Genomic DNA, 123,379 nt, shown 5'->3' with positions numbered 1-123,379 from the left:
ATTTCCCTTATTCGTAACGTTTGTTGCAAACTCGTAATTGTCATGGGAAAGAATAGAAAGATAGACCTGCTAGGGTTTATCTGCTTAAAGGGACACTCCAGCGATCAGTTCCATTTGAACGCATATGATAGCTGAGTGGTACCTTTAAATTTTTTAGGTGTCCCCCTTGCAAATGCATGAGGGCATTCTGCAAAATCCATAATTTCCAGCCACTGGCCACACATGGCGGCACCAGATCTGCAGTTGGAACATCAGATCAGTTCAGTGTGTGGTACTGCCGGCGTGCCAGATGGTTGTACTTGGTGATGTTTGTGGAATGTGCTGTTTGCTGGTCATGTTACCAGATGAAGGAATGTCCCTGTGGTTGAACAGGCAAAAGAACACAGAAAAATGGCATGGGCAAGATTAAAAGGCAAGCCAGGTTCAAACACCAGATATGATGATCAGTTTGAAGTCACAGACAAGCCAGGTTTGAATAACAGATATGATAGGTTAGGAGGTCAGTTCAGTGAGAATTGCACATAGAGAATAGCAAGCTGACTTGTTGAACAAGTTGCTAACAATGGGATTTACCTAGTAACATCACTGATTTTGTATAGGAACATACTTATACACCATCAACTCTGAGCAGGGGCGTACCTAGAGTATTTGGCACCCGGGACGGATCCTGTATGTGGCACCCCCCCACACACACACTTTAAAACTTGCATAGCTTCTACCATTATATACCGGCGCAGGCACTGAAGGTGGTACAGAATTACTGTTATCATTATATACTGAGGCAGACGTTGACGGTGGTACAGCATAACACCTACCACTATATACTGAGGCAGACAATGACGGTGGTACAGCATAACACCTATCACTATATACTGAGGCACACATTGACGGTGGTACAGCGTAATCCCTATCACTATACATTGAGCTCGACATTGACAATAGTGCAGCATAACCCCAATCACTATATACTAAGCCAAACATTGATGTGGTGTAGTCCTACCACTTCATTAGTAGTAGGGATGCATCAAAACGAATTCTGGACTGAAACCAAAAATGCAGCATTTACCTGGCCGAAACTGAATATGACCCCCCCACACACCATAAAAAAAATCTAACACTTTTATTTAAAGTAACACACCAAAAAAGGACAAAACATTTAAATAACAATATTAATATATATATATATATAATTGTTAACAGCAATCACATTCCTATCATGCCCAGGCATACCCAGATTCCAGGAGGCACTCGCAGACTTGGCATGATAGGAGTATGATTGCCCTATCTACCCCTTCTCACTCCCTTCTCCCTATCTACCCCCTATCCCCCGTCTCACTCCCTTCTCCCTATCTACCCCCTCCTAACTATCTACCCTCTCCCTCTTTGAAGTTCACTTACCTTTCAGGAGTCCTGCGGTGGGGGTGCAAGGCCTCTGTCTCCCAGCTCTGTCACTGTATGGAACAGTATAGAGTGATGGGAGTTATGATGTACTTTAGAGCATAATTATATAATGAAAAATACATTGGAAATGGTACAGCATAACACCCATCACTCTCACACACGTACCAATCCACACACATACCAATCCACACACATACCAATCCACACATACCAATCCACTCTCACTGTCACTCTCACTGAATGCTTTCCTACCTTTCCTCTTTTCTCCTTACAGCTCCTTTTCCTGCTCTTCGCTCTTCTTCTTCCGGTTCAGAGGGCACGGACAGCGGTGGGCGCGGCTTCAGTGTTGTGCGCCGGGATCTTACAACAAACCCCGGCGCACAGCAGCTGTTGCCGCGCGGATCGCAAGGGAGCGGTATCGGAGGTCTTTAACAGACCTCCGGCTCCCTTGAGTGATTTTAAGCCGAGTTCAAGGGAGATCCTTGAACCGGCTTAAAATCACTCAAGGGAGCCGGAGGTCTGTTAAAGACCTCCGATACCGCTCCCTTGCGAGCCTGCTCCTCCAGGTTTTAGATTAACTCACCAACGACGGACAGCCGCTTAATAGTCTGTTCTACGGTGGATCCCTGCTCTGGAGCATCTAAAATAATTGTTCCCTTATTACATTACATTTATTTATATAGCACCAGCAGATTCCGTATCACTTTGCAATCAGTTGGTAGGATAAATTTAAAATTACAAACAATAACAAACTGGTACAAAAGGGGAAGGTGGCCCTGCTATTGCAAGCATGCAATCTACAGGTTATTACATAGCCTGTAGCTCCCTGCTGCTCCATACTCACACAGCTCTGCTCATTTCACATCAATCATCTAATGTGCCATTGCCAATGATGGATACCCCAAGGGTCAATCATGAGCTCTAACAGAAGGAAGCATTGTAAGTGTGCAAACGTGTGTCCCCTTAAGGGACTGTTAGGGCACACTGTGGTGCCTTCATGAAAGGAAATAGTAGAGGATTCTAAGTGCAACCTATAATTTTGGTGAATGAAAGGCATCAGCTAAGCAAGCACGTGCCTCAGTGATGCCTGAAGAAATCAATATGGACACTAATGCTTTATAGCCATGTATTGAAATATTATTTTCACAAAACATAAAATGCTTCCCCCATAGTCATATATTAATAAATAAATGATGTGTGATATAAATATCTAAATTTAAAACGTGATATACAAAGGATATAGGAACTGAAATGGAAATATGAGGGGTAGAGGCTTGAGCTACCTGTTTTAACATTGCTTTGACATTAGGAAAATAACTCCTGAAGGGTGTATGTATAGGTATTATCACAATGTAAGGTTGCTTGTGGGGATGAAAGTGATAGAGACAAAGTAGACTAGGGTGCCAGAGATCTTGTGGGATGCCCTAATATATTGGAGTTATGGTGGTTCATCAATTTATACTGTTCTTTTTTTTCAAATAACATTTTGTTGTGTGCTTACTTTTGGATGGCAAACAGATGGAATCAGTTTCACAAGCTGCACACAATATCTTACTACGATGTATGTAAATTGGCAGAGATCAGGACCACGGACAGTCTTAATCACGTCCTTCTATATAAAAAAATAAATAATTCAGGACCAGTTTTATTTGTCTATCAACATCTTTATCATGTATTGTGTGTTTATGTGAATTGCCAGGGCAAAGACCTGCATTAATGAGCTTATCGAACAGCCAACCTTCCCAAGCATGTAAAGCTTTGATTACGGTAAGCTATTGTTTGCTTAGACTAAGTTCAATTTAGTATAATTAATAGTAGAGTGCATGCATTATCATGTAGCTTTTATGAATTGAAATGATGAAGGGAGCTCATAATAAATATGTAACTAGATACACAGATGGTATATATATACTATATTGTGCAGGTCAGAATGCTTTAAAAAAAATACATATTAATAGTTTATTTCTATCATTCAAAATGCAAAGTTAGCGAGCAGAAGGAAAATGTAAATCAAATCAATATTTGGTGTGATCAACTTTTTCCTTTAGAACAGTATCAATTCTTCTGGGTACACATGCACCCAGGAACTTGGCAGGTAGGATGTTCCAAACATCTTGGAGAACCACAGTTGTTCTGTGGATTTAGGCAGCCTTAGTTGCTTCTCTCACTTCATGTAATCCCAGACAGACTTGATGATGTTAAGATCAGGGCTCTATGGTGGTCATACCATCATTTCCAGAACTCATTGTTCTTTTTCACACTGATACTTCTTAATGACTTTGGTCGTTGTCAAGTTACATAAAAAATGGGGCCTCCCTTGTGTTATTGCATGATAGATAAGTATCTTCCTGTACTTCTCAGCATTAAGGAAACCATTAATATATCAGAAATACAGCCTCAAACTTGCAAGGAACCTCCACAATGATTCACTGTTGCCTGCAAACACTTATTCTTGTGCTGCTCTTCACCCCTTTGGCGAACAAACTGCCTTCTGCTATTTTTTTGCACCCTAATTCCTATGTTTTCATGAATAGTTAAGTTGCTTGACGTTAGAGTTATGGCTTTTTGGCCAGAGAGTAGATGGGCGTACCAGGGTCCCAGTGTTTTCTGCCAACGCTGAGCTGGTGGCACTGCTGGACTTCTGCCGATTGCACAGGAAAATAAGCATGATGTGTCTTTCATCTGCTGCACAAAGTTTCCTTGGCCGACCATTCCGTCTGTGGTCCTTTTCTTTGTGCTTCTTCAAAACAGCTTGGACATCACAACTGGAAAACTCTGTCTTCCTTAAAATGAATGCCCTGGAGAGACCTGGCTGATGCAGTATAACTACCTTGTGTCTTGTTGCTATGCTTAGTCTTACCATGTCCTATGACTTTTGACTTTAAACGTCAACAATCTCAACTTCTTAGTGCGTTTAGCTGTTCCTCACCAAGTTATATTCCTCCCTACACATCTGTTAATGATTATGTTTCAATCTACATATTAAATTGATGCGTATTAGTACCAGTTTGGTATAATTGTTTAATCATACACCTAACTATATTCCTACAAAATCTCTGACTTTGTGCAAGTGTACCTACAAGAACTGAGGCTGTTTTAAAGGCAAAGGGTGGCCACACCAAATATTGATTTGATTTAGATTTTTTTCCCTCCATTTTGTTTAATGATAAAAATTAAACTATTAACAAGTCCATTTTTGAAAGCATCCTTCCTTTACAGCATTTTTTCACACTTGTCTAAAACTTTAGCACAGTACTGTATTATGAGGTGCCGTTAGGGACATTATTTCAGTTTTTTATCTCACATATATCATATAGTGAAACGCATATATCATATAGTGAAACGCATATATCATATAGTGAAACGCATATATCATATACTGAAACGCATATATCATATACTGAAATGCATATATCATATACTGAAACGTATATATCATATAGTGAAACACATATATCATATAGTGAAACGCATGTATCATATACTGAAACGCATATATCATATACTGAAACGTATATATCATATAGTGAAACGTATATATCATATACTGAAATTTTTCATATATTATATAGTGAAACGCATATATCATATACTGAAACGTATATATATCATATAGTGAAACGCATATATCATATACTGAAATTTTTCATATATCATATAGTGAAACAGATGGAGTGAAATTTGTATATATATAGACTGAAAAAACGCTTATATCATATAGTGAAACAGATGGAGTGAAATTTGTATATATCATATAGTGAAACAGATGGAGTGAAATTTGTATATATCATATAGTGAAACAGATGGAGTGAAATTTGTATATATCATATAGTGAAACAGATGGAGTGAAATTTGTATATATATATACTGAAACTGGTCATCAGTCACATGATCATGACCCTGCCAGGTTGACTCCGCCTCCTAGAGCTCATTCTGCACTTGCTGGTAAGCAGTGTAGGCCTCTGCATTGAACTGGGTAAGTTTTTCTTCCCATTGTTTTTGTACATTTGAGCCCCTTTGCTTAATTTGTGATCATTTTCCTCATTTTGAATTGTGTATTATATACATTTATGTTAGTATCTGTGAAATGGTTTTACTGTGGTTCAATTAGTTTCATTGCTAATGCTTGTTCAAGATGGCATGATGCTATCATGTGAGTTTTTGGATGGGGGTTCTGGGGTGAGATGGGGACTTACTTGTTTTGATCTTTTTTGGGCATGTGAATTAATGATGATTTTTGGGGTTCGTGGGGTTACACGTGGATGTGCTGCCTTGAGATGGTCTGTTGTGGGATTAGTGGTTTTGGGAGGTGGAGGAGGTGTTTGTTTTTATTACTTCAGGTTTTTTTTTTATAAATTTTGCCATTTCATTATGTTTATCTTTTCATTAAAAAGACAGTGTAATGTGGGTTTGATTTTTTTATTTTAAACTGATTGGATTGGTTGGCGAATTTGTTATTGACGTCATTGTTGGAAATTTGCTGTTATTGAGGCCTTCTTGTTGTGTTGGGTTTTTAAATTTTTCTTTTCCTTTTCAGGCTCTGTGTAGGACTTGTTTTTCCAGACACATTGAAAATTATTTCTAAAAGGTATGTGATGCATTAACCATTCCTTAAATGTACATAACACAAAACATAGTGACATATAGGGGCACAGTGAAATACAGTGGTACACTATAAATATAGGGACACACAGGGTGGTACATAGACAAAAATAAGGACATCAAGTATAGAGACACAGGAGGACACAATATAAATATAAAAACACATGGGGGCACAGAAACATAGGGGCCCACAGACAAACAAAATAAAAACATAGGTACACAGAGTCACACATATATACAGGGAGACACACAAAGACACTCATAGGGACACATAGAGACCAATACGCACAGGAACACACAGGGTTACATAGAGGGGTACGCTTGAAAAGTAGTTCATTTGCATATCAAAATACAGGTAATGTCATAGACATGAGGAAACCTTTTCCTAATTCATGCATTTGCTTACATTTCTGTTGATACAATGTATAGATTATTCTTTATCATTATTTACACATTTAATATGGCTACATCACATAGAGAGTGTCCTTACTTTGTGAATTACATTCATCCCATTTGTAAAAGGTAGAAAATACCTACAAATTGTTGCGTCTCCCATTCCAAGTGTCACTTCTTGCTTGAGCTCAGTATACTTTTGATGCTCAATTTCTGATTGATTTATCTTTATTTTTTCGTTGTTTTTGAAGAAGATTTTACAGTTTGGTCACCCTCCATGTCCTTGTTCCTGGAGCTCAGTTTACCCCCACATCTTACAGTGTATTAAAGATATTAATATTGTAATTAATGACTTTTTTTTTAATACATTTTTTAAAGCTATTTTAAAGACGACCATCAATAACCTTTGGACACCGCATTTGATGTTGTAATACTTTATTTTTTTAATTTGATTTTAAAAAAGTGTTTTTGTTCATTTATATTTCATTTATATTCCATTTTATTACATTTGTAAATACAACAGATGATACTTTGGAATTCTTATTAGAGTTAAAGCAATGCTTGTCTGCAGTACAAATACATGCTTTCTCAAATGATTGCAACATTATTGAAAATCTAAATAGGAAATTAGACGATTACTTAAGAATTTTAAGTGCATAATTGTTTGTTTGCACTCTGTGATAATTCTTTTTTTTATTTTTTACAGGCTCAAACCCCATTGGAGGACGCCTATTGGAGACCAACATTTCTTAGCTCCTCGCTTGGTAGTGACTGGCAGGCGGGGACGTCCAAGATATGATATAAACATGGAACATATTTCTGCTTTGTCAACTCTTGGTTTTCGTTGGCAAACAATTTCTAAATGTTTTGGTATTAGCCGTTGGACTTTCTATTATCATAGCCAAAGAACTGGATTTTGAAGACCCCGTGATCAAATATTTCTGATTCTGAACTTCAAAATCTTATATGTGAAATTCTCATCACTACTCCAAAATGCAGGAGAAGTCTATCTAATTGGTAGCTTAAATGCAAGACAAACTCGAGTTCAGCAGTGTTTAATGTTTATTGACCCGGTTGGAAGAACAATCAGAAGAAGATCAGCTATCCAGAGAAGAGTTTCTAATGTATTATGCTCTAATCAATTATGGTAAATTTTAATTTAAGAATTTTATATTTTGTAATAAAAAATATAATATTGTATAATTCCCTTAAAAATTGTAAATATATGATATATAAATTATATAATTATACCATGCTTACGGTCTATCCATTGTATCAATTATTATCTTTGTTAACATGTTTTTCTTTCTTAATATGGTGACAGCACATGAAGAGAGTCCTTACATTTGTGAATTAAATTCATCACACTCAGAGAGGAAGTACACAACCACAAGCTTTCAGCTCCTCTCCTTCCAACTGCCGCTTCCTCACGGAGCTTAGTTTTGTATTCTACCTCCTCACAGAGAGGATGTTCGCTGTTGAAGCTATTTATTTATATGAAATAAAAAATATATTTTTATTTCATTTATTCTTTTTTTCCCAGAAGATTTACAGTTTTTTTTATTCACTTTCATGGCATATACCTGAATAGAGTGTACCTAAAATAACCTATGTGGTTTATGAGGTGAGGAAGCTTTGGTCAAAGCATCTCCTGTACAATTACATGGATGCGCAAGCAGCAGGATCATGTGGCAAATATCCTGTTGAGTAAAGTATTGGCGAGGAATCCATAACCACTACTGTGATAGTACCTTTAAAATGTCTAAATATACCGTATTGGCTCAATTATAGGCGGCACCATTAACGTTTGGTGCTATTTTAAAGAAAAAAATGTTTTTAGAGAACAAATACATGTGAAATTTTTCGTTGTTTTTGAAGAAGATTTTTTGGAATACATGCATTTTTATTTTGGTATACATTATGCAGTTAGTCAGCATAGGTCATATACAAACAAAAATTTGGAAACCCAATATCCATTTTAAGGTCCACCCCCTTAATTCATAATGCACCTTACTCATAGATACACCACTCTCCCACCCAGATATGCTTTATAACCCCAGATATGCCATCTGATATGCTTTATGCCACCCTGATATGCCGCTCTGCCCCCGTCCCCCAGACTTACCACTGCATCCCCAGACTCCATGGTGTCTAGCGGGGGCAGCCACTGGACGTGCTCAGTTATACTGGTGCTTCCTGTATCTCATGAGCCCCTCCGTTTTTCAAGTTATTTTTCTCCTGTGTATCCTGGTATCTGACCCTGGTCTGCTTAACGGTTCTCATGTATTTCTGGCTATCCCAACGACTCTGAGTACCTCTGGCTTCCTGACCCCGGCTTTCTCAACGGCTCCTGTGTACCCCTGGCGTCCCGACCCTGGTCTACTAAACGGCTCCGCCCTGGCCACCCGTGCTTACAGCTTACGCCCTGTTACCCTCACCAGGCCCCTTGTGCGCGTTCTGTACTGAGCAAGTGTGTTCCATTCCTGCATTCCGGATTCCTCCTGGTAAGACGAACGGTACAGTCAGAAGTGATTGAGGCACCTCCATTTTTCATTCATCAGTAACAGAAGCTTTTATCAATTTTCTTATTCATTAAACACACCGGAGGCAGTGGCAAGGGACAATGGGCACTTCGGCAGGAGGGGCGGCGCTTCTACAAGTTGTTCCAGCGCCGCCTTCTCCTACATACTGTGTGCTCGAAGGGAAGGAGGGCGGGACAGCCCTGGGTTCAGTTGAAGGGGCGACGCTTACAGCGCCTTCTCCTTCAACAGAGAGTAGTAAGGAAGGCGCGGGAGGTGGATTTTCAGGCATGACGTCATCCCTATAAAACCTCTGAGCACCCTTATGCTGCCTGTACGCTGATCCCGGATTGTTCTTTGACCCTGCCTATTGATTGCTGCCTGGACCTGACAACGGATTGTTCTTTGACCCTGCCTATTGATTGTTGCCTGGACCTGACCACGGATTGTTCTCTGACCTTGCTTTGGATTGCTGCCTGCCTAGACTTTTGGTTTGCCTATTGACTTCCTCTCAGTTTCTTGGGAATCTCTCTAGACGCCCCTGCATATTGGACTCCTCCCTCGCCCGCACCCCAGGTACCTCATGGTACCTTACAACAGGAGATGCGTTGACTACAGCTTCCTCACCTCATAAACCACATAGGTAATTTAGGTACACTCTATTCAGGTATACGTCATGAAAGTGAATAAAAAAACCTGTAAATATTCTGGGGAAAAAAAGAATAAATGAAATAAAAATTATTTTTTTTTAAATGCATAACACGGAGCTTCAACAGCGAACATCCTCTCTGTGAGGAGGTAGAATACAACACTAAGCTCCGTGAGGAAGCGGCAGTTGGAAGGAGAGGAGCTGAAAGCTTGTGGTTGTGTACTTCCTCTCTGAGTGTGATGAATTTAATTCACAAATGTAAGGACTCTCTTCATGTGCTGTTACCATTTTAAGAAAGAAAAACATGTTAACAAAGATAATAATTGAGACAATGGATAGATCGTAAGCATGGTATAATTATATAATTTATATATCATATATTTACAATTTTTAAGGGAATTATACAATATTATATATTTTTTTTTATTACAAAATATAAAATTCTTAAATTAAAATTTACCATAATTGATTAGAGCATAATACATTAGAAACTCTTCTCTGGATAGCTGATCTTCTTCTGATTGTTCTTCCAACCGGGTCAATAAACATTAAACACTGCTGAACTCGAGTTTGTCTTGCATTTAAGCTACCAATTAGATAGACTTCTCCTGCATTTTGGAGTAGTGATGAGAATTTCACATATAAGATTTTGAAGTTCAGAATCAGAAATATTTGATAACCGGGGTCTTCAAAATCCAGTTCTTTGGCTATGATAATAGAAAGTCCAACGGCTAATACCAAAACATTTAGAAATTATTTGCCAACCAAAACCAAGAGTTGACAAAGCAGAAATATGTTCCATGTTTATATCATATCTTGGACGTCCCCGCCTGCCAGTCACTACCAAGCGAGGAGCTAAGAAATGTTGGTCTCCAATAGGCGTCCTCCAATGGGATTTGAGCCTGTAAAAATTAAAAAAAGAATTATCACAGAGTGCAAACAAACAATTATGCACTTAAAATTCTTAAGTAATCGTCTAATTTCCTATTTAGATTTTCAATAATGTTGCAATCATTTGAGAAAGCATGTATTCGTACTGCAGACAAGCATTGCTTTAACTCTAATAAGAATTCCAAAGTATCATCTGTTGTATTTACAAATGTAATAAAATGGAATATAAATGAAATATAAATGAACAAAAACACTTTTTTAAAATCAAATTAAAAAAATAAAGTATTATAACATCAAATGCGGTGTCCAAAGGTTATTGATGGTCGTCTTTAAAATAGCTTTAAAAAATGTATTAAAAAAAAAGTCATTAATTACAATATTAATATCTTTAATACACTGTAAGATGTGGGGGTAAACTGAGCTCCAGGAACAAGGACATGGAGGGTGACCAAACTGTAAAATCTTCTTCAAAAACAACGAAAAAATAAAGATAAATCAATCAGAAATTGAGCATCAAAAGTATACTGAGCTCAAGCAAGAAGTGACACTTGGAATGGGAGACGCAACAATTTGTAGGTATTTTCTACCTTTTACAAATGGGATGAATGTAATTCACAAAGTAAGGCCACTCTCTATGTGATGTAGCCATATTAAATGTGTAAATAATGATAAAGAATAATCTATACATTGTATCAACAGATATGTAAGCAAATGCATGAATTAGGAAAAGGTTTCCTCATGTATGACATTACCTGTATTTTGATATGCAAATGAACTACTTTTCAAGCGTACCCCTCTATGTAACCCTGTGTGTTCCTGTGCGTATTGGTCTCTATGTGTCCCTATGAGTGTCTTTGTGTGTCTCCCTGTATATATGTGTGACGCTGTGTACCTATGTTTTTATTTTGTTTGTCTGTGGGCCCCTATGTTCCTGTGCCCCCATGTGTTTTTATATTTATATTGTGTCCTCCTGTGTCTCTATACTTGATGTCCTTATTTTTGTCTATGTACCACCCTGTGTGTCCCTATATTTATAGTGTACCACTGTATTTCACTATGTGCCCCCTATATGTCACTATGTTTTGTGTTATGTACATTTAAGGAATGGTTAATGCATCACATACCTTTTAGAAATAATCTTCAATGTGTCTGGAAAAACAAGTCCTACACAGAGCCTGAAAAGGAAAAGAAAAATTTAAAAACACAACACAACAAGAAGGCCTCAATAACAGCAAATTTCCAACAATGACATCAATAACAAATTCACCAACCAATCCAATCAGTTTAAAATCAAAAAATCAAACCCACATTACACTGTCTTTTTAATGAAAAGATAAACATAATGAAATGGCAAAATTTATAAAAAAAAAACCTGAAGTAATAAAAAAACACCTCCTCCACCTCCCAAAACCACTAATCCCACAACAGACCATCTCAAGGCAGCACATCCACGTGTAACCCCACGAACCCCAAAAATCATCATTAATTCACATGCCCAAAAAAGATCAAAACAAGCAAGTCCCCATCTCACCCCAGAACCCCCATCCAAAAACTCACATGATAGCATCATGCCATCTTGAACAAGCATTAGCAATGAAACTAATTGAACCACAGTAAAACCATTTCACAGATACTAACATAAATGTATATAATACACAATTCAAAATGAGGAAAATGATCACAAATTAAGCAAAGGGGCTCAAATGTACAAAAACAATGGGAAGAAAAACTTACCCAGTTCAATGCAGAGGCCTACACTGCTTACCAGCAAGTGCAGAATGAGCTCTAGGAGGCGGAGTCAACCTGACAGGGTCATGATCATGTGACTGATGACCAGTTTCAGTATATATATATATACAAATTTCACTCCATCTGTTTCACTATATGATATATACAAATTTCACTCCATCTGTTTCACTATATGATATATTCAAATTTCACTCCATCTGTTTCACTATATGATATATACAAATTTCATTCCATCTGTTTCACTATATGATATATACAAATTTCACTCCATCTGTTTCACTATATGATATATGAAAAATTTCAGTATATGATATATGCGTTTTACTATATGATATATGAAAAATTTCAGTATATGATATATGCGTTTCACTATATGATATATACGTTTCAGTATATGATATATGCGTTTCACTATATGATATATGAAAAATTTCAGTATATGATATATACGTTTCAGTATATGATATATGCGTTTCAGTATATGATATATGCGTTTCAGTATATGATATATGTGTTTCACTATATGATATATACGTTTCAGTATATGATATATGCATTTCAGTATATGATATATGCGTTTCAGTATATGATATATGCGTTTCACTATATGATATATGTGAGATAAAAAACTGAAATAATGTCCCTAACGGCACCTCATACTGTATGTATATATATATATAACTTTAACACAGTACTGTATATATATATATATATATATATGTACAGGGCCGGCCGAAGACTTAACGCCGCCTGGGGCGAAGTTTAAAACGCCGCCCCCCCCCCCCCCGCCGACGCCGGGGGGGGGGGGGGGGGGGCGGCATTTTAAACTTCGCCGACGGCATAATCTACGACCCCCCCCCGGTACTTACCTTTAAACAGTCCTGCGGCGAGTCTCCCTGCTCTGCCACGGTGCCGGCTTGTAATGCTGAGCGCCGGAAATTGACGTCACTTCCGGCGCTCTGCATTACAAGCCGGCACCGGGACCGAACAGGGAGACTCGCCGCAGAGGAGAGAGAGAGAGGGGCGCCGAGCGGGTAAGCTAAAACCACTCGGTGCCCCTCTCTCTCTCCTCCGCTTCAAAAAAAAAAAAGCGCTTGGGGCGGCAAAGTGCCGCCCCTTCTAAAGTGCCGCCTGGGGCAATTGCCCCAGTCTGCCCCATTATAGGGCCGCCCCTGTATATGTATATATATATATGTAATACACATACAAACCAACAGCATATCTGCCCAAACAGAGATCCCCAGAGCCCAGCTGTAAACTACCAATGAGAGGGACCCTGAGTTTGACCAATAGGCAAGAAGCTTGCCACCCACCTATCATGGGGAGCGTTACATTCTCCTATGCCAGCAGACTTACTGCTCTTTTCAGTAGAGCAGCTCAGAGCTGAAGTGATTCTATCTCTCGCTGGCTTTCGGGATGCAGCCACAGCGCTCAGTGACTCAGGGGGCTCTGCACACCGTTTGATGCATATTTTCCCGGGATATTATAAATGGCACAAATATATTTTTTGTATTGGAAAAAAAAAATCCAGGAGTGGAGGATTTCCCTTAGTTAGTAGTCCCTCTGCTGGTGCTGCTGCTGTGTACGTGCACATCGTACGTTGGGTATGTACAGTAAATAAGCTTGCCTTGCTCTGCATGTGATAATATCAAAGAATATTCGGTCTCACATGTATCATTACACCATGCATCCCTTCATAAGAGAGACATGAAGACGTTCAGAGCCTTAGCCTTTAACCCTGTCAGTGCCAAAGAAGATGCTTCATGTCCCAGGCATCCAAATGATGAAATGCTATATATATGCAAATCTGAGAATGTTTTGATGTTTTTTGTTTTTTTTTTACATCTTTCCGGGTGGGCTGTTTATTAACCCTGCAAGTGCTAGAGCAGTGTTCTCGAAAAGGGTGAAGCGATCATAGCTTGCATGATTAGATGAATCTAATGAACAAAAATAAATGAAAGCTCCTAAGCTTTTACAATATGCGACAATGAGTGTCCCCCATCTGTTCCTTTCGATCACTGTGCATGTCATTCCGCTATATACAATATTAAAAGAATCGCAGATTATGACCTTTTGGTGAAAACAAGATTATAATCTGTTATTTATCTATTTAATGTCATTGACTGTGTTCCAAGAGGTTGCTTTTGAATTTATTCAGTTTGAATTAGCTGTTTACGATCTTTCTGTGTTTTTTGGGTATAATTTAGCCATGCACTTTGTGATCACGCCGCTATAGTAAATGTCACGTCACCCATAAGATGATGGCATATATCTCAACTTCTAAACACATTCAGTCAAGTTGTTTTAAGTTAGCCTAAATATAATGGAAATAATATATTTTAGCACCGATTATGGAATCTGCACCACCCTCAATCTTCAGTTTGGAATTTTAAACATTTTGAAATAATAAAACACAAATATGTAGTACACCTACTTTTACGTTTTATTCAGAAGCAAAGGTATACAAAATATTTTATAGTATGTATGGTATTTTTCCATGGTAAATCATTCACATGGTACACAGAAGAACGTCATAAAATGAGAACTGCAAATGGTTAAGTCTACTAAGATCTCTTCTCCAGATGCGTTATATCATAGTTGTTGACATGCTATAGGTGGTGACAGTGTTGCTCGGAAACATAATGTTGGTGTCACCCTTTCACTGGTCTCTGCGATACTTAGGATCGTTTCCACACGTTCTCGTAACATGGCATGAGATGCTCTGGTAGCCCATGTGGCCTTATGATTTGTGTATCATTGCGTGTAGTTTATTCTGGCATGTTTTCGAATACACGCTTGGCCTACATAAACATAGTTCCCAGAAACCTGATCCCTGTAATCTCAGTTGTTCTCCATACATTTTTCTAAAACCTCACCTACCTTAATATTATTTATTCTGTCTTAACTCCTGGCCGTTCCTGATTATTCTGTTGGATCTTAATCTTCCCAGTGGGCACATAAAGTCTCAGTGGCCAAACAAAGAGAGGCGTAACCTTTAAGAGCCTGTGGATGATATAGGACCTATAGGTGAAGGTGTCCACTGCAGTGTCTGTGTATCGCCTTTGAATTGTGGGTCCTACATTGAACCAATGGAATAAGTATGCTGGTGCTCAGTGTACTGCAGCAGTTGTCTTATTTCAGGTTGAAAACATTATTTGGTTCCTTCTTTGAAAAATTTTCTGTACTCTACCCCTCTTACATGCAATGGAAGTCAGCAGGTAGCACCTGGGCACAGCTGCAAACTCTGCATGTCCAGATAATTCTTCCTGATTCTGCTCAATGCACATGCCTCCCAAATCTTTTCATTTCCCTTGACATGACCAAGTTAACCCTTTACTCACGTACATCACACTGTATATGTATTTTAAACTGCTCTGTGCGCTGAATTGTTGTATGCATAAAGATATCTGTATTCTTTTGATGTATCTGTTATTTGACAAATCTCCTAGATGTGTTTTCTGCTGTTGACATAGTTGATCCTTAACTTGTCTTTGTCAAACACTTCACTACGTGACATTGCTGTCTCATGGTTCTCGGTCTACCCCACCTATTCCTTTTCAGATCAAGTCATGTGGAGCCAAGCTGGCACTCAGTATTCGATGGCTCATTTAGTGGGCTGGTTTAGGATAGAATTGGCCAAGAAAGCTTTGTTTAGAGCGAACTGGAGGCTTAACAGCGTCATTTGGTAGAATTTGCAGAAGTTCGGTCAATAGTAAATTGGCTTAGCACTTTACTTAGAACACTTATGAGTTTAAAAGTGTTTACTCATAGCGTTGTGCTTATTTTGCCCGTCATCACATTCTTCCATTCCTACCTACAATACTTTAACTCTAATATGCACATCCTATAGAATGTAATACATATTTTATCTCACTCTCTTGGCTACTGAATACTCAAGCATTCTAAGAAAAACCATTGTTAGTCCTTAGCTAAAGAAACCACTTGTATATCAGAATCCCACTTTCTCTACCTTTCATCAAAAACTATACATTTGTTCAACCATAGTTCCCACATTTGGGTTAGCGGACAGCATTTTTTTATTTCAAATTTGTTTGGAGGCATCCTTACATTTTTTTAAATGTACCATATTTAGTTATGAACATTTTTGCACTGCTCTCATGATAGAGAATCCCTTAGGGGCTATGGAGATATCACTACTCAAAGGTGCTTCTATGTCAGTTGCTGTTAGTTATACTCTGCATCAGGTCATAAGGTAAAAAAGAAACACATACACCTTACCGTATTTGCTAGATTATAAAACGACCCTGATTATAAGACAACCCCCAAAATTTGAATATTAATTTAGAAAAAAAATAAAAAGTCTGAATATAAGACTACCCTATAGGAAAAAAGTTTTCCTAGTAAATATTAATTCAAATGTAAACGGGGGGATCTTGGTCTTATAGTCAGACCTCTATTTGAGGTCCGATTATAAGACGATGGGTATTTTTCAAAGCATTTACTCTGAAAAAAACCTTATATACGGTATTAATCAAAACAAATATTTTATTATTATATTTACATTTTTATTACATAACTGTCTCATCTGATCGCATTAATTAGTGACATTTTAAGTCAATGATTATTGATCGGATTTACCAATTGATGTTAGTGACCTAAACCTTTCACTTACAAGTAATCTGATGTGCCAAAAACCATATATTGACAGCAAAGAACGTCATGAACAAAGTCGCGTTGTACATACCTGTATTCATGACTAGGACTCTTCCCTAGTGCAGGGCCAAAAGACTTTATCACGTGAGGCTTCCTATGATGAACGCAATGCTCTATTCAGAGGGAGGGAGTGCTGCTGATCGGTCAGAGACTGATCAGCAGCCTCAGAAAAGTTTTTTTTTTTTTAAATATCGCTGCCTGCTACCATGGCATAAAAAGTAAAAAAAAATGAAATAAATTTAAAAAGTGTGCCAACAGTTTGCCAACTGATCTATAGTTAGATCAGCTAGGAGCACACTGGAAAAACTGCTGGATCATACTTAATGTTGGACTATACATCTAAAATGGTTTAAAAGAATGTTCTATCTGGCCTTGAAAAAAACAATATAAAAAGGAAAATCATGGTTAAAGAGACCTAATGTAAAAATGCCCTAGGTTTTTGAATACAAAATACCCTCAGTAAAGAAAGGTTTTATTGCCCCATCCCATAATAATCTCTGCCAACATTTTATGAGCGACTGCATGCAGGATTGTTAAATAATAAATTATCCTTTCAAAGCCCACTTGATATGACAGACCAAACACAATTTCAATAAAATAAATCTAATAAAAATTCTAACATAAAAGGTTACAATATGCTTATTGTATTGAATATTTCTGAAGCCTGGTTAGGGCATGGGCCGCCTGGTACTAAGACTGGCCCTCGTGGCTCCTGGGAGCAGTGCACCCCTTGCACCCACCTTAGCGTGCCCCTGATGTGATCAGTGATTAATGACTCTTCAGGTCACTGATAATTGATTAATCTGTATACACAGATACTTTATTTGTTTTTTCCTACAAAATTGAGTTTGCTTGTTATACACAGGTGGATATTATATATCTGAAAATTTATATTCTGTATCATTTATATCGGACCACTTGCTAGATTTCTTTCCACTTGATAATGGTGTTCCTCTTCTTAATGAAAAGTCAAGTGTGAGGGAGTTAAAACCCAAATTCTAGCTAAACCAACTTGGATACATAATTTTGGTAGACATTAACTATACTCATTTTGTTTATGTAAAGTGAAAAGATCTAAAGCAAATCTTTGGTGTGACCATCCTTTGCCTTCAAAACAGCAGAAATTCTTCTAGGTACACTTGCACAAAGTCAAGATATTTTGTAGGAATATAGTCAGGTGTATGATTACACGAAGGGGATATATGTGTGTTTTAGGGCTGAAACAACTAATCGATAAAATCGATAATGAAAATCGTTGTCAACGATTTTCATTATCGATTAATCGAATCGATTTTTATCGATTATAAAAAGAGGTTTTTTTCAGAGCAAATGCTCTGAAAAACTCCTCTCTTTATATAATCTGACCTCAAACAGAGATCGGATTAGAACACTAGAATCCAGATCCCCCGCAACGCTGCAGGGGACCTGGATTCCCCTCACTGTCGGCCGGTCTCTCACTTCCGTCTCTCTCCCCCCTCCCATACACCCCTCTGACTCCTCCCCCCTCCCATACATCATTCTGCCTCTCTCCCGACTCCGTTACTGACAGGCACTTTCACTGCAGCTTCATAGAAGACTCAGCGTAAGTGAAGTGCAGTAACGGAGGCTGTCTGTGCGATGCAGACCCCCACCGGCTGACAGAGAGGATGTCAGCCGGTGGGGATCTGCATCGCACAGACAGCCTCCGTTACTGCACTTCACTTACGCTGAGGCTTCTATGAAGCTGCAGTGAAAGTGCCTGTCAGTAACAGAGTCGGGAGAGAGGCAGAGTGATGTATGGGAGGGGGGAGGAGGCAGAGGGGTGTATGGGAGCCACCCTCCCATACGCCACTCTGGCTCCTCCCCCTCCCATACGCCACTCTGCCTCTCTACCCGGCTCCCTGGTGTCTTGTGAACCTCCGTTGCTGACAGGAGGCAGAGTGGAGTATGGGAGGGGGAGGAGGCAGAGTGGTATATGGGAGGGGGAGGAGCCAAAGTGATGTATGGGAGGGGAGGAGGCAGAGTGGTGTATGGGAGGGGGAGGAGCCAGAGTGGTGTATGGGAGGGGGAGGAGGCAGAGTGGAGTATGGGAGGGGGAGGAGCCAGAGTGGTGTATGGGTGAGTTATAGTGGTGTATGGGGGGATATTATGAATTTCAGGGCATATAGGGGGGTATAAGGCATATCGATATTAGGCATATCAGGGGGGCATAATATCCGGGGGTAAAAGGTATATCAGGGGGCTCAGTTGCATATCACTGGTATATAAGGAGTATAAGGCATATCAGGGGCACAGTGGCATATCAGGGGGCACAGTGGAATCTGGCATATAAGAGGTATAAGGCATATATGGGGGCAGAGTGGCATGCTGGGGGTCAGATGTGCATAACCGGGGGCAGTTTGGTAAATAAAAAAAATGTAAACAAGCCTTTTTTCTCATAGTTTTTATTAAATATGAAAAATATGAATTAATATTTACTAATAACTTTGTATTAAAACCTAGTTTGAGAAACACTGTGTTTGGGTTCTTGTAGCTTTTATTATTATGTCAGTAAAATAAGAAGGTGAATAGAGAGAGGCCATTGCAATAAAGAGATGAAAGTGTAAATTGTAGGTTTTTTATTACATTATTTTAAATTGAATTTTTTTTATTTTTTTTTATCCGATTAATCGAAAAATAATCGAAAAAATAATCGGCCAACTAATCAGTGTGTTTATGTGTATATATACAGTATTTGTGTATATGTATGTATGTATATATATATATATATATATATATATATATATTTGCTGAAAGCTTCTGTGACTTTGGTATCCAAATTGCTGTTCAGTGCAGATTTGGCATTTCACAAGGTGACCCTTATTCCTTTCTGTTGGCTAGATCAGAAAACATTTTGTTTTTTTTATATAGACTGTTTCTGCTGAGTATTCCAGATGTCTACCAGTATGAAACTTGTATTATATTTTATGTTTAATCCCTTTTTACTGTGGGTGTTTTGTGCCCAAAAATCTGGAACATCCTCGTAGCCTTTTCCAAACTTGAAATTTTAAAATGTTGTTATTGAAGCCTATGTGTCATTTGGGACTGTTTGACAGCCCACCAGCTCAAAACACCCCGACAAAAGTATATATTTCTAGAGAGAAGACAACCCAGGGTATTTCACTAGGAGCATTTGGACATGCAACCAGTTGGTCACCAATCCCTGGCAAAGGGAGCCGTAACATTAATTTGTGTTGTTTTTTTTCACCAAATATTCCATGTTTTTTAGGATTGTTTACATAGATTACATGCAACTGCAGAGAAAAATGTATTCACTTGCATCTCCAGATTACAGAAATATCCCGCATGCGTAGGTTTCTGTATATTTTTCTAAATATAGAGGTTACGTGACATGATCATTTCATTGTGCAGCAGCACACAGAATAGGGCAAGAAATGCACACTGAAAATGAAGGGTTAAAAGATACATTTTAACAAGCATGCCAGCCTTTGGCTTCTCTTGTGCACTGGCTTTTGTGGCCTCAACTCCCATAGGATCGTGCACCGGTGCAGGGAATTCTCTCTGACAGCCGGGGAAGGTGCGCGATAGATGCAGACAACCCCCGCTGCTAACCGCAACTCCTCCCGGCTGCAGCGGAAGTTGGGGGGGGCATAACACAGGAGGATCCAGGTCCCCTGCATCGCTGCGGGGGATCTGAATCTTAGTCTCATAGTCAGACCTATTTGAAGTCTGAGTATAAGACGACCCCGATTATAAGACGAGGGGTATTTTTCTGGAAAAAAGCAAGTATTATAATCGAACAAATACGTTAGTAGCTCCATGGTACCTTTACGTTTTTATGGAATTCCTTTTACAAATGGGTTCTGCAGATTCCCCGCACCTGCATGCCCCCCCCTTATTGCCCCAGCTTTTTTTTATATGCAAGATATGTGTTTGACAAAAAAACATCTTATCATTTGATTGAAAACAAAAAATGGTGCAGAATAAAATAAAACCATTTTTTAAGTAAATACTGACCTACATTACTGTATAAAGCATTGGTTTTTTATCATGAGACTTCCCCTTTAATGTTATGCTATTGCATTCATTTTACAAACATTCAATCATCTTACTGATTTCATTGACAACCAATAATTCTATTCTTCTATTTTTCTATAAAAGCTGTAAAAATGTCCTTTTATGTTTCTATTTTTGACAGCTTGTGCACTACATAGGGTGACTTGCATGGAGTTGATAAAATATGGATTCATGCAGCAGCTCTGCTAATTAGTTTTTAGCAATTGAAACCCTTCTGTTCATGTTAATGTGTTCCATGTTTAGATTGGAATTTAAATTGGTGGGTGGGCGAATTTCTGAGAGTGATGTCTTTCAAACGTCTACGTACTGCTCATAAGGAAAGTTCTATGTTCTATGGTAACATGAACCATGTTATCAGGGTACCAAGAGCAATATTAAAAGTAAACAATGGTTAAGAGATATATAATATGTACCTGTCAAGTTTCTTGCTTCCTATGTTTTTGGTGTACAACATTTATCGGATACATATATTATTAATATGGATCCAATCATAGCTGATATTTCCAGTTCCAAGCTCGCTTAAGAGGAAGCTGTGACAAACATTCTTTTCTTTGGAAAACCAAACTGTTTCCTCCCTGGAGACTAAAATGACTGTTTTTGCTTGGAAATAAAGTAGAAGATTTCAAATAATGTATCTACTGTAATGTGTAATCATACCTGGGAACTCTCTTGGTCTGACCCAGTATCAACTGATTGTCGGGCCTCTGCAGCTGCTGTTTATTCTACTGGCGAGAAGAGTGGAGTTTGGTCTTATCAACTTCCTGCTCTGTTAAAAGAAGATTTTCCAGGAAAACTTTAATTTCAACTCTGTTACCTCTATTCACTAAGAAGTTGGGTTAAGGGTAAATGTGAACGACCAGACTTGACTTCAGTTGCATGCCCTTGCATACTAACACCCCCCAAACAACTCACAGATTCACTAAGCTGTTTGCAAAGGCATGAGACTACCAGCTTTCTCAGAGGTCTCCAGCATTGTGTACTTACCCAGGTCTGGCCGGCTGTGCAATCCCAGTCATCCGCGCGTCCCTACCTGCAGGATAATACTGTAGATGTGCAGGTGGGGCAAGCTGGGCGCTGAATTTAAAAATCAGGAACTGCTCAGCAAATATACCCAGTTGTGGTCCTTCTATTGCATATTGCAATGCTGTATTGGAGATCTTGTTTTGCTGTTATTGACCCTTGGCTTGCCTGACAACGCCTATGTTGTTCTGCCTGTATAACATATCTGTCTTGTCTGACTACCTGCTCTGTGAACCTACCTCTGGTTTGAATGACTACCCATTTAGTGTACCTAACCTGGCTGTGTCTGACCATTCATTCTGCATTATCTACTGGCATATTGTGTCATCCATCTATGGCTCCAGTGGCGTTCGTGCTTTGCGTATTAAACTTAGTACCGAACTTTACCTGCCTACACCTGAGCCATATCGCTGTTGTATTCGGCTATGTCCCTGTCCTCTTAGCTTGGGATGTAGGGCTGAAGAACTTCTGTGACAAGTGCTCATTCGGTGAAATAACATGTGATGTTACAACAGGCAAGTTTGGCAAGTCTCTGTCTGCTCAATGCCAGATGCTGGGATCCTACAAGGCACGGTTACACCATATGGAAGACAAGCAGGACCAACATGCTCATGCTATACAGGTTTTGGTTTCTAAATCTGATCCTAGTACCAATGTCTCGCAAGGTGCCTCTACTTCAATGTTTAAAGAACCTATGCAGCTGGGGCTACCAAGCTGTCATTTGGTGAAAAGGTCCGCAGAAGATCGGAGGATCTTTGCCTCTACAGTGATCAGAAGGGTCTTTATGACAGGCTTTGACCTAAAGCTGAAAACTACTGAATACACTGCAAGTAAGGAAGCCTTGTCTGAGTGAATCTATTGCTGCTCACCCTACTTGTAGAGATTATTTCCTAGTTCCTGTCTCCATAAAATGAAACCATATCACAGTCTCTACGTTCGCCATGCTTGACCCTAGCTTCATTAACTTGTCTCTAGGCATCAATTAAGAGCTGCAACTAATGATTATTTTCCTAATCGATTAGTTGGCCGATTATTTTTTCGATTAATCGGATAAAAAAAATGAATGTACATTTTTCATTTATTTAAAATAATTTAATAAACAAATGATGTTAAATACAAACAGCAGAATAAAAAAAACTTTGATAAAATGCATTTCTTGTCTTTATTTCCCAACCAGCCCCCCCAATTTATGCACATTTGAGCCCAGGCTTGCCACGCTGCCTCCCACATATTCCACTCCACGCTGCCTCTCACATATTCCACTCCACGCTGCCTCCCGCATATTCCACTCCACGCTGCCTCCCACATATTCCACTCCACGCTGCCTCTCACATATTCCACTCCACGCTGCCTCCCACATATTCCACTCCACGCTGCCTCCCACATATACCACTCCACGCTGACTCCCACATATACCACTCCATGCTGCCTCCCACATATACCACTCCACTCTACCCCCACATATGCCACTGTGCCTGATATACCTTATACCCCCTGATACACCGCTCCATCCTCCCCAGACATGCCACGCTGCCCTCCCCACATATGCCTTATATACCGTATATGCCTTATACCCCCAGATATGTCACTCCATCCTCCCCAGATATGCCTTATACCCCCCAGATATCTCATAGTCCCCTCATAGAGTCACAGACCTGTTCACAACACACTGACACCATACGTTTATAAATAAATACTGGGTTAATCTTCACTGCCCCCAGGATTTAGATTCCCTTTATTCTGTCCCCCTTTACCTCTAACTGCACCTTAAGTTAACTTTATTAAATTAATTAAATTAACCCTCAGTCCTCATCATTAAATTAACCCTAAACACCCCATTAACCATAACTACCCCTAAATTAACTCTAAATACCCCATCAAACACAACTATCCTAAATTAACCCTAAACACACCATTAACCACAGAATCCCCTAAATTAACCCTAAAGACCCCCATCAACCACAACAGCCCCTAAATTAACCCTAAACACCCCACTAACCACAACTGCCTCAAATTAACCCCAAACACCCCATTAACCACAGCTGCTCCTATATTAACCTTAAACACCCCAATAACCATAACTGCCCCTAAATTAACCCTCAACACCCCATTAACCATAACTGCCCCTAAATTAACCCCCACCTCCCCTAACTTTCAGCAGCCCAAATATTAATTTTATACTTACAGTTAGATGAGTGTCACAGCCATGTGGTTCTGGCCTTCTGGGAGAAGGAAGGGGCGGGGCCAGTTGTCACAGTGATTACAGGGAGGGACTGGTAAGTAGGAGCTGCTGCTGTGAGTCAGACTAAACGGATTATATAATGAGGGGTATTTTCAGAACGTTTGCTCTGAAAAAACCCTCATTTTATAATCGATTAAAAATCGATTCAACTAATCGATAATGAAATTCGTTGGCAACGATTTTCATTATCGATTAGTTCTTGCAGCCCTACATCAATTACATCTCTACAGGATATTTTCACCTATAACTGTCTCCGCCACTGATGGACACCCCTTGCATACATCTACCGTTACCCAGCAAACATCTCATCTACTCGTCTCATACCAGAGCTGTTCAACCACCTTCTTGATTCCACCATTTTCACTTAGCTGAAACTTGGGGGCAGGGTATAACCTGATTTGTATTAGGAGAGGCGACCAGACACTGTTGGTGGCTCTACTTCATAGCAACATGTATTCCCTGTTCTACCAGTAAAACTTCCCATTCCCAATTGGCTGGACTACTTTAACCACTCCCTGTTTCTGGTCTTCCTTGAATCCACTTGGCCATGGACTTTATTATGTCTCAATTCATAAGAGGATCATGCTATTACCGCATACCAGAGTCGCGTGAACGCCATTATCGCCGGAAAAGGCATAATGGAAAGTCCGGAGAATACAATGTAGCGACATATAGCATTACAGTGTATGAAACGAGAACCAAGTAACAACAACAAAAAAGGAAAACGTGTATCTCACTGCACAATAAAGCCATCGAAAAGTTGTACACTGCAGCAGATCTAAAGGTAGGAGGTCAGTCACACAGTATAATTAGTGGTCAATACTAGAGGCGGGTGTAGCCGCCGGGGTATCCCTGCCCGTTAGCGCTTGGGGAGACAGCCCGTGACCGACGTCTAATAGACGGGTCGAGGTCATGAAAGTCCAAGGGATCCATTTGAGTCCATTCTTATATTCATGCCCTAGAGACGCAGCCACCAGATCCTCCATTTGGTAAATAAAATTCACCCTGGAGATCCAGGCGGCAATTGGCGGAGGTCCCGGTCTTTTCCAAAACCGTGGGATAATCGACTTGGCTGCCTGAATCAAGTGGATAGTTAAGGACCTCTTGTAGGTTCCAAAAGAAACATGTGTATGGAGAAGTAACATAGACTCTGGTGAAGCAACAATCCACAATTACCCTGGTCACAGCCTCCCAGAATGGGCAAATATCTTTACGGCCATGGACTTCATTATTGACCTTCACCCATTAGAGGGAAATTGTCATTGTTATAGTGGATCACTTTTCTAAAATGGCTCATTTTCTTCCCCTAACTAAGCTGAAATGAGTACCTTTTTTGTCAGATTATTATGCATTTCCATGGCCTTCCAGTGCAAATTGTATTTCTGTTCAGCTATGGGAATCATGTTGGCATTCTTATCTGTCTACCATCCTCAAATTTATGGGATTACAGAACCAACCATTTGTTGGAACAGTTTCTCTGGTTGTTCTTGGGAGATCACCAGGCAGATTGGATATGGGCATGGCCACAGTTAGCTATGAATAACGTTCCTCATAAAGTGTAAGGCACCTACCTTGAACTAATCCCGGACGTCCTCTTCTTCCTCCCGGCAGAAGCGCCGGCACCGATTACTGGCACATGAAGCAGCCGCTCTCGCGCGCGGCCGCTTCATGAATATTTATGAGGCTGACCTCATGGCACTTACCCATCATTTGCTACACACCAACAATTCTGTCCTGAACTCATGGGCCGATTTCAGTCATGCCATGGACACCCTGTTTGACGACCCTCTTCGCGCCACCTCTGCACAAGCTGCCATACGTGCTTTACGTCAGGGGAAAAGACCGGTGGAAGAATATGTGACTGAGTTTCGAAGCCTGGCTTTTGAAAGCAAGTGGAACGAACCAGCACTTCTGGATCAATTTCGTCTGGGTCTGTCCGAGGGATTGAAAGATGAATTGGCCCGCGTGGGCATCCCTGACTCGTTGGAAGACCTTATATATCTGGTCATACAGTCAGACCGCAGACTTCGGGAAAGACGCCTGGAACGGCCTTCCCTACCCCGAGACACCACTTCCTTCCCGCTGCTCCAACGATCCAACCTCCTGTTACCGTACCCACGGAAGAACCAATGCAGATCGGGTTGGCATGTGGTCTATTGTCGGAGACCGAGAAAGCCCGTCGCAGGAAGAACAATTTGTGCCTATACTGTGGTCAACCTGGGCATCTGATCTACTCCTGCCCATGATGCCCTCCTAGGGGTAAGCCCACACACGATAAAGTTTGCCTAAGTTCTTTTCCTAAAGGCGGTTCTCCTCACCTATACATCTCCTTGTTTTTACAGCGGACCAATAACTCTACTCCCGTTTCCGCCATCATCGACTCTGGAGCCAGCAGTTGCTTCATGGATCAGGACTTCGCCAATTAACTGCACATACCAACTTTGATCAAGTCGGCTCCAATACATGTTCAAGTGGTAGACGGGTCTCCTCTATCTACCGGACCCGTTACACAAGAAACATCATCACTTCATGCACTTTTGGGGAATAATCATACGGAATATCTGAACTTTGACCTGATCCCATCACCCATGTTTCCGATTATTCTCGGCCTACCCTGGCTATGACTCCACAATCCTAGAATAGACTGGTCCAAGGGCACCCTCTCCTTCCAATCTCTGTTTTGTCGCAATCGCTGTCTGTCTGATCACTCATCACTCCTGCTGCTTCCTGATTGTTCGTCCTCTCCTCCTGATCCACGTCTCCCTAAACAATATGCAGGATTCAGCGATGTGTTCGACAAGAAGGGAGCTGACACACTTCCTCCTCAAAGGACTTATGATTGTCCCATCGATCTCCTCCCAGGGACTCCCATTCCTTTTGGCAGAATATTTCCACTATCTGAACCAGAATTGCATCACCTCAAGGACTATATGCAAGAAAATATAGCAAAAGGTTTCATCTGGCCATCCACTTCTCCAGCAGGTGCAGGAATCTTTTTTGTGGAAAAGAAAGATGGAAGTCTACGCCCCTGCATAGACTATCGAGAAATAAATAATATAACCATTAAAACCAGATATCCATTGCCTCTTATTCCTGAACTCTTGTATTGACTCAAAAGCGCTCGTATTTTCACCAAGATTGCTCTCCGGGGGGCCTACAATCTAGTTCGCATACGCAAAGGAGAAGAGTGGAAGACCCCCGGACATTTTGAGTACCTCGTAATGCCCTTCGGGCTATGCAATGCCCCTGCTACGTTCCAACATTTTTTAAATTATGTCTTTCGGGACTATCTCGATATCTTCCTGGTAGTCTAGCTGGATGATATCCTCATATTTTCATCAACCCTATCTGACCATCGTGACCAGGTTAAATTGGTCCTAGAACGCCTACGTACACACCACCTCTACGCTAAACTGGAGAAATGCCAATTTGAATCCTCTTGGGTGGAGTTCCTGGGGTTCATCATCACGTCTGGAAACTTACAAATGGACCCCGAAGAAGGTGTCAGCAATACTGGAGTGGCCGGTGCCCTCTGATAAGAAAGGGGTCCAACGCTTTATCGGCTTTGCAAACTACTATCGCAAATTTATTTGGAATTTCTCTCATATTATTGCACCCATCACCAGACTGACTCGTCAATTCTCTCGCTTTGCATTGACACCTGAAGCCCAGAATGCTTTTGACACTCTGAAACAGCATTTTATTACTGCTCCTATCCTCATTCAACCCAATGTGGCCGAACCTTTTCACGTGGAGGTAGACGCTTCGGATCTAGCTGTAGGAGCAGTCCTGTCCCAAAGACACGGGGGGAAAAACAAAGATTACACCCTGTGGCCTACTACTCTCGTAAACTCACCCCTTCGGAGATGAACTATAGTGTGGGGGATAGAGAATTACTGGCCATAAAACAGGTACTGGACGCCTGGCGTCACCTTCTGGAAGGTACTAAACACCCGGTGACAGTATATACTGACCACCGGAACCTTGAGTATCTTCATTCCACACGTCGATTATGCCCTAGGCAAGCGAGGTGGGCTCTATTCTTCACGCGATTCAATCTACACATCACGTACCGTCCTGGATCCCGTAATACCAAAGCGGAAGCCTTGTCTCGGTTACCACCCGTGTTGAGTCGCCTGGAAACCCAGCCGGATACTACTCTTCAATCCAGCCTGTTTCTCACTCACCAGCCATCTCTCATGGACTACATCCGCTCTTTATCCCGTAGAGCTTCAGTCCCGAGAACAAATCCTCCCATCCGTCGTACCCGAAACTTGTTGTACTATCGTAATAGGCTCGTTTAAAGGTATTACAAGCTTGCCATGAATCCCTCCTTTCCGGTCATGGAAGTGTTATGAAAACCACAGACCTCGTCCGACGCCAGTTCTGGTGGCCTTTGTTGGATCAAGATGTGACTGCATTCGTCCGCTCATGTATCACCTGTGCTCGTACCAAAACCCTACGCAGGAAACCGGTGGGTCTCCTCCGCCCGTTACCTACTCCTTCAGTTCCCTGGTCTAAAATCTCTATGGACTTTATTGTGGATCTACCACCCTCAGAAAGATATGACACAATTATGGTGGTGATAGACAGGTTCACTAAAATGGCATACTTTATTCCCACCATTGGCATCCCCTCCGCATCAACCACGGCCTCCTTGCTCCTGAATACGGTGTTTCGGCTTCATGGATTATCGCAGACCATCACCTCGGACCGTGGAGTACAATTCACATCACGCTTCTGGAAGGTTTTCTGTCTCAATCTGCATATTCGTCCCACGCTGTCCACAGCTTTTCATCCGCGAACCAACGGTCAGATGGAACGTCTAAATCAAATATTAGAACGTTATTTAAGATGTTGCTCCACGCACCTTCAGAACGATTGGCTTCAGTTCCTCCCTTCTGCGGAATTTACCTACAACAATCAAAAACAACGTTCTATAAAAATGTCACCATTCTTTGCAAACTATGGTTACCACCCTACCATGATTCCCGGTCTACCCACGGTCCCCGGAATTACAGACCGAGTCACCGCACTAACAAGACAATTTCGAGTCCAGAAACAAAATCTGATCAAGGCTCGTAAGGCCTACAAGCTATATGCGGATCGCCATTGTTCCAGTCCACCTACTTACCGCTGCAGGTGCCATTGAAGAAACTGGGACCTAAGTTAATTGGCCCCTACAGCATCACCAAGGTCATCAATCCAGTGACAGTACAGTTGAAACTACCCTCTACCTGTCGGATTCATCCCGTATTCCATGTGTCGCTGGTCAAACCATGGGTGGCCAACCCTTTTCCTGATCGGGTACCTCCTCCGCCGACTCCAGTTGTCATCGACGGAGTTGAAGAGTACGTGATACAAAAGATCGTAGATTCTAGGATACCTAATACAATGGAAGGGGTATAGCCCGGAAGAAAGAACCTGGGAACCTGCAAATCAAGTCCACGCTCCTATATGTGTTCACAAGTTTCACAGGCTGCATCCTCTCAAGCCGGATCATCCACGCCCCCGGAGGTCGCATCTTGTGGGGGGATCCTGTAAGGCACCTACCTTGAACGAGTCCCGGACGTCCTCTTCTTCCTCCCGGCACAAACGCCAGCACCGATCACTGGCACATGAAGCAGCCGCTTCATGAATATTTATGAGGCTGACTGCTGACTGGACGCGATCACATCCCGGATGTCGGGGAACGCCCCCCCCGGGCTATTTAAACCTCGTTCTCCTTTCCTTCAGTGCTCAGTTATACTGGTGCTTCCTGTATCTCGTGAGCCCCTCCGTGTTTCTAGCTCTGTATCCTGTTTATCCGGTATCCGACCCTGGTCTGCTTAACGGTTCTCATGTACTTCTGGCATCCTGACTCTGGCTATCCTAACGACTCTGTGTATCTCTGGCATCCTGACCCCGGCTATCCCAACGACTCCGCTTACCTCTGGCATCCTGACCCCGGCTATCCTAAACGACTCTGTGTTCCTCTGGCTTCCTGACCCCGGCTATCTCAACGGCTCCTACGTATCTCCGGCATCTCGACCCTGGTCTGCTAAACGGCTACGTCCTGACCACCCGTGCTTACAGCTACACTGCCAAGCGCCCTGTTACCCTCACCAGGCCCCTTGTGCGTGTTCTGTACTGAGCAAGTGTGTTCTGTACTGAGCAAGTGTGTTCCATTCCTGCATTCCGGATTCCTCCTGGTAAGACGAACCCCACATAAAGCTTCCAAAGACTTTGCAATTTCGGTTACCAACTCTCTTCTTCTGCTGTATTTGTTTAAGGAAATGCTAGTCCCTGCGGTAGACCATTATGTGACTCAGTTGACAACTCTATAAGATAAGATTCCACGTGCTTTATCTAAAGTCTCTGTAGTAGGGCTGAAACAACGAATCGATAAAATCGATAATAATCGATAACGGAAATCGTTGTCGACGATTTCCGTTATCGATTAATCGAGTGATCGATTCGTTGTTGGAGCACTCGGCTCCTTTTACTTACCTCCGCGAGCGTTCCCCGCTTCTGCTACATGCTCTGCAGTCTCCGCCTTCTTTTAGTTGCGTGACGGATGTGACGCGTTCCGGAGGTAAGTATTCTTCATGTCTGTGCGAATCGCTCTGTGCGAGTGACTCCATTCGCACAGAGCGGTTCGCTCTGTGCGGTTCGCTCTGTGCGAGTGGCTCCATTCGCACAGAGCGGTTCGCTCTGTGCGAGTGGCTCCATTCGCACAGAGCGGGTCGCTCTGTGCGGTTCGCTCTGTGTGAGTGGCTCCATTCGCACAGAGCGGTTCGCTCTGTGCGAGTGGCTCCATTCGCACAGAGCGGTTCGCAGGGCAGAGTGGGGGTGGGGGGGCAGGCCAGGGTAGGAGACTGAGTGCAGGGCAGAGTGGGGGTGGGGATGCAGGGTGTGAGTGTGGGTGCAGGGCAGAGTGGGAGACTGGGTGCAGGGCAGAGTGGGGGTGGGGATGCAGGGCAGAGTGGGGGTGGGGATGCAGGGCAGGGTGTGAGTGTGGGTGCAGGGCAGAGTGGGTGCAGGGTGTGAGTGTGGGGGCAGGGCTGGGTGCAGGGCAGAGTTGGAGACTGGGTGCAGGGGTACAGTGCAAAGTGCTGGGTGCAAAGTGTCAGGGCTGGGTGCAAAGTGCTGGGTGCAAAGTGCCAGGGCTGGGGCAAAGTGCCGGGTGCAAAGGGCTGGGTGCAAAGTGCCAGGGCTGGGTGCAAAGTGCTGGGTGCAAAGTGCCAGGGCTGGGGCAAAGTGCTGGGTGCAAAGTGCCAGGGCTGGGGCAAAGTGCTGGGTGCAAAGTGCCAGGGCTGGGTGCAAAGTGCCAGGGCTGGGGCAAAGTGCCAGGGCTGGGGCAAAGTGCTGGGTGCAAAGTGCCAGGGCTGGGTGCAAAGTGCTGGGTGCAATGTGCCAGGGCTGGGTGCAAAGTGCTGGGTGCAATGTGCCAGGGCTGGGTGCAAAGTGCTGGGTGCAAAGTGCCAGGGCTGGGTGCAATGTGCCAGGGCTGGGTGCAAAGTGCTGGGTGCAGGGTGCAGGGTGCAAAATGCTGGGTGCAAAGTGCCAGGGCTGGGGCAAAGTTTCTTGAACAGTAATAGTCCACCTCTTTTCAGAATGTTTGGGGTTATTTTGTTTCATAAATATTGTGTTTGGGTTCTTGTACTTTGAAAATATGGTTTTTTATTACATCATAACAAAATAAGAATGTTAATGTAAATTTTAAGTTGTTTTTTAACATCCAGTTCATTAAATTATTTTAAATTATCGAAAAATTTGCATATTGTTTTTTTTATCCGATTAATCGATTAATCGAAAAAATAATCGGCCAACTAATCGATTATTAAAATAATCGTTAGTTGCAGCCCTACTCTGTAGACTAGTGTCCATACATCATAGGTGACAGGGTATGGTTGTCAACTAAGAACATCACGCTCAAGGTTACTTCTATGAATCTTCCTCCATGTTATATTGCTCTCTTTTGTGCTCTTCATCGGAATAATCCTGTAGTTTATGAACTGCTTTTTCCGTCCTCCTTCCTGATACCTCGGGTGTTACATGTTTCTTTCCTTAAACTCCTCAACTGTGTTCACAAAAAGAACTCCCCAGCCTAAACCTGTCAAAATAGACTCTCATTTGGAATGTATTCTAAAAGTCAGTAAAGCCATCCACTAATACACTGGTACACTGAAAGGGATGTGGTCCAGAAGAAAGGTCATGGGTTCCTTCCAGTTCTCTACCTTTCACCGGGTCTGTTGAAGAAATTCCATTCAACTCAACTGGACAAGCTAGGGGTTATGTAACTTTGCCGGCACCCTCTGTACTTAGCCCAGGTCCATCCACTACCTGGTGGATGGTGTGATCGCTCCTGAGAGCCTCCTTATAAGACACCCTCCTGAGATCTCCGACCTCCCGTTGCAGGTTGACTACAGGTATTGCAGCCAACCATCTAGGAAAATGGAGCCCAGCTTACTAATGTGATCAATAAAAATAAAAGCAATACAATTTTAAAATAAAGAGACCCTAGTGATGTCCCCATGACCCCATAAGAAGAACCATCCATCTCCAAAAAATGTAAAAAAATTAGATGTTTATTTTAATAAGCAAGGGCTAAAATTGGTGTTGTATCTTTCTACAAACCTTAGCATGAAAGTTAAGAAACCTCTATTTCAAATACTCTGGAGTGTCTAGTGTGGGGGGGGTAAAATTAAATTGGTCTGTTTTAAAGTTGTCCCGAATAGGTCATGGGCGCATGATTAAAAAAAATATATCAATATGCTGGGATGATTCCAACAGTGAGGAGGCCTGATGCAGGTGGATAAATTAAGGGCCGAGTTGGTGTGCAAGCAGCAGCTCTGGATACTCAGACCACAACAGGGTACAGAATGAAGCAGTTCCTGGGTTTTTAAACTTGGCGCCCTTACAAGCTCCGCCCCCTGGACCGCGTCATCACAGTTCTGGGCAATCTCCCAGAACTCCGCCTCCGGACCCGTCCAGCCGTCAATACAGACGGGAGGAACGCCACAGGACCGGGAGCGGTAAGTACCGTATACTGGGGACCAGTGCTCCGTCGGGCATCATGATGCCGGACGGCAGCACTGTCCCCAGATCCCACCTTCAAACCTCGATGCCGACGATCGGAAACCCGATCGTCAGCATCGTGGGAGACAACAGTAACCCCCGGAGCCGGGGGAGAGACCAAGACTCCTCGACGCCGGCGATCGAGGACTCGACCGACCGCGTCGAGAGGGATACCCGTCACCCCCGGTAGTGGCTGCTCGCGAGCGGTCCTACGTACGCGAGCACCCGACACCGAGGGAGAGATCGTGACAGTACCCCCCTCTCGAGGGCCGGCCGTAGGCCGACAATTCCCGGATTTATGAGGAAATTTCTTATAAAAACGTTTGAGCAACGTGGGAGCATGAAGATCTTTATGAGAGATCCATGATCTCTCCTTAGGACCAAAACCTTTCCAATGAACTAGGAAACGTAATGAATTACGAATTCTTTTAGCGTCAATAATGGCTTGGATCTCATATTCTTCCTGCGAATCTACAACGACGGACTGAGGACTAGGAGTATATTTAGAGACTCTATTACATACCAGAGGTTTGAGTAAAGAAACGTGAAAAGAACGAGGAATCCGAAGAGAAGGGGGAAGACGTAACTATATTAATCTTACGGTCAATACGGAACGGACCAATGTACCTGGGGGCTAGCTTCATGGAGGGGACCTTAAGTTTAATGTTTCTAGTGGATAGCCATACTCTATCACCAATAGCATAAGAAGGTGCCAACCGACGATGCCGATTAGCTTGGCGCCTATACATCTGAGCTGCCTTTGACAGAGCTAAACGTACAGAATTCCACACAACTTAGAAACATAATAATCAACTGCAGGGACAGAGGACGATTTAAAAGAGCCGGGTAACACCGTAGGGTGAAAACCATAATTACAGAAAAACGGCGAAACGCGGGAGGCTTCATGCATCGAATTATTCTTGGCAAAGTCAGCCCAGGGTAGTAACTGAGACCAATCATCTTGATGATCCCCCACAAATAATCTTAGGAATTGTTCTAAGGATTGGTTGACCCTCTCCGTAATGCCAACAGTCTGAGGATGGTACGCTGAAGAAAATGCTAGGGATATACCTAAGGTGTTACAAAAGGTCCTCCAAAATAAAGCAGTAAATTGGACTCTCCTATCCGATACAATTTGCTGAGGAATGCCATGAAGACGAATAATCTCCCGAACAAAAACTGGCACAAGTTCTGGAGTGGAAGGTAACTTTTTAAGAGGAACAAAATGACACATTTTAGAAAATCGATCTACGACAACCAAAATAACAGTGTAACCCTGAGATGGTGGTAGCTCCACAATAAAATCCATAGCCAGGTGTGTCCATGGGCATGAAGGGATTGGCAAAGGATGAAGTAACCCCATAGGTTTTGAATGGGTACTTTTAGCAGTAGTGCAAGAAATACAGGCAGCTACAAATTCCTTACAGTCTTTATTCATGGTAGGCCACCAAAACTGACGTTCAATAATTTCTTTAGTACATCGTGCACAAGGGTGTCCAGAAGGCAAGGACGAGTGGGCCCAAAGCAACACCTCCTCTCTATCAGCAATAGGAACAAATAAGGTATTCACTGGCCATCTACTGTGAACTGGAGCTTTGGACTGCTGCAGAAGAATCCGAGAAACTAATGACGATGTCACCCGAGTAGTGATGGAAGCAACGATCTGTGAAGGAGGAAGGATGGGTTCCGGAGTAGGTTTGGTATTAGAAACAACGTCAAATTGCCTAGAAAGAGCATCCGCTTTAATGTTCTTAGAACCTGGGCGAAAATAAATTATAAATTGGAATCTGGAGAGAAAAAGCGACCATCTAGCTTGCCGAGGGTTGAGCCGTCTAGCTCTACTCAATCCGTAAATTCCTTCCTTTGAGATAATACTGCCCCGACCCCCACTTCAGAAGCATCAACTTCAATCACGAATGGTTTAGTAACATCAGGATGTCTAAAAACTGGCGCAGAAGCAAATGCTTATTTCAAAAAAGAGAATGCTTGGATCTCCTCTTCGGACCAAATACGACAGTCGGCCCCTTTCTTAGTCATAGACGTGAGTGGCGCGACAATCTTAGAGAAATTATGAAAACTTCCTGTAGTAATTGGCAAATCCTAGAAATCTTTGAAGAGGTTTCAAGGCCTGCGGCTGAGGCCACTCAGAAATGGCCGAGAGTTTTAGTGGGTCCATTTCAAAACCAGAGTTCGAAATAATGTAGCCCAAAAATGACACCTTTAGCGTACAAATGATTTTGACGTAACCGCTGGAGCACAATGCGAACATGATTGCGATGGGAGGGCAAATCAGGAGAGTGAATCAGTATATCATCCAAATAAACAATTACGAATTGTAACGAAATGTCTCTGAAAATGTCATTAATAAATTCTTGAAACACCGCCGGAACATTGCAGAGCCCAAAGGGCATCACAGTGTATTCGTAGTGTCCCATGCGTGTGTTAAAAGCGGTCTTCCACTCATGCTCTTCCTGTATACGAATCAAATTATAAGCCCCTCTGAGATCGAGTTTCGTGAAAACAACGGAGCCCCTGAGTCTATCGAATAGTTCTGGAATGAGAGGCAAGGGATATTTATTCTTAATCGTAATTAGATTCAATCCGCGATAGTCTATACAAGATCTCAACCCCCCGTCTTTTTTGGATATGAAAAAAAATCCGGCCCCCGCAGGGGAAGTAGATTTCCTAATAAAACCTTTCTCCAAGTTCTCTTTAATATAATCTTCCAAGGCACGAGATTCTGGCAACGACAATGGGTATGTACGTCCTCTCGGGGGAATAGTGCCCGGAAGAAGATCTATAGGACAGTCATATGGACGGTGTGGAGGTAGAACCTCCGCTTGTTTTTTATCAAAAACATCCATATATGCATGGTAAATCCAAGGCACAGAGGAGGGAGAAATAAAGGAAACGGTGGTATTCTTGATTGTTACAGAGGAGAGGCAGGAATGAGCACAGTTAGGTCTCCAAGCTAGAATATCTCCCGACTGCCAGCCGATAGAAGGATCATGAATACGAAGCCACGGGAGACCCAGCACGACCGGACATCTAGGAGAGGAGATAAAATGAAGCCGAATAGATTCTTGATGCAACAATCCAACTGAAAGCAGAAGTGGAGAAGTTTGCAGCGTAATACAGGAGGGATGCAGAGGCCTGCCATCAATAAACGTAATAGCAATAGGAGGAGTCACTTGGAGGAGCGGAATCTTGTGAAGACGGGCAAACGCTTGGTCAATAAAGGATCCAGCGGCCCCAGAGTCAATCATGGCCAGCGTGGAAATCTTTATATTATTCCATTCTAAAGATACCGGGATAAGTAAACAGTCTTTAGAAGGAGCAGGAGACGCTTCACCCAGACAATGCTCCTTCACTTGAACTGGGTGCGGTAGTTTTCCGGCCTCTTTTTACATGAACGAACGAAGTGGCCCCTCAGTCCACAGTATAAACAGAGCCCCTCATTTCTACGCCGGGTCTTTTCTTCCGGAGTAAGTTTGGCAGCCCCTAGTTGCATAGGTTCTTCCACAGAAGTATTAGGAGTAGTATTTGCAGAAGGAGGAACATGTGAAGGAGAACGGTAGAACACTTGTTCAAAATTTCTGGCCTTTTGGGATCATCTTTCTCTGATCCTATTATCTAAACGTAGGGCCAAAGCTATAAAGTCCTCCAAATCATTAGGTTGATCTCTAGTAGAAAGTTCATCTTTTAATCTCTCCGAAAGACCGTCATAAGAGCTTCGTTAGTCCAATTAACTTCAGCTGCTATAGTCTTGAATTCAATGGCAAACTCTGCTACCGAACGAGATCCTTGAAAAACATGAAGCAGAGAAAGCGAGGCAGTAGCAGCTTTGCCGGGAACGTCAAAGGTCTTGCGGAAGGCGGACATGAAGGAACTACAATTATAAATCAAAGGCCTTCCCGGTCAGTAGAGATATCACATAGCCCACTTTAGCCTTTTCAGACGAAAACATATGAGGAGAAAGTTCAAACTGGATGAGACATTGGTTCAAAAACCCCCGACAGGAATCTGGATCTCCGTTGTATCTGTTAGGAGCAGGTAATTTAACAGGAACAGCAGATGACCCGAAGGCGGCAGCCGATGCCGAAGATTCAGCCATAGCGGAGGCGGGCGTGGGAACTGGTCCTCCAGTACCTGGATCAGAGCGAAGAACTAGGACCTGCATAGCCCGGGCCATTTGATCAAGGGTGTCTTGCATATCCTTGAATCTTGATTCATGGGACTCCCAACCGTTGACTTTGCGCAGATAACACCTTGCCCAACTCAGTGGGATCCATGACCCTGTTGTTATGTCATGACCACGAACACCAAGGCACTCACCGCAGAAGTTCTTCTGCTCCGACACCCTTCACCAAGGGAGACCCTTAGAGACAGGGAGTGGAGGCTGGGATGATTCCAACAGTGAGGAGGCCTGATGCAGGTGGATAAATTAAGGGTCGAGTTGGTGTGCAAGGTGCAGAAGCCCCGACAGCCGGAGCCGGTAAGCAATAGGAGCTGAGCCGGGGTTAATTCCGGTAACGTGCACAGGATGGCCGGGTCGGTAACAGAGCAGGTAATCAGACGAGCCAGGTCAGTAACAGAGCGGATAATCAGAGGAGCCAGGTCGGTAACAAAGCGGGTAATCAGGCGAGCCAGGTCGGTAACAAAGTGGGTAATCAGACGAGCCAAAAAACTGGTAACCAGGATAAGCAGGATAAGGTAGAGAATCGTCAGGCAAAAGAATCGTCAGGCAGGCAAGGGTCAAAAACTAAAGCAATAATAACAGCAGCAGCAGCTCTGGATACTCAGACCACAACAGGGTACAGAATGAAGCAGTTCCTGGGTTTTTAAACTTGGGGCCCTTACAAGCTCCGCCCCCTGGACCGCGTCATCCGCCTCCGGGCCCGTCCTGCCGCGCCCCCATCAATACAGACAGGAGGAACGCCACAGGACCGGGAGTGGGTAAGTACCGTATACTGGGGATCAGTGCTCCGTCGGGCATCATGATGCCGGACGGCAGCACTGTCCCCAGATCCCACCTTCAAACCTCGATGCCGACGATCGGAAACCCGATCTCGCCACCGGGGGAGAGACCAAGACTCCGCGTCGAGAGGGATACCCGTCACCCCCGGTAGTGGCTGCTCGCGAGCGGTCCTACGTACGCGAGCACCCGACACCGAGGGAGAGATCGTGACACTAATATCTTGAAAATGGGAACCCAGAGCAGATTGTGTCACACGTCACACAGTGTGCAATGTAATTAAGTAAACAAATATCGTGTCTCACAACAGCTCAGGCTCTTACCACCCCTTAGCTTCCGAAGTCCGCACAGTAAAGGTGACATACCACTGCATAACACTGGAACTAATGATACAAACCAAGAGCTAAACATAGAGTTAAATAGTTTTTTGACATTTACAGATACCCGAGAGCCCTGCCCTTCGTAGGAAGCTGTTTTAATTGTTTTAAATTATTTCATTTACCAGTTCCTAAATGTAGCCCTTCATAAGTAAGCTTTGTCATTGGAATTAAATGCTTAGTAAAATAAAAAAAGGCATCTGCATCTGTTCGCTTTTGAAATACCCCCCTTTGCTTCAAATAACTCATCTTTTTATGTGTTGACTTATAAATGATTTAGCCTGCACAGCAGGAACGCATACATGATTCAGGAGGTAAAAAGGGTTTGAGTCTTTAATGCACTGCTAGATAGGAGCCATTCCTCCATTTGGGAAATTAATGTCTCATCAAAGCATAGAGGGGTTTGGCAGTAACTACTGAGGTTGCAGTTAGTGGGAATTATTTGAAAAAGTGTCATGGCTTTAAAATTAAATTACTCTTGGATCACAACAGATGTAATTGTAGATGAAAAGATGTTACAAATGATTTCAGATGACCTATTTCATGGAAAATTATTTTCAGGTATTCCTCTTCCCTTACATATTATTAAAGAAGATTAACTAAAGAATATTACATTTTTCTAACATCATTTGGACGGTTGACATTTGTGTGCCATTGTACTATATGTATACTTCTGTTTTTTTATGTTGCGTAAATACCAGCTAAACACGTTGATGTGCTAAACTGTGAGTAGGTGGCCTGCAAAATTTATAAGAGGAATGGAACATTAAAAAGAAAAAAAAAGAATCTTGGGGGGGGGTAATATTATTATACCAGAGCTGGCCCATACCCAGGCGCCACTTTGACTTTTACCATGTTGCCACCCCAAGACACTTTATATCTAGATAGATTAGCGAAGAAAGCACCTCTCCTTATCTCTAAATCTCTCTGGCCTCATGTGCACTACCGCAAAAAAGGAAACATTGATGTATATGTGTTTTTGTGTGAGCATGGATTTGCATATGTTTGTGTGTGAGCTTGGATGTGTGTGTAAGTGAGTATGAGCATGTATGTGTTGGTGTGTGAGCATGGATGTGTATGGATAAATGTGTCACCATTGATATCTGTGTGTATGAGCATGTATGTGAGCATGGATGCATGTATGTATGTGTCTGAGCATGGATGCGTGTATGTGTGTGTCTGAGCTTGGATCGGTATGTATATGGGAGCTTGGATGTGTATATGTAAGTGTGTGGGAGAGGGAGTATAAGTTACCATGAATGTGTAGGGTATAATAGTGTGTAGGTGTGTGCATGTGCATATGTGTTGGCGTGAGTGTGTACGTCTGTACAAATGTGAAATTGTATGTAAAAATGTGTGTCAGTGTGTATGTGAGTTACTACAGCGGCAAATGGGGTGCCAAAATTTAGGATCTGGGAGGCCAGGTTGACGAAGAAGACAACGGAAGAATCAGACACAGAAGAACAAGAGATAAACTGGAGACAGAGCCACAGAAGCTGACACAAGAGAAGATAGAAAAACATTGAGATCATGAAAGAGTGTGAGTGTGAGAAAGCATGAGAGCGTGAGTTTATTAATCATGATATAACATAATGGATGCTGGCCTGGTTTTAGTGTATCTTTGTATCCATTGTATCTTTGGAGCGTGGCAGCACAATGTCTTGGGCCAGCCCTGCATTATACATATACCGTATTTGCTTGATTATAAGACGACCCCCCAAATCTGAATATTAATTTAGGAAAAAAAAGAAAAAGCCTGAATATAAGACGACCCTATAGGAAAAAAGTTTTACCAGTAAATGTTAATTCATCTAAACTATTTTTTTTTAATAAAAGCTATGATTGAGAAAAATATTTTGGTTTTATTTCCTTCTATTTTCCAACCTGCCCCCAGTTATGCAAATCTGCCCCAGAAATGCCTTATACCCCCTATATGCCACTGTGCCCCATGATATGCCTTTTAACCCTCTAAATGCCACTGTGCCCTATGATATGCCTTTTAACCCTATATGCCACTGTGCCCCATGATATGCCTTTTGACCCCCTATGTGCCACTCTGCCTCCGGAAATGCCTTATACCCCTATATGCCACTCTGGCATTTAGACGGTTAAAAGGCATATTATGGGGAAGAGTGGCATATAGGGAGGTTTAAGGCATTCAGGAGGCAGAGTGGCGTATAGAGAGTTAAAAAGGCATTTCACAGAGCACTCTGCCTCCAGAAATGCCTTATGCCCCCCATTTAACACTCCTCCGCCCCCCCTCCAAACTCACCGGTGCTTCTGACTCCCCTGTCATGTAGCCGGGGCAGCATGTAGATCCCACGCACTTACACTGCAGCCGGAAGGGGGCGTGGCTAGCAGCGGGGGTTGTCTGCGTCCATCGCGCAGACCTTCCCCGACTGCGGGACCGGTGCGGGGAACTCTGATCTCTGACAGTCGGGGAAGGTCTGCACAATGGACGCAGACAACCCCCGCTGCTAGCCACGCCCCCTTCCGGCTGCAGCGTAAGTGCGTGGGATCTACACGCTGCCCCGGCTACATGACAGGGGAGTCAGAAGCACCGGTAAGTTTGGAGGGGGGGGGGAGGAGTGTTAAATGGGGGGCAGACAACCCCCGCTGCTAGCCACGCCTCCTTCCTGCTGCAGCGGAAGTTGTCTACGCGAATCGCGTAGACATCTACACGCTGCCCCAGCTACACACCGGGGACTCAGAAGTGGGGGGGGGGACAGGAGGATCCAGGATCCATGCTTCCCTACCACTTTCACATTCATGCTATCACACACATTCATTAATTTACTCATTCACAAACATTAATTCCCTTATTCCTATACAAATTCACAGATACTCATTAATTCCCTTAATCATGCATACTCATACAACCTCCCCCACCCCTTTACCCGAACTGCAGATTTCCCAGTGCCGCTCGCAGACTTCCCCAGGGGGCGCTGCTTCCCTCTGCGTTGCTTGCACTCTGTTCGAACAACTTCTGTTGTCCCACCCAGGGGAAGCAGGAACGCAGCAGAGTCATGTGGCGTGGCGTAAATTCACGTGACTCAGCTGGATTCCTGCTTTCCCTGGGCGGAACAAGAGACGTTGTGAGCAACGCAGAGGTAAGCAGCAGCAATTGCTCCTCGGCCCAGCCCGCCACGGGATGGAGGTAGATTATTTTCAGCCGTTTTTTTTTATTATTTAGGCATTTTGCCGATAATGCCATTTATGTTTCAGCCACCGATTAAAGACATATATACAAGGATAAAATGGGTGGCAAGGACATGATTAGTCATAGTTTGTTGGAGTCAAGACAGAATTATCTCCGTTTGGTGGCAGAATTTTAATTTGCTTTATTATGTTTTTTTGGCTTCTTCTGAATCAACAGCAGAGTTGAGCTTGACAGATTTGTGTCTGTAATAGTGATACACTAAAGTTAGAGTAAAGATACACTGTTGCACCATTGTAGAGACATAGATATATACATTTCTTCATTGAAAATACACAAACAGCTAAAAGTGTTAAATACTTGTAAATATCCTCCAAAATGGCTGTTACAGGCATCCTATAACTAAATATGTATTCACATCGGCCTGACTCAGGGCCGCAAATCAGAGACATCCATTGTAATTGACCTTTTGTGTGGTGGCAGAAAGACTGCTGTCCGCTACAGGAACTGCAGTGCTAGTCGACATCGGCCAGAATATGCCACTGTGTATAACACTGCATTGTTATCTTAAACGTATTCTTACCAGTAGTCTCTGGGATCAGAAGACTTGTAATCGCTGTCACAGTCCTAAAGCATATTATTGAATCAAGATTGAGTTACATTTACCATCTTTAGCCACTTTATACATTATTGTATACAGTAGTCCTGTTTATTGAAAGCTTGTGTAACATGAAAATATCTAGGCAAAGCAGCCTATTAATACCTTGGAGGGCTCTGCTTTCTAGAGGGTAGAGGTGGCTATGGTGTGAGATGAGCCAGACCTTGTCCTAGCGGGCTGATCCTGTGTACAAACCAAACTGGATTTACTTTTTTTAAATACACAGGTCATCGCAAGCACATTTCTGTATGTGGCATTCAACCCAAACATGACAGTAGAACATAATTTTACCTACGTTTGCTCCATTTTGTGTTCTTGCCCAAGCCTAGTTTTGGAGTTGGTCCCGCCCTGCCTCAACCTGTAAGTAAGTTCTGAAAGCTTATATGACTTTGTATTTCATTCTTGAATATTTTGACAATGAATTAGTATTAACTCTGAGGCCAAGGCAGCATTTTCATGTAGAAAAGAAAAGTTTGCCAGTTTTTTTATAGCTATCTCCAGTTTCAGTATCACCTTTTTGATTATGCTTTTTCTATATGCCCTTTTATTTTGTTTAAAGTGTTACTTTGTGTACTTAAGCTCACAGGTGGAATTTAAAAGCCTGTTCCCAGCAGGAGGCCCCCTGCTGTTAAAGTGAATTAGATGTCACAAGGAATTTTAAATAAACTTCAAGCAAACAGTTCTTTTCATCATCTTCACCTTTTCCAGTACCCTATTTTTTGGCTCTGTGATGTTTCCATGTCTCTGGAATGTGGTCAGTCTGCTCTTTCCTGTTCATTATAATGCACCCTATTCTTTATGCTTATTTTATAATTTTATTTAATTAATTGATTTTTTGGCAGATAAGAATACAATAAATATTTTGTCTGGTTAATGTCTAATTAAGTAATATTTCCTGTTTTTGTTTTAAAGAGATATGCTAGGCCAGTAAAATACTTGTAGCCTTATTTTGATAAAAAAGAAACATTTAGAATAGCGAGAATTTGACAAGCCAACTAGTGGTAAGGAGTCAAGCCAGATCAAGGACCTAGGATTGTTGAGCCCTGCTAAGAATAAAAAGTGTTGTCTTTAACAAAAAAAGTTTGCATGGACACTTGTTGAGCTGAGATGTCAGGAGCCAAAGGTTTGGATGGTACCTGGCACAAGCTAATGCCCCAACTATACTCCAATGTTTGTTTAAATACAAAGTTCATGACTTTCAGAGGGCCTTTTATGTGATGAGAATTGTGGGGATTGTAGTTAGCATACGGAAAAGTATCCTAACTATCCCCTGTGGGATCCTAATTTGCCTTCCTGCATACTGTTGGTTGGGTGTGTCCATCCCAAGATGCTTTGTGTCTATTGAGAACGGGATCTACACTTTTTTTTCCTATTTATTTCACTGTATCTCCTTTTTAACCTACACACTTTCAGTTTATTCGCCAATTTTTGTACTGTGGTTTTATTGTTTCCCCTCCTGTGGGATTGTTTGGTTTTACCTCCTGTAAGTTTCTTCTATCTTGTGGTTTCTTACTTGTTTCCCATGATTGTGCCTTGCTGTTACAGTAACTATGATGTGACGGATTTGCCATGCTCGGGAATGGTGATTACAGAATTCATTTTAGATTTATCTTACATTTATTCTCTAACATTCTCAAGCTTAAAATGGACCAGTCAATCAAAAATTTTAGCTTTGCTTTAAAGAATAGAGAGTAACTAGTAATAGAGAGCTGACTTTGTTTTAAAGATAATTAATTATAGATACATTATGAACTTGTGACAAAACCATTGTTAGTGTTTCCATGTGTGCTTCAGCTCATTTCACTTTCTTTCTCCCATTCTTCAAAGTCACATAAGATGTCATCCAGTCAAATGGTATAGGTAGATGGCAGCAGCCACAGGGAGTGTGGTGTAGTTTCGTGCTGTTTTTTTTAAATATTAGAAACAATTAAACATAAACACGATCGTCATCTTTTATGTAACACCAACAAATCTCTATGAGATGACCAAAAACATTGAGGGTTATGTTAAAAACCAATTATGGTGCAAATCTTTAAAATCGATCAACATTGCCACAAATGGAGTACTTCTGCTGACAAATCGATTGGTTGCTTTGTAGCAATGTTTTAAGTTGGTCATAGCAACAGATTGCTCTTTATACAAAGCTCCATTGTGAGTGATCTAGAACTATTTTTATGGTAAATAGTAAGCTTTTTTTTTAATTAATATCATATTGTTAAAAAGGCTGTGCTGATTAACATGAAGTTTACTTTACATTACAGGCCACTTTAATGTTGAACTTGGCAAGGTCTGTTGCAGCAAAAGTCTGCCAAGTTCCACTTATATTTAGGTGGGCTTTCTGGAGCACATTACTGAATACCTGAGTTGTTAATTGTAGCATTTTCAGCCTACAGTTATATAAAGGGTATTTATTGAAATGACTTATCAGTAATGCATAAAAACATCCTAAAAATCTAACATGGTTTTATAGTAGGACATGTTTGCATGAGTCTGTTTTGATTTTTGATTCTGTATAAGTGTGGTATATTTATTTAAATCCTTATTTATTTGTAAGGATACAACTTAGGTTACATACAGAGACAACACCAGACACTCTCTGATGGCCTGTCCGTTAGTAGGACCGTAGCAAAGAATAAGAGGCCGTCCATTTAGATTTAAAGAAGTACATTTTCACCTAAAGCTGTAAACCCGGTATAAAGATGTGGAATTTACTACCTACAGTGACAGTGCTATCAAATTCAACTGATGCACCCTGCACCCTGAACTGTTGTATATCCCAGTCTCATATTTAGCATTGTGAAAGATAAGTAACATATAAAAGATGCCCTGCAAACTTTGTGTGAGACATTGACATGGACATTTCTGGGTAATATGCAGAACCTGGGTAATTCAACTGATGCCTTTAATGAAAATGCATCTTATTCAAGCCTGGTAGTATATTGTATGTCCTGACTGAGGACAAATATTAGGACAATTTAACTTCTCTAGTTCTTGTCCTACCACATAGAACCCAAGTGAGCATTTTAAACGGATTCCAGGGTCATCTCATTTGGAAAGCTGTAAGCAAGATTTTCTGTGTTAGGCAGTCAGCTTAACATTTTTTTTCTACAGATAAAATAATCTAATTCAATAGAAAAATAGTATTGAATATGTTATACTGCACGATACACGCAGGATTTCAAAACACATGGATAAATCACTCTTGTTTATTTTATTTGTTTCCTTTAACAACAAAAAACAGAGGGTTCAATGTATTTGGCAAAGTTTAATGAAGCCAAAGACTGGAATGTGCAGTTTCAAATATTACAGTTTAAGGAACATACATGTTATAATAGGACTCTATTCATATTAAAAACATGCCCGATTACACTAAGCTTCTTATATAGAATTTATGCTTTACAACCATGGCTTTCATACAGATTTTATCATCTAGAGAAAAGGAAACCTTCATAGAGGTCCACAGCATGCAGTAAATCAAATAGTTGTGGTAACATTGGTATAAAGCAGAACAACTCTTTGGTTTATGTGTTTCAGAAACATGAATGGTCTCTTTAAACCATGCCAGGCTTGCGTATTTGTTTAAAATAAACCTTTGCTAAATAATTCAATTGCAATGGGAACCTAATGGAGACACAGTTGCGGCTCATTTAGTGAGATTGTTGGAATTAAGTATGCCTTTTCTTTATTAAATTAAAAGAATACGTAACAGTCTGTTCATTTACCATCTACCTTTTTAAAATGCATTTAATATATTACATTAATAGAGCACCAACAGATTCTGTAGCACTATTACAATACTGGGGAAACACAAAATTAACAAATATATTAAAACTGACAATATACAAACAATTATATCAATATACAAACTAACATGAATGCAAATTAAAGGGACACTTCAGCCATCCTATGCACTTTAATGGGGGAATCACCCTGAAGGCATTGTGTCTTCCCACTGATTTCTGTGGAAGTACTTTCCTGCCACTGATTGATGGCTTCTAGCAGCCAGTCAGTGGCAAGTAATGTCAGACCACGGAAGAAAAAAAATCTGTGTACGGTATTCTTTTTTGAATAATGCAGTTTAAGATACGTACAGAGTCCTTTAATATGCATTCTTTTATAGCAGAGGTGTCAGGGACTGTCCCTTTAAGACGTACAGGTACAGAGGAAAAAGATGGCCCTGCTCTTTCACCCTTTTGAATTCACTTTTTTCTGATGACTGAGCTAGTGCACTCTCAGCAGATTGAGGGCCTTTAGTTCATTGGATAGTTATGACAGTGATATGGACTTGGTCTTATCAACCTGGTTTCAAGACCATCTTAATTCCTTGTCAAGCACAGTGGTGGTTAATGTGTTTACATTATAGTTCCAGACATTTTATTTATTTATTTAGACATTTTTCTTATTAGTCATCAGAATCTAGTGGTTGTAGGTTTTATGGATCTCTTGTGTAGAGTTAGGTGTCTTTTTCAACCTGTTAAAACATTTTTCACATGTAGAAATAGCTAAGACGTGGATTTATTCACCAGTGTGTAACTTCTAAATGCCCTGTGTAGTATCGCATTGTTTCAGATTATCTGCTGTGGATTCAGCTTCGTTTTGAGTGCAGTCCTTCCCTTGGAGCTGTGTTATCAATAAAGTGTTAATGGCCTGTGCACTTCTCAGACAGTGTTACGTAACGCAAGATAAAAACACCCCAAAATAATAGTTAAGTGCAACTTTATCTTGTCTGCAATGTTTCGCTTTGGCTCCATTCTGTCAAGTGTCCTTGGAAATATTGGAATGGACATGTATTTGAGGATCTATGGAAACTCGCTCTGTTTTGGATCAGGACTGAACCAGTATCATGGTGCATTATTCTGAAGGTCAGAGGCAGGCTAGTAAATTTAAGCCCAAACGTACAGCCCAGATATATATATGAATAAAAACACATGCTTTGCACAGTAACCTTACTACAAATTCAGTGTGTTCTGGCCAGTTCTGTTCAACAGCCTGGCTGTGCATGACCTGCACCTTGAACTGTTGTATATCCCAGTCTCATATTTAGCATTGTGAAAGGTAAGTAACTGCAAACCTTGTGTGAGACATTAACATGGACGTTTCTGGGTAATGTGCAGAACCTGTTCACGCAAGGACTGTTGGTAATCCTATTTAGCAGCCAAGAAATCTTAATGCATAAAATGAACCTAAAGGGACTTTAATGCATATGAGGTCCCTTTAAATTGGTGATGTCTCCCTTGCAAATATTTCAGGGAATTCTGCAGAACCCCCCCCCCCCATATCCATTTGCCTCATTCCCTACCTCATGGCTACTTGTCTTGGAGATGTGTTGGGCCGAACACATCTCTTGACACGTATTTACTTACCACCGAGGGGCTAGTATAATGAGCAGTGAGTGTGCTAAGTAATTTCAGTGGCTGTATCAAAAGTGGCCAGTGAATATAAAGTATATAAAAGTAAATGAAGTGAATAAAGACCCCATGTACAAGCTAGGGGAATATATTTTATGTTAAAAAATAAAGCTGGATAACGATGTATAATTGCGTAAAGGCTCGCCTAATAGTGTAATAAACAGGAATAATGATTCATTTAAATAAAAATAATATATAACAAATAAAATTGTATCAATACAAAAATATTCCAAAAATACAAGATAAGAATTTTTTTTATTTAAATATAACATTCAAACATATAAATACAATTCATGGATCCCTCGCTACCAATATCCATAAATGTGGATCTGTCTTATTGGTTAAATAGAATAGTCCTCAGCAGGGCCGGCCCGACAATGGAGCCGAGAGGGGCAAGTGCTCCAGGCGGCACTTTGCCGCCCCAAGCCCTTTTTTATTTTTTTAAGCAAAAGAGAGAGAAAGGGGCGCCGAGTGGTTTTCGCTTACCAAGCTGTCAGTACCCGCTCGGCGCCCCTCTCTCTCTCCTCTGCGGCGAGTCTTCCTGTTCGGTCTCGGTGCCGGCTTGTAATGCTGAGTGCCGGAAGATTTCCGGCGCTCAGCATTACAAGCCGGCACCGAGACCGAACAGGGAGACTCGCCGCAGGACTGCTGAAAGGTAAGTACAAGGGGGGGCGGCGGGGACGGAGGAAGGGTAGATAAGGGGGGGGGCGGCAGGGACGGAGGGAGAGGAAGGGTAGATAAGGGGGGGCGGCATTTTAAAATTCGCCCCAGGCGGCATTTTGCCTTGGGCCGGCCCTGGTCCTCAGTGATAATTAATTGCACAAATTCATATTAAAATGTATTTACGTGATATTTTAATAAAAATATCAAAATAAAATTATATTATGACACTTCATGATAAAAAAAACCCAAAACAATGTATATATTATCACTAACATAATTATCAAATCATCACAAGTAATTAATTGGGGGGGGGAAAGGGAACTTCAAATTGTAAATTCATGCCATCTGGTTGTTGTGTTTGTGTGGGAGTGGGAAGTGGGCAATACCATACCCAAGTAGCGATGGCATCTAAATTGTTTACAACATTAAATGAAAAAATATGGGATTGTATGGTGCATTGGTGGTTGAATGCAAAACCAAACAAACATTTAAATGTGAATGTGTCACTTTTTATGGGAGTGTACATCTTTTTATTCCAAGATCTTGTTTTTGGTGTGACCAGAACTTTTTTATTATTTTATATGTTGTCGCCATCACACCATATTTGTTGCACTGTTTTCAACACCATCATAAATCACCCCCTTTGTGTTACTTTTCGACTCCTATAAAATCAAGGTGGCTGGTGCATTATACATGTGTATGGTCCTGGTTTTAATCCTGGTCCATGTTCTGGAATAGGTGGATTGTATGTCCATTTGGGGTATTTAATAAATAACGCCGAAGCCTGTTCTCCATTTTTTTTCTCACGTTCTATTTCACAAACGCTTTAGAGTGGCTGATAATTAAGTCAGAATTACAATTGTTTGAAACAGTATCAATTTAATTCATCTTGTGTCTAGAATTTTATGTTAAGTAGTATTTTAAATGCAAAACTAAAAGTTACCCTTTAATATTTACTTATTCCTTTTCATATATTTTATAGTGCTGGGAAGATTAGGCTGTTATTTGCTACAGTGTGTGCATAGGCGCGTTATATATTTCACTTAAGCCCCATTTTATTTCCCCCATGGCTTTAAATTTGTCAAATTGCACATGTATAATATGTGACTGCCTTTAGATTTTATGGAATCTTGCATCTTCATGCTAACAGGCTGGGCTTATTTCTATAAATAACTGCAGAAAAATGTGGGTCATGTTGGTATTCCAAGTATTTATAGCAGTTTAAGTGAAGCTATATTAGTATGTGCATATTTTTGGATTTAATACAAATACGTTTGTATTTTTGGGGATGGAGTGGGGATTTAGGCATGCGCCCTATACTGTTATACATGTTTGGTTTTTGGCTGTATTTGTTTGCAGATACCAACTAACATGTTGCATGTATACCTAGTATGTAGTAAAATGTTTTACATTTGGTGCTGAATTCATATTTGTAGTACTAAGTTCAGTTTCTGTTATGCTAAATCGGATAAATCCAGACAACGCGAGAGAGTGAAGGGAGGCTGTGGTCAGAAAATTCACTTCCGATTGAATTGAACTAGACTTGGATTAAGGTAATGGATCTCTTTAGGGGCAAACTTAAGTGAAAGTTATTGTGCTTGAATTAGGTTATTCAAGGACAGGACATACATATTATACAGGGTAGAATGCAGAAGCGGCACATAATAAATACGTCGGCAGCTTTACCAAGTATATACAGGCATATATTTGTGTACAGTATTTAATAGAAATACCACCGGTAAGGAAAACCATGTTCACTGGAGCTGGCTGTAAATCAGGAAATGCCTACTGTCTACAATATTACATCAGTTAGTAGCGATACTATGAAATACAATACTATAAAATATCTGTGGAAATAAGGTTATCTGTTATATTAAGGATTTGTTTATGCTTTGATGGAATGCAAGTTATGAAGCAAAAAGAAAAACATATAATGAACCTAAATGTAGGTTCAAATCCGGGGTTAATAAATGAGTACCATTCATTGGGTAATAATAATGACTATTATTCTGCTGCCCAATCAGTTAATTCCGAGAGTGCACTAAAAAGCACTTTGAGTCCCACTGGGAGAAAGGCACTATATAAATACTAGGTGTTATGTTATGTGTTTAACCACGCAGAATTTGTTAACAGTGCACACTAGGTGGGGCTCATGAGCAGTCACGAAACGCTTGATATTAACCCCTTTACGACAATTGACGTGCCAGACACGCCACGAAAAAACATCCAGTTGGCGACAACTGACACGCCTGCCACATCATGACTTTAAACTCTACAATCACTTTCTTCACCCAAACAGTGTTGATGTAATGCCTCGATGTTGAGGCATTCAATAACACTGAGATCGGCAGAAGGGGCCCTGTGTTGCCCCTCCCCTATATTGTATGGCGACAGAGGCATGATTTAAAAGCGCTTAGGAGGCGATCAACGATTGCCTCCTGAACTTAAACGGTGTAGCTGAAATGTCTCGATAGCAAGAAAACTCACCCCAGGAGGTACTGTGAGTGCTCTGGAGAGCGGTCATAAGCACCACTGCGAAATATTTTGCCTCAAAAATTTTAAGTTTCCAAGAGGACCTCTCCAGAACCTCCTGGGAATTCTGGGCTTCTCCTGCAGATTGAATACAGGTACTGTATCTTATCACAATATAATTACTAAAATAAATGAAAAAATAAGAACAGATGTCCAAATTCCAAAGAAATGCACACCTCGCAAAGGTGGCCTTTTACCTCTCACATAACTTGATAGACCCAAATAGGATATACCACAAAATAACCATATTTGGAAAGTTTGACAAAGGCTCGTGGCAAAATTAGTGCATGGAAAGAGTTAAAATATCAGCATTTGAAATAGCCTGGGGTGTCTAGTTTTCAAATATATATGGTTTAATGGGGATACATTGAAATGACCGGCTTCAAAGATGTCCCAAATAGGATATGTGGCGAAATGACCATAATTGAAAAAAAAAGAGTTTTGAAACCATTGGATATTATTTAGCATAATTTTTCACTAGCTTTTGTAGATGAGTAAAAAGTAATTTTTTCTCAATTTCCCCAATATAATTGTACTTTTTTTTTCATAGTAAATTATAAGATACAATCAACATAATGACATCCAAAGAAAGCACAGCAGAAACGATAAAACAGCCATTTTCACGAAGGGTACAAACATCAGCCATTGTCTGACATATATTGACATATAGAAAAACACTACAATACCAAAATGGCTTTGGTTAATGTACAGTACACTGGAGTCATTAAAGATGCCACTGCAGGCCATTAAGGAGATCCAGATTAACCAGAAATTAGTTTTATGCTCCATAATACAAGTCTGTATTCTTGTTAGCTTGTAAGGGGTCCATGATAAACAATTAGGCAGTTTATAGGAATCTGTTTTTATGAAGCATGCGTTGTATAAATAGTAAGGGGGCTTGCTAATATATTTTTCAGATGGGATCTGTTTATCAGATTATGCATACTGCAATGTAATTCTTCCGAAGTGGTTTCCTGTAATATATCCAGTTTACCTTCAGTGATCTGGCATCTTTTCAGCGCTAAAGAAACAGAAGGTAAACAAAGCTGCCACTGCTTCAGACATAAACAGTTTAATTTCCTATAACCAATTTATTTGATCTTCATGTGTTTTAGACAACGTGTATTTCCAGTTCTGGGAATCAAAATTGATCACAATGAAGTGTAAGAGAAAACCGGGTTTGTTCTTTTAATGAGCAGATCAGTTTCTTAAATGAATGGCCATCTAGTTTAGTTCTAAAAGCTGTTTTGCTTGCTTGATATCCAAATGAATTGATGTAGCAATGTACTGTAACAGTGTTGATGTGGATGATCCTTAATGAGTCTTACCTTTAGAAGCTTCACCTGTACCTCCATGCTTCAAGTCAGATTCTAATGCTCAGCCGCTGGCTTCTCCCATTCTGTTGGGCTCCTATAGTGATTTAAGTAGGCAGTCCACTAACATTTTGACTGTGCTTCATATGGGGCCAAATGTTCACGGAAATCTGGGTTAAAGCCACGTAGAAATATGGGTTTAAATACAGTGGGGAGATTGTAAGCACTAAGAATGGATCAGATATGTTTTTTTGGCTGGTATAAGAACACAATTTTAAAAAGGAATAGTGATTGATCTGGGATTAATTTGAGAGACATTGGTTTAAACCATATGCATACGTATAACTCTGTAGTCTGTACCATTGAACAAAGTGTTAGAATTGGACACTACTACCCAAGGCAGTTTTATGTCTACTGTATATATGGTTATTGAACAGCGGCCTTACCAGAAACCCAATAAAATGTAGCAGTGCTTAAATTATATCTGAGGCATTTTTAACTAAAATCATCTTTAAGTCATAAAGACCAACATTAAAAATGATCTCTTATGTCTTTTCAGGCCTCTGAACTGTAATTCTATAGTATGGCTGGATCTGCCAGGGATCATAATGTTCCTGTACGAAGACAAAACCATCAACTTCGTCACACGTTAAGTCCAGAGAATCTTCAGAGCTTGGCTTCCCAGAACACAATGGCAGAGAATTTACATTTTCAGAGAGCTAACAGCGATACTGACTTGGTGACCTCTGATAGCCGTTCCAGTCTGACTGCAAGCATGTATGAATACATATTGGGCCATTCCCAGGAACTTATCATTTTTTGGGATATAAAGGAAGAAGTGGACCCAACTGATTGGATTGGACTTTATCACATAGGTAAGCACTTCAAAACACAGACAACTTCAGGATCTTTAAAACAGAAGGGTAAATGTACATAATCAATGTACATCACATTAATCCCTAAATCAGTCTGTTTTAAAACAATGTGAAGCTGTTAAGCATTACCGTGGATGCATTTAGGGCTTTCAGAAACATCTGTTACTCGCGCAGTGTAACAGGAGGGGTCTTAAATGCAGAGGTAGGATGAGCATTTCTTCAGAATTATTTGAGTTGCTAGGAATACAGAAATTCAATATACAAGGTTGCCCTGCCAGTAAAGGCAGTATTCAGGGCATTGAGCGGTAGGGGTTAGCACTTTATCCAGTGCATGAAATTTTTTGTAACTGGGTTAGGACAGCAGGATATACCAGTAATTTTCTTCCTTTCTTTTTGATCTATCCATAGCCATGTACAGAAACATTTCTGATGGAGTTAAAAGTATCCCTATTCCTGTGTCATAAATAGATTCATTTATATAGATGCATGAATATCTTGTCTCGTGATTATCTTATTTATAATATTTACATCAATTTGGGATTTGTCCAGTGAACCTGCAAGTCTGTGAAAAATTGCGAAAGCAGTGGGAAATTTGGTGCTATGAATTAAAAGAAGATTGAAAAATGGTAACATTAAATAAAGGAATAAGGGATGGAGAGATTACTTTGAAGACTATGCTTATCTTGGAAATGTTTCTGCAAATGCCCATTGGTTCAAGTAAATGTTAGAACACAGACCAATTTTCCTAGATGTTCTTAAACTTGCAGTATATGTTCTAGTAACTATTAAACCCATCAGAGGCTGTTCCTTTAAACCTATTCCATAATGTTCTCTGCTGTAAATCCTCAAGCACAGAGCAAAGTTCCCACAGGCAGGGTTTCCTTCATACACCCTGGGAAATGACCCGTCCCCACACTCTTTCCTGTGATATTCTTTCCAACTAAGCTTTTATAGGTCTGTAGAGGAAAAATTATTTGATTAAAGGAAATCCAACATATAAAACAAAGTCTAGCGGATATAGTCTGCTCAAATTGCAAGAAAGAGAAAAGTTTCATTTTACAGTCATGTGAAAAAGAGAGTGCACCCTCTTTGAATTCTATGGTTTTACATATCAGGACAAAATAACAATCATCTGTTCCTTAGCGCTCTAAAAATTAGGTAAATACAACCTCAGATGAGTAACACATGACATATTACACTGTGTCATGAGCCATATTTTATCTGGTTATTATAATGCTTATTAGCAAACTTTGCAAGTACTTTTGAATGTACTATTCAACTAGTTAAAAAAACATTACCATAAGGAGAAGCTGCAGCTCCAGAGCTGCAGTGCAGAAAAGTTCTCCCATAGAAATTAATGGGAAGGCTTTACACATACACAGGGGTCTAAACAAACCCCTGCAAGCAGCATTCAGCAGAGCCAGCGCTGGATCTGACTTGAGGTGACTACATCATGTGCAGCGGGATGCATTTGGCTAGGGATGGAAAAAGGGGCAAATGTATTTGGGGGAGATTTCATCTTTTATTACATGCTCTGTTCCATATCCAAATCAGGATATCAATCTTCTTCAACCACACCCATGTAGTTTATGCCATAAACAGGACCATATTTTATATACACATTGCTCAGTAGCAACCAAATGTTCGGTAAGTCATGAGTCACCATGTCTTACGTGCATTTGTTGAAGAAACATGACGTGCCCTTTCTCATTGGATCTGTCACTTAAAAAGATTTTAGAATCATTCAAGGGGGACACTCCAGTTAACACTCCTGTAACACTCCAGATCCCTTATACCTGTATACATCATGCCAATCTTGTTATTAAAATGTCCTCTGTTACTTTTTGTGACGGCCCGGGGTTAATAAGTGCCGTCTATAACAGCTATTATGACCATCTGGGGTTAAATAATGCCGTGTCTGATCAAGTACCGTTTAATAATCAGGGGTTGTGATCAATGTTCCCTCTAATTTTTCTCTTGTCCAAAATTTTTTCCAGAGCCAAAATTTTGTGCGCATAATATGCTTCTGCAAATGTTACATTTAAATTGTTAGTCTATGTATTTGGTACAGCTCGCTCATGCACTACATTATAGTGTGATAATATAGTATTGGTTACACAACAGTATTAATGTCCACTTTGCTTTGTCACACAGTCCATATAAAGCGAAGTTGGTAGAACTGAAAAAATTCACATTGTAAGGGGGTGGAGCTATATATTTCCACCCTTTTTGACTCCACTTACATGGTCTATTTTAAAGGTGAAATTCTCGCTGCATAAGTAAATTATGAGCAAATCACGAGCGGAGGATCAAAAAAAAAACTGTTGTTAAAACTGCTTCTATCGTTGATAGGGGTACAGCATAACTGTTATCATTATATACTAAGGCAGACATTGACGGTGGTACAGAATAACACCTATCACTATATACTGAGGCACACATTGACTGGGGTACAGCATAACACCTATCACTATATACTGAGGCAAACGTTGACCGTGGTGCAGCATAACTGTTATCATTATATACTGAGGCAAACATTGATGGTGGTACAGCATAACACCTATTACTATATATTGAGACACGCACTGACAGTGGTAGAGCATAACACCTATCACTATATACTGAGGCACACATTGATGGTGGTATAGGATTACTGTTATTATTATATACTGAGGCAAACATTGATGGTGGTACAGCATAACACCTATCACTATATATTGAGACACGCACTGACAGTGGTAGAGCATAACACCTATCACTATATACTGAGGCACACATTGACAGTGGTACAGCATAACACCTATCACTATACATTGAGCCAGGCATTGACAATAATGCAGCATAACCCCTATCACTATATACTAAGCCAAACATTGATGTGGTATAGGCCTATAGTATATAGTAGGGATGCACTGAAAATTCAGCATTCACTTGACCAAAACCGAAAATGACCCCCCCACACCTTTAAAAACAAAAAAAAGTAACACACCAAAATTAGACACAAAAAATCATTAACAATATTAATATATATATATATATATATATTATTTTTTTTAACAGCAAACAATATAATAGCAAACATATATATATAACAGTAATCACACTGCTATCATGCCCAGGCAGCTAGTACATGCTGGAACCTGGGCATGATAGGAATCTGATTACAGCCTCCCTATGCCATGCTGTTCCTCCCCACTTACACATCCATGCTATCACACATACACACTCATTCACAAACATCCAGTTTAAACTACAGCATAACACCCATCACTCTCACACATTTACTAATCCACTCTCACTGAATGTTTTCCTACCTTTTCTCTGTCACTGTCACTTTTCCTCTTCCTCTTCGTTCTTCCTCCTCTTCTTCTTCTGTGTCCTGTCCCGGTGCAGTGTGTAAGGTGGTGGGCGTGGCTTCAGTGTTGTGCGCCGAGATATGACATCAAATCCCGACGCACAGCATCAGTTGCCGCGCGCATAGCAAGGGAGCAGGATCGGAGGACCTCCCGCTCCCATGATTGTCTTTAAGCCGGTTAGAGGGAGATCCTTGATCTCCCCAACCGAGCCTGCTCCTCTAGCGGCGGACATTACTGTCCGTCTCTGGAGGGATGCCGTGCGGACTGCCCCGCCCCCTGCAAGGTATGCTACTGGTTGTGCGCGCAATTTTTGGATATGTGCGCTTTCTCTAAAAGCTATGTGCGCGCACACAAGCGCACAGCTTAGAGGGAACAATGGTTGTGATTGTTATATGTGTGTGATTGTTTTATGTGCCTTTGTTCTCCCTTGTGTGCCGCCCCTGTCCATGCTCCACATGTCCTGCCCACAGACTTTAACCCCTCGTATCCTGGATGCCATCAGCCCGATTCGGGGAAGAAGCCTTCCATGGATGCCTGGTCGCCGGGACTTCTGGAGGAGCGGAAAATGACCAGCGCGGCTGCCGAACGTGCCACCGCTATCTCGCGTTAAGTCCAGGGGAAACTTTTAACTGTTGTCGCTCTGGGCCCCTTCGACCGATCACATCGCTTTTGGGACCAGATGTTCCTGGACCCCGAGCGCCCCCTCTGCACCCCGAGATCGCCGCCGCTCCTTCGGGATCAAGGAACATCCCGAGAACGACGACCAAAGTATACTGGCATTGCGTGGCTCGGTGGCCTAAGCGTGGCTCCGGACTGTCTGGGCAGGGCGGGAAGATTTGTCCTGATTTATGACCTTTTTATCACCTAACCTGTATATAAGCCTGTGTGTTTCCCAATAAAGTGTGTTATTTCCCTTTAAAATTAGTTTTGTCTAATGCTTCAGGGGCCCACTGGATCACTAGTTGTGAGGACAACTACGGCACTGTACTCAGCTACGCCTCGGCGGGCTGCGGTGCCGTGGCTCTAGAGTCATCCCTGTTCCACTAGTATCGGCTAGCGTTACAAGAGGTTAACCCTTTAGATCCCGGCAGGAAGCATCGCAGGATCAACGGGCATACCCAGCCGGGGTACAAGGTGTGCCCATGACATTTTTTTATTTATTTTTGTTGCCTTATTTGCCCTGGGCAAACTCATAAATGAAATGTCCAACAGTGCTCCTTATCTCATGTGCTGTGGTATGGAAGGGACTAAAGTACAGAAATAACTGGAGGCATTTGAGGAGGCATGGGCGAACAAATTGCTTAACATATGCGAACCTCAGTACAATGTTCTGTAAATGTAACCAAAACAACCCTCCCAGTGACCTGAGATATAGAGGTAAAAGCCGCTTCCCAGCAGCCCAAGTGGTTACTGATATATTAAACATTTAAGACAAGCTAGCATTATGGTGCTACTGAATAATGCACAGGATCACAAGCTGAATCAGTACAAAGCTACAAGAGATGTAAATCACCACACCTGATTTTATGAGGAATATAACATACTCTTTTGCATGCAAATATACAGATAATTAAAAAGATGACCAAATTAATTACCAGTTATATACAGTGAATAAAAATGAGGCTTTCCCACTGTATTTTAACCAAAGCATGGAAGTTTGCCTGCTATGCCAAGGCATCCCAATTGGGAAGGACACCTAACTTAAATACAGCGTTAGTTAATATAGAATGACTGGGCTTCAAAACCACCTAAATATTGGTGATAACAAAGCTGTTAGGCTTTGTATGCTTCACCCAAAAAAAAACCCTAATATGGAGCGCAAACCAAAAAGAAGGGACATACGAGAATGGTAAAGGATTTGTTATACTAACTATTCTGTATGATAATTGAGAAAGGGTGATTGTGTCACGTAAAAGATTTAACATTTTTTAAATAGAGCAGAATTCCAAGCTAATGTAGTATATAGCTCAAGGGGGTGTAATTAAACTATTTTTAACTTTCATTGTTATTTGACAATGAGGAACAGATAACAGGCTGAGATGCTGGACTCCAGGATGGAAGATGAGAAACCCAGGCATAGAGAGTGTAGAACAAGTATCTAGTTTGAAGGTAGAGGGAATGTCTGAGACTGACTCAATTCTTCGTTTATTGACAATACAGCAAAAGGTTACATCCAAGTACAGCATATTCATGTGCAATGGTCATACAGCTGTAGTCAATATACAGGTATAGTCTAACAAGTGTATATAACACATGGAACCGAGGTTACATACAAGAAGTATGAGTAAACAGTACATAGGTATACATGTCACACAATATAGTAACACAGTATAGTACAGTAACTGCATAGTTTACATTGTATAGTGTAAGCAAAGAGACATCGGCATACAGAGTAACCATAGACATTATTGCCTAACCAACGAAGATAGTCAGGGTGGGGACGTCTGGAGAAGACACAAGCTCCTTCGGGAACATCTGAGACTGGACCCTGTGGATTAATCAAAATCACTGCGGTCAGTTAAAGCTCATGGAACTTTTTTCTTGCCTTTTTGCTAAAAAGTTGAGAAGCAACAGCTTAATGACTTGCTTTGTCAGTGTCAGCTTTGTTAGTGGTCCTCCTAGCTAGTAGATTGTGTGCTGGTAGAACATTAGCCAAATTTACCAAAAAGAAATACTTAGCCAACTTTGGAGGATACCTCATTGGAACACTTTGGGCTTAGTCCAGGGTATGAAGTAATCCATTACTCCTAAACCACGAAGCCGATAGGATGACCAAATGTAGATCTGCCTTAAATCTTAATAAATCCTAATGAGTACAGTGACAAATTTGTTTTTGTCTGAATGTATGTGTTAGAGATACACCAATACTCCAATCCCACTGCAAGCACCTGACAATTCTCTTTAGGTGCTGATGTGCTGAAAGAGCTATCAGTTACTATTAAAATGCAAATGAGGCTGGGGAAAAAACTTTGGGCTGGATGACTATAACTAAATAGTATGTACAAATTGTGAAGCATGATGAGTGGCTGATCATATAGGTGTATGCAGATTTTCAATATTATTAAGATATATATTGTTTCAATTTGGGAGCCTGCACAGCAAAGGTCAGCTTTGTAATGTGTATGAGTCACTTCCTAGTTTCTTAAGTGATATATTATCAGCTGTAAGAAGCAGACCCTTCAGGAAATGAACTAAAATATCCTGGAATTCCATAGATTACGTCTTCGTTTGCACTTAAATCAGCAGACTGAAAGCAGGAAAGAATCATGGATCATCTTGGAAAATGTGGTCTTTCTCATGGTAGGGTATTGGAGTATGGCAGTTGCAAACCTGGTAAACTTCACATAAAACCATTTTGCCAGTAGATGCCGTATGAAGAACGTGTTTACAACCCCTGTACATATGCAGAAAAGTGTTATCCATTTGGGAACTTGGTTCAAAGCACCAGAAACACATATGTGGTGCTCATACGATTGGCTGTGCCTGTGTCACCGGCCTTGGTGGTGGAAAGTGGTGGAAGACAGTACCGCCAGCCATAGAAATGTGTTCTGTTACGTTTTAGAACTGTTATCAAGGGTGAGTAACCATCCCCACATGTGTATGAACGAAAATGTATTAATGATATAATGTCAGACCATTGTATATAACTGTGAATGGCCTTCGGAATGATGCAATACATCAAAACATACATGCCTGTTCTTTATGTTTTAGAGCTGCGTGAAATTTAAAAACTAGCTAAACATTATGGCGAAAAATATGCCTCGCTACCTCCTGTTTTCTAAAATTTCAGGTTTGCAGTAGGTATTTTAAAATCGGAGTAAGGTGTACGCATCACTTTGTAGGAAAGCTTGGATTATTAGAAATTGATTCAATTGATGATCAAAGCAATTTATGGTAACAGTAAATGTTTTGAAGTATTTTTTAAACGTTTAATTCTTACACTATATTGATTTCTATATCAGGTTTTTTGTTGGCAGGAGTGCAGTGGTCCTGTTGCTGCTGACTACAACACCCATAATGCTCATTGAGCTTGGAGTGTTGGAGTCTGGGGCATATGAGTTGACATAATTCCCTTGCAGTCATGACAACACAAAGGAAGGAAGCAGAGAGGATGGGCTATTACATCCTAGATCTTCCTGAATTTAGGGTTAACTCTACAATTTTGTCCACATGTGTTTCAGCTAAGGATGTTAAGCATAGATAAAGTGTTGATGAAAGGCTGACCTTCTTCAGAACTGCACACAGTTGGTAGATTTATTTTACAGCGCATGAGAAACATTCCTTTTTGATCACTTCCTCCTGTACTGACAAGAGGAAGGAGCAGGAAGACTCAGCTTTGATGTGGTAGAGCTACTGTTTTTGCAGTTATTTTCCCAAAACTACACTGGAATTTGTTACGGAACTAGCGTTGACTCATCCTCTACCATGTGTGGCTTACTCGGATGAGCTTCACTGTCATCTTTAAGAATGACGCACCAAATAAAGTCTGTGAGAAGTAACAAGTAGGCAAACGAAAGGCAATTAGCTAGCTCAAGACTCGGCAAATAAGATGGTCCCGACACTTCGGAGGTGTTTTTATTTTATGGCGCATAAAGCAAGAATTGTGAGTACTGCTTGGAATACAAACCTTATTTAGAAATGAGCTTCTGAAGGATGGGAACAAAGTGAAACCAAGACTCTGATCAGGAGATATATGGTAAGTAGGTAGAAACTCTGATCACAAAAACAATTTTGGTATAGAACTGTATTAAACATATGTAATTTTCTAAATAATTATTTAAGAATTCCGGAGATTTAGTAAAGAAAGCTAATAACCTACACTACATGTTTGACTTTGGGTTTGGAAAAGGTCTGCTAGCAGCTATTGGTTATCTTCAGATGTTGAGAAAATTTAATTTTATTTCAAATTGATTTCAAGCTAGATTATGTCTTATAGCACTAATTCACATTAACATTTGTGTTAGAAATATTGTTTGTGTTTGTGTGAGTCAAGAGAATTGAATTAGATATGTACAATATTAAAGCTTGCATCTAAATGTATTAAACTGCAAAAGGTTAACCATTAGTTTTTCATGATACACCTTATAATTATACACCCCTTTCACAATGAATTTAAATGTGTCAAATTATATATACACATGTACACACACGTACACATATATTTGCATGCATATGGAAAATACAGTAGTACTAAGGCAGTCAACTTTCTCAGTTTACAATAATGAAATATTTGTGCATGTCCATGAATATCAACATCGAAGGTTTAGAGGCATCCAATTATGAACATTTCTTTGCTAAGGAGAGGTAGTAATGCATATACATATATGGTGATGTCACTAACAAAGGAGATATAAGGCCAAACAGTCTCCATTTTGGAAGCCATTAGCCCAGACCTCTGATGAAGCTCTGAGGAGCGAAATATGTCAGGGGGGCTACTTGTCTGAGTTCTTAATTAGCCTCTGTCACTGGTCATAATTGAATTATTTCTGTTGTTAGGACTGCAGCCATCAACAGTATGTACGACCTAATATTAGTGTTACACAGCTTATGTTACTGTGACGTATACCTTTTATAGTAGGACTGGTGACACTGGTGTTTTTAAAAATCTTTTTTTTTTTGGTTATACCTTTTAATAAACATATTAATAAAAGTCATGTTTTAGGGTGGGGTTATAATAAGGGTATTTTTTGATCCCGGGAACGGGATTGGTTTATTTGTAGTTGTAACTTACCCTTGTCCCCGCTGGGGCATTATTTTGGAATTATATATACGGTATATACCCACAGAAAGTATGGACAATAATATAAATAATAGTGCTATTTGTAGATAATAATCACTTGTATGTTGTCTGTACAGATGTTTGAATTAATTTTATGTGATTGTGACCTTTCATTTTTTTTAATTTTTTTTTTCCACACATCACAATATTTTGTACACAGTAGAGAATGGGATCACAGGGAAGTAATTCAATAATTTCAGCTTTATGCTTTGTCATAGCACACCTTTTTGTGTTGTTTTGTACTCATGTGTAGAGGAAGTTTGGTGTTGGAAATGAAATACTTTTGTCACAACAACATTTACAAATTTAACATCTCTAAGAAGAGTCTCAAAAAAGATAAGACGGGGTACAGTATACATGACAAAGTTACAATAACCATTTCTGTGTTGTATAAGGGAAGGAAAATGGGTAAAAGAGTTTGACATAGGTACAGGAAGGAAGTATATTTTAGTGCGTCATGCACAGATTGTGGTTAATGAGGAACTTCTTTAATGGGGGCATTTCTGTGATTCCATGATATAACTTTACTGGAGATGGTCAGTGTTAAATATAACTGTTAGCTGTAGACATGTGTTTCCTGGCTATACAGTGATACTAGCGATCCAGTTCTCATACTTGGGATAGGGACCTTTGTGAGGAATAGCCAAGCTAAAATCATTATTTCCATTTTCATATAATATTTTAGGGCTTATAGAAAAAAAATGATTACTCTTTGTCATCCAATGAGTATTTGTCAGACACTGAACAGTACTGCTTGATGTTACATTTGAATCTCTGCCTTATGCGAACAATGAGGTAAAAGGAATAAGGGTAAGAGGGACTGAACGTGGGAGAGAAATTTCTTATGAGACTTTCACAACTCTCTGACCATTATTGGAGGATAGTCATCAATTATGTTGAGATGCACAACTCCAATACTGAAGGGCTGCGACCAGGCCACAGTTTTGGATACCCCATCTTGAACTTGGGAATTTTGATTTGACTCTTTGTTTTCAGGCAACGATGCATGTGATTTCAGGCTTGCTTGCAGCCCTCAACGACTGGAGTTGTGCACCCTTGGATTGAGCTTTATGTTCTGTGTCCAAGTACCAGGTCCGCAAAGATTGATGGGTGTTAGGTATGCAAGTGCATCTACTGGTCAGTAGAGAACAGGATGCTTAATTTACGTTACCTAAATTTTTAAACTTGGAGGACTTTTTTTTTATTCAAATGGGATAATCAAATTTTTTAAAAATCCAGCAGCAAAAGAAAATACAATTTACGTGGAGCTGTTGCCTTGAAACAGGCAGGCTACCGGTGCAGATGTTAACGTTGTGTTTGTGGGATCCACAGAGTATGTAGATAATTGCTTTTCATCCACAAAATTATTTGTTTGATACTTCTTTGCCGTTACATAATTAATATGTTAATTTTTATTATACCTGATAATTCTCAAGGTCTTTACCCATTTATCTGTGTATCTGGGTGAGGGAACTATTTCTCTAGGTAACACTGTCTGGTGGTGACTTTTTCATATTTTGTTCTGATTGTTGATGAGGCTTTTGTTACTGTATACCACAGTTCAAATTCCTTCTTAGGTAAATCACTGTTTATTGATTTTTCAACAGAGCAAGGGTAAAAGGAAATCTGGGAAAGGGGAGGGGAAGATAGCCAAAAAGGGTAAAAGGTGAGGGACATGTAATAACACAAAATTGAACCATGGCGGTCTAACATATGCACGATAATTGCGAGTGCACCACAAACCTTGGCTACTGCGAATGAGTCCAATAGCTGGAAATCTAATCCCAGCAACGGAGAAGATGAGAAAAAAAAAAAGGGGGAAGGGGGGGTAGGAGGAAGAAAAGATGGAGAGAAGAGCATGAAGGGGTGGGGAAGAAAAGAGGGGAAAGAGAGAGCTAGTGTTGAGGAAGCAACGAAGAACGTGTAGGAAGGGGACACACACAAGATGAAGGAAAGGGAAGGAACAGTGGTGGGTGGAGGGAGAGCCAGTCAACTCCTCCACTCAACGGAGTTGTTCAAGGGAACGCGAGAAGATCCCGTAGAGTGGTGGACGAGAGGAAGGAAAGCCAACATGCCCAGGTGCCTGTGTATTTCTCCATCCTGTCAGAGGAGACATGCATCACGCATATCTCCTCCACCCTAGTTACCCATAAGCGCAAAGTGGGGACTTCTGTACGCTTCCAAAACAATGGAATCAGGCATCGTGCTGCGTTAAGAAGATGTCGCAAAACCGTACGCTTCACCGAGACCCGGGAGGACCCACTATGAAGGAGAAGGCCAAGACCCGGGGACGGAGATATCGTTTGACCCACCACCTGTTACGTTTGCAAAGGTGTGGAAACCAGGATGCAGGAATCAAATGGACCAGTCTCTTATTGGTCAGATAGTCCAGGTCAGGAGCGGAGAAGTTAACGAGGTCAGGAATCAAGCCGAGGTCGGTACCAGGTATCAGGCAGAGAATGGTCAAAACAAGCCGGGTCAGGAGACGAGAGGTTAACGTGGTCAGAAATCAAGCCAAGGTCGGTAACAGGCAGCAGGCAGAGAATAGTCAAACAATCCGGGTCAGGAGCTGAGAGGTTAACGTGGTCAGGAATCAAGCCAAGGTCGGTAACAGGCAGCAGGCAGAGAATGGTCAAACAATCCGGGTCAGGAGCTGAGAGGTTAACGTGGTCAGGAATCAAGCCAAGGTCGGTAACAGGAATCAACATAAACAGGTAAGCACCAGGTAGGTACAGCAGCTAGTTGTAAAAACAACTGAGCACTGAACTGGCATCAGTGCTCTGCTTTTAAACCTGCCACCCTTCCAGATCCCGCCCCCAACTATGATGACGTCCAATGGACGTGTTTCTCCTCCATAGGGGTAAGAGATCGGCAGGGGGGCGTGTCCTGTGACACCGTGGGTGTCCATCACTATGCGGCGGTTCATTCTTGTGAACCGCCGCGGAAGAGGACCCTGTGTGGATGGATTGTCCCAGGAGGGGTAAGTACCGAGTACCCGCCACTCGGGGGTACTCGGGAGATGCACTCCGCACGGAGCGCGACGCCACGAGCACCCGGGCGACGCGTCCCGGATGGGGCTGTGACTCCGCACTCCGCACGGGAGTGCAACGCGGTGAGTCCCCCCGGACCGTACTCCGGCCGGGATCGTGACAGGCTCCCTCAAGGGTCCAGGGCGACTGGGATGACCAGAGTGAAATGCCTTTATCAGGTCTTCAGCGTGTAGTCCACGGGCGTCTTCCCATGAATTGTGACTGACATCATATCCCTTCCACTGGATGAGGTATTGAAGGCGTCCTCGATATCGCCTGGAATCCAAGATGCTGGCTATCTCATATTCCTCCATATCGTCTATGGTAACCGGAGCTGGAGGATCGGGACTGCGTCCCGGGAAAGGATTAGCGTGATAAGGCTTCAGCAAAGATACGTGAAAGACGGGATGGATCCTCATCGTCGGGGGTAATTGTAGTTCGACGGTTACTGATGAGGGTGTGTTTAACACGACATACGGTACTACGTATCTAGGTCCTAATTTTTTAGTGGGACAGCACAGTTTGAGATGGACGGTTGATAACCATACCTTGTCTCCTGGTTTGTAGACTGGGGCAGCGGAACGCCGTCTGTCTGCTTGTGCCTTATATCGCTCTTGTGCTCTATGGAGGGTGTTGCGTAACATCTTGTGTGTCTCGAGTATGTTCTTTACACGTTCCGTCACAGAAGGGACCACACTACGGATCGGAGAACCAGGAAGCATGGACGGATGTAGTCCGTACATCGAAAAGAAGGGAGACAAACGTGTGGAGGAGTGGATATGATTGTTGTACGCAAATTCGGCGATGGGGAGCATCTCATACCAGTCATCTTGGAGATGAGTGGTAGAGGTATTGCTCTAGCGTTTGAATAGTCCGCTCCGTTTGGCCGTTGCTTTGTGGATGGAATGATGTAGACATGGAGCGGTGGATGTGGAGTGTGTCACAGAAGGCCTTCCACACTTTTGACGTAAATTGAGTTCCCCTATCTGACACGATAGTCACTGGTAATCCATGTAACCGAAATATGTTGCGTATAAAAAGAGAGGCTGTTTCAGCAGCTGAGGGTAAGCGTTTGGCTGGTATGAAGTGGCCCATTTTCGTGAACCTGTCAACTACCACCATGAGGGTGGTGTGATGATGCGATACTGGTAGGTCTGTGATGAAGTCAATTGACAGGTCTGTCCAGGGTGTCGCGGGGACCGGGAGTGGGCACAGAAGACCAGCCGGCTTGTACAGGATCGAACGAATCGAAGGACGTCGTTGCGTAGTGTGGGCCACCAAAACGATCTGTTAATCAGGTCCATGGTCTGGGTCATACCACCATGTCCTGCTGCTGGTGTGTCATGGCAGTATTGTAGAACCTGGAGACGTGCGGCAGGAGGTACATAAAGCAAGTCTCCACGGTAGTAGTACCCGTTCTTCTTGAATAATTGGAGGTTCTCTGGAGGGACGGTGTCAGATGCTTGGAAGTGGAACAAGTCCCAGAAAGAGTGGGTACCAGCCAAAAAATGTCCGGGCCTTAACACGGTCTCCTCGTCTTGTTGACGAGACGAGGTTACGTCACACATGCGGGACAGTGAGTCCGCCTTAGTGTTCTTCGAGCCTGGTCTATAGGTTATATGAAGTTAAATTACCGGTGAATACGGTAATGGGGTGTTGCGTCCCCTCCAACAGATGTCTCCACTCTTCTAGTGCTAATTTCATGGCTAACATTTCTTTTTCTCCGACCCTGTAATTCCGTTCTGCAGGAGTCATAGTACGCGAGAAGAAGGCCACCGGGTGGAGTTGGTTGTCGACATCGGCCCTTTGCGAGAGAACAGCACCAACCGCTATGTCAGAGGCATCAACCTCCAACGTATATGGCTTTTGGTGCATCGGATGGATCAATATGGGGGCTGACGTGAATCGTTCCTTCAGAAAAAGAAAGGCTCTCTGTGCGTCTTCAGACCAGTGGAATTTTCGTTTGACGGACGTGAGAGCGGTGATGGGCTGTATGACTTTAGAGAAGTTGCGGATAAACTTCCGATAAAAGTTCGCAAAGCCGACAAACCTTTGAACACTCTTTCGGTCCCTCGGGGCAGGCCACTGTAGGATGGCCTGTACCTTCTTTGGGTCCATCTCCACTCGTGTAGGTGTCAATATGAAGCCCAAGAATTCCACGGTCTGTGTTTCAAACACGCACTTCTCGGGTTTTGCGTATAGTTCATTTTCTCGGAGACGTTCCAGTACCCTGGAAACATGTTCTCTGTGTTCAACCAGCGATGGTGAGTAGATCAGTATATCATCGAGATAGACCACAACAAAACGATCTAACATGTCTCTGAACACGTCGTTCATGAAATGCTGGAACGTGGCTGGGGCGTTGCATAGCCCGTAAGGCATTACTGGGTACTCGAAATGTCCATACCGGGATCTGAATGCTGTCTTCCACTCATGCTCCTCTTTTATCCTCACCAGATTGTATGCGCCTCTCAGGTCAATCTTGGTGAAGTAGGAGGCAGTGCCAACTCGTTCCATAAGTTCTGGGATCAACGGCAGAGGATATCGATTCATTACTGTCACTTTGTTCAGTTCCCGATAGTCGACACAAGGACGTAATCCCCCGTCCTTCTTGGGAACGAAGAAAATCCCTGCTCCAGCAGGGGAGGTGGATGGTCGGATAAAGCCTTTGGCTAGATTGTCGTCGATGTAGGCCTTGAGGGTGACGAGTTCAGGGTCGGACATAGGATACAAACAGCCGAACGGAATAGGGGCTCCTGGGAACAAGTCGATCGGACAATCGTACTCCCTGTGGGGTGGCAACCTGTTGGCTGCTTTTTTCTCGAACACATCAGCAAATCGGCTGTAATGACTTGGAATCGTGGGTATCGGAAGGGAGCTGTAGTCGTGTGCTACATTGATGGACGGAGGCGGTTTGTGTGAAGAAGGGTCTTTATTGATACGAAACGACACGGAGTTGAATGTCCAGTCAATGTGAGGGTTTTGAGTCCGTAACCAGGGGAGTCCCAAGATGACCGGAAACACAGGAGAGGGTATAACATCGAACGATATGTACTCCGTGTGATCAGGATCGACGTGCATGTGCAAGGGTGATGTCTCTGTGGTGATGGGACCGGACTGTAGAGGACGTCCGTCCACTAACTGGAGCAGTAGAGGTGTTGTCTTCTTCTGGACAGGTATGCCGTGTTGACGGATCACGTCTGTGTCGAGTATGTTACTGCTGGCACCCGAGTCAATCATAGCTGCGAGAGCGACGGTATTCCCCTTCCACTGTAATGTAATGGAGAGGAACAAATGATGTGGTAAATGTGGAGAAACACCATGGGTGGCCGGAATAGATAATGAGGGTAGCTTACCCCGGGATGGTCGTCTCTTATTTTGGCACTCGTTGGCGTAGTGGCCTTGGGTACCACAATATAGACAGAGATCAAGAGACTGACGTCGGTCCTTCTCGGCACCCGACAATGGACCTCGGATGAGTCCCAACTGCATAGGTTCCTCTGGGGTCTCTTTGGGTGTGGTTTTCGGTGGTGGTCTGGCGGTGGACCAGGTGTGAGAAGGAGAGGCTAAGCGTTCGGCCTTTCTTTCCCTTAACCTCCGGTCGATTTGTATACACAATGTGGCAAAGTCTTCCAAAGAGGACGGGATAGCGGAGCGAGCAAGTTCATCTCGTATCGGATCCGACAGGCCCAGCCGGAACTGGTCATGTAAAGCCGACTCATTCCATGTTGTCTCGAGGGAGACACGTCGGAATTCGGCTATGTAGTTCTCTACTGGACGTTTCCCTTGACGAAGGGCTCTTAAGGCACTGGTGGCGGACGTGGTCTGGAACGGATCGGCGTATGGTGCATCCATGGCCTGCCGGAAGGTGTTCCATGTGCCCAGCACCGGACTATTGTTACGGATCAGATGATGGGCCCAGAGCTGGGGTTCTTCAGACAGGAGGGCTATGACCGTGTGAATCTTGATGTAGTCATTAGCATAAGTTCTAGGTTTGAGACCGAACAATATTTGGCATGAGGTTATAAAGGTCTGGTATTTTGTACGGTCTCGGGTGTACTTGTCTGGCAAGGGCACTTGTGGTTCCAGCGCTGTTGCTCCTTGCAGTACTGGTGGTTCAGGCACCTCGACTGGTGCTGGAGGCGGGTTGCCGGGTACCTGGAGAGCACCTTGAATTTGTACAATCTGTTGTTGCTGTTGATTTTGTCCACTTTGGATCTCATGAAGGGATTGTGTAATTGTCGCCATCTGTTGGGCGAGAGCAGCGACAGCATCGGCTAATCCTGCGGTTTCCATGTAGGCTCAGTTGTTATGTTACGTTTGCAAAGGTGTGGAAACCAGGATGCAGGAAACAAATGGACCAGTCTCTTATTGGTCAGATAGTCCAGGTCAGGAGCGGAGAAGTTAACGAGGTCAGGAATCAAGCCGAGGTCGGTACCAGGTATCAGGCAGAGAATGGTCAAAACAAGCCGGGTCAGGAGACGAGAGGTTAACGTGGTCAGAAATCAAGCCAAGGTCGGTAACAGGCAGCAGGCAGAGAATGGTCAAACAATCCGGGTCAGGAGCTGAGAGGTTATCGTGGTCAGGAATCAAGCCAAGGTCGGTAACAGGAATCAACATAATCAGGTAAGCACCAGGTAGGTACGGCAGCTAGTTGTAATAACAACTGAGCACTGGCATCAGTGCTCTGCTTTTGAACCTGCCGCCCTTCCAGATCCCGCCCCCAACTATGATGACGTCCAATGGACGTGTTTCTCCTCCATAGGGGTAAGAGATCGGCAGGGGGGCGTGTCCTGTGACACCGTGGGTGTCCATCACTGTGCGGCGGTTCATTCTTGTGAACCGCCGCGGAAGAGGACCCTGTGTGGCTGGATTGTCCCGGGAGGGGTAAGTACAGAGTACCCGCCACTCGGGGGTACTTGGGAGATGCACTCCGCACCGGAGCGCGACGCCACGAGCTCCCGGGCGACGTGTCCCGGACGGGGCTGTGACGCCGCGGGTACTCGGGCGACGCACTCCGCACGGGAGCGCGACGCGGTGAGTCCCCCCGGACCGTACTCCGGCCGGGATCGTGACACCACCTCACCCATGCAGCGGAACACCCCGAGCCAGAATGGTTGAAGTTGAGCACAACCCCACCATATATGCAAGTATGTACCGGGTTCTATACCGCATCTCCAACAGGTGGTATCAACGCCTGGAAAAAGCCGTCCGAGTGACACCGGTGTCCTGTACCATAATGTCAACAGCTTATATGCTGTTTCTTGTACCTTGGAGGGCACCGAACATTTATGCGCCAACTCACACACCTTGTCCCATTGTTGGTCAGTCAGAGGCTCGCCTAGGACCTCCTCCCAGTAACCCTGAAACATCGGCAGCGACGTGAGATCGGCAGCGAGCAACAGGCGCTAGAGGATAGATATTCCCCCCCTGGGTAGCGTTTGGCATCTGGTCAGAGCCTTAAAGGAGCGTCAAGTCTCTAGAAAGGTGGTGTTTTCCCGGAAGGGAAAGCCCATAACGAGTAACCTGACCATTTCGGAAGCGTCGCAGTGAGCAGTGAGCTCAACGTCGGGGAGTGCGCGTTCGATCGGCAGCGGCGGAGTACGATCCCATAACGCCGACAAAGGTAAGTTCGGGGGCCTCCCAAGTGACGCCAGGAATCCCCGCTCTTGTCCCGGAACAAAGTCCGGGTTGTCTGCTATAGGAGTTAGTGGGGAAGGATAAGTGGTTAGAGACCCGCTCACACACCTCTGCCTCCAGACCATCACAGTAGCTCGGACAAAAGGATTCTCGGTCCTCGACACTCGAAGAGCCCCAGGGCGAAGACCCAGACTAGAAGACAGAGGGATCGACGCGGTGGCCTGTTCTAACGCTATCCATAATTTGGCGGGTGGATTAAATCGTCATTCCACCATCCGTAACAGGTGAGTCGCGCAATAGTAACCGCGGAAGTCAGGCAGAGCTAACCCGCCCTTCTCTTTGGGCCTGATAAGAACAGAGTGGCGAATCCTCGGACGTTTCCCCAGCCAGACATAGTTGGCAACCAACGATCGAAGTTCAGAGAAGAACTCCTTAGGAATGGTGACAGGAAGTGTCTGAAAGAGATAAAGAAGCCGAGGGAGCACATTTATCTTCACCACGCTAACCCTTCCGTGCCAGGTGATATGGGGAAAGGACCATCGACGCAGATCACAACGAATCCAATCCAAGAGTCTAGGGAAGTTCTCGCGAAAAACAGTGCGCAGATCGGAGGGAATCCAGGTCCCCAAGTACCAAATGCTGTTACGACACCACCTGTAGTTAAAGGACCCCTTGACTGTGCCTGCCTCATCCGGAGTCAAGGAGACATCCAGGATTTCGGACTTGTCTGTATTTATTTTAACCCCTTGGCTGCTAAGCCATTTCCCACCCATGCACATAGATAGGCAAACGGGCATAGATATATGGGTACCCAGTGTATGAGTGTGTGCGTGTGTCTAGCAGTAAGGACCCGACTCCCGGGATCCTCAGAACAGGCATGAGCACATCCCCAGTACTAGCGTATGTAAATATATTATACATGGAGGAGAAAAAAAAGAAAAAGAAAAAAAAAGGGGGATCCACAATCAACACATGCGCGTGAGACTCGATTGGATATATATAGAAAGAAATGATTGCACAAAGTAAATAAATAAGGAAAGATAAGGAAACAAGACAAAATACCACTCCCAGCCAAATGAGTGAGCCGAACAAAAGGCAGGGTCACGTGGAGCCGGCGAGGAATGATGCTCCTGGTGCGGAGAGTCCCAGTGTCACTGAATTTCCCTCGTGGTCCCGGAGTGAAGGTGATAGGTGGACTGTCCGGTGCGCCCATCTCAAGTGGCACGGTCGAAGTGAGGAGTAACAGTTCTTGTGAGAGCTGTGTAACGTAGCGCCAGGAGGGAGTCCATAGGTAGACGGACCCGCTTGTCTGAACCAAGATGCCGTCAGCGGGCGAGCGAGCGGGCAGGCGGAAAAAAAATAAAAAAATATTGTGCAGAAGTCGTGGCGTGCGTAAGTCAACCGTAGAATGTGGTCACTGCCCGTGTCGCCTGCATTAGCTATGCGCGGTAGCCATGGGAGTCCGAGCTGAAAAGCCAGGTGACCCTACTCCTCCCGAGTGGATGCGGTATAGCGGCCCTCAACCACCTCACCCATATGTCTAGGTCTCGGGTGGCGGGGTGCCGGAGGCACACGGGGATTCAGTGCGGTGGCCTGCAACCAGTTTTTCACGTGTGGAATCGGGAGACCCAGTGATCTAGCCACTAAGGCCACGTCTTCAGGTTGCCTCACAATATACGTTGCACCCTCATAGGGAACAACCAGTTTAAATGGGAACCCCCACCTGTAGCGAATGCCCCGTTCACGAAGTAGGGATGTTAGTGGTTTCAACGCCCTTCTGTTGCGCAAAGTCATGGCGGAGAGATCTTGGAAGAGCGTAAGCACTTGGCCTTCAAACTCAAATGACCGGGAATTTCGCGCCTTCGCCATAATCTCCTCTTTTAACTGAAAGTCCTGTAAGCAACATATGACATCGCGTGGGGGGTCCGAGGGTCCGCCCCGTGGTCGCAGGGCCCGGTGTGCTCTGTCTAACCGGATGGGGGTGTCATGAGCCCGGCCCAAAAAAAAATTGAAGAAGCGGCCCAGGAAGGCCCGAAGATCATCAGGGCCGTCTGGTTCCCTTAAGCGTCTAACACGCACATTGTAACGCCTACCTCGGTTTTCCAGATCCTCCACCGAGCGGAGTAAGTCCGTTGTCACAGAGGTTAGGCGTGCTGTAGTCTGCCGCAATTCCGCCAGTTGAGTCGAGGCAGCTTCGAACGAGGATTCAAGGTGAGTGGTGCGTCGGTCAATCCCCATGATATCAGCGCGCAGCGCAGCTACCTCTTCGTGGAGCACATGCTTCATTTCTGAGATGAGGGTGCTAAAGTCAGCCTTCGTAGGGAGCGAGTGCAACATCTCCTGTAAAGCTGCGGCCGATGGAGTAGGCTCATTCGCTGTCGGTACGGGTGGTTGTTCATCTGATGAGGAAGTACTGGCCGGTGAGGGCACCATGTTGGGCGAAGGTGGCTGAGTGTCCAGGACCGCAGGGGTCTGGAAATAATGTCTCAGAGAGTGTCCAGATGATCTGGGTTGAAAGTCTGGGGCTTCGTGTTGCTGTGAGAGACATTTCACACGACCCAATGGCGAAACCTAATGTCGGATGGTTGCGGATTTACTGGGGTTCGCTGTGGAGCTAAGGTCCTAAGCAGCCATCACCAAGCAAGGCAAGCCACGCCCCCCCCAATTCCTTCTTAAAGACCTTAGACTTATCAGAACTTAAAGTATCTTCGATTCACATCCTGTTTTCCAAAAGGACTGTTTAATATATAATATTTATGATGGATTATTAAAGGGTTAATATGTGATTACCTCAGGGGTCACCACATTTATTATGTTCCCCAGAAGAGGGAGAGCTCTGGATGCTCTACCCTTTTATGATATGTATCCAGAAATAAATTCTCTTATCTCAGTAATACTCTGTATTTATTTCTTACATCGTTCGATCCGTCTGAAACGCACCTGAAATGATTATATAAAGGTTTTACGTTTTTCCTTGACATTTCCCAAATTCTTATCATGTTACTTTTCTTATTGTCTTCTCATTGTGTGTTTCCCCCAAACAGATGAAAACTGCCCAGCAAATTTTTGGGATTCCAAGAACAGAGGTGTAACTGGAACTCAAAACGGGCAGATCATATGGAGAATTGAATCGGGTCCCTATTTTATGGAACGTAAGTACATTCTTTGAAAAAAAGATGTTTTTACTTGAGCTACAGCCTCTTAATATTATAGTGCGGTAAGAAAACATTCTATTTTTTTTTTTAGATAATTATTCTGGTCAGTTATTAAGCATGAAGATATCCCTACTCAAACATAGCAGAATTGCTCGAAAGGTATCACAAACCATAAGTGTTCTATTTAACTTCAGGTTCTTGAGCCTTTAAGTGATCCATGTCTCTTAGCTTCACATACTACACGTGCAGAGCTATACTTAAAGAACGGGACCATGAGACCACCAGGATGTACAGTCTTTAGCTAAAACTGGTGAAAGGTTGCATGTTGACCTCACTTATATTGCTGTATATTTATACTTCTAAAAGCTTCTTCTTCCGGAAGCATAATAAGAAATAAGCCTCTTTTATACAATACATTCTTTTTTCTATGTTGACAGATGACTGGTAACTCATAAGGAAGTATAGCGTATTCACTTCATATGAATCAAAGAAGAATATTGACATGATGCAGAATATGGCTTGGATGAGCCACACTGAATTTATGTAATGAAAGACAGTGTTTTGTTTCAGTTAGGAAATATCTGTGTCCCAGTTTGGCACCATGACTTCCTAAAAATGGGTCATTGTGTGTGCTTGGCATAAGTGGGTCCACAGGAAGTTTCACCTTAGAAAATGTTTTGTGGCTCCATTTTGTAGTAAGACATAAAAAACAGCATTGACGGAGCATGCAGAAACAAAATGATTGGCAAAGTGTTTGCGGTATTGCAAGGGTTCATTTATAATTGATGAGGCTTTTATTATAGCGAGAGAATAAAAGCTGTCAATGAATGCAGACAAATAGAACTTTGTATTTTAGAGTAATAGCTGTAGCTGTGTCCAAACAGCGTATTAAAAGATCTCAAATGCATAGTTATAATGGATACATGGTATAACGTATTATTATTTTACTCCAAGTCTGGACATTTTAATGTTGTTTGATACTTACAAGAACGTTATGGCATATAACCACCATTTGAAGGATTAAACGTCTTTTTAGGCCTTTTTATTCAGTGATAGGGGGAAAGACAGCGGTTGTAAGGTGTCCATTTCCAACCTTACTTGGGAGGTTTAAATGTGCTTCTCTGAAATCCATTGGCATCTGACACTTCAGGCTACAAGAAAAGAAAAAAAAATGATCCTAAAAGCAGTCTATGCTCAACTAGCATCATCAGAGGATAGAGTAATGCTGCTATGGATGTGGCAGAAGTGGTGCACAGATGTAATAGTGCTCTAAGAAACCGGCCTTGCTTTGAAGTTGTGTAACTGATAGAGGGAAAGAGGCAGACAGGAGTGAGCTGGAGTGGAGGAGAACAGTAGCAGGAATAGCTTAACTAGGATGGCGCAAATAATAAAAATGTTGATAAATAAAACATATGTGTTGCCAAGAGTGTCTTATGAACATGGAGTCCTTTGATAGGATTGTAAGTGCTTTGTTGGCCCATATTGTGGTTCCTTTACATCTGACATCTTTACATGTTTTGGTTCAGGTCATTAAAAGACTTCTCCCTAATTTTTATACAAAACCTTCTTTATTCCAAAGAGATTTTTGTTAACCATTTGATCCACGGAATTTCTATTAGATTTGAAGCAATGGAAGAATGGTGGAACAATGGTTCATCAGTTAATGCATCTATATTTTTTTTGAGTAAACAGTAAGTTGTTTTGGTAAAGTGTGGATTTATGGCAAACGGGGTCTGGGATGTCAAATGACTAATTAACTGCAGCGACTATTTACATTTATCGCTTCCATGGGCCGTTTACGTCTTTAATGTTTCCATGGGATTCTAATTTGTTCATTAGGTTTATTGTAGAGAAACCTCTGGTATTAAAGGCAATATGACAACACCTTGGAGCATTTTCCTTTTTTATTTGTTTCCTTTTACTGGTACAATTTTGTTCATTTGGTTGATATTAAGATAAGTTACATTATTATTATTATCATCTTTTATTTATATAGGCTATGTATGAATATCTTTATTAATGTTCTTTATAATATGCGTTGCAATTGTATGTAAATGCTGTGGCTTTTTGTATGCTTTTTGTCTAATAAACAGAGAATTTGTGAATCTATGGCTGTTTCCAAGAATGTATCTGGATATGCATATTTTAGTTGAGAAATCACAGATAATAATAATATGTTTTGATCTTTGCAGCTGAAATAAAAATTTGTTTTAAGTATTATCATGGAATAAGTGGGTCTCTGAGAGCTACAACACCTTGTATCACTGTGAAAAATCCTGCTGTAATGGTATGTATGTCCGTGATTAATCTCTCTGTAAACAATGTATATTTCTACAGATAGAAACACCATCCATTAATGTAGAATGAACTTACGTTTTGGGCTTTTTGCCTTTCTATGTGATGCGTCTATGGAGATGCATACAAAACCCAGAAGCACAGCCACAAATAACAAAGGTTTGGGTGCCGTGGCTCACCAACCCCTGTAATTTGTTCTACTTCTATAATTCAGTGCCGTGTTGGACATGCCCCCAATATAATATTGGGACAGACAGTATTATTTGACACATTTGATATTATTATTTATAATATGGTTTTCCAAATATCATAACCAACAGAATGCATTTTTTACACACCTCTGCACTTTGTGAATTTGTGGCTACTGCTTCTGTTCTGCAATCAAAGAGTGCAGATCATATGAAGGGTTGAGCCTACTTTCTACTTTCTCTATCCTGCTTATATTTAGTCCAGTTTCCAATGTCCACAATATCCAGTAGTATTAAAGGGAAACTCCAGCTATGATATGCACTTTAATAGGTGCGTGGTCCCTTTAAATTTCCATGTGGTCTGTTTTGCAATTGCATGGGGAGATTCTGCAAAATCACCCCAAATATATTTGCCTCTTTCTCCACCTCCCCCCCAGCTAAATACCCTAGAGGAGATAAATTTGGCTGAATGCACCTCCCTGCACATGATGTACTCGCCTCCAGTCAGCTCCAGAGGCAGCTTGATTTCAATGGGATCTCTTTCCTGACACTGATTGGCTGCTTTACCTGTCACAGGACATACTCCCATTTATTTCTTTGGAAGTACTTTACTGCCACTGATTGACAGCTTAAGCAACAAAAAATGCAACACTGCCAAGAAATGAATGATCATGGAGGAATAAATATTTATGCAGCATGGCTAAAAGAATGCATGTAAAAGTATTCACATAGTACTTTAATATGCATTCATCTACAGTAGGGGTGTAAGGGACATTAGACAGTCCCTTTAATTGTTTTTGTTTCTTCCAAACCTAAAATTCAGCCAGTGTCATTGCTTTAATGGACACCATACAAAAACAAAGTCATAAATAATAATGAATAATAATAATACACAGGAGTGGAAAATATCTCAGATACAGAGTGGCTGGAAACCTTTGCAGGATGGAGCACTTTCAGTGTTGCATCCACCGTAGCCACTCCATACACTCTACTCTAATAACAATGTCTTCAAATGTTAAGAAATATTAACAATACATTAAAGTACCTTATCTTGCTTTCTAAAATGTTGTGATGTATGTTTTGTACATAGATGGGAGCAGACAGTATGGAAGATATGGAAGGGGCTTCTGCAGCTCACCAATGCCGAAAATTAGCTAGCTTTACTTTATCAGGTATTCCAAATTGTGGCTTGTGTTTTTTGAAAAGTAAATTAGCATTTGCAAACCGAGAATGTGAAATATCATGACTTGCGCAGAAAAATGCTAATAAGTTCATAAATGATACATTTGGTTGCAGTAGAAGGCATTTTATGCTAATCTTAGTTATACAATTCTTTGAAATTCACATCTTTCTCCTAATCAGTCCTCGGCTTGTGATCAAATTTACACATCAAAGACATTCTGGGTTTTCACTCTTTGCTTTATTTATTAAATTCTTTACAGAACCAGGAAATTTGAACATACCACAGGATAATATTTTAATCATCTCAACTGCCAGTTATTCAGAGTCTGATTTAAAATATTACCCATGCCAGACAGAGTATAACTCAATAAAAAAAAAGTAAATTCTTTCCAGAGATCTTTTAATTCACGTTAAGCTCTCACGTAGATGCACTGAGCAGGTTAGATACTAAGCCATGGGGAGCAGAAAAGAAGACCTGTGTAACAAGGTCATGGAACGTTAGGTAGACCAAGAAAGATTTCAGCCACAACTGAAAGGGATACAAAGAAAAAAGAAAGAAAAAAAACCCACAGGTACAATCAGGAGAAAAAACAGGCTGCTCTGGAAAAAGGTGTTGTGGTTTTATCAAGGAGCACAAAAATAAGCTGCATAGTCGAGTTGCCAGAAAATTCATGACACGTTGAATGCAGCATGTTATCAGAAAATACTGGCAATTTGCATTCTTCCGCACGATAGCTGCGCATGGGATGCCCTTGGACTTTCCAGCACGACAATGACCCTAAGCACAAGGCCAAGTTGACCATCCAGTGGGTACAGCAGAAAAAGGTGAAAGTTCTGGAGTGGTCATCAGAATCTCTGGACTTTTGAACAGGGGTCATTTAATTTTTTTCTTTGTTGCCATGTTTTGTTTTATGATTGTGCCGTTCTGTTATAACCTAGAGTTGAATATGAATCCCATAAGAAATAAAAGAAATGTTTTGCTCTGCTCTTAATACAATCTGACTGTTTTTTTTTTTGTTTGTTTAAAATGGTAAATATATTACAAATTCTCCAAGGGTATGCAAACTTTTGATCACAACTATAAGTAGCCTTTGCTGATCCTCTCCTTTGGTGCCAAATGTGCAGAGTTTGCTTTTAATGCACTTTAGAAATAGAAAGCAATAATCGCTTTGCTTCATAAAGACAAAGGGTTTGAAATGACCCTAATTAAAAACAAATAACATTAAGCTCCATTTAACATGTCACCTTTTGAGAAGAGTGCTAATATTTGTGGTTGTCTTATTAGTATAACTACATTTATTAATAGGGTTGTAATAATGTCAGCAAACATGCACGTCATAGGAACAATGTTAAAAGCTTGTAAACACAAAGATCTACAACTTTTCATCGCAGGTAAGCGTTTGATGGGCCATTTTGGTCCCCTTTGCAAGACAGTTCCTCTTTGAGAAATAAACCCTCCGTCCCTATTTCCTTCCCAAGTGTTGCTTACCTCTGCAGGCTCAGAATGGGTGATTTGGCCATTTAAAAGGTTGTATAGTCTCTGAGCCGCCCAAACTGCAACTCTTGGAGCCTTGGAGTTGTTTGATGAATAATGAATTCACAATTAAGTATGCACCCTTAGCATTTGTAAGTTCACACTGATATATGCGTAAGTTCATCTTATTAACTTGACTAAGCTATTTCATACACTTCAATTCAGAATTAGCAATTAGAAGGGGGCATTGATGGTAATTTTGCAAGTTTTACACTTGCTTCTGCAACATCTTTATAAATCACCCCACTGCTCTTTCATGGATGCACACAGCACACACTAAAACATACAGATTAAACATCACAGCCACACAGAGCGCTACATGGAACACTCTAACCCCTCAAGTTCCAATATGTATGTTTAAACATTGAACATAGAAGAGTAAAATTAATTCAAACAGATAATTTGTATAGCCTTAATTTAACAATATATATTTTTGTCTTTCAGATCTAAGAGCAGTTGGATTAAAAAAAGGGATGTTTTTTAACCCAGACCCCTATCTCAAGATGTCCATTCGACCTGGGAAAAAGAGCACGTTTCCCACATTTGCTCACCATGGTCAAGAAAAGAGATCTACTATAATCACAAACACTACAAATCCCGTATGGCACAGAGAGGTAACTTAACCTATAGCTCATTGATTTTAGTGAAGCCAGTGTTTTACGATAATTTAAGGGGCAATAATGTCTTGCAATAAGTAAACCTGATAAGGGGTATTATCATATTTACAAAGAATCTGTGCTTCTTTGCTGACAATCGTTCTGAAACATGCTGAAGAAAAAACAAAACTGTTTGTCAATGTACTCTGCATGCCTGAAAGCTGTTAGCATTTGTTTGTACACTTTGCACATGCTTAGAAACACTCCTGTTATACTCAGTGGCAGTAGCAGGAGCCAAGCCAGTGTATGCTGTCTGAACATTCATCTTTTGCTACCATAATGTAAAATTGATTGCTGCTAGTGCCACTGATTACAATCAGAACCCATTGAATTCAGTGGGAGTGCTACTGAGCATGTACATAAAGAATGCTCCTTGCTTATTCTTCTAAATATTTGAGTAGAAATAGTGACCATATCTTTCTGAAAAACAAAATCAAATGAACAATAACATAACTATTTGCAGATCAGAACAACATAATGTAAAGGAAACACTACATAAGTAATTGGAAATCTAAACAAAATAATCATTATATTTCAAACCTTTTAATTTTCTAAAAATACTTTTTTTTTCAGAATAATTGTATGACCAATTGGCTCGCTTTTAGCTCTATAACCAATAAAGCTAAGAAACCTAACTTGCTTTTCACTGCTTTAATAGCAGCTTGTAAAGTGTGAATGAATATATATTGTAATTGTATATGCCATTATCAGATTCCGTTGAAAATAATCTATGCACTAAGCTAGTAATGCAAATAGTTTGGCTGCAAAAAAGAAATCCATGATATGAAATCAATGATGTGAGTGAGTGGAGGTCAGAAGGCTAGGAAAATAATTTCTTCATGCAGCTGGGTCAGCTTCCCGGTAACCCAGTAAAGAGTCTATTTGTTCTTCCTGTTTTTATTGTGTTTCACCCTTTTTCTGAGTAAGCAGACCCCACCAAGGTCAACTATGTAGTGCTCTATTAATAGGGTTTGGGGTTAATAAAATCTGCAAATCACAAGGGGTTTTTAGCTTTGAAAGACGAGGGAAAAGGCAGAAATGTGCATATGGATAAATCAAGCTTCCTGTGCATGCTAAACATGGGCGTGATCCACGTATTTTACTATTCATACAAGAAAAGTCCATTCCTGGAAAATGTGGTCATGCCACAATTTGTGGAAAATGTATTCCAACATACATGTGAACATCCCAAGTACCCTTTGTAAATCGGACAGTCCCTTTTTGGAACCACAATTCCACTGTGCCCTGCCTGATATCCATCACATCTGAGCAGTGTATCACCAAGCTTCATAAACCCGAGAGTCACAATAGTTAAATAGAAACACAATAGAAAACGTGTTAATGAATTAAGTAATGTAAATAAAGTATGCAATTTGTCTGTCTTGGATCTTCCTATTTTCCCCGATGTTAACATCTCATTGGTAACAGCAATTCTCTAGTATGCCTTTTTTAAAAATTTAAAGCCCTGTGTCCTATTCACTTCTGGAACTGAAACCCTACAAACCCTCCCTCCTTAACCATTATAAATTGGATCAGGCCTGGCCCAAGACATTGTGCTGCCTGGGTCCACAGATTACATACTGCCTCCTTCACCAAAACCATGTCCATCAAAAACTACACCCATATCCGTTATGTTATATTACCATTAAAAAATATCACTCTCTCATGCTCACACTCTCATTCACGTTCACTCTCGTTCATGTTCTCCCTCAATGTCTTTCTACCTTCTCCCTGGACCCATGTAAGGGCTGGCTGTGGTTGGGATACAGATATTTGTCATCGTCTGTACTTGGTATACCTACATATTGAAAAACAAACAAAAAACACTTTTATGATGTTGAAGGCAGGCTTTGCACCACTTATTGGCACAAAACCACCATTTGTCTCTTGCAGCTTCATTATAATTCTGCTACACTTACCACTAGAAAATGGTTTAATATGTTCAGCAGCGTTATACAATATAGTATGCTAGAATAAAAATCATATAATTGTGATTTTGTAAAAATATTTCTATATCTATAGATTATTTTATTTAATCTTTGTTCTTATAGCAATGCATGTACTGGAATATATTAAATTAGTTTTGGCTTATCAACGCACCAGTGTGCCAACTCACTATTTAAGCGTTGTAGGAATTCAGGGTTTGAAAATATTTGAATAAAGGTGTAGCAGTGTGATTCATTTATTTTTGCAGAATTATCTTGAATAACAGCTATACTTAAGTAGATGAGACAACTTCCCGTTAAGTTTTGTAAATAACGTACTGCAGATGAGAAATATTGGCAATGGTACATTAGATAGCTAACAAAGAGCCAACGCATGTTACCCTTAACATTTCCTTAATTCCATCAGCTAAGGACATCAATTATAAAGAGAAAACACAGATAGGGCCATGTAGAAATGTTGCAAAAAAGTGTTAGTTGGTGTTTGTACCCGTGTATAAAGGTGGGGCATAGTAGGTTAAATATTGCATTTATAATTATATTTGTATTTTTTACAGAAATATAATTTTGTTGCACTTTTAACGGATGTTTTGGAAATTGAAGTAAAAGATAAGTTTGTCAAGAGTCGTCCTATCATCAAGAGGTTTCTTGGGAAGTTAACCATCCCAGTACAGCGACTGATGGAAAGGCATGCTATCGGGTAACTGCTTCTGTTTGCTTTCCTATTACGTCCTAGAATGGTTTAGGTAAACGCATATGTAAATTTGCTAGCCTGGTTAAGTCCATTAAAAATGAACCAGTGACAATTATGAAAGGTCAATAATACCGTATTTGCTCGATTATAGGCTGCAACCTTAAAGTTTGGTGCTATTTTAAAGAAAAAAATATTTTTAAAATAAAAATACACATAAGTGGAATGGTAAAACAGTATTTTATCTAATGAACAGGAATACATGTAGTTTAACATTTTTGGTATCTATTAGTCAGCATAGGTTATATACAAACAGAAATTTGGAAAACTTATAGCCATTTTAAGGTCCCCCTTTAATTTATAATGCACCTTACTTATAGATATGCCCCTCTGCCCCCAGATATGCTTTAGGCCCACAGATATGCCACTCTCCTCCCGATAAATTTCACTCTGCTTCACCAATATGCCACTCTGCTCCCCTGATATGCCACTTTGCTGGGGATGATATACCAATGCATCCCCAGACTCCCTGGTGTCTGGTGGGGGCAGCCGGTGGACTTCTGCGCAACGGGCGTAGACAAACTCTGCTGCTGCCTGCAGCGCTCATCTCTGGCAGCCGGTAAACGTCTGCGTGATGCGCTCAGACAACCTCCGCTGATGCTGGCTGGTACTTCCGCGGGGGCTTCAATGGTGGAGCACCGGAAGGTCCTGTAACAGTGATGGTCCTTCATAGAAGCCCCGTCGGAAGTGCCGGCAGCAGCGGGGGTTGTCTACATCGTGCAGACGTCCACTGGCTGCCAGAGAGGAGGATCCAGCAGCGCTGGGGGGGATCTGGATCCTAACCCTGCTGCTTGCCCGTAGCTGCAGGGCTACATGAAAAAGACAAGAAAAAACACCTGCCTGGCGCCCGGAACTGCATGTGTCCGGCTATACGAATTGGGCATCCCCGCGCTTAACCCCGATTATAGGCTGCGCCCCTACTTTAAAGACTTAAAGTGGGGGGGAAGTGCGGCCTATAGTCGGGCAAATACGGTAATAAAGTTTTTTCTGCTGTGGGTACTCAAAATGGCTTAATCTGGACCGTCCAGGTGAAGTCACTCCATTGTCAGTCATCTTGTACTACATCTAGGTAGTTTTAAAATAAACATAAATAATAATAATCCCGCACTGATTTCCATCCATCGCTTGTGATTTTTATTTAATGTTCTTTTTTAAGTTATTCAAATATGTATTTTTCCATGTCCCCACCAATGGCATTAAAAGACCATTTATTTAGGTGATTTCGCACAATCACTCAATAAAGATTGCATTGAAATCCTATTAGTGCAGTATTTATTGTTAATATTGTTTTAGTGATGGCTGTCCCCAAGGTCCCACAACTTCTCCAAACAGCACCCTCCATCTCTGCCTACAAACCTGCATTCCAGCTTATCTTGTCTTGAACTACACACATCAATTAGAGAACAATATAAACTAACAGGCAATTTTTTTGCATAAATGCTTAAGTAAAAACAACCCTGTATATATAGGTATCAGAGTTAGGATTGCGGGTAATCTGTGTAAGATCAATGGTCATTCCTTGAAAAATGTGATAACTTAAAATGTAGTCCTCTTTGGTGCACTACTGGCTTGTCTGACATGATTTACACATTTGTGTTGTCAGAAATAAGGTATATTATGGACAGTTAATTGGTTTCCAGGTGTAAAAACACCATTGTCTAACGGTAAATTTGATCTATCACCATACCAAAAATTAAGAAAACATGTTTCTTTGATTTAAAAAAATAAATGGTTTACTGCAATAAAGCTGCTTGTCTTCAGTAATGGAAATGTTATATAACAATATAACAAAGGATATATATGATATAATTATAATATAATGTGACGGACCCTGTAGAGACGGATGGTCTCTGGCGTCAATAGTTCCAGAAATCTCCTATGGTCCCCTCGGTATACTCCAGACTTCCAGTAACCAAGTAGTTACACTCCACGATGAAGTGTCCCTTGTCCCCAAATCACAGACCACAATCCCCACCAAATATGTATTACCTGGGGTGTGGCTGTAGCGACCAATAGGGAAGGTGCCTACCTAGCAGACCCCCCTGCAACCTTGCCACAGATGCACCTGTGACATATAACAAAGTCTAGGGCAGGGGTGTCCAAGTTTTTTCTGGCCTTTTAGCTTTATAATGCATATTACTACATGGTTAATTTGGCGATAATGAAAAAAGCAGTGGAAAAGCTTTGTTTTATCAACTTTTACATGTCATTCTATCAATACTGAATGACTTAAACAGTAAAACAAAGTCAGTCCACAAACCATTTAAAACAAGTTTAGCCACATAAAACCGCACAAGGCTGTGGGTACAAGCTAGATTTAAGCTGGTTGACGCACACAGGAGGCAGGGCTGGATTAAGACACCCAAACACACACACCAGGACAGGCTCTGCCACACCGACCCCCAAACACGCACACACAAGGACAGGCTCTGCCACACCAACACCCAAACACACACACACCAGGACAGGCTCTACCACACCGACACCCAAACACACACCAGGCTCAGGCTCTGCCAAGGGAATTCCTCCCCCCCTTGAATATGGGTCTACTTTCCTATAACCCCTATTTTTTTGGTAATACTTACCCTCTGGTCTAGGGGAAGAAACAACTTTACATATTTTCAGATTTCATAGACTACTTCTTGTTCTACATCATAATGTTGCGAATAGTACTTTTGATTCCAGGCTTCAAAAGACAATAATTACTATATGTATAAATTCAAGTGCTGTACGTACATTGGAAAAGTTTCTTTACCTTTTCTCCTTGTGTGAATGATAAACATGCGCACCCCATATCAAATCAAGGGATGAGAATGTTTGTTACCGAGGTCAGTTCATTTTAGCGTCTTCAGCTATATCTACATATGTATTCATATGTATTCAGAAGCCTTGTGTGCGTAACACTATGCACGAGACCTCTATTAAAGGGTATCATGTTTACTGTTTACCACTACAGACTGGTCCCACGCCTATGACTAAAGTGTTTGCCTAAACGGCAATATATTGTGTGCAGTAATCTACATTGACTGTGTGTGTGATCTGGATTTATGCACAACCACTTCTGCTGGATACATTTACTAAAGGGGTGAGGAGCTTTTAACTGAGATATGGTCTTAGTGCCAAGTAACTCATGCAGCTTGCGGGGGTGAATGGACCAGGGGCACCAACAGTCACCCCAGAAAATGCCCCCAAGGTCTACAAGTCAGTCTGGTACTTGACGCTGATGCAATGGAAGCCTCTACAAGGTTTGAGGGGCATGCACTTACATTGGCATTCTAAATGTATAAAAAAGGCATGGCGTCTTGTCTAGAGCCCTGTTTAGCTGAGGACAGCCCTGGCTTTTAAGAAAATACTTTTTCTTACAAAGACATTTATGTTCATTGTTTATTTTTTTATCACAATATCTTATGTGCCCTAAACTAGATTGTCACATAACTATAACTTTAGCATTTCCGCACAAATTGTGCTAGCCTCCCACAGGGAAAATTGTGCTACGACCCCCAGCACTCAAAGGGTTATAGTTCATTCTGAGATGCCTGATATTGTCTGTCATGCTACATGCACACATTACACTATCGTCTGAACCCAGCGGGCTAGAACATCCAGAACCACCTGTTATTTGTTTCCATTATTTCTTTCAGCAAGGTCCTCAAGTATCATTCATTTCTGATAACATCAAACATACGGTAAATAAGTTCATATTTACCGTAAATCTGTAATGTTGATTGAAAAATATCCCACGGTATAAATTTCAGCAAGTGGTAACATGTCTGCCTATCCTCACCTCAAAGGTAGGTAGGCATTCATAATGACAGTTATACAATTGTGAATACTTAAGGTGTTGTCACCTGCATTCATCTGCCAAGTACCTTTCATACTATGGTATGATATAATTAAATGGGAAGATAAATTAACCCTATGAGCACACATTCCTATTCAATTGGTTAATATTGTCGTTTTTTTGGGCTCCTCTTTACTGGTGTACCTTACCATTATTTTTAATATGGTAGTTTTTAAAAAATACGCTTATAATGAAGTATTGGAGTGCATTGACTTTTAGAACTGCAACCTAGAACCTGAAACTTAAACAGTTAGGTTTACACATAAATCAATTTATTAAAACTACCTAGAGCTTGTACTTGTCACTCTCTGGACAGTTACCAGTGTAATTCTTTTGGAGATACTCAAAGAAGATGAGGTTAGTGAAAAAAAACAAAAAACATCACAGATATTTTCCTGCCCCTTAGTCTTCTCCATTATTCTTCACAACATTGCAAGGGCTGTGAGATCAGCTTTCATTAAGGGCTAACTTAAAAAGGAGAGAAACTAAGAAATAACTTAAGTTCAATTATCATGCAAACTTTGAGAACAGGAAATTAAGATGGGTGCTGTGGTGATATACACTGATGGTGTGTTACTAATACATCGATCATGCTTATTTTAATATGTAAACACCATTGTGTTCACTGCTTGAGGTGCATGTGCATGCTGCTAATTCATACAATGCACATGCACTGGTATTCAGGGCATTGCTTACGTTTACTTAAAATGCTTTGTCTATGACTTTGGGTTTACAAGAGCTGGAAGCTATATATCGGAATAACTTACATTTGGTTTTCAGTGCTGGATTAAGTTGTGGTATTATGTCAGATGTAATAAACACACATTTTAACTGTTTTCCAATTTTCATCTATCCACATGTATTATTCCAAAAAGTTGTGGTCTTATCGGTACATGCATTCTATGGCTTATTGTCATAGGCGTAGGAACCCCTAAAAATCTGGGGGGGGGGCATTTTCCCCCATCAGATACCTCTTTCCTCACTATCCCCTACCACACTTTTTTTGTAAACACATACAATAATATATCACTTGAAACACTGGTAAAAATAATGTATGTTTAATACATTAAATATAGGGAAAAAACAGCTAATCTTTAACAATTTTTTTTTAAATATTGAATAATTTCTCACTATCTACCTCTCACTCCTTCTTACTATTATATCATAATATAATATATTATATTATCATATTCCTTGATTTTCTGCTCAGATATTATTACTTACTGTGTCGAAAAGAGCTCTCTCTTCTGTAAAACCAGTGAAAAGTAGGAGATATAAATGTTGATGTTTAAACTAACATTCAGTGTTCTTCCAGTGACCAAATTCTGAGTTATAATCTTGGCAGAAGACTCCCAACTGATCATGTCAGTGGATATTTACAGTTTAAAGTGGAGATTACATCATCAGCCCATGATGGTAAGAGACTTTCAGCCATACGATGGCAGTGAACCGTCAGAGTATTCAGTGCTTGATGTATCGGTGAGGAAGATGAAGAACATTCTATTATATCATACTATAATGGACTTTTTTAAATATGTATGTGCTTATTTGGGGAAATAGCTAAAATATGTGCAGTTTAGTGAGGTAGATTTTGGGTAATTGGCATGTTTTGGAGTGTACATATTTTACTTCCAACCTATATAAAGAGATGGAAAACCTACCAAACTGGCCTATTTGACACATATGACACCTAAAAAGTAAATGACTACATTTGTGTCCCATGAATATTATTTTTGGCATGATAATTCTTCCCCAAGAACTTATCTCTGCCTCTCATATTGACCTTTGCAAGGGTGGGTGAGGAGAAGCGAAAGAAGGTTAGGCCAGGAAATGTATTCGATAATTCTGGCCCTGCCACATATCCGTGACCTTAGGTAAATGTGAACTAAGATTCTCCAAAACAATTATACTGATTGACAAACACACAAGCTATAGGTAGCTTTAACTAATTGATTTATTGTTATAGAAAAAATATAGAAATATTGTAGTGTTGCATTGTTTAGAATGTTTGGTGTAAGTAGCATAGAGGGTATAAATAGTAAAACTCTACTATGGATATTACATATTCATGAGGAAGAAACACATACATAAGGAGACAAAACGACCTCTCTCAAATGTCGCAAGTCCTGAAAATAGTGTATAAAGTGATATTGTAAATTTTAAGTAAGAATCTAATTTCTTTTTTACATGTTTGATATTTCACAGATGCTTCCCCAGAGGCAGTCGGTACACTTCTTGCTGCAAATAACATAAATGGAGAGCTTGGGACACCTTCTGACGATGAAGACATGCCCACTGGGCAGGATACCACTTCCTTGTGTGGCAATGGTCCATTGTGTGCAGGAGCTTTGATAAGTGAGACACCAACACATGCTGCCAGATCTAGTAGTACCTCTGAGACTGACTATGAAGAAGCGTCTTCAACAGCTTCAAGGACATCTCCTATTCGCAATCGCCAAGACTCTCTTAATGACTACCTTGATGCACTAGATAACAGCAATCGTGCCAAAATGGATGCTTCGGCCTGCAGTGATCGTTCGCTTGGAGCATCGCCAAAACTAAGAAGCAGTTTCCCCACTGATACAAGGCTGAATGCAATGCTTCATATTGATTCTGATGAGGAAGACCATGAGGCTGGATCATTTCTGCAGGATGTTTTATGTCGGTGTCCTCTGGTAGAAGAGCCTGGACTGCTAAATGGTGCCAACAGAGCAGGTAATGGCACTTGTGCCAGTAGCATATCACAGCCAATACAAGAAAGCAGTTTAGAAAATGAAGAACTGACTGTGCAGACACCTTCACAGAATAGTGATAATGCAAGCAAAACCATTCCCTCCTTTCCCTCCAATCGGCCTGTTTTGGGAGCAAGAGGAGATGAAGATGAGATTTTTCTGGAAACAGGTGTTGATGAACAGGATAATCCTGGTACACGTGCGTGTATGGAAGCTCAAGAAAGTTCTGCTGCATCTTCTGAGCTTTTTATTTTAGAAAATGGGAAAAGCAGGGTTACACATTTAAGTGAACAAACTCCATCTGAGATATCACAGATTTTACCTGAAATGGACATGCGTGGTGAACTTCCACAGTCGCAGAGTTCCTGTGAAGCCAGTAGTAGATCTAATGGAGGAGGCAGTGTGGCTGGGGCAGAAGTATTTTATAATTTTCATGTAAGTTCAGGAGATTCTACAGAAAATGCATGTTCTTCATCTTTTGAAAGTTCAGTATTTTCTGAAAGTCCACCCTTTTCATCTAAAGTTGAGGACTGTGGAGCCCATGCATCAGAATCCGGGATTGCTGGTGATTCAGAGATACAGGTTTTACTATGCAACCCATGTTCCCTTCCTTCTGTGAATGTGGTCACCAAGAATAAACATGGGGGCCGTGGAGGTTCAGATATCTCATATGAAGGAGAAGGTACAGAGGAAATCTGGCAGAGGAGAAACCTTCAAGCAACATCAGTAGCCAGGCCGCAAACTCAAGATGAAGACCTTGGAGCTGCACAGTCATCATCCAGCGATATGATGCAGACTTCCTTGCAAAGTGAGGGTGCCACAAGTAAGCGGTGCTTTTACTTATATCCAGTGTGACAGTTAAACCCTTAAAAGTACTTTTTTTCTTTGCTTATCCATTCATCCGGGATGCCACAAGGGCAGGAACCAACACACTTCTGTTGTCACTTAAAACAGTTCATATGAACAGCTACCTGCTGCTCGCAAAGGCAATGGGGTTATTTCTATGCTGATTTTTAGAGAAACCTAACAATACAAAACGTCACTTAACTGTTTGTTTTGGTGTAGCTAAAAGAGGAACATTTTAGATAATATTACTTATTATTTTAGAAATTAAGCTTATTCATATAAAATTTGTAAAATGTAAAATCTGTTTGGTACTCTTAGGTTCTCAAGGAAATGGCCAACAGCCCCTACGCTCACTTCCTTCGGTCCGACAGGATGTGGGCCGGTACCAGAGAGTGGATGAAGCTTTGCCACCCAGTAAGTAATCTTTTTGTTCAGCTTCATTGATGTGTTAAAATTATATAACATAACATTGTTGTCCTATAATATGTTGCTGATGCTGATGAGCTGAGGTGGCGATCTCGCAGATTGAGTTTGCATTATAAACCATTGTAAACTTCTCCAGTAGGAAGAGTTTGTACTGCTTCATACATAATCTTGTGGCGTTTCTTGAGTGTCATCTCACTGATTTCAGTATGTATTATGAACGCACTTAAGAAATCTGAGCTTCTCCCTTCTCTGGGCAGGGGGTCCATGTTGGGGCTGATACCAGTTCCCTCCTGGCAAGGGCTGCCCTCACATGTGGCTTGACCACCCCTTCACAAAGCCACTTCCCTTGGCTTTGTGAAGTTCTGCCTGGGACGTTCACATTGATATGTATTATGTATTGGTATAATTATAAATGACCAGCTCAGCTCATCTTGCATGAGAAAAGGTTAGGGTTTCATAATACATTGTGGAATTATTTTATAACTCACCTGCAAACTTAGTTTCGGAAATCTAAATCCTTTTGTTTGCATGATGCAAAATTATGCCATCAATAAAACAGTGTTTTATTCATACTTATTTCCATGATTTAGTGCAACCGAGATCTGAAATTGGAACTCTTACTCTGTGTGGCCCAACTCCGTTCCTTGGAAATACTTATTGATGAAAACATGCTATGATTATGTTCAAGACAGAGTTTATTTTGTCTTTGGATGGGTTTGGCAAGAATCAGTTTTCTGTATTAGTCTTTCACATACCAGTTCCTCAAAATCACTCCCAGTACAGTATTTTAAAATTGTGACTGGTTACAGAGCTGCTGTGTCAGGGTAGTTATGGAACAGAGAGGTAAATAGACGCCAGTTTATCTTTTTCTTTTGCGGCTAAATGTCTCATGTGAAACATTTAAAGCTGCTAAATACTTCTGTCTGTGCCCCATATGTATTTTTTTAAAAACACATAACATTGTAGGAGTACTTCATTAGTTTGGTTGTTTACATCGTTCCTATTTGCCCTGTCAGTCAGAGTTTGGCCTGTGACCCAGTTTGCATCTCAAAAATATGTCCACAAAGGCCCTGTGTTCCCAATCATCGACATAAAAAAAGAAATATTAATTTGCCTTTGCAAATAAGGTAAAATCAAAGACTTGATTTAGTGATATGCAGTAATACTTAGCATGGAAAATAAGGCCTGTCACATACACTCATGATCCCTCATGACATCCCTTACAAGCACCTGCCTTTGAAAGTAGGCTCACCGCTCCGGGATCGTGGCAACGTGGGGCATAATTGGTCCTCTAGGGACATCTTTTTATGACGTACCTGCTACGTCATTGGTTGTGAACAAGTTAAATTGAAGGTACATAACTTATCACAGTGAATATTTACGCATGCTTTATGTATTGACCTGAAATAGAAGATCAGTGTTTTAAAACACAATTAGTGTTGCATATAAAGTCCGACAGGCCTGTCAGGAACACTAACCTGCGTACAGCTCTTGTATCCACTGCACTTCATTTGCCAAGCACAAATTACTAATGCTACTAACTTAAAATAAGAGAAAAGAAGCATGTCTGTGTCTCTAGGAGACTGAAATGTTCCATACGTGTGTGTTATACTTATGTATAAACAGTTTATCATGTGCAAAGTTTTACTGATATTGTTGCCATGGAAATTGAAGAATCTGTAAGATTTGTAAACATATTTACTGGTGCCCCACATACCTTCTCCATCTATGTGCAGATTTTGACTTTTTTTCTGCTGAAACTGCTAAGGGACTAATTGGAGCAGCAAGTGTTGCTTCTGATTGGTCAGTCCTCATTCTCTAGTAGGTTAAATACTCTCACATCTGATTGGCTAATATTCCTAAATATATCTGCTTTGTCCTTTCTGTCCCATTGGATTCCTGTGTCATATGTTAACAAACCAAACTTTAGAGCAGTTTCTTTGTATGTTTGTTAATGCAGAACAAGACAACTGGGGCTCCATTATTACCAGTGGCTGAATTCTCAAATAACTTCGCCTTCCACAGTTCTCTACGTTGCTCCCTCCCCATTTTTTGCTGCCCGTGGTTTTACCCGCTTCCTACTTGTTGTCCATTGTACATGCAACTGACACCCATGTTAATGCCCTCAGTGCCCCTTGGAGCGCTCTCCTCTTCCATGATCTGCGGTTGTTGCTTCTGATTGCTCTGTCCTCATTCTCTAGCCAATCATGCCTCTTGCATCTGATTGTCTGCTTTGTCCCTTTTATCCTATTGGATTCGTGGATGTGGTGGTACAGAAATCATTTATGTTTCTCTTTTTTAAACTATTTGGTACCCATTTCCAGAGCCAGCTTTACTGTAACTCTGGGTGTGCTGTATTTTGCTGTTTTAAGGTCCAACTTTAATTTAAAAGTTGTTCCTCACCTTTTATACTGCCACAACAAGTAAGAAAAGTTGGGTGGGACAAATCTTACTTTTCGCCCAAGGACAAACAAGGATTCAATGCATAAGATATTTATCTGCAATAAATCTTCCTAATGGAGAGAATTCCTTGACTACTCTCTTTATAGTTTAGTTCCAAATGTACATTATGGTTTACTGTCTCGATAAATTCGGAATCAAAATGTTTTCATATATTATTCAATTTCTAGATTGGGAGGCACGAATTGACAGCCATGGCAGGATTTTCTATGTAGATCATATAAATCGGACGACAACGTGGCAGCGGCCCACAGCGCCACCAGCTCCACAAATCCTTCAGAGATCCAACTCTATCCAGCAAATGGAGCAACTTAACCGAAGGTGAGAAAATGTATGGATTCCCATATAGTTTAATTTACTTGGCCACTTGATCCATTCTAGTGGATGTAGTTTCTCAGCAGGGTCAGCCTGTCTAAAGGGATGGCCATCTCAAGTCTTAGGTTGAGAGTGGAGCGTCATTTTTCTAGATCATGAAAATATAAACAATTTAAAGTGGGCCTGTCCGTCACTAACATGTAGGTGACATTCTACTTCAGTCTGATGAGCGCATAACACTTCGCTATGCTGGCAATAAAATTAAGATGTGTAGAAAGTGAAAGGAATGAAACCCAGTGTCAAAAAGAATGAATAGAATGTGAGAAAGAAAATACTTTCCTTTCCTTTGATCGGGTTTACAGCGGCAACCCTACAAACACTCTCCACGGAATGTTGAAAAAGGGTACAAACATGACTTCTGTCTAGGGGCGCTTGTAACTCACGTTCTCAATCACTCGGATAAAACAAATAACAAATACGAAAAAATATAGTGTGATAAGGTAAGACACTTCAGGACAAAACTTCAATGGTTGCACTCACAATATGCATGAACCTTTTAAGCCTTCAACAGCCAACTCCTTGGTGTGTGTGTCAATTCATCAACCCCACAGACATAGAAGAAAAGAAATCTACCATAGGGTGATATCTTTCTAAACCAGTATATACGCAGTAATTGGATGCACTCACATTTAGATGGATATATCAAGCATATCTGATATGTTATCCTGGAGTTGTAGTGGTCTTTGGTGAAGTTCCTGATGTGAATCCCGTGGATCCCAAGTTCCTCTGAGTCCTGGAAGGATGGTTCCCTCCTTTCGTGGAAAGAGAGACCGAAGAAGATCGGCACATCTGCTACAACGCAAGCACGGAACACTAAGAAATACGGGATGACGGTACACCATAGAAACACGAGCAGACGCACTGAACAAAAGAGACGCGAATGATACGTCAGAGGGAACATAAAAGGATGAACACCACCGATTCGGAAATATACCTCCTGAGGAAGCCACGTACTGGCGAAACGCGTAGAGTATTATTTGCTTTGGACTATACTTGACTTTCACTACTTTTTATCCTAACATTCGGACATTTTTTAACCTTTTTAACTTTATATCGGATTATTTTTTTTAACACATGTTTAGTGTGGTTTCCGATTAGTTTTGTGAGGGCTAAGTCCTGGAATAAATTATTTATTTATTTATTTACTCCTTGTATTAGATCATGGCACACATAATAATCTCTTCATGAATTTTTGAACACATACCATTTATTGCATCATTTTAACAATACACATTAATTGATATTTGATTCACATAAGCATTTGCACTTTATAACACTGACATTGGAACATAGAGGAACCATCCTTCCAGGACTCAGAGGAACTTGGGATCCACGGGATTCACATCAGGAACTTCACCAAAGACCACTACAACTCCAGGATAACATATCAGATATGCTTGATATATCCATCTAAATGTGAGTGCATCCAATTACTGCGTATATACTGGTTTAGAAAGATATCACCCTATGGTAGATTTCTTTTCTTCTATGTCTGTGGGGTTGATGAATTGACACACACACCAAGGAGTTGGCTGTTGAAGGCTTAAAAGGTTCATGCATATTGTGAGTGCAACCATTGAAGTTTTGTCCTGAAGTTCCAGAGTGTCTTACCTTATCACACTATATTTTTTCGTATTTGTGATTGAGATCGTGAGTTACAAGCGTCCCTAGACAGAAGTCATGTTTGTAATAAAATTAAGATGAAAGAAAACATGTTTGCATTTTGATGTGCCAGTGCATGGGCGTTCGAATCCTTAGATCCTGAGCTAGATTGTGTAAAAGAGTACAACAAGCTCATGGGGGTGGGAGTGGATCTCCTACAGTCATATTTCATTATGTGCAGGGCATGGTATAAAAAAGTGGCAATTTACTTAATACAGATAACAATGCACAACTCATACCTGGTTTCCAAAAAGACAAATGTGGGGAATATCAGAATATCATTTAAAAAAATGTCTGGTTTGGAAACAGCTTTCACATTTTGCCTTCTAACTAACAAAATAAATGAAAATACTAGGCGTACGAGGGGCTGAAAAATCAGGACAAATACCTTTTTTCACTTGCACTTGCTATGTATAGTTTTTGTAGGTGAAACTTAATTCTTACAACTTCTTAAATTTGTTCATACTAAATGATGGTTTAGAAATATAAGAATGGTTTCATAAGAAAGGACTTCCTGGGGGTCCTGAAAAAATGAATATATAATTTGTGTGGTTAAACTTAATGAGAGGGAAGTAAATTATGATTTTTGGAGGCATATTCTTTCTGACTTTGTAAATGTACAGCTCTAATTTACCAAGTCCTCCAAGGTATGCATATTTAGGTCATCAAATCTCTCCTGGTATGTGCTAGTCAGACCATACAGCATTTAAGTGCTAGTACTTTGAATCATTGCTAAATTATTAATGCCCTTCTGATAGTATGGTTTTCAGAACTGACACAGTATCCTAAGTGAGGCCTCCCCAGTAATTTATTAAGTGGCATCAATATTCTTCCTGCTGTGGATTAATATTTGCCTTATTAACCAATTAGCTGACTTGCTTTTTCTAACATTTTGCAGAATTCCAAAACAAGGGGGGCATCACAAAATATCTAAAGGGGCCACTCATCTGTCAAATGCATTAAAGCACATATGATTTCTGGAGTGGTCCTCTAAAACGTTTTATGGTCTAGAATTTATGTGAAAAATTTACCCATTGGATGTACAGTAACATTAAATCATGACCCTTATTTCTGAGTGATTTAAAGTGTCCAGGAATTTTTACTGTATAAATATTTTACAGTACGTACAACTGTTTTTAGACCCAATTATCTGAAAACTCAATTTAGTTACAAATCTCTACTTGCCCAGATTGGACTAGAAACAAAGAAACTATTATATTTGATGGCAGATAAGGATGGTCTGATCATTTTTCAGCCATAAATTAGGCAGGGATGCAGTAACTTAAAAAAAAAAAAGCCTGGAAGTATTTTTGCCTTGAAACTTCTGCAGCTTTATTTTTCAACTTGCGTTGATAGCTGCTGTATGTGGTTATATACAGTATATACAGCAGTGAACTTTGCATATCTTGCTTAGTGGTAAATCTTGAGCGTTGGCAGTCATCGAAATGTGATAGGTTCAATATGCAGGACTTCCTGGTATGAGGATGACATCACTTGGCAGCTCCAGTACTAAAGCGCAGGCTTGGTAATATTTCACAGGGAATTTTAAGGTTAAAGGGAAGATGTGTCCAGACAGAGCTAGACATGATAGATAAAATAATCTGTTTGATGTTCCAAAGATGGATGAAGCATTGGATGTTTAACCAGCTTTTAAGTAAGTTTGGTAAGAATTCACTAAGAATTCAAGTGGTTAGTGGCGTTAAAGGGGAATTGCCATGGAAAGAAAATTTCAACTTGATGTAAAATAAAGTGCTCTACGCACTGTATACATACACACTCATTTTTTATTATTATTTTTATTTATATAGTGCCAACAATTTACACAGCACATCTTAAAGTACATACATTCAAAGGCAGTATGATAAGGAGTCAGACACTTCACCACTTACCTTTCTAAGTGCCATCTAGCAATGATTTGCAAAACTGGTGATCCTTATTTTCAGCCAAGGAAAGCGAGTGCGCGCAAATTGAGTTATTTATTTTTTGTGTAAATTGTTTGGTAATATTCTTATTATGTATCAAAAGACTTACCTTACTTATTGCTGTATATTGTGTAAGAATGTAGTAGGAGAGCAGAAGAGAAATGTATAATTCTTGGACCGTAAAAATAATATAAACATAATGGGTTGTTTATCATACACACTAGGATCCATCCAAAAGTTGTATCCATCCCACTTCATTTGCCAAGCACAAATTACTATTGCTACTAACTTAAAATAAGATCCATCCATATACTGTGAACATTTGCAGTTGTACTTATTTTTTCAATAACTGACAATCACAGGTATCAAAGCATCCGACGAACAATGACAAATGATCATCCTGAAGAACTGGCAAATCCAGTTGATGGAGCTGCAGTAGGAGAAGATGTTGATTACCATCATTCTAATGCAGGTTTGAGAAATGCGTAAAATAACCCTTCCCAAGTGTAAATGCCACAGTCCCTCTTGTAGTGACTTCACTGGACTTACGGTTAAAAAATTACCTTTACCCTGCAAACTTTTTGTATCACTTATTTACCTTTGCATCCAAGGGTCTTGGACATATTTCATAAAAAGGTATCGATGAATCTTCTCCAATATTTAAGCCTTACAAATGGATTATATATATGCGTATACTTTTCAAGGCAGAAAGGGTTTTATATTTGTTTTCTGGACATCATTTAGTATGAGAACAAATTTAAGAAATGGAGGGATTTTAATTTATTTATTTTTTTAGAAAAGAATCTACAATAATTTGCACATACATTGTGTAGCTAGGCATCCATCCCTCTAACACCCTTACCCTGCTGACCAAAAACTAACACCCCAAAACAATAAAAGAAAAAAATAACAAAAAGGGATTGTTGTTAACAGATTAAGTACAAAATATGATATATTGAGTGTGTTGATCCAGATAAAAAACCCCACTATATTCAAAAATTAACAAGGAGGCACGGAGAGAGGGAGAGAGACTAGTTCTTCACTTGAGAATCCTGCTCAATTAAAATCATGACTCGCTGGCATCTTTTATGTTGACAATGCAAAGTAATGCTAAAGCTCCTCCTAGTGGAGATTTGTAGATCTACAGGATCTAAAGTTGCTATACTAGCAATAGTAAAAACACATACTATGTATTCAGGCAGAAAGGTAAAAACTCCTGTCAATCCAACAATTAGGATAGGATTTCTCTTTACAGCATGCTAGCTTAGATCCAACACAACAAAAAAATAGAGTTTACATTACAAAGCAGACCTAGTGAACCAATTACCATATGTTGATTTGTGACACATTTTTGCTAGTTCATTACTATAACTGCTTCACAAAGAGGCCTTGAGTAAAATACTAATGTCTGGGCTTTAGGGTGGTTGACATATGCCACCACCGCCCCAGATATGGAGAACTCTTGCGGTGGTGCTGCAGCTAGTAAAATAAATTGCCTCTGATTTACCTAATCAGACAATTGTTGACAAAGCATTTTCATTTTAGATGTAATTTGAAAACTTGAACACATTTTTTACATTGATATCTATAATATCATCTTTAGATTTCCGAAGAGAGAATGCTCTTCCTCACTCTACCTCAAGGTCCAGGCTCAGTCTACTGCTTAACTCTCCTCCTGTGAAGTTCCTGACCAGTACAGAGTTCTTTACAGTTCTGCATTCAAACCCTGTAAGTAAACACATTTTGGAAGACTGAATTTAGTCAATAATCCCAGTTTGGTGTCCTTTTTTTTTTTACAATAAAAATAGTAATGATTTTAATGGGAATACTTTCCTGCCACTGACTGGCTGCTTCAAGCAGCCAATCAGTGGCAACCATGGAGGAGAAGGGTATCTTCTGCAGGATGGCTGCAAAGTTTTAGTCAGGTAAGTGTTTCTTTTCCATTTTGCAAGGATGCATACTCACAGTGTACTTTAATATGCACGTTCCTTTAAACGGGGTGTCAGGAACATTAGACTGACACTTTAAAGAATTTTGATGCTCATGTGCTAAATGTAAGTCTGTGCCATCACTCGTTTGCTCTCTGGATGCACAAATGGAGGTCAACAGACATTTTTTATATATATATATATATATATATATATATATATATATATATATATATATAATTGGCCATGTACCATTGCTGTAACCATATTTCCCTTTTCCTTTCTCACATATTCGTTAAATATCTGTATCATTTTATCCTGCCGGGTCCCCTAAATACCTTTTAATTGTAATGATGTATTTTTGTGTGCTCAAAATCTCAGTTCCCAGCTGAAATGAAAGTATCATTTTTCTAGTCTGACCTCATTAAGCAGCTTTTTCTTTTTGCAGAATAGAAGAAACCCCTATCTCCTCTTTCGTACTGTCACACCTCCTATTATTATCTTGAGACTTATACAGGAGGATCATAAACATACATTTTATAAGAAGTTGCTGCATGCATTCATGAAAAAAAACAATGTTTTGCCCCACATATACATGTTTTTTTAGTGAAACAAACTGGCTTTATTGCACATGCACTTCTATAGAACCCTGCAGGTATCCATCTGGGACAGTGGCCACTAGCAGGCTAATGGGACATCACACTAAAACAGCCAAGCTAAACAAGAGGTTTTTTTTTTGTTGTTTTTTTTTTAAAGAGGAACATTACAATGGGTAGATTGGGGGCTTGTAGGATGACACATAAAGGAACAGATTTGTCAAAAATGGACATGATTGTTTCTTAAAGTAAACAAAGCCACTGTGTTAACTAAGGCGGCTTATACTGTTAAGTGAGTCAGCGTTTGTTGAGCCAGAACACTTAAATTGCAGTTCCTATTTGAGCCATTTGATGATAACAACTGGCAAGCCAAGGGTATAAAAGGGTTAATATTTTGTACCTTAGGATGAGCTAAAGTTTTATTATTTAGTATGAGCCTCGTTTAATTGTAAAGGGCAACATGTGCTCTGTGTTTATACAGAGTGGCTGCCTACGTTCCCTGTTCATTATCCCATATTAACTTATTTGTAATTGTTCTTCCTGTTGCAGAGTGCCTATCGCATGTTTACTAATAACACTTGTTTGAAGCACATGATCACCAAAGTTCGACGAGACACACATCATTTTGAGCGTTATCAGCACAACCGAGATCTTGTAGCATTCCTGAATATATTTGCCAACAAGCAACTCGAGTTGCCAAGAGGCTGGGAAATGAAACATGATCATCAGAACAAGGTATAAATAACATTTCCATAAAAATTACTAAAGCTAAAAAAGGTCCCCAAGTAATACTTTTCTTTGTTTTTACCACCAATACATACAATACTGTAGGGCTGCAACAACTAATCGATAAAATCGATAATAATCGATAATGAAAATCGTTGCCAACGAATTTCATTATCGATTAGTTGAATCGATTTTTATCGATTATTAAATGAGGGTTTTTTTCAGAGCAAACGCTCTGAAAAATACCCCTCATTATATAATCCGTTTTAGTGACTCACAGCAGCAGCTCCTACTTACCAGTCCCTCCCTGTAATCACTGTGACAACTGGCCCCGCCCCCTTCCTTCTCCCAGAAGGCCAGAACCACATGGCTGTGACACTCATCTAACTGTGAGTATAAAATTAATATTTGGGCTACTGAAAGTTAGGGGAGGTGGGAGTTAATTTAGGGGCAGTTATGGTTAATGGGGTGTTTAGGGTTAATTTAGGGGCAGTTATGGTTAATGGGGTGTTTAGGGTTAATTTAGGGACAGTTATGGTTAATAGGGTGTTTAGGGTTAATTTAGGGGCAGCTATGGTTAATAGGGTGTTTAGGGTTAATTTAGGGGCAGCTATGGTTAATGGTGTGTTTAGGGTTAATTTAGGAGCTGCTGTGGTTAATGGGGTGTTTGGGGTTAATTTGAGGCAGTTTTGGTTAATGGTATGTTTAGGGTTAATTTAGGGGCTGTTGTGGTTCATGGGGTCTTTAGGGTTAATTTAGGGGATGCTGTGGTTGATGGGGTCTTTAGGGTTAATTTAGGGGCAGTTATGGTTAATGGGGTGTTTAGGGTTAATTAAATGATGAGGACTGAGGGTTAATTTTATTAATTTATTAAAGTTAACCTAAGGTGCAGTTAGAGATAAAGGGGGGCAAACTAAGGGGAATCTAAATCCTGGGGGCAGTGAAGATTAACTCAGTACTTATTTATAAAAGTATGGTCTGTGACTCTATGAGGAGACTATGAGATATCTGGGGGTATAAGGCATATAGGGTATATAAGGCATATGTGGGGAGGCAGTGTGGCATGTCTGGGGAGGACAGAGTGGTGTATCAGGGTGTATAAGGCAGATCTGGGGCCACAGTGGCATATCTGGGGGTAGAGTGGAGTGGCTTATCTGGGGGTAGAGTGGAGTGGCATATGTGGGGAGGGCAGTGTGGCATGTCTGGGGAGGATGGAGTGGTGTATCGGGGTATAAGGTATATCAGGCAGAGTGGAGTGGCATATGTGGGAGGCAGCGTGGAGTGGCATATGTGGGAGGCAGCGTGGCATGTCTGGGAGGCAGCGTGGCAAGCCTGGGCTCAAATGTGCATAAATTGGGGGGGGCTGGTTGCGAAATAAAGGCAAGAAATGCATTTTATCAAAGTTTTTTTATTATGCTGTTTGTATTTAATATAATTTGTTTATTAAATTATTATAAAAAAAATGAAAAATTTACATTCATTTTTTTTATCCGATTAATCGATTAATCGAAAAAATAATCGGCCAACTAATCGATAATGAAAATAATCGTTAGTTGCAGCCCTACAATACTGTATTTGCCCGATTATAGGCTGCACTTTTTTCTTAAAAGAAGTCTTTTTTTTTTTTTTAAGACTTAAAGTGGGGGTGCGGCCTATAATCGGGGTTTAGCGCAGGGGTGCTCAATTCGTAACGCCTGATGCCCGGAACATGCAGTTCAGGGGCGCCGGGCAGATGTGTTTTCTTTTTTTATTTAGCTCTGCTGTGGATAAGCAGCAGGGTTAAGATCCAGATCCCCCGCAGCACTGCAAGGGACCTGGATCCTCCTCTCTGGCAGCCGGTGGATGTCTGCGCAATGCAGACAACCCCCACTGCTGACGGCACTTCCGCAGTGGCTTCTATGTAGGAGTGCCGGCATTACATGACCTTCCGGTGCTCCACCATAGAAGCCCCGCAGGAAGTGCCAGCAGGAGGAGCAACGCTGCAGGAGAACTGCTATGTATTATGTATGGTACAGTAAATGGTTTAATCCAGAATGAAAATACTGTATGTTCCAAACTTAAAATGACTTAATTAAAATATTAATATTTATATTGAATAACATATTCCCATTGGAAATGACGTTTGTTTTTTGAAATGTACCATGGGAATTTGTTCCCTTTCTGGAGTTGTCATTGAACTTTCTCTCTTCCACCTTTTTTTCACTCTAGCCTTTTTTTGTTGACCACAATGCTCGAAGTACCACATTTATTGACCCACGTCTTCCGTTACAAAGCAGCAGGCCAACTAGTGCACTGCTCCATCGGCAGCATTTAACAAGACAGCGCAGCCACAGTGCTGGGGAGGTTAGTTGACTGCAGAATAACCTGAAAATCTGATTTCTAAGTACTGATTTAATCATGCAAAAGAAAATCATAAATTCTTTCAATAAGAAAGAAAAAATAAATATGTTTATGCTTGTACAAATGACAAAATTATGATTTTTTTTTTGTTTGTTTTTTAACAATCTCTATATGTGTCTTTAAATTCTGCTATGTATTATGTATGGTACAGTAAATGGTTTAATCCAGAATGAAAATACTGTATGTTCCAAACTTAAAATGACTTAATTATTCATAAGATGAACTAGCTCAGTTAGAATGGCTGGTAGATCATAATGCAATTGGCTGGAAAGAATAGACATACTTCTGAATCAACTGTGCCGTTATCTTTAAAAATAAAGACATATTATTCATTATTTTGTCAGTTACTCGTTGAAGAAAGTGAAATAACACCATAACAGAATGATTTTCCATTGTGTCGATTTTCTCAAATACTCAGGTGGGAGAAGATGCACGCCATTCAGGGCCTCCGGTTTTGCCTAGACCATCTAGCACATTTAATACAGTTAGTAGGAGCCATTACCAAGATATGATGCCAGTTGGTATGTACTCTCTGAATCTCATCTGTCTCTGTTACCAATTGATTCAGAAAAAAAGCTATTTTCACTTGTGCTCTTACAGTAGCATAAATTTTTGTCTGTAAATAATAAATATGTTCCATTTTCTAACTTTTCTAATAGTAGTTTACTTGCAATCAGCACTGTGTTCCATAAGAACATATTATATTTATTTTGAATCCTTACTGTTAAAACCGTAGATCATGACGTCTGTTTGCTGTATTTCCAGGTTACAATGAAAAAATTGTTGCGTTCTTACGTCAGCCAAACATCTTTGAAATTCTCCAGGAACGTCAGCATGAACTCTGCAGGAACCATTCACTCAGGTAATTAGAGACATTCAGGTATCAGTTGCATTTATCCATTGTAATTGAAATTGACAATGATTGTCATTTTGGTAAAATGGCTGATGAAGATCTGCAGTTTGAAGAACCATCAAGCCTTTATATAAATCATAATGTATAGTCCTAAGTAGCAAAATGCAGAAAGAAAGCTATTTAAAGCACTCCCCTCTTGTTATTTTCTGGAGGGCGTTATGAACTTATAAAGTGTATAAAATGTGGTACTGTACCAGAGTAGAATTGTTGAAATTGTATTTGCCAAACAGGGAGAAGATTCAGTTTATTCGAGCAGAAGGTCCCTCAGGACTGGTACGTCTATCTGGAGATGCAGACCTTGTCATTCTTTTAAGGTAACTAATGCAGATGTTTCGGAGTAAGAGCTTCTATTGCATGCAGGATGAAATAGAGAGTAATCCAGAGCCTTACCGATTTATGAATGGTAAGAGAGAGAAAGCAGTGTTTATACTTATTGGGTGTGGGGACTGAGTCTCTTACTTGTGGTAACCAGCTGGTAAAATTTTGTAAAGCATTGATCTATTAAACCTAAAGCAAATGAGCCTGGGAATAGCTGTCTAAGATTGCAAAAGAACTTCAGCATTGCTTAACACTCAACAATCAATGGCATATTAATTTGCCAAACTGCACAGGGATCAGGAAGTTGGACAGGTATGAAATATTGCCTTGTATGGAAGTATGGAAATGTTTCATATGCATGTATAATGAAATGCCTTTGAGGCCGGTTTTGAGCTATACGTTTTTTTGTACTGTACCTTAATCCATAATAACAACTGTGGTTGTTACAATTATGAAGCATAATGGAAACATTGCACTGTATAAACAATTTTAATCTTTAGGGTGGTTGGCTGATGCCCCTTCTGTCATAATGGTCTGTTGTAACTATTCATGAAACTGCTTTCAGTGATTAAGCAGTTGGCTCCTGTCTCCTTGTGCAAGTGAATACAAACATTTTGTCTTTAGTCTCAGTGAAGAAGGGCAGATACTGCATCTAGAACTGGCTACATACAGTACAGTAAATTTACTTTCATTTTCACCAGTCCAAAAGGGTTTAATTAGATATAACAATATTGTTTTTATTGTGTACTGACCAGTTCATGTGCTTCTTTGACCAGCCTTTTTGAAGAAGAGATAATGTCATACGTCCCACCGCATGCCTTACTTCATCCCAGCTACTGTCAGTCTCCACGTGGTTCCCCGGTGTCTTCTCCCCAAAATTCACCAGGTATATGCAATTATTTTGGTCCAATGTGTTTCATCTTGTCTTATATTATTTATTTATACTTTTGATCAGGTAAAATAAAAAAGAAAAACATGTATTAAAGAGATTTTAAATGAATGCTGCATTATAGGCAAAAAGTTTGTAGGGTAAATGATTAGATCTCTGCTTGTGTTTTTTGCAGGTACTCAGCGGGCCAATGCACGAGCACCAGCACCCTACAAACGGGATTTTGAGGCAAAGTTACGGAATTTTTATCGAAAGCTTGAAACGAAAGGTTACGGGCAGGGTCCTGGGAAATTAAAGTAAGTATTAAAAGCTGGGGATATGTTTTTGTTAGTTATCATCGCTTGTTCCATTTCCCTCAAGAAATGACCTGGAAGCTGCCTAGGAATGACTTATGTTTGACATAAAAGGAAAACATATTATCAGTTATCACATGTTAAATATGAGCCTAACTGCTGCAAGAAATCTATCCATGTTTATTCCATGTCCTGGATGTGGGTTATAGGGTTTTGGCTTTTTTTGCGCAATGTATTGGTTTGTCTTACTCTGTCTTTTCTGGTCTTGTCATTTTCTTTGCATATACTGTATATTGTAATAAGTGTTGGAGCGATATAAATGAAACATAATAATAATGCTTTCATTTAATGTTATGCTTTTGTGGTTTTTTCAGTGTGCTTATTGCAATGGCCTTAAATCTGCTGATATGCAAGTACCAAAAAGTGGTACTTAGGACTCCACCTTGGGAAAATATTATTTCCTAATGTAATGTTATTAAAATAACCTTGGCCCAACTATGCATGAGCTGTGGGAAGTAAGGGGGTAATTGTCAGCTCCACTTGGTTAATAGGGGGTTCTGGTGATCAACATTTCATTTTTTAGTTATTTATTTTTAATGTTTTTATAAGGTTTGGGAGGGTTTTTTCATGCTCTTGCTAAATGCTTGGTAAAATGTAGTTGCATATTTTCACAGCATGAAAAATACTAAAAAAGAAGCATACAACCTGAAAAAACACAATATGCATACATATCAAGGTTCCCATGTTGCTGCCAGAAAAATAATGTCCAATAAGTACACGAAGCAAGAATTCAGTGCATACCCAGTGAATACCATTTAAAAACAACTACCTAAGGAATAAATATTGGAGGATTCCGTCACATGATATAGCCCGCCACTACGTCAAAGTACCCCAAGCTTTTCACAGCATATGCATATTTTCTTCTATACATTCCAGACTTGATTTTAGCTGGATTCTATACATAGGTGCCAAGCTCATCTGTAACATAATTAAATAGCATTGGAGGTCCATCCGTAATGCATAGTTTGGTTGCTGAGACAAATAATTTCTTCTTACCACAGCTCTCGTGCAGTTTAAAACTGGTACAAAAGGAAAAGAGGGCCTTGCTCTTGCAAGTTTATAATCCAGTCAGTTCCAAGGTTTATTAAAACTCTCTGTCTCTGTCTGTAAAACCCAGGATGCCTGCAGTCACTATAATTATTGTAACGTTATTAATCCTTAGAATTTACTTTTAAAAGTAATAAGGGTTCCCATCAATGACTGAATAGATTTTTATTGTGGCTGATTGGATTGAATAACTATTTTGATTTTCCTGATGCTCTGTTTTACAGGTTAATCATACGGAGAGACCATTTACTGGAAGATGCCTTTAATCAAATTATGGGTTATTCAAGGAAAGATCTGCAGAAAAATAAACTCTATGTAACATTTGTTGGAGAAGAAGGGTAAGGTTACGTGTAAATGTTAAGTAAATCATTTGGGTTTTAGCATTAGGTGGATACTAAATGCTGATGGTCGAACTTGTTTTTGCCTCCATGGAATTATAGAAGCCAGGGTACTTTGGTCAGTCCAAAGTCTAATAATAATGGAACAGGAAGGATGGCAATCGCATCTGCTCCAACTATATCCTGCAATATATGATAGGTTTATGGGTTTTTTCCAGCTTTTGGTTCTGTGTTAATCATAATAAACCTTCCGAATGAAGTTGATAACTTTTAGTGGAAAACCTTTCACAGTGTAAGATGCAGAGTAACGTAAGCTTTACAGAACTAAGAAATCAATTTTTTCTAGAAGTACTCTTCATTTTACATTTCCTAGTGCGGTGCATAAAGTACCGCTTGCAGGAGAAACATTTGTGCAAAAAATATATTATACAAAAATGATGTTATTTTCAGAAATTTAGTAAACATACTTTTTTTTTTCCTTTAAGGTTGGATTATAGCGGACCATCCAGGGAGTTTTTTTTTCTTGTCTCTAGAGAACTGTTCAACCCATACTATGGTTTATTTGAATACTCTGCAAATGACACATATACTGTACAAATAAGCCCAATGTCTGCTTTTGTAGACAATCATCATGAATGGTAAGAGGCTGCTACTATATTAATGGTACAAAAACTGGAAATGTTTTCATGGTGCATCTATTGGATAAGCATGACGTAGCAGAAATTTAACACATAATAGAGAACACATAAATAATTAATGTGAACTATGTTAGAAAAATGTTTTGGTGAAGCAAACACGACATTTAGATTTTAATTTCACATTATCAAAAACTTAATTTCAATCTTCATTTCACATTGTCAAATATTTCGGCAGAATTAAATTTGAAGGTGAAGTATTGGTTAAAGTATAAGAACTATGTATAATGCAATTCTATGGGTTGCCTGCGCTTTTGCCATTTCCTGTGTGATCAGCATTATCCTAATGGTTATAATTTAAAAATGCAGACACCAGCAACCTGCCAAGCAAGTAGTCACCGTATGATAGATAGCGTGTTACATAATTTGATGTTTCTTTGCTTTTCAGGTTCAGATTTAGTGGTCGTATCCTTGGACTTGCACTTATACATCAGTACTTACTAGATGCCTTCTTTACACGCCCGTTTTATAAGGCTCTTCTAAGAATGTGAGTTTATGGTGTTTTTTAGCACTTTATTAAATATAGACTATTACATTGAAATTGCAATGTACTGGTATACTACATGGACCTGAAAAGTACAGATTGAATCGTACGCATTATCAGAGGATATCTAATATCTGATTTTGATGTGTGTAGGCAATGTACATAGTAAAAAATTTTGAGGGATGCATTAATATTAAATTTTTTCTTTCTTGTTTGGTTTCCTGTTAGACTCTGTGAATTGAGTGACTTGGAATACCTTGATGAGGAGTTCCACCAGAGCCTGCAGTGGATGAAGGACAATGATATTAATGATATTTTGGACCTTACATTCACTGTCAATGAAGAAGTATTTGGTCAAGTATGCAATTTCTTCCGTTGATGATCTAAAAATGTCAAAAAAGCAACTTGTTAATTTCATGTTTATATTGAAAGAAACATTCTCATGGTGATTGCCTTAGCTGAATACTTGGTTACTGTGCAAAAATGACCCATAATTCCTTCAAAAGCACACAACCATAAGTCATGCTGATTACTTCAAGTCAGTAGCTTTCCATTGGCATGAAAAAAAACTGAATGTATTACTTTCCCTTTACTCATAAAATGATGGGCTGTTCTATCATACTTGCCTCACATGAGAAAATGTCTCCAATAATAGCCATAATAATAAGACTTTACATCTATATATACCTTCAAGAAATACCCTGCCGAGATTCAGTAATTTATCTTTAATCTGTCATATCTGTATCATATTATATGGTGTGTTCTATGCACAAATAAATATGTTTGCTTATTTAATGTGCATATAAACAACAAAACTTAAACATGTCTGTGTGTATGTGAGGATGAATGTGTATGTGTGTGTTAAGATGAATCTGTATGTGAAAGTTTTTGTATGTACGAGTATGACTGTGTAAGTGATTGTGAGTAAGCATAGCTGTGTATGTGTGTGAACATGTATGTGGAAGTGGTGTGAGATGGACTGTGTGTTAGCATGAGGGTGTAAATGGTTGTGTGTGCCTGGGTGTGTATGTGTTTGTGTGTTAGCATGGGTGTGTATACGTAAGGTGTGAGAGAAAGTGTGCGTGTTATTGAGTGTATGTGTAAGCATGTGTATGTGTGATAGCATGTGTTAATTTGTGTGTGTTTATTTGTATTGGAGTGTATGTTGGAGGCGGCAAGAGGCAAAGAAGGCACAGACAAGCTGTTTGGGGGCATTTTTGTCCCAGGACCCTCTGTTTTCTACTTACACCCCTGCCAGTGCTGGTCCAAAGATTCTGTGCAAATTATTGGTGCTATGCTAACTAATAAAAATAATTTATTTCCTCGTAACTTAGATTACAGAGCGAGAGCTAAAGCCAGGTGGTGCCAACATCCCAGTCACAGAGAAAAATAAGAAAGAATATATTGAGAGGATGGTGAAGTGGAGGATTGAGAGGGGAGTTGTGCAGCAGACAGAAAGTCTAGTGAGGGGCTTTTATGAGGTAAATATTTTTTTCTTAAACCTCTATCATTTGGCATTGTAAGAATATTCAATTTTATCTGTATATTCTTCAGCTAACAGTAATAATATAATTCAGTGAAATATTCTAGCCTAGGCAAGTAGGCCTAGGGCTAAAGGTCGAGGAGCGACATCCACCCTGCCGCATAACAGGGAGCCTGACATCACATCCCGGGGCTCAGCAGTAACGATGGTGGAGCAGAGCCTTTATAGTGGTGCATTTACCTATAGAGAAATACTGTACATCACTGATTTTTTGACCGTCCAGAAAGCCTTGTAAGGGTGGGTGAGAAAAGGGCGAATAAAGAAAAGAATTTAGATATACTGGTTTTGACAGTATTTCAGTTTTGGTAAAATAGTGCTTTAAACTTGTTAAAATTACCAAAATTACATGGATTGAAAACCAAAAAGTAAATACGGTTTGGATGCATGTTTCCCTTTAGGGATTATTTAGTTATAATTAATGTGCTGGTTCAAACAAATTACAATGTCTAGATATTATATATGGCATTTAAACCTAGATCAATCAGTAATAAACGTCATGCTTTATAAATTGTGCAATAGTTTGCCTGCGTTTGCCCATTCCATGTTTAGAACATGGATTTTGTGTGATATATAGAGAAATATTTTACTTGCCAAATCATATTACACTTTTACATCTGTCAGGTAGTAGATGCTCGTCTGGTGTCCGTTTTTGATGCAAGAGAACTTGAGTTGGTTATTGCAGGAACAGCTGAGATTGATCTAGGGGACTGGAGAATACACACGGAATACAGAGGAGGTATTTTTTTTTCACCCAGTCAGATGGGATATTGTTGCATCCATTAATCTATCTGTCTGCTTCTACTTGTCTGTATTGTCTACTAAGGCTCTGTGTCTTTACCTTGTGAGGTGGACACCTAATCACTAAGATTGATGATAATCCAAATTATCTTAAAAATGCTTTTGTTTTTTTTGTATATATATCGATATATAGATATATATATCGATATATAGATATATATATCGATATATAGATATATACTGTATTTGCTTAATTATAAGACCCTGATTATAAGACGACCCCCCAAATTTGAATATTAATTTGGGAAAAATTTGGGACTACACTATAGGAAAAAAGCTCTATTAGTAAATATTAATTCACATATAAACTATGTTTTCTTATTTAATAAAAACTATGATTGAGAAAAAAATTTTGTTTTTATTTCCTTTTATTTGCCAATCTGCCCCCCAGATATACCTTATACCTCCCTATATGTCACTCTGCCTCCCTGATATGCCTGGTATGCCACCCTGCCTATATAAATCCCCCCGATTTACCAGTGAATCCCCCGTGCTTCAGACTTCCTGGTGTCTAGTGGGGCAGCCAGTGGAGGTCTGTGGGATGCGTGCAGAAAACCTCTGCTGTTGCCGGCACTTCCATCGGGGCTTCTATAGTGAAGCACCGGAAGGTCATGTAATGCCAGTGGTCTGTCATAGAAGCCCCAGCAGAAGTGCTGGTAGCAGTGGAGAATGTTTGCGCGCATCGCGCAGACCTCCAACGGCTGCTGGAGTGGAGGATCTTAGTCTTGTAGTCAGACCTCTATTTGAGGTCTGATTAGAAGACGACCTCGAATATAAGACTTAAAATCGAGCAAATACAGTATATATATACTAGGTTATAAGATAGCTTTGAGTGGACGCTCTTCACCATTTGTTTCTGTAAATGTAAATTGTTATGTGATATACTACTTGTTATGTCTTATTTGGATGATTACTGGAATTACCATGAAGTCCCTTGCCTTAACCCCTTGATGACAATTGCCGGTCCGGGCACGTCACGGAAATTCAAGTCGATAACGACAAATGACGTGCCAGGACCGGCACGTCATTAAACGGGTGCAGAAAGCGATCTATTTTCGCTTTCTGCACCGAAACGGCGTTGCTGTAATGCCTCGACCTTGAGGCATTCAGCAACGCCATTATCGGCACAAAGGGGCCATCTCTGGCCCCTTCCCGGGGCGTCAACATCCTCCATACTTTGTATGGCGGCGGACGCCCGTTTTAAAAGCGTTTAGGAGGCGATCAATGATCGCCTCCTAAACTTAAATGGTGTCGCTGGAATGCCTCGATCAGGAGGCATCCAGCGACACCAAACACTTACCTGGGGATGGACTGTGACCGCTCCGGAGAGCGGTCACAGCCGCAGCTGCCGGTGATCTTCGCCATCAGCAAGATGGCGGCGGTCCGGGAAAATTCAATAAAGAAAAACAATAAAGTCTAAAAAGTTCGCTAGACGGTCTCCAGACCCTCTAGAGAACTCTGGCTCCACTTGCAGGTTGAATATAGGTACTGCATTCAACCATGCAAGTCAATGGAGCTCAGCTTTCTAATCACAGTGTGATTAGAAAAAATAAATTAAAAATAAAATAAAATGAATAATAATTAGAAAAAAATAGTAAAAAAACAGTAAAATGTAAAAATAATTTCCCACTGATGTCACTAGGGGAACCTTCAAGTTGAAAAAAAATGTTAAAAAAATTAAAAAAAAAAAGGCAAAAAAAAAATATATATATATATATAAAAAATATATTTTTGTGAGCAAGTCCTAAAATTAGCATATTAGCTTAAAACAATTCTCGCATGGAAAGAGTTAAAATACTGGCATATTAAATGCCCATGGGGTGTCTACTTTTAAAAAATGTATGATTTGATGGGGTAAATTGAATTGGCCGGGTTCAACAAGGTCCCAATTAACACGGGGGGAAGGATGGCCACACATCTAATTTCCAATTAGAAAAATGCACACGTACCAAATGTGGCCTTTTAGTTCCCCCCACTGTACTCAGGAGATGTTGCTGAACACATATTGGGGTGTCGTGTGACAGCAGCATATACCAGGAGCTGTAAATTCATACATAAAGTAGGTGTGTGTGGGAAAAATACACACACAAAAATACTACTGCAAACTTTGAAAAAATGCTGGTGGTAAAATGTGTGCATGCAAAGAGTTAAAATACCAGCATTTAAAATACCCTGGGGTGTCTAGTTTTCAAAAATATATGGTTTTGTTGGGCACACTGAAATGGCCCGGCTCAAAGATGTACCAAATAGGGCATGGGCAGTGGATCCCCAAATGCCAAAGTTCAACATTGAAAAATGTGCATGCCCCAAATGTGGCCTTTTTGCCCCCGAACAGCCAGGCAAAATCATTCATGTGGAGTATCACTGCGCTCAGGAGATGTTGCTGAACACATATTGGGGTGTTTTGTGATAGTGACATATACGAGAACTTTTTAATTCATACCTGAAGTAAAATGTGTGTGACAAAACAAATGCAAAAAAATGACTATCACAAAGTTTGACAAAGACTGGTGGTAGATATGGTGCATGGAAAGAGTTAAAATACTAGCATTTGAAATACCCTGGGGTGTCTAATTTTCAAAAATATATAGCTTTATTGGGCACACTGAAATGGCCCGGCTCAAAGATGTACCAAATAGGGCATGGGCAGTGGATCCCCAAATGCCAAAGTTCAACATTGAAAAATGTGCATGCCCCAAATGTGGCCCTTTTGCCCCCAAACAGCCAGGCAAAATCATTCATGTGAGGTATCGCTGTACTCAGGAGATATTGCTAAACACATATTGGGGTGTTTTTTGATAGTGACATATACCAGAACCTGTTTATTCATACCTAAAGTAAAATGTGTGTGAAAAAACAAATGCAAAAAAATTACTACCATAAAGTTTAACAAAGGCTGATGGTAGAATAAGTGCTTGGAAAGGGTTAAAATACCAGCATTTGGAATACCCTGGGCTGCCTAGTTTTCAAAAATATATGATTTGATGGGGTAAATTGCATTGGCCGGCTTCAAAGATACCCGAAATGGCACATGGGGGGAAGAATTACCAGATTTGGAAAAATGGCTTTGAAATAGCAAAACGCTACCTGTGCTTATTGCTCCATAAAGGGGCAGAAAAAAGCAAAAAAACATTGGGTATTTCTAAACTCAGGACAAATAGTAGAATCTATTTAGCAGGTTTTTTTATTACCTTTTATAGATGAGTAAAAGATTTTTCAACTAAAAGTTAGAAACAGTCATTTTTTTCTAAATTTTTCACCATATTTTATACTTTTTTTAATAGTAAATAATATGATACAATCAAAACAATGTCATCTAAAGAAAGCCCTTCTTGTCCTGAAAAAAAACAATATCTAATGTGTGTGGGTTCAGTAAACGGGAAAGAAGAAAATTACAGCTAAACACGAGAAGCGCAGAAATGTTAAAACGGCCTTTGTCGCGAAGGGGTTAATAAAACAAATATATAATACTCCTTGCAAATGCCTAGTGTATAGTACTGTGAGTAAACTTATTGTACAAAACACCATAAAGATAAGCACCAAAAAATCAAAACAATAGTGGTGGGTTTTATGGAAATGGAAGTTTTAATATATATGATTTTACTTAGGTTACCATGACAACCACATTGTAATTAGATGGTTTTGGACTGCTGTTGAGAGGTTTAACAATGAGCAGCGTCTTCGTTTGTTACAGGTAAGAGAATTATGAATGTAATGTAACCCTTTGGTTTATATTATATTATTCTCAAACCTGGCAATCCCAGGTTTTATTGGGTTGTTATTGCTTGTTATAAGAATTGTGTTTTGTAATTATACATTAAAAAGCATATTGCCGTGACTAAAAAAACAAAGCACCTTTTGGTATCTACTGCATACTGTTTTTGTTGTATTATTTCAGGGGTTCATTTCATAAAAGGGGTGCAAATTCCAATAGCATGTCCCAGCCCTTGCAATACTGTGCAGCCACCTGACATAAGACATGTTATTATTATTATTATCTTTTATTTATATAGCGCCAACAATTTACGCAGCGCTTAATACAATACATAAGTTCAAGGGATATGACAAGACGAGAATTGACAGACTAAGACAAACCGATACATTAGGTGGAGAGAGCCCTGCTCGCAAGCTTACAATCTAGAGGGAAATGGGTGACAAACATAAGGCACAGAGAAAGGGTGAGAGGTAGTGCGGGGGGTATCAGTGACGGGTGAGAGGTAGTGTGGGGGGTATAAGGCACAGAGAAAGGGTGAGAGGTAGTGCAGGGTTATCAGTGACGGGTGAGAGGTAGTGTGGGGGTATAAGGCACAGAGAAAGGGTGAGAGGTAGTGTGGTGGTTGTCTCAATGACAAGGAAGTTCTAGCAGCTAAGGTGGAATGCTTCTCTGAAGAAGTGGGTTTTGGGATTTTTGTTGACTGTTGGGAGGGAGGGTGAAAGCTGAAAGTTCAGTAGAAGTAGATTCCAGAGATATGGGGCAGCTTCAGTGAAATCTTGTAGACGGGAAAAGGAAGGGGTGATAAGTGAGGAGGAGAGCCTTTGTTAGGAAACAGTTAAGGACTGGAGGGAGTTTATGGTTGGAGATGATGGGAATAAAATTGGTTAGGTTGACCATGTTGGTTAAGTTTGGTGGTTGCGAGTGATAGGAATAGGGAGGAATATGTGGGGGACAGAAGTAGCAGAGCAAACACAGGCAGGTTTCACATATAAAGATTAGTGTAGAGGTACTGGGATAGCTGTGATGGCAGAGAGATGGAGAGGGATGGTATTTGGAATGGTTTAATGGGGAGAAGTGGGTACTAAAGGGATCCAAAGAGTTGGTGCCCTCTACTGGCATGTTTAAATAGATCTGGTAATTAACTGTCTATATATTAGGACAACACTGTCAATTCAGTTGTTGTGGGGAAGATGGAGGAGTGTATTGCAGGCTTTGAGGGCTGTAATAGAGAGTGTTAAATGGTGATAAAGTGGACGGGGCAGTAAGAGGGCAGATATAGGAGATAAGGGGTTAGACATGTATAGGAGATAAGGGTTAGACATGTTTGTCTAAAACAGGATAACATTATTCTAAAAGTGTTTTTTGTAATTTAGAATGTGGTCAAAGATAAAACAAATTAGTGGTAGTGTTCCTTAACATTTTGTGGAAATGTGTATATGCATGGTTGTAAAGTTTCAGAAATGCTTTTTCTGTACAAGACACAATAATTATAGTGGTGTCACCAACAAAATGAGTAACTATAGAATGATCTTTGGGTGACTACCTACAGTAAAGGAAAAAATTATTTGATCCCCTGCTGATTTTGTACGTTTGCCCACTGACAAAGACATGATCAGTCTATAATTTTAATGGTAGGCTTATTCGAACAGCGAGAGACAGAATAATAACAAAAAATCCAGAATAACACATTTCAAATAAGTTATAAATTGATTTGCATTTTACTCCCTTATCAATCAGCAAGATGTCTGGCTCCCAGCTGTCTTTTATACAGGTAACAAGCTGAGATAAGTAGCACTCTCTTATAGGGAGTGCTCCTAATCTCAGCTTGTTACCTATATAAAAGACACCTGACCACAGAAGCAATCAATCAGATTCCAAACTCTCCACCATGTCCAAGACCAAAGAGCTGTCCAAAGATGTCAGGGACAAGATTGTAGACCTACACAAGGCTGGAATGGGCTACAAGACCATCGCCAAGCAGCTTGATGAGGAGGTGACAACAGTTGGTGCGATTATTCGCAAATGGAAGAAAATCAAAATAACTCTCAATCTCCCTCGGTCTGGGTCCATGCAAGATCTCACCTCGTGTCGTTTCAATGATGATGAGAACGGTGAGAAATCAGCCCAGAACTACACAGGAGGATCTTGTCAATGATCTTAAGGCAGCTGGGACCATACTCACCAAGAAAACAATTGGTAACACCAGGGGAGGGCTGGCAGCCTAAGGCCTGGGGGGCAAGTCAAGTCAAGTGGCCCATTGTGCCACCGAATCAGCCCATCTTTTCCGGATTTTCTAACTCATATTGATTATAAAAATACAAATATGATTCAAATGTGGTTTAACATAAGTAAATTTAATAGCGACAAAGGATAGTAAAAAAAACGTAAAACCTAATGTCCCCCTGGTGCTCAGCCAGGTAAATGTCCCCCATGATACTGGCTGAGACTTATGGGACGTATAGTACACAGCAGCAGGGAAAGTGTTTTTAAGGCTAATATGAGTATCCTATCCTACACTCTCAAATATTAATTCCCTGGAAGAGCTGATTGGGGACAGAGCTGACACATGGGAGCTGAATGTGGACAGTAATGACATGGGGGGCTGAATGGGGACAGTAATGACACGGGGGGCTGAATGGGGACAGTAATGACACGGGGGGCTGAATGGGGACAGAGGTGACACTGGAGAGCTGAATGGGGACAGTAATGACATGGGGGGCTGAAAGGGGACAGAGGTGACACTGGAGAGCTGAATGGGGACAGTAATGACACGGGGGGCTGAATGGGGACAGAGGTGACACTGGAGAGCTGAATAGGGACAGTAATGACATGGGGGGCTGAAAGGGGACAGAGGTGACACTGGGAGGGGCTGATTGGGGACAGAGGTGACACTGGGGAGCTGAATGGGGATAGCAATGACATGGGGGGCTGAATGGGGACAGAGGTGACACTGGAGAGCTGAATGGGGACAGTAATGACATGGGGGGCTGAATGGGGACAGAGGTGACAGTGGGGAGCTGAATGGGGATAGTAATGACACTGGGAGGGGCTGATTGTGGACAGAGGTGACACGGGAGGGTATGATTGGGGACACAGGTAACACAGGGGAGCTGAATGTGGACAGCAATGACATGGGGGTGCTGAATGTAGAAAAAGGTGACACTGGGAGGGGCTGATTGGGGACAGAGGTGATACTAGAGAGCTGAATAGGGACAGCAATGACATGGGGGGGCTGAAAGGGGACAGAGGTGACACTGGGAGGGGCTGATGGGGACAGCAATGACATGGGGAGCTGAAAGGGGACAGAGGTGACACTGGGAGGGGCTGATTGGGGACGGAGGTGACACTACCGTTTTTTTTTGTTTTTTTTTAACAAATACAATAAAATAATATATAATTTGTACAAATATAGATTGGTTTAATAACCTTGTACATCTTCCACTTCTTCGTGTAGACCTCCGTTCCCTGGTAGCTGCAGACTGCCGTTTTCTACGTACTGACATCCGGTGTTCCAGCCGGCCGGAGCTTCTTTAATAATTTTTTTCTTTAAAAAAAAAAAAAATATTAAAGTAGCGCCGGCCGGCGGCATCAGCAGCACGCATCGGCCGTTTAGATTAGATTGGCCGCATAGTGACGGGAGCATTCAACCCTCGCGCTGGCATTGCTCCCATCACTAGGCAGCCGTCGCACACGGCCGCTGGGTGTTGATGCTGCTGGCCGGCGCTGCTTTAATACCTTTTTTTAAATTTAATATGGCAAGCCAGATCAGCAAATGCTCTGAAAAATACCCCTCGTCTTATAATCGAGGTCATCTTCTAATCAGACCTCAAAATGTCCGCTGGGGCCATGCTGCTTACCGGGCTCTGGTCGCGAGCAGCAGGAGAACAGGAAGCTAGAAGAGTGTCACATAACTCTGCCTCCCCCTCCTTCCTCTGGGGGCGGGGCCAGAGAAGTTGCTCGCACAGCCGGGCCCCTGCAGAAGTCTTCGAGTGAGAGATCTGCAGTTCAGGTAAGGGGGTGGGGGAGGGTTTTTGAGCAAGTATGTGTGATTAATGGAATGAATGAGTATTTAAATGTTTGTGAATGAGTGTGTGTTAGTATGGATGTGTAAGGGGGGGGTGGTGGTAGCATGGCATAGGGAGGCTGTAATCAGACTCCTATCATCCCCAGGTTCCAGCATTTACTGGCTGCCTTGGCTTGATAGGAGTGTGATTGCTGTTAGCAGATATATATATATCTCCAAAAATGTATGGCATATAGGGGATTAAAAGGCACATCTTGGGGCAGAGTGGCAAATAGGGGGTATAAGGCATTTCTGGGGGCAGAGTGGCAACCCTGGGGGCAGATGTGCTTAACTGCAAAATATTTTTCTCAATCATAGCTTTTATTAACAAACAATTGTTCACATAATTTACATTAATTAAAATTTACTGGTAAAGCTTTTTTCCTATAGGGTCGTCTTATATTCATGCTTTTGGGGGGTCGTCTTATAATCGAGCAAATACGGTATTTTTTTACTCCTTTTTGTGATTTCTTTATCACAAAATGTACCTTGAATCTTATTTTTATGGCTAACACAGCATAATAATTTTTCTCTGAAAGGCAAACAAAATCCACGGACCTTCAGTGCCATGAGCTCCTTTGTGTTTGGAGGAGTACTTAGAGCCTTTTCTGCTATTTTCTCAAATTCATCACACAACCTGCACAAAATAAGTGGTTTTGAAACATTTACAAATAGGTTGGCAAATAAAAGGAAATTAAAAAAAATATATTTTTCTCAATCATAGCTTTTATTAAATATGTATTGTTTACATGAATTAATATTTACTAGTTAAACTTTTTTTCCTGTAGGGTAGTCTTATAGTCAGGCTTTTTGTTTTTTTCCTAAATTAATATTTAGATTTTGGGGGGTCGTCTTATAATCGAGCAAATACGGTATTATAGTAGCGCCGGCCGCCGGCATCAGCACCCAGCGGCCGTTTAGATTAGATTTCGGGCGGCCTGGGGGGCAGTTGCCCCCCGGCCCAGCCCGCCCCTGGGTAACACACTATGCCGTGAAGGAATGAAATCCTGCAGCGCCCGCAAGGTCCCCCTGCTCAAGAAAGCAGATGTACAGGCCTGTCTGAAGTTTGCCAATAAACATGTGAATGATTCAGAGGAGAACTGGGTAAAAGTGTTGTGGTCAGATTATGTCATGGCTGGCCGTAACCCGGGGAACCTGTTGGTTCCTATTTGCAGGAAACACACACACACGCCAGGTCACAAGCAAAGGGTCAAGTGACATCTCCATGGCAAGCTGAGAATGCGTCGTCGTCCTCCCTGCTGGCCTCCGCCGGCAGCGGAGGGGGCATGTTGCCACGGAGACCCTGCTCGCTTCTGTGTCAGTGAGCAGGGGAGGAGACGCTGGGATTCATCTGCCTGTCGCTGGAACTTGGGAGCGGACGAGTACTTGGTTCGTGACAGATGAGACCAAAATCGAGCTAATTGGCATCAACTCAACTCGCCGTGTTTGGAGGAGGAGGAATGCTGCCTATGACCCCAAGAACACCATCCCCACCGTCAAACGTGGAGGTGGAAACATTATGCTTTGGGGGTATTTTTCTGCTAAGGGGACAGGACAACTTCACTGCATTAAAGGGCCATGTACCGTCACATCTTGGGTGAGAACCTCTTTCCCTCAGCAAGGGCATTGAAAATTATTCATGGATGGGTATTCCAGCATGAGAATGACCCAAAACACACAGCCAAGGTAATAAAGGAGTGGCTCAAGAAGAAGCACATTAAGGCCAGTCTCCAGACCTTAATCCCATGAAAATCTGTGGATGTAGCTGAAGGTTCGAGATGCCAAACGTCAGCCTCAAAACCTTAATGACTTGGAGAGGATCTGCAAAGAGGAGCGGGACAAAATCCCTCCTGAGATGTGTGCAAGCTGGTGGCCAACTACAAGAAACGTATGACCTCTGTGATTGCCATTAAAATTATAGACTGATCACGTCTTTGTCAGTGGGCAAACGTACAAAATCAGCAGGGGATCAAATATTTTTTTCCTTCGCTGTAGCCTGAAATATCCTTGAGAGTGATCACAAACTCAAATGACGCAAATGTAAAATTAAAAATGCTCAGTCTAAAACGGTTTCCCATTATGGAATAGCAACCTGTAACCAGAACATACATAAACAACATGGTCTCATAACCCAAGAGGTTGCTTCACTTTTAGCTCATTACACGTTATTGGATAAATTAAACCATCAGTATCTCATATTTTGGCAGTTTGTTACCGGCACGTCTAGTATACCATACGAAGGATTTGCGTCTCTCAGGGGTAGCAATGGACCCAGAAGATTTTGTGTGGAAAAGTGGGGTAAAATTACAGCTCTTCCCAGGTAAGGTCATGTTAGTCTTGGATAGAGTTGTTTAGCATCATTGAAAGGAATACCATAAATCTATTTTTTGGGCGGAGCAGGAGTGTAAAATAGTGGGTGAGCAAAACAGCTGAGATCAAAATTATTAGTTTTCAGATTTCAAATAATTTTATGTAAGAATTGTCTTCTGATAAAACAAAGAGGTTAAATCATACCAAAAATATAAGATTTAACAGCTGTAGTGTATATTCCTGTGATGTTGAAGGTCAACATCTGCACATAAAATGGATGATGGCTCTTAGAAATAAAAATTATAAATGAGAATAATGGTGTTGGCAGAGTACAGTGTAACTTTAATAAGTTGTTTTTAGCTTGGTTTGTCCATAAAAGTTCATAGCTGATTCTATATGCAAATAACCTTTGTCATTATATTTACAGAGCTCATACATGTTTTAACCGCCTTGATTTGCCACCATACCCATCATTTTCTATGCTATGTGAAAAACTTTTGACTGCTGTCGAGGAAACAAGTACCTTTGGTCTTGAGTAGAGTACTTACTCTGGTTAAATTATTTGCCAAGCTACAAGGTGGTCTGGACTATTTCACAGTTTTCAAGTACAGATCTAGGAATTCCTTGATGATTCCAAAGTTCTAAGACACATTTTGGTGATTTTTTTAGTATTTAATTTGCAAGAACAGCAAAGAACAAAAAAAATTCTCCAATCAACAATTTCTGGATGCATTTCTAGTAAGATTCTGAAATCTGAAAAGTGGGACCTGTTTAGACTTTGATCTCTTAAATTTTTAATTCACAACACGTAACAGAAGAAAAAAGAAGAATGGAATCTGCCGCACAGGGAAAATAAACAGATGCATTTCAACTGTGCATAATATTAAAGGTGCTTGCATGATATGCACCCTAAGGTTATATCTTACATAGCAAACAGACCAAAATTAAGGGTCATAGTTACTTATGGACTCGGTAAAACCCTATGCATGTTTTTAATATGTTTATTCATTTGGTGAAATCATTGTCATTATTATTCAGTTTAACACATGCAAATAAGATTGCATATAATATGTCTGAATATTTTACCCACATCATTGTTGCTGCTTTCTTCACATGTTTTTAAATGACACGGTTCTTTGCCAGCACTATAAATAATGGAATTGTATGTAATTAATTATTGATTTTATTTATTCTTTGGATCTAAAAGTTGCAATCCCTGACACACAATTTTGAAAATACATATCTGTATTGCTCATTGTTCTTTATTTTTTTTACACTATGTAAAGATTTTTTTATGATAAATCTCCATGGATATACCATGTTTTTTAAAAAAAATTATTGAGTATACAAAAACATCCACTTTAATCTCATATCAGTGAACTGGTTTGATTCAATTTTTGGAATGATTTCTTTACTGACAAGGGGGCAAATTAAAAAATAAGTAGGAGGTGTTTAAAATGTTAGCTTAAAGGGGAAAAAAGTGGTATTTGCACCTTATGCTTCACAAACCTAATGCGGCGCTTTACTTTGTACACAGGGTGTTTTACATAATTTTCAAACTATTTTGCAAGTACAACATATTCCTAACTGACAAGCAGTCAATATGTCCCATCACAACATTTTTTATTTTATTTTTTAACCATAAAGTTAGCTTTTGCAATGTTGGCATTTCACAATTGGAAGAACCATAAATACTTTTCTGTCAGTTATTAAAACACTATAGTTGTAAGTGTAGAGCTATGGTTTTATTTACATAATGGGAAAAAAAGGTTTACAGAAAATGATTGTACATTCATTATGCAAAACATGAATTAACTTACTGTAATGGTTTTCTAGCTTCTAATGCATGAATGCCACAGAACATTAATATAATTTACCAACAAACACATTATTGTGAAAAAAACCCACAAAATTATTTTTATATGGAAACTGTCAAAATTACTATTCCTTATTAATGAGTTAGCCAACATAGTACAAACATGTTGCTTTCATGCTTGTATCTATTATGAAGCACTATCAATAAAGTGTTTCTTACAAAAATGAAAAAAATATAATTTGGAAAAAAGTGGAAAAATGTTTTTATTATTACTTTATTATTCCGAATTTATTGGAAAATTAGTTACTGAATCTTAAGGCATATGGTCAACCTAAACAAATGACTGCCATCGTAATTCTTATATTAGAACTAGCATGTTGCCCCATCGTTAAAATGACACTGGCTGCCTAAAGCATTTGATTTGACCATTTTGTTCAAGCAGATACATCTCTTAAAGGGGATGTGTCCAATTTATTTCAGTACTTGCTAGGAGCTGGACTATGTAAGTACTTTCTTTTATTTTTCTTATAGAATTGGCATCTTTTCTTTTTCTCATAGTCATCTTTTCTTTTTTTCTTTTTAGCTTTTTTTCTCGTTTGGAAGAATTGCTTATTCGCACATAACAAGTTTATTTATGCGTGCTTCTTTGTAAGTGCAACATTTATTATTCAATATATTTATTATTCACTTTGAGTATCATCTTTGCCTAGGGTTATTTACACAGACCAGCCATAACATTATGACCACTGACAGGTGAAGTGAATAAAATTGATAATCTTGTTATCTTGTCAGTGGGTGGGATATATTAGGCAGCAAGCGAACATTTCATCCTCAAAAGTTCATGTGTTAGAAGCAGGAAAAATTGGCAAGAGTAAGGATCTAGGCGACTTTAACAAGGGCCAAATTGTGATGGCAAGATGACTGGGTCAGAGCATCTTCAAAATTGCAGCTCTTGTGGGGTGTTCCCGGTCTGCAGTGGTCAGTACCAGAAGTGGTCCAAGGAAGGAAAAACGACAAACTGGCGACAGGGTCATGAGCAGCCAAGGCTCATTGATGCGTGTGGGGGGTGAAGGCTGGCCTGTGTGGTCAAATCCAACAGATGAGCTACTGTAGCTCAGATTTCAGAAAAAGTTAATGCTGGTTCTGATAGAAAAGTGTCAGAACACACAGTGCATCACAGTTTGTTGTGGATGGGGCTGCGGCTAATTAGGGTGCCCATGCTGACCCCTGTCCACTGCCGAAAGCACCTACAATAGTCACATGAGCATAACAACTGGACCACTGAGCAATGGAAGAAGGTGGCCTGGTTTGATGAATTGAGTTTCGTTTTACATCACATGGATGGCCAGGTGTGTGTGCGTTGCTTACCTAGAACAGGTGGCACTAGGATGCACTATGGGAAAAAGGGAAGCTGGTGGAGGCAGTGCGATGCTTTGGGCAATGTTCTGCTGGAAAACCTTG

The 123,379-nt window shown here is 40.8% G+C and overlaps 1 protein-coding gene across 1 annotated transcript; it reads left to right on the top strand.

Moving 5' to 3' along the window:
• The first annotated feature begins 52,922 nt into the window (after positions 1-52,922).
• LOC149290648 (E3 ubiquitin-protein ligase HECW2-like) lies at positions 52,923-120,641 on the top strand. The gene is made up of 28 exons (XM_089488384.1): positions 52,923-53,214; positions 74,063-74,170; positions 76,366-76,460; positions 77,747-77,828; positions 79,817-79,986; positions 82,529-82,671; positions 87,879-87,979; positions 88,769-90,109; positions 90,460-90,555; positions 93,198-93,348; positions 97,349-97,458; positions 98,590-98,714; positions 100,060-100,245; positions 102,445-102,579; positions 103,055-103,157; positions 103,402-103,498; positions 103,780-103,863; positions 104,644-104,753; positions 104,932-105,052; positions 106,381-106,494; positions 106,980-107,132; positions 107,578-107,676; positions 107,902-108,031; positions 109,008-109,154; positions 109,838-109,952; positions 113,623-113,708; positions 120,000-120,112; positions 120,530-120,641. Exons 1-28 carry the CDS (start codon positions 52,923-52,925, stop codon positions 120,639-120,641), a joined length of 4,719 nt encoding a protein of 1,572 aa, XP_089344510.1.
• The last annotated feature ends 2,738 nt before the right edge of the window (positions 120,642-123,379 follow it).

This window comes from Sceloporus occidentalis, unplaced genomic scaffold, assembly GCF_023333645.1.
Source record: "Sceloporus occidentalis isolate IW3139 unplaced genomic scaffold, rSceOcc1.0.p SCAF_38, whole genome shotgun sequence".
Taxonomy (NCBI): Eukaryota; Metazoa; Chordata; class Lepidosauria; order Squamata; family Phrynosomatidae; genus Sceloporus; species Sceloporus occidentalis.
The sequence above is the reverse complement of the archived record's forward strand: the minus strand, read 5'-3'. Positions and strand labels throughout refer to the sequence as shown.

Bases quoted from the DNA above. Each gene is read 5' to 3' on its own strand.
- LOC149290648 (XM_089488384.1), top strand. From the start codon at position 52,923: ATGGCTGGATCTGCCAGGGATCATAATGTTCCTGTACGAAGACAAAAC. The intron at 77,829-79,816 runs GTATTCCAAATT...TTTGTCTTTCAG, and splicing joins AGCTAGCTTTACTTTATCAG to ATCTAAGAGCAGTTGGATTA. The intron at 97,459-98,589 runs GTTTGAGAAATG...TATCATCTTTAG, and splicing joins TTACCATCATTCTAATGCAG to ATTTCCGAAGAGAGAATGCT.